This window comes from Prionailurus viverrinus, chromosome C2, assembly GCF_022837055.1.
Source record: "Prionailurus viverrinus isolate Anna chromosome C2, UM_Priviv_1.0, whole genome shotgun sequence".
NCBI classification, from domain to species: Eukaryota; Metazoa; Chordata; class Mammalia; order Carnivora; family Felidae; genus Prionailurus; species Prionailurus viverrinus.
In genome coordinates this window covers 142,033,276-142,177,454 of record NC_062569.1, presented here as the reverse complement: position 1 = coordinate 142,177,454, position 144,179 = coordinate 142,033,276, and the positions used below count along the sequence as shown (strand labels likewise).

The 144,179-nt window shown below is 41.3% G+C and overlaps 2 protein-coding genes across 2 annotated transcripts; one reads left to right on the top strand and one right to left on the bottom strand.

The window, feature by feature from the left end:
* Positions 1–31,278: 31,278 nt before the first annotated feature.
* On the bottom strand, positions 31,279–82,163 carry LOC125174544 (actin cytoskeleton-regulatory complex protein pan-1-like). The gene is made up of 4 exons (XM_047874051.1): positions 81,984–82,163; positions 81,075–81,558; positions 79,065–79,144; positions 31,279–31,524 (listed from the first exon to the last, which is right to left on the bottom strand). Exons 1-4 carry the CDS (start codon positions 82,161–82,163, stop codon positions 31,279–31,281), a joined length of 990 nt encoding a protein of 329 aa, XP_047730007.1.
* ADAMTS5 (ADAM metallopeptidase with thrombospondin type 1 motif 5) lies at positions 81,534–131,594 on the top strand. The gene is made up of 9 exons (XM_047875155.1): positions 81,534–81,648; positions 81,992–83,844; positions 95,671–95,803; positions 107,702–107,869; positions 117,298–117,581; positions 118,601–118,784; positions 119,156–119,331; positions 121,650–121,825; positions 126,015–131,594. The coding sequence occupies exons 2-9, from the start codon at positions 82,741–82,743 to the stop codon at positions 126,580–126,582; spliced, it is 2,793 nt and encodes a 930-aa protein (XP_047731111.1). The 5' UTR covers positions 81,534–81,648; positions 81,992–82,740; the 3' UTR covers positions 126,583–131,594.
* Positions 131,595–144,179: the final 12,585 nt, after the last annotated feature.

The following is a 144,179-nucleotide window of genomic DNA, read 5'->3' as shown; positions in this document are numbered from 1 at the left end:
TTGTAGAAACGCAGACTATTTTAGAGCCAGGAGGAACCTTAGGGTGTCACCCAAGACAACACTTTCATTTTAAAGAGGGTCCCATCTCCCAAGCTACCAGTTCAGCCTCCCACAGGGAAAGAGCTGGAACTTCTCTCCCGATCTTCTCCTTTCACAGGGCACTTACCACTCTCTCCACTATGTTGTGACCCAGTTTCCTCAGCCAAGGCTTAATGATAGGTTTCTCATCACAAGTGCCTTGTAAGGATCACACAAAATATTTGACCAGGAAGTATACTGAAAAAAATAATAATAATAAGCGTAACCCAAATGTAAGCTGTTGCGTAAACACTGACTGTACAATGCAAGTTTAAATGGTCCCTTCAGGGGCACCTGGGTGGCTCAGTTGGTTAAGGGTCTGACTCTTGGTTTCAGCTCAGGTCACGATCTCATGGTTTGTGGGTTCGAGCCCCACATCAGGCTCCATACAGTCAGTGTGGAGACTGCTTGGGATTCTCTCTCTCTCTCTCTCTCTCTCTCTCTGGCTCTCCCCTGGTTGTTTTCTCTCTCTCAAAATAAGTAAATAAACTTAAATTTTTTTAATAAAATGAAATAAATGTTCTCTTTATAACATTTAGGTACTTTCAGGTTTTTATAGCAATGCATTACTATCAAGAAATAGATTATCTTTCATGTTTTTATCATTGATGAATGCATAAGCCATATATATATGGAATATATATATGAATATATATATTCCATATATATGAATATATATATGAATATATATATTCATATATATGGAATATATATGAATATATATGGAATATATATGGAATATATATATGAATATATATGAATATATATATAGAATATATATATCAATATATATGGAATATATATATATGAAATATATATATATATATGGAATTGCTATGAACTCAGTCATATCCCACCCCTGCCCAATTCATATGTTGAAGTCCCAACCCCTAATGTGACTGTATTTAGAGACTGGATCTTTGGGAGGTAATTAAGGTTAAATAAAGTCATAAGGGTAGAGCCCTAATCCAATAGGACAGGTGGCCTCATAAGAAGAGGAAGATTCTCTCTCTCTCTCTCTCTCTCTCTCTGACTCTCCATACACATAAAACAGCGAAGAGGCCATATGACCATGCAGCAAAATGGTGGCCGTCTGCAAGCCAGGAAGAGGGCTTTCACCAGAAACGAATTAGGCTCAACCTTGATCTTTGACTTCTACCTTTCTGAACTGTGAGCAACTACATTTCTACGGCTTAAGCCACCCGGTCTGTGGTATTTTGTTATAGCAGAGACTAGTAGACTACTTCAGAGAACTACAGAAAAACATAATTTAAGAAACATTAGAGTAGAAAATACAAACTTTATACCAAAAAGAACTTGGGCGTATCAAAAAAGTTAGGAGTGCACATTTGTTTTTAACAGTTCCTTCCCATATCACTTCCTGACATTCTGGTTTTTAAAGGTTGCCAATATGACCCAGTGACAATTGCAAAAACAATTCAATCATTCTTATCATCATGATTATATTCAACATGTGGCATGCCTTATTCCAAAGCAATAAAAAATTGCTTGTTGTCCTTACTGCTAAATTGTTGTTGTCCTTACTGCTAAAAATACAGCAGCCTGGGGCAGATGGGGAGGGAGAGAGGCTCATTTTTTTTTTCTTTTCTCATCAGTAAAAACAAGAACATCTTTAAAGAGAAAAATTATCTTTTGTGAGTTGTTTCCTCCCTCCGGTGAACTCTGGACAGGTTTCTAACTGAAGCTGGTGATGGGACAAGACAATACCAAGTTCTTTCCCCCGCACCAAGCCTTTTAACAGATGAAATGGCCTGCATAGTAATTATGTTCGAGACGTTTCGTTTGTTTTTTTTTTTTCCTCTTCCTCTCAAGCTTTTAGTTTCAAGTTTAATTTTTTCCCCAATACTGCTTTTCTCTTTTTTGTTGCCAGAAAATCCAAACTCTTTTTCAAAGATTAGATTACCAGCCAGTGACTTTTCTTTGTTGAAAGGACAAGTCTTTCCAACAAGGAGGTGTCTTTCAGGGTAAAACAAGATGCCTTAAAGCATTGGGCCCCGAGGCCCCGATGTCAGCAGACTTTATAAAGTTAACGTTATAAAGCAAACTCTTTCACTACAGATTTTAGTACTAATCTCAACGTTTCTTCCCAAAAAGAGAGAGAGAGAGAGAAAGAGAGAATAAAATATCTTCTTATCCTACCCCCTCCCCCAAACAGACATTATTATAAACAGCAGGGTTCCCTAGTTTCCTAGTTTAAAAAGGAAAAAGTTCTTTACCTTGTTGTTTATGGAGGGAAAAAAATCAGAAAATATTTTCATTGTGCATCAAATAAATTAATAATCTTTGTAACACCCACCCCACTGACTAAGCTCTTGCTTATTTTCATCAGTTTAAGTTATGAAGCAGAATCTGAAAACAAAAGTAAAAAAAAATGTGGACGATTTAGACTCTCCTCAATACTTGTCCCCATGCGTTCATTGCAACCACAAAACCATTGAAAGATCAGGAAGCACATGTTATTGAATTCATACATACAAACAAACATTCCTTCTATGCTGTTCATTGCTTTGCTGGGACTTGATTTGGGGGAGAAGCACTGAGCGCTAAGCAAAAATAACAGAGGGAGTATGGTATTCATGCCAATTCCCTTTGCCTATTTTTCACAGAAAGTGGGTCATTCGAAGTCCCATCTCAGAAAAGCAGAGATGGCTGCCACAGTGGGGTCACACCACACATGACGGCTTTGACATGATGCATGACTCTTTCTTGCCAGCCCGGGTCAACACGCTTGGTTCCCAGGGCACCTGCTGCCCCACCCCAGTCCCAAAGCCCTCCCTTTAACCCCACCTCAACATCCCCTCCTTGCCTCCCTCGCCTAAAAACAACCGAAGACCCTGCACTCTTCTTGCTTCCCTAAATCATTGCTTATGGTTATTTGAACCTCCAGTTCCATGCCTCCCTAGCCAACCTATTCCTTAATTTCCACCTTGATTCTTCCTCCCCAAGATTGCTCTCTTCAACTCCAGTGCTCTTTCCTAGTCTCAGCCTCGATCTCGCTGTCTCAGTGAGGCCCATAATGTCTCAGACCCTCAATTCCAAACTTCGGTCCATTTCCATCTTCAGCCCTAGCAGAACTTTCTCTCATTCTTTCAAGCTCTTTCCTCTTTCGGTGCAGAACTGCCAGAACCCCACATCCACCCGCTCTCTGGTCCTACCTTCTAGACTTCTCAGTCCCGTGGGACCAGGGATCTTTTCTGCACGGGCATTCCTAGATTCCGCATTTGAATTCTGGGAACAACTTTTTCTGTGTAGGACCATGGTCCCTCCTGAATATTCACCTTTAGTTTCTTGTGAACTAATCTTCTTTTAAAATAAATGTCTCTAAGGCAAAACTTATGTCATTAGAAAGAAAGATACAAATATCAGAATAGGTTTTTTAAAGGTAGGGTAAAACTATAGTTGTGTAAAGTCTGGGACACACCACGATGATGAAAATTATATTGAACTTGGAGTCAAGGACATGGGTCCCATGAAAGATTAGTTTGTATTTGCTGTTCGAGCCTAGACAATTTACTTAACTTTCTTGAGAATGCTTAGATTGTCTATGGACAGTGAGACTTCATTACCCTCAGTTGTTTCTGTGTCCTATGCAGCCCAGAGAAGAAGCCTTGACCTGTGTGTCCCAACATCCCTTTCTCAAAATGGTGCCTGACAATGTTTCTGTCTGACAATGACAGGCATTCATAGTGCATTGTTTGAGGATAGCGTTTGGGGAGTGTTGGATTAGATTTTGAGGCCAGAATACACAGGAGGTGCCTGCCTCAGTATATTCTAAGCCCTGACTAAGAGACAGCCACCAGCCCACAAGACACGACAACTGGTCCCTAATGTCAGGTTTACTTCTAGGTGGGAGGAACAGGATCTACTTGCCTGCTGCCTTGAAGTTTGGGGTCATACAGCCAGTTGTGGCCAATGTGTATGGGTGATGGGTGAAAATGACCTCTAGGAGAAGATCCAGCAGGCATTTTTTTTTTCTACCACAACCAGCAGTGTTCCAGAGAGCAGAGTCAAGGACCTAGAGTGAGAATGGCAATCTCACTGGTGATTCAGTACGAGTGAGCAATAAACCTTTCTGTTTCATTTTTTAAAAAAATTTCTGGCTTTGTTGAGGTATAATTGACAAAATTGCAAATGTTTAGAATGTACAATGTGACGATTTAGTAGAAGTAGACATTATAAAACCATTACCATAATCAAGTTAATTAACACATCTATCACCTCACAGAGTCACCGTGTGTGTGTGTGTGTGTGTGTGTGTGTGTGTGTGTGGTGGTGGTGATGGTGGTGAGAACACTTAAGATCTACTCTCTCAGCAAATTTCAAGTATACTATATACTATTATTAATTGCAGTCACCATGGTGTACATTGGATTCCCAGAACTTATCTTATAACTGGATGTTTGTATCGTTGCCCAGTATCTCACCATTTCCACCACCTACCAGCCTCTGGAGCCATCATTTTACTCTCTGGTCCTATTAGTTCAACATTCCCGAACCTTGGCAAAAATTAGGTATTTACTTTATAGAAAACCAGAGAAGTTTTGGACTCACGGACACTAGTCATAGTTGAAGACGGGATAACATATGGAGAACCATTAGATGAAATCAAACCCTACACTGAAAGGTAAGACCGCACTAGATCTCTTTACAAATAGCCCCCCAAGTGAGCAATCAGGATTATAACTTGTAGACAGGAAATAAGATTCCTTTCTGGAGAAAGATGACACCTCGTGAAACAGCCAATCCAGATTATCCTATAGGGAAATCCGGAATTTCCAATCACATTTTGGTATCCCCACACTTAAATAATGATTAAAAACATTTTTTTAAAGAAACAGAAACAGGGGCGCCTGGGTGGCGCAGTCGGTTAAGTGTCCGACTTCAGCCAGGTCACGATCTCGCGGTCCGGGAGTTCGAGCCCCGCGTCAGGCTCTGGGCTGATGGCTCAGAGCCTGGAGCCTGTTTCCGATTCTGTGTCTCCCTCTCTCTCTGCCCCTCCCCCGTTCATGCTCTGTCTCTCTCTGTCCCAAAAATAAATAAACGTTGAAAAAAAAAATGTAAAGAAACAGAAACAATGCATGGAACAGAAAAAACATTTAAGAAAAAAATAAGAAAAGGAGGCTATAAAAATAATGGAAACAAGAAGCAACAACGAATAGTTCTGGAAATAAAAAATATGATAACAGAAATAAACATTTGATTGGGAGTTGAAGGTTAAGTTTCAAGAGAAAATTACTTATAATCTGAAATTATGCAGCCAGTTTAACGCTCAATCAAAAATGAAGGCCCAACAAAGACAATTTTAGAAAAACATGTTCTCAGAAACTAAATCCCTTCCCTATGCTCCCTTTTTATGAATCTACAGATATGCATCCCACGAGTCAAGGAAAGAAACCTAGAAGAGAGAGACATAGAACCCAAGGAGCAGAGGACCCGACAACAACATCAAAAAGGAGTAGGAAAGCTCTAGGTCCTGACGGCAAACCTCGGGATGACAGGGGTCCAACAGGCCCAAGGGGAGACCACCCTTATTGCAGCAGGAAGACAGTGGGCTCCAGGAGACCAATCTTCAAATAAAAAGTATTTTTTAAGAAAAACTCTGGAATATTTTTGAACATGTTATTTAAAGATTTGGGCTTCGAGTACAAGAATTTGGGGATAAAATTACAGGCACATGCAAAACTAGACAAAAAGAGGCACCTGGGTGGCTCAGTTGGTTGAGCGGCCAACTTTGGCTCAGGTCATGATCTCGAGGTCCGTGAGTTCCAGCCCTACATCGGACTCCGCGCTGACGGCTCGGAGCCTGGAGCCCGCTTCGGATTCTGCGTCTCCCTCTCTCTCTGCTCCTGTCCTGCTCACGCTCTGTCTCTCTTAAAAATAAACATTAAAAATTTTAAAAAAATAGACAAGAAAATTAAAGAAAAGATGTAATAAAGAAAGAAAATATAGCCATGAGTTACCTGAAAATAAAATTTGGATAAACACATATTATGACCAGTAATTTGGGACTTTCTAAGTTATAATACAATTGTGCTAGGATGAGAAATGGGGGTAGATGTGTACATGTTGAAGGAATGTGAAGGATGTGTACATGAAGAGTGGGTTCGGGGCAGCTATTTTCAAGTGAGGAAGTCAGTAGAACTGCCTTAACAAACACTCAAGCAATGGCAGTACAGCACATTATATAGAGACACGAAGGACAGTATTAGGAAAAACGCCTAAAAGATGTGTACGTGACTTCCTCTAGGGAATGAGAATCAAGTGTGCCGCAGAGAAATTTTCTTTTTTCCTAACGTTCAGAATTTTGCTTAGTTAGAAACAGTAGAAAATGATTTGACTTTTGACATTATGCACATTTCTTCAAAAATTAGATTAAAAGTACATATATTTTTTAAGTTTATTTGCTTTGAAAGAGAGACAGAGAGTACAAACTGGGGATGGGCAGGCACAGGGAGAGAGAGAGAATGCCAACCAGGCTGTACAGTGCCAGCAAGGAGCCGGATGCAGGGTTCGAACTCACAGACTGTGAGATCATGACCTGACCTGAAATCTACAGTTGGACATTTGGCCACCTGAGCCACACAGGTGCCTCATGGAAATATATATAAATATAAATATAAATATAAATATAAATATAAATATGTATATGTATATATATTTTTTTTTAACCAAAAAACCCTGAGAGAGAATGGACATGGAGTCTTCCCAGTACTGAGAGAAGTCTCTAGAGAAGGTAGTTAGCAAGGAGAAGAGTGAAGGGAGAGAGCCAGAGATGCAGAACTGGACGAGAGTGGGCAGTGTCTTGAAAGACACGATGAAAACCTAGACATTTGCCTTAACACCAATGAGATGACCACCTAAGTTATCCACAAAAAAGGGTATATCTTTGTAATTTAATATTTATCAATGTAACCAATTTAATAGTTATCAATCATCTTAGAAAATCTCAAAAATAAGTGAAAACTAAATGTCCTTTTAAAAGAGTTTCTGAGGGGCGCCTGTGTGGCTCATTCCGTTGAGGGTCTGACTTCAGCTCAGGTCATGATTTCATAGTTTGTGAGTTCAAGCACCACGTCCGGCTCTGTGCTGACAGCTCAGAGCCTGGAGCCTGCTTGGGATTCTGTGTCTCCCTCTCTCTCTGCCTCTCCCCACCTTGCACGCATTCTCTCTCTCTCTCTCTCTCTCTCCCTCTCAAAAATAAATAAACATCAAATTTTTTTTTCAAAACATAAAAGATTTTCTGAGATTTTATCTCAGTCTTTAAACTCACAAAGCAAACAAGAAAAAAAAAAGAAAGAAAAAAAAAAGAAACAAAAAGATGGATAATTGAAACTGTACGATCTTAGTTTCAGATGCAATATTTTGCCAGTGTAAGTCGAGCAAGTAAGCAAGTTCATGAAAAAATGAGACTCAAATAAGGTATATTTCTTTCTAGTTTTGCCCCCTTGCCCCGTGGAGATTATTTTTTGAAAGAAAGTAGGCAGTACTTTTCTTCAGGGAGTGACTATTACCTGTAAATTTTGATGAACACTTTAACTTCACTCCAATCCAAACAACATTTATTGCATGAATGATGTTTCACCTCCCTCCCTGGATTTAAATTTTTATTCCTTGTTTTCAAAATAGTCTCTGAGTATGCTAGAGCTGGAACTGACATAAACATGAGTGGCCTAGTCCCATCATTTTTTCAGCTGAGGTCCAGATAGGAAAAGTGACTTGCCAAAGGCTATCAAGTTAGGGGCAAAACATGAGCCTATTTCTTTTGCTCAGTTCAGATCTCTTGCCAATATATCAGCTCAGGACTATTCGATTTACTAGGCAATATAGTCATGTTATCAGTGACCCCATGGTTTTCCAAGGACACATAGCAATGTTTGGGACCTGAAGTGGGTAACACTTATTGACTTAAAAATATTTTTAAAAAGTACGAGACTGACATCCATAAGTACACCGTTAAAATGACGAGACAACATTAATTTATGTCAACTACCAGTTACAACACGGTTTTTACAGTTTTGTAAAGTTATATGTTAATTTTATGAAATGCATTACATGATAATATGTTCATTATCGTAGAGAGTCAGATCCTTCTGTTGTATTTTTTCAAAATAGATACTAGCAAAAATATTCATGTACATACACACATACAAGTTTTCCAGGTTGAGAGTACAGTGGTTAGTAAAAACCTAATCTGATTCAAGTTTTGATTTGTATCTATATAAAAGTTCCAGGTAATTAAAAGTCACCAAGTGTGTTTTTTCTTGCCCTCATTATCTGGATTCTCATCTCTAAACTAGGGTATTGGGCATACAAACCACATGATCTCTAAGTTTTCTTATGGATCTAAATTCCCGTAATTTGATTGTGATCCTTCCCTTCTGAAGATCCGTCCTTAAGAAAAAATAAATGTTGCCGAATTCCTTTAGAGGACACAGGAGTGGGTTGGGTCAAGTACTCCCTGTGTGTATTGTTTTTGATGTCCTGAGTTCCTTCCTCGCGATTGCCTCATGCATTTGCTGATGTCAGGGCTTTGACTGTGGACCGTAAGCTGCAATTGCCACAGATTTTCCAGATGTTGACACATTAGGCAAATGTATTCTTTGTGGGAGCAGCTATTGCTGTGGGAAGAGAAATCTTGGAAGTACATTCCAGATACAGCCTGATTTAATGAAAGTAGTAAACATCATGGGAACAATGGTTGACATTGGCCAGGCTCCACCATAAGGAGGTGCAGAGTCACCGGAGAACCAGGAGGGAAGTGCAGAAAATAAGGCAAACCATATGAAGCGGTGAGAGGAGAAGAAGGGAGAGAGAATGCCAAGAAAGCCAGACACATAAACAAATGAGTAATGTTTTCCATTGGTTGTTCAAATGTGTGTGTGTGTGTGTGTGTGTCTGTGTGTGTGTGTGTGTGTGTGTGTGTGTGTGTGTGTGTGTGTTAAAAGCTCAGAGGATAATTTATGTGATAGAAGATTCTACAAGCTATTCTCTTTGAGTTTTTCAGACCCCAGGAAGATACCTTCATGTTATTCTAAGATGCTTGTCTTTCCGTCCACTTTAAAAAGGATTCATTTATACAATGTAAAAATTCCAAAAGCATTTACACAATTAAATCACATTTTCACCAAGTTAATCCTGCTGCTCTCTCGTTGCATATGTGAGGGTGTCTTGGTCCCATTAAAGAGCTTCCTTGGCTCTCAAGGCAGCAATAAATTGACCAAGTGGCTAAAGAGGGACATGATATGGTTTCACTCTCAAGTTTGATGTCGACATTTTCCCTCCACGAATAATAAGGTCTTTGACAGGTTTGTGATTTTTAAAGATTATGAGTAAAGCTTTTTCGACTTGTCTATTTTCAAAAGTCTCAGTGTATATTAACATCCTTTACACATTCTTGTAACCAATGTTACCAAAGCCCTACTTTTTCCTCTGCTTCGGTGTTTTTATTTCAAGTTATTTACTAATCTTAAAACTTCATATCTTATTGAAACTAGCCACATATTAGGAAGCAGTACTGTTCATACAAAGAGTTTGATGGTTTCTCTGTCCTATCCTTTCCAACTTCCCCAATTTCTCATGTTCCATCTTTCCTGTGTTGCTAAATATATAAACACTTCAACCAACAGATGGTAAATGGAAGCACCAATGGGCACAGAAATCAATCCAAGGGCTTTTAAGCATAAAATGTCCCTGAGGCAAGCAGCAGAAGAAAAAAGAAAAAGGAAGCTTGAGTGTTTTCAAAGGGAAGAAAGGACTGACTGTCCTTTCTTGTCACTTGGAGAATCATTCAATAAATGAGGCGAATAAAATGGACCAACTGAGAATGAATTCATTTTAGAGTTTGAATCGCATTAAAAGTGGTATGCCTACTTTTGGGTGCCCAATGTGGTTAAAACCTAAGCAATAGACTCTTGTCTTCAATGCTGTTACATTTTATTGGCATAAGGAGTCATGCACTGCTTTACTTTTCAGGATTTCAGAGCTCCTATATTAAAACCTTCTAGAAGGCGCTGGGTTTTTAACGTTTGGGGTATGCCTTTACTCAGTCTGTGCAGTTTTCACAACTGTTAAAGAAAATGTGGTGATATAATCTTAAAATATAACCATTCTCTGATCTTTTTTTCTCAATACTCATTCATCCCAGATGACTCTTTCCTTAATATATAACTATGAAGATACTAAGATAAAACAGTGCATACCAATGTACTTTAAATAGTTTAAATAGTTTCAAGTGTTCTTTAGGCTGGACATCACGGCCGGCGAAGGAAACAACGCTATCTTCCTCTATCAGCTAAGAATCCAATTCAATCTTTTGAAGGGTTTTAAAATTTTAATCACAATCTACATATCGCATTACCGAGAAATTAATTCCTAGATTGTTTCTTCACTATCTAATCTTAGGTGAAAAAGAAAACTCTCCCAAGAACAACATATGAGCAGAAGAAAGGTTCTATGATGAGAATTAAAAGGCTAGCAACTGACATCCATTTGGACCTACTTGTTGTTGTAACTCTTTACGGCTCCTTATTCTAAATGCTATTTGAACCTTTTTCTCTATTCAGATTGCACCCTCAAAACTGCACAGGCATTTTGATAACAAATGCCTTAACTTCTAGAAGGTTACAAACAAAGCAAAGGCTAGTGTTGTGGCAGCGATGTACAGGTGGGATCCTTGGGCTCCATGTCAGAATCCTAGCTTAACCAGATCTCAGTAAGAGAGGCAGATGACAAAAGAGAAGCAGCCCTATAACTGAAATTATGTCAGGTTTGAAAAGTGCTCTGAACCTAGCGTAGGGTTAGGGTATCTAAAGAGACACATTAGAGGCTCAAAGAGGCTCATTAGAGGTTCAGGGAAGACAAAAGGATGCGGTTAGATCTGCCAGAAGAAGACCGGACATGAAGACATGCCAGCAAAGAGATCACCACGAACAGAAGTCTCAAGTGAACAAGAGTTTAAGTGGCTCCAAGAAGTAAAAGAAGCTTGGGCTGGAGCTCTGGAAACAGCGGAGAAGCACAAGGGGAGAAGAGAGCAGTCGGCAGTGGGCTGTCGATTTTTAGTCAAAAAGATTGTTTTATTGAAAGTGATTAAAGGGTTTTAAGCAGAAGAGTACGTACTAGTAATCTATTTCTAACAAGTGGCCCAAAACTTAGAGGCTCAAGACAACAATATTTATCACCTCACAGTTTCTCTAGTTCAGGAATCCAGGTGCAATTTATCCGGGACCTGTGGCTCAAGATGCCTCACGGAGATGCAATCAAAGTGCTGGCTGGAGATCCACCCACCTCATGGCTCGACTGGAGCCATCGTTCCATCTTGGAACGATCCATTTCCAAGCTCACTTCAGCGATTGGTGGCAGAGTTCAGTTTCACGTGGACTGTTGAACTGAGGGCCTCAGTTTCTTCTTGGCTGTTGGCTGGAGGCCATCCTCACTTTCTTGCCCCGTGAGTCTCTCCATAAGGTAATTCACAGCATGGCAGCTCGATTCTTTAGAAGGTGTGACTGAGAAGAGCCAGAGGGAGAGAAAGAGCAAACAAGATAGAAGTCACAGTCTTCTGTAACCTAAGGTCAGAAGTAATATGCCATTACTTTTGTCATGTTCTATCCATTAGACGCCAATGTGTCCACTCAGCTCTTAGGAGGAGGGAATTGCACAGTGGCATGAATATCAGGAGATGGAGATTATTGTGGGCTAGCTTAGAAGTGTGCCTACTATAAAATATCATCATTTTATAATTTTAGCAAGATCTCTAGCTCTTTGCGGAGAATGGACTGTAGGTATCAAAACGATGCATCATCGTTATAAATGGTGTGGTATATCATTCTGGATTCTTTCTGGGGTCCCACTGAATTGTTTGTCTGATTGTGTCAATATCGCACACTTTTATAGTAACTTTATAATAAAACATGGTAATGTACCTCCTCCTGTGCATTCATCTTTGCCATTCTTGGGTCTTTGAATTTCCGCATGCATTTTAGAATCAATTTTCAATCCACACACACACAACCCTGCTGGAATTTTGATTGGTATTACGTTGCATCTACTATTTTGGGAGGATATAGTTTGTATCTTTAAATGATGAGTCTTCTGATCGGTCAAGTGCATTTATTGCATTTTTTGTTCGTTTTCTTTTCGTCTTCAGTAATGTTTGCTTTGAAATTTTCCATGTAGAAGTTTTGCACGTCTTTCATTAGATTTACTCCCAGGTATGTTTGATGCTATTTTAAAGAATTCACTTGAATATTTCATTCACTCTTTGTCAACTTCAAACCTATCCAGAATCAGCCAACTAACAGAATCAAGAGCAAAAAATATGTATTTTTGTTAGTCATTGAGTTTTGAGATGATTTGTTAGGTTGGAATAACCAACTATATACAGTGTCCCTTATCAGTGTACTGAAATTTTCCTTTATTACCCATTTGCCCACAGAGCCAAAAAAAAAAAAAGAAAAAAAAAAGAAAAGAAAAGAAAGTCATAAAAGAAAGAAAGAAATGGATATTGACTTTATCAATATTGTTCTGCATCTGATCAGATGATCCTATTTTTTCTCCTTTATTTTATTAATGCAGTAAGTTACAATGATTGACTTACAAATGTTACACTGCCTTTACGTTATTAGAAAAAACACTGCTTTATGCATTACTGAATTTCACTAATAGTTATTTTTTCATATTTTTGTGTCTATGTTCTTGAAATAAATCTGTTTGCGAATTTCCATTCTTAAAGTGTCCATGCTTTGTTTTGGCATCAACTTATGCTTGCCATTAAAAAGTTGGGGGGGGGGGCGCCTGGGTGGCGCAGTCGGTTAAGCGTCCGACTTCAGCCAGGTCACGATCTCGCGGTCCGTGAGTTCGAGCCCCGCGTCAGGCTCTGGGCTGATGGCTCAGAGCCTGGAGCCTGTTTCTGATTCTGTGTCTCCCTCTCTCTCTGCCCCTCCCCCATTCATGCTCTGTCTCTCTCTGTCCCAAAAATAAATAAACGTTGAAAAAAAAATTTTTTTTAAAAATAAATAAAAAGTTGGGGGAATATTTTCCTTCTGCTTCTATTCCCAAAAAACTTTTTATAACAATAATGAAATTACTTCCCTAAATTTTTGGAAGGATTCAAAGTGAATCCCAGCGTTTTCTTTTTGACCCAGCATTTTCTTAGTGGAAAGTTTAAATTGTGAATTCGATTTTTTAAACATACACAATAATTTGCATTTAATCTGCCATCTTGTGTCAATTTCAATAAATTGTGGTTTTTTTTAGGACATTGGCTTATTTAATTTTAATCATTTTAGTTATAATCTTAATTGGTAGATATTGCCCATATCTATCAGATAGAGGTATATATATATTTTGTTCCTTTAAAAACCTACACCATCTCTCTTTTCTTTTAATCAAGAATAGGATTGTCAGGTTACAATTTTAATAGTATTCAACTTTCAAACAACCAAAATTTATCTTTGTTTATTTTCTCTATGGCGTATTTGTTTTCTGTTTCATTCATTTCTGCTTTAACCTTTTATTGTGTCCTTCTGCTACTTCATTTAGCTCTGTTTTTTTTTTTTTTAGTTTCTTCACATGGAAATATACATTGCTAATTTTTCAGATTTTCTTCTTTTCTTCTGGATGTATATCTACTGAGTTTTCCTCACAGCACAGCTATAGCAACATCCTACAACATTTTTATGTAATATTGTCATTAAATTTTAGTTCAAAATATTTTCTCATTTCTACGTGATTTCTTCTTTGGCACACAGGCGATTTAAAAACGCATTGCTTCATCTTCAAAGTTTGGGGATTTTACTAGTTATCTTTCTATTTTTGTTAATGTTTTTCCCAGTTTAATTATATTTGTGTCAGGACATATTCTCTATGACTTCATTTTCAACTCCTTTGGAATATATTAGGACTTGCTTTGTGGCCCAGCATGTGGTGACCTATTTTGGAAAATGTTCCATGTACACTTGAAAAGAACTGCATTTTGCAGTCCTTGAGTGCACTGGTGTGTGTGTGTGTGTGTGTGTGTGTGTGTGCAGGCATGTGCGTGTGTGTGTATGTAGAAAGAGAGAAAGAGAATTACGTATATTCATAGTATATATACTATGTACTTATATACTATACTGAATTGTTTAATTATGTCAAGTTGTTTCATTATATAAATTTATAACACTGAATTTTTGTCTGCTTCATCTGTCAGTTACTAAATGGGGTATATAGAAATCTCAAATTATGAGAACTCATCTGGCTGTCCCATAAGTTTTTAGAAGATAATATTAGTGGTATACAAAATTAGACCTTGTAAATTTTTTTTTTTTTACTGAGCATCTCTGTGAATCATCATTTCTTTAAGTATTTGACTTGTGTTGGTAGAGTTTTACAGCTTCTGTTGGTTACTCTTTGCACTTCTCATCTTTTCTTTCCTTTTCCTTTCAACTATTCTGTGCCCTTATATTAAAGATGCATCCCATGTGAGCAAGAGATGGCCATTTTGTTTTTTAATTTATAATTTGTTAAATTTATAAATTGTTTTTTAATTTATAATTAACACTGTCCGTGAATTTAGGCTGGTTTTTTCCATCATACCATTTGCTTTCCAATGTGTCCATCAATTCTTTGTTTCTTGTGTTCTCGTTTCTTGCTTTTTTCTGGATAAATCAAATATCTCTATTTTTTTTCACCCCTCATCTTTAATAAGCCTGTTAGTAATACATTCTATTATTATTATTTTTGTGTGTAACTGTTATTAAGGTTCTTTTTGCTATTGTGGGAAAATATACATAATGTAATTTTTCAGCAGACACTTCAGTGACATTACTACATTCACCTTGTTGCACACACATCACCACCATCCACTTCCAGAACTTTCTGTCATTGTCTCCCTGAGACTCCACACTCACAGAACAGTAACTCTTCATTCCCTCTCCACACAGTTTCTGGTGCTCACCATTCTACTCCTGTCTCTATGAACCTGACTGCTCCCAGTCAGGTGGACTCATACAGTATTTGACATTTTGTAACTGGCTTATCATGTCGCTTAGCATAATATCATCAACATTCATCCATATTGTGGCACGTGCTAGAGTTCTCTTGCTTTTTAAGGATGACTAATATTTCGTGGTATGACTATATCATGTTGTATTTAGCCATTCATCCACAAAGGAACACTTGGATTGCTTCCACCATTGGATTACTGCAAATAATGTTGTTGTAAACTTGAGTGTACAACACTCGAAGATATATTCTCCGAGGTCCTGATTGCAAGTTTTGGGGGTATATTCCCAGAAGTGGAGTGGCTGGATCATATGATAACTTAACGTTTAATGTTGTAAGGAACTACAATATCATCTTCTACAGCAACTGAGCCATTTCTTTCCTGCTCAGCAGCCCACAAGGCTATAGTTCTTTTACATCTCCACGCGTGTAATAAATTCAATGTCTTAGTGATACCCTCCTTCTTTTCATCTATTTTTTTTGCTGTATTGGCTATTTTTTTTAATTTTATGTCTGACAACCTCCATAGCTGAAGTTTTATGGTCTGTTCTTTTTGTCTGCTTTGATTTCCATATTTTCTGTCACCTTCCCCTTCAAATTTAGCAATATAACTGGCAAAGAATTAGTCAGATATAAAAGATTTTAGAAAGGGTGGTAAAGAATTTTTGCCAGTGAACCTGGATTTCTGAAAGACTCTCTCACCATTAACCAACCAACAAACAAAAATCTGCAACGGGTATTTAAAGGCACTGGGGGTAAGGGGCACTAATAGCAGATTAACAAAATTATTAAGTTTACAATTACTCTTTTCATAGTGAGAAAATAACAATATTCTCACATGATTATCTTACTCACAAGAGATATAACTTTAGACATCACCATCGCAAAAGACAGAGATATAGTTGTTTCTGTTAGGAAGTCAGAAATTACAGGTGGAAGTCTAAGCATATGAGTCTGGGTTCTCCAGAAAACAGAAAGAACAAGAGATTTTATATAGAGACAGAGATAGATAGATAGATAGATAGATGCATGATAGATAAATAGATGATAGATGATAGATAGATCAATAGATAGATATTGATTGATAGATAGATAGATAGATAGATAGAGATAGATAGATGATAGACAGACATTTACTATATGAAATTGGCTCATGTGATTATAAAGGCTGAGAAATCGCAGGGTAGCAAATGATATAGTTCTAATCCAAGTCTGAAGGCCTGAGAGCCAAAAGAACCAATACTGTAAGTTCTAGACTAAGACCAAGTTGAAAGGCAGGAGAAAAACTATGTCTCAGCTCAAAGACAGTCAGATAAAGAGAGGTAAATATTGTTTCTTACTCATCCTTTTCTTCTATTCAGGCTTTCAACAGACAAATACCTTCATAGACACATCCAGAAATACTGTTTAACCAAAAGATAGGGCCCTCCGTGGTGGTCCAATTAAACTGACATAAAATTAGCCAGTACATCAGGATTTTTTAATAGTCTTTTTTTTTACATTTTTTTTTACTTGAAGTATAATTGCCAAGGTTTTATTTATTTGAGAGGAACTAGATATGAATAGCACAACCTTTTTTTTTTTTTTTTTTTAAGAGAGAGAGAGAAGTGAAGCCCACCCTACGTGGAGCTTGAGCTCAACAACTGTGAGATCCTGACCTGAGCCAAAGTCAGATGCTTAAGGACTGAGCCACCCGGGAGACCAAGCATAACCCTTTCATATTCACTTGTTTTGTCTTGCTTTGTTTTATTTTTATCTCAGATGTAAAGTTGTTTGTTTGTTCACCTTCCCTGACTAGAACCTGGCGAGCATGCTGTTCCAAAACGCATTGTGAAGGGAGAGCAAGATGTCAGTTTTGCTTCCACACGCCATTTGTAAGTTCATATCTGGCCCTGGAACCGGGTGTCTCTGTGCACTGCTAATTGGCCCATTGTTGGTCGATGGGAATCTTTGAGCGTGACATCATTAACATTCTAGCTTATTAGTTGAGAGGTCACGAAGTGTCTAGATGAACTCCTATATTGATCGCTACTATTTCTATTTTGCCATCAAGTCTTCATGTCACCTCAGGGTAATACTAGGGTCTCTGCAAAACAAACTCGAAAGATCTGTTTTCAAAAATCTAGCTAATCAAAATATTTACCGAAATAAAACAAAAGCAATGTTATGGTGATGGTACATCATGCTATGATTATCCCGCTTTAGTGAAATAGTTAAATCAGGTGAAGTTAACTTTTTTTAACGTCTGTTTATTTTTGAAGGAGAGAGAGACAGAGCATGAAGGGGGCGGGGGGGGGGGGTAGAGAGAGAGAGAGAGGGGGGGACACAGAATCTGAAGCAGGCTCCAGGCTCTGAGCTGTCAGCACAGAGCCCGTTGTGGGGCTCAAACTCACGAACTTCGAGATCGTGACCTGAGCTGAAGTCGGTCGCTCAACCGACTGAGCCACCCAGGCGCCCCAGGTGAATTTAATTTAAATGAGGTGAAATGTAGTTGAACAATAAAGGTTTGAACTGAGCAGGTCCACTTAGATTTTTTTTTTCAATAAACACAGTACAGTATTGTAAATGTATTTTTCTTCCTTATGACTTTTCTTAATAACCTTTTTTCTCTCTAGCTCACCTTATTGTAAGAATATAGTACATAATACATATAACATACAAAATAGGTCCATCGATTATTTATGTTATCAATAAGGCCTCCAGTCAACAGTAGGCTGTTAGTAGTCAACCTTTTTCGGAGTCAAAAGTTATACGCAGATTTTTAACTAGGAAGAGTAGAGGGGAGTTGGTGCCCCCAACATCCACGTTGTTTCAAGAGCCCACTGTGGTGAAATAAATTACCTGTTATAAATTACCCATCTCAAACTTAAAAGTATTTATAAATGTAAATATACATTTATATATTTAAACTTCAGAAAAATATTCTTCTATTGAAAATCAGGGACATTTCCACACTTGGTAATGAGGGCCCTTTATTTTATAGAAGAATTTCTCTCTCTCGAGTTTGTCTCTTATAAAACACAGTTGAAAGGATACAATGTTCCATGATGAAATCATAATAAAGTCTGCACATTAGAAATGACAGCTCCTGTGTAAAACATTTCTGCCAGAATTCCAAAGTCTCTACTAAAATGTCTGGCATTTCTGTAAAACCTTAGTAGATATTTTTGGTATAACATAACATTACCTCAAGGAATTCCATGAGCCGTCCCTCCCCACATCTGTTAGCAAAGTTCTTGTCAAACATGGGTCATGAAATGTGGCTGAGAGCTGCAACCCTTCCAGTCAAAACTGGTGATGTAAAGTTGCCATATATTACAATTGTGTCCCCACAAGGGAGAGGGGGGAGTATTATTTCGATCCCTTTAACATTCCAGATGAAGAAATAGATTTAGAGGAACGAAGAGATGTTAGGTTCATACAACTAGTTAGTAGCAGAACTAACCCCGAGGCAACGCCATTCATTAAAAACTTTTAACAACTTTCCCACAGGGGCGCCTGAGTGGCCCAGTCGGGTAAGCGTCCTACTCTTGACTTCAGCTCAGGTCATGATTCCATGGCGGGGTCAGGCTACCATTGAGTATGGCGCCTGCTTGGGATTTTCTCTCTCCCTCTCTCTCCGCCCCTGCCCCACTCGCTCATGCTTTCTCTCTCAAAACAAAACAAAACAAACACTTTTCCACAGACACACATTTAAAACAGAGAAGCAGCTTACACCCTATAAGTCTAGACAGGTAAATGGTAGTGATTCACAGGAAGCAGAACATTTCTTGGAAGTATCTGAAGCCATGCGAATTTTTCAGCCCATGTAGAATATACCTATGTCTCTCTTAATGTAAAAATAATGTTTCATATATCTTACCAATAAAAAAAAAATTCAGGCATAATAAAGACAGCTTATATAGTGTGGTAGGCAGAGGCCAGTTTTTTGGTTTTCTGGGTTTGGGTGGGTTTCATTTTTGGGGTTTTTTTGTTTGTTTGTTTGTTTGTTTTTGTTTTTGTTTTTTTCACCCTTGGTGGATTAACACGCCCTCCAGAGGATACATTTATCTGAGTTTCAGAAGCAAAGAATGGCAATCTGTTTCCTATATCATTCATTGTATCAAGTGAGTGTGGAGTGGGGGGTAATTTTAACTAGTCTAGGAAACAACATAAATGATGTGAGATTTCAAACTAGGCACTGGAAAATCTAGACAAATCTAAAATGCCCTGAACATTTATTAAATTCTATTTCATGAATAAACGGACTCACTTGGCACATTTTCTCATAACATAAACACCAAGATATAAGTTAGGAAAGAATGCATATGTCAGCCAATGGCTAGCCCATCCTTACTTAATGCCCATCCGTACTACTTTGTATTTCTGTATTCAGCTACTCAGGGTCCCAAACCCATCATTCTACATTTTTTTCCCCCGGACAGGCAGCCAGAATTGTCCATATCCAAGCTTGCATTGATAGAAATGAATTTGTCTCTCCCTTACCTTCATTAAAACTTCCCTTATTATGTCTGAAAATTTCAAGTAGGTGATAGGAAGAAAGCAACCTGATTAAAAGCATATATAGCTAAATATAATATAAATATGTGTATATATATATATACACACATGTATATATATGTGTTTATATACATATATATGTGTATATATGTATATATGTGTATATATATGTATTTATACACATATATATGGAAATAAGCATGTAAAAGCATACATATATATACACATGTATATATATGTGTTTATATACATATATATGTGTATATATGTATGTATGTGTATATATATGTATATATACACATATATATGGAAATAAGCATATAAAAGCATATGTATATATAGGGAAATAAACATATAAAGTTATATATAGTCTGGTTAAACTTTCCCAAGATTAGGTGTAGTTTGAAAGGAGGACGTAACCTTAGCTCAAATGAATTTGTAATTAGCACAGAGTCTCGCATTTCAAACACAGTAGTAATGAGAGGGGGCTGGGAATATTACATGGCGGACCTGGCAGCACAACTCGGCTGTTTTTGAGTTGTCATCACCTGTGGCTTTTGAGGCTGTCTCTTTCTATGCCAGTTTCCACGTGAGGGTAAGGGGGAAGCCAAATGACCTAAGGCCTCAATTTCAGAATTGTTTCTTTTTAAGGTTTCTTTGTTTCCCTGTGTGATTTGCTCCTGCGCTGTCTCCATGCTTAGGAGTCATGGTCGCCTGCTTCATTGCCCAGTGGATGTTTGTTGTGAGACTGTGTCTCCAAATGCCTTTCAGCCTGGTCCTGATCGAGGTCCCGAGGATAACAAAGTCCATACCATCTGGGGGAGAGAATTCTGAGCAGGCTACCTTCGTGCAGTAGTCTGGCTTTGCCTCCAACTTGTCTGTGGGAAGTTATCTTGGTACCGTGCATGGTTTCACTTCTGCAGACCTTCAACTGCTTACAAGGAATGATAACAACTAATTCTGTTTGTAACATGGGGGCAGCTGGGAGGGGTCACTCGATATGATATAAGTTTCCTCTAAGGAGAGGTTATGAATGAAAACATTGCTGATTTGAGTCCACATGTGTTCCTTGAGGGGTTAGGCAATTTCACCTGCTAACTAGCCAATATGGATGTGGATAATTAAAAGCAGGCAATTCACAAAATATTAACAGCCAGCAATTTGAAACCTGTAAGAAGGGTGTTGACCTATCTTCACAATGTTTCCACCCTTTGGGTACCCTGGAGAAATTAAGAAATATTGGCTGATACTGATCCTTGCTGTGAAGAGCAACTTTTGTGGGGTTTTCTGCCAAGAATCTGTTGTTTTAAGCAATTCACAAAGAAGGCCAGATTGGTATGCGTTCTCCCTACTTGAGTATTTCTGGTTTGAATTATTCCTTGCAACTATCAGTTCTGGAGGGAGGGTGGATTTACAGTGCACTGGTATTTAGATGGTGGGAGTAGGGGGCTGTTTCTAATTCCAAGCTATATTGAGGAGTAATTAGTTGCAGTGGAATAGATCTTTTCGGAGATAAGGCCAATGGCTTCCTCTTTAAAATGCTTCTCATCAGCAAGAATGTTTTCTTTTAAATGTGGTCCATCACCAATCTCTTGTGTGCGTGTGTGTTTTCCATTTTCCAAACCCTAACAAACATTTTGAAGGGTACATTTAAAATAGGTATTTATTTACATGTGTAATAGTGCATAGATAACATTTGTAATCTGACACACCAATGCACAAAGTTTTATCCTGTAATTTAGGGGAAGAAATCTTATTTTTGACTCTACATTTGTGCAACAGAGAATTCAAGACGTTATTATTCTCTTTATTATTTTAAAACTCTTTATTATTCGTCTTTCTCTGCAAGACAAATTAGTGACCTACTAACATTCTTGAACCAATGTAGGAGTCTTACTTCAAAAAAGTTCAGATCTTAACCTAATTAGCAATTGCTAGAAATAAAACTATTAAGCAGACATTTGTTAGGGCTTGATGTTGTGACAGTATCATTTTCTGGGAAGTGAGCCATTTATGTAGAACTGTCAAAGAGAACCAGGTTTTTACCATTCTTTTGGAATTGGGTTTACAAAATCCCCGAAGTGGTCCAATAAGTTCTCTGAGTTTGTTAGTGAATTATTTATAGTTGAAACACATTTTAATTAATTAATGGAAGGAATGCACGCGTTTTCTGCGATTTTTTGATGTTTTGATTTTTTGATGTTTCTGCGAACATCAAACCAACTGAAATTTTGCTTTTCAACATAGCCTATCATAAGAGCAAAATTTTACATTTTGTAAGCTTTGATTTTCTATTTATCCACTATAGTCATATTCAAATAACTTCACAGATGGTACAGGGATGTGACAAAATATAGGCTGAATGTGTCACTCACCTGATCGAGAGGCATCTGAGGGACAGGAAACGTCCAATAAAAAATCACTATAATATCAGTCCTTGTAAGATGATTCCTATAATAATGATTTAAAAAAATAATGAAAAAGGGGCACCTGGGTGGCTCAGTCGGTTGAGCGTCCGACTTCGGCTCAGGTCATGATCTCGCGGTCTGTGAGTTCGAGCCCCGTGTCAGGCTCTGGGCTGAGAGCTCAGAGCCTGGAGCCTGCTTCAGATTCTGTGTCTCCCTCTCTCTCTCTGCCCCTCCCCTGTTCATTCTGTGTCTCTCTCTGTCTCTCAAAAATAAATAAGTGTTAAAAAATGTGTTTAAGTATATGTATATAACCATATATTAATCCCCTAAAAAAAAAAAAAGGAAGCAATTATGAAAGTAGAAAGCGTGTAGGTTCTAAGGAAAAAAAGCAAGGCAGAGACTAGGGATAAGGAGAGTCGGGCTTTGGATGGGACTTCCATTTTAAGAAGAGGGGACTACAGTGGCATCACAGAGAAGGTGTCTTTGTGACTTAAGTCCTATGGCATTGGGGGTGGGAGGGAGAAGGTATCTGAGGAACAGGAAACTTCCAGTGAAAAGTCCCTAGGGAAACAAGATTCCTGGAGTGACTGAGGAGTAGCAAGAAAGCCAGTATGGCTGAGGGGTAATAGACAAGAATTGGAGAGTGGAAGATAAGACCAGAAAGGTTAGTGAGGTAGGGCTGAGGTGAGGGAGGTAGGCATTTATAGGCTTTTGTAAGTCATTGTTGAACTTTGGCTTCTATTTAGAATGAAGCGTGAAGCCATCGGGAGGATTTGAAAAGAGAAATTATATGATGTAGCTTATATCTTAACAATATCACTTAATACCTGTGCTGCAAATAGGCTAGATGTGGGTTAGTGCAAAGAAAAAAAAAAGCAGTGATTCAGCTAATACAGTTGTTCAGTTGAGAAATGTCAACATCTTGGATCAGAATAGAAGCAGTGAAGGCAGGACAAGGTTATTTTGAAGGTGAGCTAATGGTATTTGCAAGTGGACTGTGCCTGAGATATGGCAGAAAGAGGAGTCCACTAGGTGAGATGGGGTGGGGTCCAGAGCATGGATGGAGAGTTTGCTGGAGTTCTTCTCTGATTGCTTCACTTTTCTCAGTGAAATAGAAGATCGTCAGTTCAGTGGGAAAAATACGTGAAGAAATTCTGGAAGTCGAAGGAAAGACAAGATGTGAAATGATCATCTGGGAGAGTGGAAAAGTAAATGGGCCGGTGGATAGAGGACGATTACCCGACAACTTGAAGTTAAGGACGGTAAAGCTCATGTGAGAACAGCCAGCGCTGTTGGGTGTCCTATTCCAGCCACGCTGAGGTGCAGGTGCACATGTGAAGTATTTGGAGGGCTGGATTTTGCCAGGGTTGGGATTTTGCCAAAGGATCGATTATGGGAAGGAAGGATAAAGCAGCTGAAAAGCATATGCCAAGAAAAGCTTTTAGTTGACTGTAGAATGGAGGTGGAGTAAAAAGAAAGGTGAGGATGTTAGGTGGAGTAGCCATATAATTTATTATCTAAACCAGGGCACTATTGATTCTTATGCTGAGATGACTAACACGTTTAACCCAAACCTCTCCTATGCAAACCAGAACATATGGTTATTATAACATTAAGGGGCACGGGACAAGAAAAAGGGCTTGTGATTATCGGAATCAGACTACTAAAAGAGATGAGGCTAGAAAGGTGGGAGGTGAAGGTCAGAACGTGGTACTTGAAATTGATAGTATGGAAGGTTTGCAGTTGCTGTTAATAACAAAATCACTGGGGCATCTGGGTGGCTCAGTCAGTGAAACGCCCCGTCCGACTTTCAATTTCAGCTCAGATCATGATTTCATAGTTCACCAGTTCAAGCCCCATGTGGGGCTCTGCGCTGTCAGTGTGTAGCCTGCTTGGGATTCTCTTTCTCTCCCCCCCCCCAAAAATAAATAAACATTAAAAAACAAAACAAAACAAAATCATGCCCACATGGGTGAGTGCCCGAAGGAGGTGGAGGGCAAAACAACTGGAAAGGAAGTCAAAACCAGAGAGGCCCGTGGAGGGAAAGGTCCACGCAGATGTTTTCAAGCACAAAAATTAGGAAAGGGGTGTTTTGGAGAGAGTGGCATCTACGAGGGCGGATATTTTCAAGGAATTAAGGGGTTTGCCTCGGGATCAGCAGACACTTGCCCAAGGTACCGTAAACAATGTTATAATCTGAAGGCTTGAGAGTTAAAACTGGAAGAATTTAGAGAAGAGGAAGGAGGAATCGTCTCAAAGCTTCAAAGAAGCAGAAGCAGCAAAGAGCTTGCCTTCTCCTGCCTAGGCGCGGGAGACCAAGTTTGTGGGCACGACACAGCGGCCACTGGGCACCCCGAGAGAAGCTGCGCGCCAGTGAGGCCAGGTTTCAGAGCAAGAAGATAAAGAAAACTGCCAGGAAAAAGATCAAGGCTACCAGGGATGTGGCTGTGTCATCAAAAGGATGGCGAGGATGAAAATAATACTGCGTGGGAGGGGCGGAAGTAGGGAGTAGGAGGCGGGCTCGGAATAACGATGTGCACCGGGAGGGTGGGGGTGCAGAGCAGACGCAGGAAAACGGGATGAGCAACATCTCAGAGATGAAGGGAGGCGGCGAGATTGGGCCTCTTAGTGCCGAGGCAGATAATGATGCTGAATCCATCTTTGGCGAAAGGAAGCACAGGGATGGAGACGTGGATGGTGCTGAGCGGAACTCTTCACAAGGTGTGGAGACCCACCCTGCTAGCCAGGGTATGGCCCCACCACCACCTCAATGTATTGACTGATCATCTTTTCAAAATGCAGTTTCGACCTTGTGTATTTTACCATACTCTGCATCAATTAATACATTAGGGTGAAGATTTATTTACAGTTTTCCAGTTTATTTATTTTGGGAGAGAGAGAGAATGCACATGCACACGCATGCGATGGAGAGAGTGGGGGGAGGGAGAGAGAGAGAGAGGGAAGGAGAGACTCCCAAGCAGGTTCCATGCTGTTGTGATCACGGAGGAACCTGACACTGGGCTCGATCTCACGAACTGTAAGATCGTGACGTTAGCCGAAAGCGAGGGTCGGAGGCTTAACCGACTGAGCCACCCGGCTGCCCCCAATTTAAAGCTTCTGCTTTGTTTAAAGCCAAATATTTTCTGGAAAAACACATCTCTGACTTTATCGTAGTGGCCCTTGGTGAAAATTATACAGAAAAGCATTCAATGTTACCATATATGTAGACACATATGCCTTGCAGTAACTAAGTCTATTTTGTTTTGTTGTATTTTAAGAAATCTTTAAGGCTCTTACTTTTTTAATCTAAGGAAATAGAAATGCAATTTTAATTTGGGGCAACATGGTTACCTATTTCAATATTTTAGGAAATGTAATACCATTAAAAAACATTTTAATTAACATATATTTGAATAACTGTTAATTAACAGATACCTCTGCGTGATCCATTCAATTTGTTTAATTAAAAAACTCTACCAGTGCTTAATCGTGTGTTACTTATTTTAGCATATTGAAAGCTACTTAGACTAAAACCCTAACTCAAAGAGAACGCAAATATTTGGATGACTAATAATGGCAAGGGAAAAATTCAGCTTGGATACCTCTGTTTTTTTTTCATTTAGACAAACCAGATGACAAAAATAAAGTTGTCTGTGTAAATGTATGGTTATTAATTCATTTTCAGTTACTCTTTAGCCCAGCTGATATTTTATCTCTGTGTTTTTTATCTTCGGAGGGGGCAAAACAGAAAAGAATTCCAAGTTATACAACTTAACAGAGCAAAATAAAGTTCACACGTTTTTGTAAAAGGAGAATAAATGAATCCGTACATTTGGACACACAGTCTCTCATCTCTGGTCAACAGCTTGACCAGTGATTCTGCATTCCTATGGTTTCCGATTTGACATCGTTGTTTACTCTTGGTTCTACGTGTACGTATTTTTTTCCACCTTTGTTATTTTCAGAGATGTTGCTCAAACCTTAAGAATTGTTCTGCCAGTACACCTTTACAAAATTAAGGTTATAGTCTAATATGTTTCACTAAAAACGAATATGAAAATAGATTGGCTGCAAATACATGCCCTGACTAGTTAAGTGAAGGGTTATCCCAAAGTACTCATGAATGAGTATGCTGTTTTTAAAATATGTGTTTTATTATTCTTTGAAGAGTGGAGGGATGAATCTCTTTAGATGCTGTGTTAGTATGAATGCCAACAGGAATTGCTGTGGCTGAGACATTCCTTCCCACACAAGCCCCAAATGCTAGGGCAGCTGTCTTCATAACAGGTTAACATGTCCCTTAAAATGTCCCCTTGCTCTGAATGGTCAGTATGAAGTTTAAAAAGAGTCAGAGTAGGATGTGGGATAGCAACAGTACCAAAAAAAAGAAAAAAAAAGTCATGTAAGTACCTTCACTCTTCACCTAACTTCCAATGCCTACCTATGGCTCGCTGCTTCTTTCCAATCCTTGGTGAAGAGAAGAAAGACTGTATCAATGGGGTTTTTTTCAAGGAATTATGGAAAAATTCCCTCCTTGACCACTTCAGATTTGGCATGGGCTTTATTGTTTTATATACATCTTACAGATATGGCATGAAAGACCCATTGATATCAGAGGTAATAAATTTTGTTCCAGAAATTCACCATGGAAGCCAATGTAAAAATAGTTTTGCCCTTTTTCCTAGGCTTGTGCGTTGGGATGGCATTCCTACTGGAGTAAGTCACCCGTAAGTTTCCTCAGTAGTCAGTTTCCCATCCTGTCTTATGATTGCCTGCTCTTAAAAAAGTATGAAGATAAGAGAATACATATTCCCAACAGATGGGATAGCCTGTGTCTTTTAGACACGTTTCAGCAGCTAAATTGTTCCCCATTTTTTAAGGTTCTTGGACCCCGAGTCTTAAGTTAGGTATGAATGTGTCTGGCTCTTCATTAAATTTACTAAGATTCTTGCTTTAAAATTAGGGAAATGGATAAGGGACTAGAAAAATGTATCTTCTTACCCATAACTTAATCATGTAGAACCTTTGAGTAGGAGTTATTTGGCTCTGACAACTGGTAACTCCAAAATGGAAACATTTCATGAACTCGCCCAGCTTTCTTAGTTAGGAACACATTCCCTTCCAGAAACTTCCCCTAAACACACACACACACACACACACACACACACACACACACATTTATTTAAGTAATAAATGTTCCAGCCACCACTCAGATTTTTCTAATCACATATGTCAAAAGACAGTCTTTTCCCTGAATTAGTTGAATCTGAGTATAAAGAAGAGAGGTTGTCTGAGCTACTGACGTTAGCTCAAGCACCTCCATCAACTTTTAAAATAAGATTCCTGGGGCGCCCGGGTGGCTCAGTTGGTTAAGCGTCTGTCTTTGGCTTAGGTCATGTTCTCACAGTTTGTGGGTTCAAGCTCCGCATCAGGCTCCGTGCTGACAGCTTAGAGCCTGGAGCCTGCTTCAGAGTCTGTGTCTCCCTCTCTCTCTGCCCCTCCCCTGCTCATGCTCTGTCTCTCTTTCTCAAAAATAAATAAACACTAAGAAAAAATAAGATTGCTCTTACTAACTGTATTGGTTTTATAGGGCTGCCATAGCAAATACCACAAACTAGGTGACTTAACAGAAATTTATTGCCTCACTGTTCTGGAGGCTAGAAACTCAAAATCAAGATGCCAGGACCATTGGTTTCTTCTGAGAGCTAAGAAGAATACATCCCATGCCTTTCTCTTAGTTTCTGGTGGTTTTCCAGAAACCTTTGGCCTTCCTTGACCTGTGGCCACTTATCTCCAACCTTCGCCTGGTGTTCTCCCTGTGTTCCTCACTGTGACCATATTTCCCCTTCTTATTAAGCCATCAGTCATATTGTTTGAGAGACCCACCCTACTCGAATATAACTTCATCTAAAATAATTACATCTGCAATGAGCCTATTTTCAAGTCAAGTCACACTGTAAAATAACCAAGGTTAAGACTTCAGCATATAAATTTAAGGGAGACAAAATTCAACCCTTAAAACTGACCGATAGGTCCTTGGAGGTAAGAACTCTTTGATTCATCTTTCGCTATTGTTTCTAGTCTCCCAAGTTCAAGTGTCTCCATGCCTGTTACTTATTTATGTCTTGAATACACAGAGTTCTGATGCATTCTTATCTTCTCTTTGAAACTAGAGCAATCATTTACTTATTTATTCAATAAGCATATAAAAAGTGTTTATTTGAGAGAGAGAGAGAAAGAGAGAGTGAGCAGGGAAAGGGCAGAGAGAGAGGGAATCCCAAGCAGGTTTCCTGCTATCAGTGCCGAGCCCAACATGGGGCTTGATCCAAGATCTGAGCCGAAATCAAGAGTCAGATGCTTAACCGACTGAGCCACCCAGGCACCCCAAGCATACATTATCTTCTAGGTACAAGGGATACAGTATAAAACAAACACTAATGTCTCTAGCTTTGATAGACTTACAGTCAAATTAGAATGTCAAAAGAGAATAGGGTATTCTACAGTTGAGACATTTTAGATATTAAAGAAGATAAATTCTTCTTCTAAGTACAGAAACTAAGGAAGAAGTCAAGGACGTGTTTACTCGAATTTCCATGCCTTCCCCAAAGTTTAATTTTTCATGGTTAATTGTCATTTTAGGGGACAATCTGACATTCCAAAGGGAATAATTCCTAGCGAGAGGAAACAGACTCCACAGAAGTGTATTTTTGAGGGCTCACTGAGCATCTGCGTTCCAGCAGCCACAAGCAGATTTTTTTTGCTCTGATTATATCCTTAGGACCTTGAGCAAATGTTGCTCAGAAATGTGAATGGAGAACTTTCACTCTAGAAATGACTTCCCTCTTATGCTTTGTTCTTTGCCACAAGCAGTTTAAGCAAACCATTTTTCAAGAGGCACGCTGGGATAAGATTCAAATGGACCGCAGAGTGGATGAGAACCATGCAAATAAGGAGAAAAGAGAAAAACCTATTAAACACCAAAATAGCAACAAGGATACAAAGAAGCTAGGCACGCCTGGAATCTCTGGATTCATGGTGACGGTGGCCCCAGGTGAGCAGGAAGGCCCAATTCTTAAACCAAGCATAGGGAGCTTAATATCACTATCTGTCATGTATTATTAGGAAACATCTATATGAAAGATACGCTTCATTGTCTCCAATAAAAAATTCTGACATCTTAAAAAAATTAACTGCAAAAGAAATAAGTTTCTTTCATTCTTTCTTTTCTTTCTTTCTTTCTTTCTTTCTTTCTTTCTTTCTTTCTTTTTTTGAGAGAGAGAGACACAGCACATGTGCTCATGTGAGCAGGTTAAGGGGTAGAGGGAGAGAAGGAGAGAGAGAGAGAGAGAGAGAGAGAGAGAATCTTCAGCAGGCTCCACACTCAGCGAGGAGCTCGATTCCACGACCCTGGGATCATGACTTGAGCTGAAATCAAGAGTTGGACACTCAACCAAGTCAGACAACCAGGTGCCCCCATTCTTTAAGAAAGGTCTAAAAAAGTTCAAATATCTCATTTCCTTGGTATTGGTAGTTCCAATGCAAAGATATCTTTGCCATTTCTAAGAGAGTCTAATGCAATAAAGGGTATTCAAGGACACAAAACCAAGAGCCTATAGCATCAGAGGCTGAAAGCAATTAAAAGATGTTTGCCCTTTGTCTGAAAGGGAAAAACATTAAAGAGTCACTAACGTTGGGAAGAGAATGAAGCCATAGCTCAACTTGACTAGGTATTGTCATGTTGCTCTACGAAATGAATACAGCGGTCTTCACCTCTGCCAGAAATGCAATGAAGTTCCTTTGACTTCCTGTGACTGGGGACATATGGTTACTTCTGGCCAATGAATTATGGGCAGAAGTGTCATATAAAATGTTTTTGCCAATCCAAAGGCTCACCCCCACATCCCAACTCAATTCCCACCCACACTCTCTGCCCAGAGGGATCTCCTTTTCCCACCGACATGACCAACAATGTTTCATTGGTTGTGCTATATGAACCCGGGTTTCTGAGAACAGTGAGCAGAGGACTACTTTTGACACTGTAATATGCAGGTACCATGAGCCATAAATAAACCTTTAGTTATTTTAACCACCAACATTTTGATTTTGGTGTCATTTATCTTCCTAACTTACACTAGTCAGTCCAGGACAGACTTCATAACCATATCAACATTTGACATTAGCTGGATTTGTAATATACAAATACAGTCTTTGATATGTAAGCTTATATTCCATTATTATTTTAATGTGCATTTCTCAGATACAAAATGGTTTTGTGTATCTTACTATATGATTGCGAGATTTTTGTGTTTCTTCTTCAACTTTACTATTCACAGATATTTCCCATTTTATATTGCTATCTTTATATGCCATTGATTTTCGTGAGTTTTACTCATGATTTTTTGGTTTTTAGTTTAAGTTTCAGACATTGCAAATATTTTCTTCCATTCTGGCAACTTGTCTTTAACTTTGTGCTATCCTTTTCGGAAAAGAAACCCATAATTTTTATAGCATCAGATTGTTTTATAGCATCAGATAATTTTCCCATTGATGTTTTGTTTAAGAAATCCTTTCTGACCTCTAGGTCAAAAAGATAAATTCCTAAAAAACAAACAGGCAAAAAAAAGATAAATTCCTACTTTTCCTTTTAATAACTTTTTAAAATTTTTTGCTTTTCATATTTATTTCTTTAATCAATCTAAAGTTTTATTTTCTTCCATAGAAGGAGTATGTTGCTCAACACCACATATTAAACAATCTGCCTTTTTACCACTGACTTGTAAAGCCAAACATTTTTGTAGCCTCAGTTCTCGTATATTTGCAATGCGATCATTGACTCAAATTTGTTAAATATTTACCCTTGGGGATCTTATTCGGCAACCAAGGCCATCTCCTTCCTATGGGTTTTTGTATTTTGCGGCTGGCAATGCCCACCCATAGGAATTAGAGCAATGCAAATGAACACAAACACCTCCAGCAGGGTATAAACAACAGCATTAGTTGGTACCCTTTCCTGCTGGGTTAAATAGATTCGCTGAACAAAGCTGCATGAATCTTCTACACCGTGTGGGGAAGAGGTAAAGTATAGGTGTTTGGTTCAGGTTCCTTCGAAGAAAAGCCTGAGATAAGAATGTGTATGCAAGGAATTTACTTTTGGAGGGAAAAGGGCCTTGGCTGGCAAATTGGGGAGTAAGACAGAGAAGGCGGATAACAGAAAGTAACAACTGTTGGAACTAGAGCTTACCTCCACTGGGAAAACTCTGGGATTCAGTGCAGAACACAAGCTTTGCAGTTATCACAGATGAGTCGTGAGAGCTGGAGTACTTCCAAAAACTCGTGGTCTGAGAGCTGCATTCCTGATCTTCAGTGGGCAGAAAAGGAGCTCGGGCACCAGGAGAAAGCCCTCAGGTACCGATGCTGGCAGCTGGCAGTATGTAGCTACATGGCGTGCCCTGAGGAGGCAAGGGTGATAGGAAGCTGGTGGACCGCCGAGAGTGATGGTGTTATACGTATGGTGAATGTAGGTCATAACTGGATAGCCCTGTTTAATAAGAAGGGAAATACAGAGTCATAGAGCAGAGCTTCTCAAGTTTAATTAATAAATGTACCTCTTTGGGTCACCTGGGTGGCTCAGTGTGTTGAGCATCCACCTTCAGCTCAGGTCATGATCTCACAGTTCGTGAGTTCAAGCCCTGTGTCAGGCTCTGTGCTGACAGCTCAGAGCCTGGAGCCTGCTTCAGATTCTGTGTCTCCCCCTCTCTCTCTGCCCCTCCCCTGCTTGTGCTCTCTCTCTCTCTCTCTCTCTCTCTCTCAAAAATAAATAAACATTAAAAAAATAATAATAAATGTACCCCTTGGGAATCCTAACAAGACCCAAAGTGGACACTTATTAATATTCCTATTTTACACATGAAAATACTAAGGTATAGAGATGTTGGGAATATTTCCCAAGATTTCAGAGCTAGGTTTGGTTTTCACTACTTTTTTTTTTTTTTCAGGAATTTGGGTCACTGGGAAATTAAGACTTTTGATACAAATATTTCATTGTTTGTCTTCATCCCCCACTGCATTTGCAAAATACTCTGTGTGTGGGGGGGAATATATATATATATATATATATATATACACATATATATATGTATATATATACACACATATATATATGTATATATATATATACACACACATATATATATATATATCAGTAATGAAAATTTTTGTTTCTACAAAATGAAAGAAACAAATAGCTAAGATGTGAAATCCAAATGCCAAATTACTTTACGGTTGAAATGTAATAGCACAAACAGGAAATATTATCCAAGCAGTGAGTGGACCTCATATTTAATGTTCCCTCTCCTTATTTCCTCACATTACCCACAATGAAAATAGTATTGCAAAGCTCTGACTTAAGAGGCTATTTCCTATACTTTGTCCTTAAAATCTCTCATATCAATTCTTGGCTTTTGACCTTTAAAAATTTGAACAACGGCAGTTCTTGCCAACCATTTTCCCCACTCTAATATTTAGTCACAATCATTCACAGCTCTTTCTGAGAAAGAATAACACAGTGTGACAGACTATCGTCCTGTTTATGAGGCTTTAGATCCACGGCCACTCTGTTTGCAGACTAGTCTAAGTTAGGCAGTTCTGGCTGTTCTCCACCTGTACTTTTTCCCTTGCGTTGATGGTAGGTTCTAAAATTCTCCCCTAGGATCCACTATACAAAAGCTAATAAAAGAAGACACACACTATTCTTGATCAGAAGCAGCTTTTAAAATGGAGCACTACGGAAGATGGCGGCGTAGGAGGACGCTGGGCTCACTGCGTCCTGCAGATCACTTAGATTCCACCCACACCTGCCTAAATAACCCAGAAAACCTCCAGAAGACTAGCAGAATGGAGTCTCCGGAGCCAAGCGCAGACGAGAGGCCCACGGAAGAGGGTATGAATGGTGGCGAGGCGGTGCGCGCTCCACGGACTGGCGGGAGGGAGCCGGGGCAGAGGGGCGGCCCGCCGGCCAAGCAGAGCCCCGGGTCTGGCTGGCAAAAGCGGAGGGGCCAGACGGAGTGTGTTCCCACAGCAAGCAGGACTTGACATCTGGAAGGTTATAAGCTAACAGCTCTGCTCGGGGAACGGGAGGGCTGGAGGACAATGGGAGGGAGAGTTGTTGAGCCCCAGATGACAGAGTGCAGCTTGGCAGGGAACAAAGGCGCTCGCCAGCGCCATCTCCCTCGCCCATCCCCCAGCCAAAAGCCCAAAGGGAACCAGTTCCTGCCAGGGAACTTGCTTGCTCCGCACGAACACCCAAGGCTGTGCTTCTGTGGATCCATCCCTCCGGCGGGTCTGACTCCCTCCCGATGCCGCAGGGCCCCTCCCGAAGCAGCTCTCCGAAGGAAAAGTGAGCTGAGCCTGCCCCTCCCGCCCCTGTGCACCTTGCTGATCCACCCCAGCTAATACGCCAGATCCCCAGCACCACAAGCCTGGCAGTGTGCAAGTAGCCCAGACGGGCCACGCCACCCCACAGTGAATCCCGCCCCTAGGAGAGGGGAAGAGAAGGCACACACCAGTCTGACTGTGGCCCCAGCGGTGGGCTGGGGGCAGACATCAGGTCTGACTGCGGCCCCGCCCACCAACGTGAGTTATTCCAGACAGCACAGGAGAAGTGCCTGCAGTCCCGCACCACTCCAGGGACTATCCAAAATGATGAAACGGAAGAATTCCCCTCAGAAAAACATCCAGGAAATAACAACAGCTAACGAACTGATCAAAAATGATTTAAACAATATAACAGAAAGTGAATTTAGAATAATAGTCATGAAATTAATCTCTGGGCTTGAAAACAGTATAAAGGACAGCAGAGAATCTCTTGCTACAGAGATCAAGGGACTAAGGAACAGCCAGGAGGAGCTAAGAAATGCTAACAACGAGTCGCAAAATAAAATGGAGACAACTACGGCTCGGATTGAAGAGGCAGAGGAGAGAATAGGTGAACTAGAAGATAAAATTATGGAAAAAGAAGAAGCTGAGAAAAAGAGATAAAAAAAATCCAGGAGTATGAGGGGAAAATTAGAGAACTAAGTGAAATAATATACGCATAATTGATATCCCAGAGGAGGAAGAGAGAGGGAAAGGTGCTGAAGGTGTACTTGAAGAAATAATAGCTGAGAACTTCCCGGATCTGGGGAAGGAAAAAGGCATTGAAATCCAAGAGGCACAGAGAACTCCCTTCAGAGGTAACTTGAATCGATCTTCTGCACGACATATCATAGAGAAACTGGCAAAATACAAGGATAAGAGAAAATTCTGAAAGCAGCTAGAGATAAACGTGCTCTAACATATAAAGGGAGACCTATAAGACTCGTGACTGATCTCTCTACTGAAACTTGGCAGGCCAGAAAGGAATGGCAGATCTTCAATGTGATGAACAGAAAAAATATGCAGCCGAGAATCCTTTATCCAGCAAGTCTGTCATTTAGAATAGAAGGAGAGATAAAGGTCTTCCCAAACAAACAAAAACTGAAGGAATTCATCACCACTAAACCAGCCCTACAAGAGATCCTAAGGGGGATCCTGTGAGACAAAGTACCAGAGACATCACTACAAGCATGAAACCTACGGACATCACAATGACTCTAAACCCATATCTTTCTATAATAACACTGAATGTGGACTAAATGCACCAACCAAAAGACATAAGGTATCAGAATGGATAAAAAAACAAGACCCATCTATTTCCTGTCTACAAGATACTCATTTTAGACCTGAGGACACCTTTAGATTGAGAGTGAGAGGATGGAGAACTATTTATCATGCCACTGAAAGTCAAAAGAAAGCTGGAGTAGCCATACTTATCTCAGACAAACTGGACTTTAAATTAAAGGCTGTAACAAGAGATGAAGAAGGGCATTATATATTAATAATCACAGGGTCTATCCATCAGGAAGAGCTAACAATTATAAATGTCTATGTGCCAAATACAGGAGGCCCCAAATATATAAAACAATTATTCACAAACATAAGCAACCTTATTGATAAGAATGTGGTAATTGCAGGGGACTTTAACACTCCACTTACAGAAATGGATAGATCATCTAGACACACGGTCAATAAAGAAACAAGGGCCCTGAATGAGACATTGGATCAGATGGACTTGACAGATATATTTAGAACTCTGCATCCCAAAGGAACGGAATATACTTTCTTCTCGAGTGCACATGGAACATTCTCCAAGATAGATCACATACTGGGTCACAAAACAGCCCTTCATAAGTATACAAGAATTGAGATCATACCATGCATACTTTCAGACCACAATGCTATGAAGCTTGAAATCAACCACACAAAAAAGTCTGGAAAACCTCCAAAAGCATGGAGGTTAAAGAACACCCTACTAAAGAATGAATGGGTCAACCAGGCAATTAGAGAAGAAATTAAAAAATATATGGAAACAAACGAAAATGAAAATACAATAATCCAAATGCTTTGGGATGCAGCAAGGCAGTCCTGAGAGGAAAATACATTGCAATCCAGGCCTATCTCAAGAAACAAGAAAAATCCCAAATACAAAATCTAACAGCACACCTAAAGGAAATAGAAGCAGAACAGCAAAGACAGCCTAAATCCAGCAGAAGAAGAGAAATAATAAAGATCAGAGCAGAAATAAACAATATAGAATCTAAAAAAACTATAGAGCAGATCAATGAAACCAAGAGTTGTTTTTTTGAAAAAATAAACAAAATTGATAAACCTCTAGGCAGGCTTCTCAAAAAGAAAAGGGAGATGACCCAAATAGATAAAATCATGAATGAAAATGGAATTATTACAACCAATCCCTCAGAGATACAAGCAATTATCAGGGAATACTATGAAAAACTATATGCCAACAAACTGGACAACCTGGAAGAAATGGACAAATTCCTAAACACCCACACGCTTCCCAAACTCAATCAGGAGGAAATAGAAAGCTTGAACAGACCCATAACCAGCGAAGAAATTGAATCAGTCATCAAAAATCTCCCAACAAATAAGAGTCCAGGACCAGATGGCTTCCCAGGGGAGTTCTACCAGACGTTTAAAGCAGAGATAATACCTATCTTTCTCAAGCTATTCCAAGAAATAGAAAGGGAAGGAAAACTTCCAGACTCGTTTTATGAAGCCAGTATGACTTTGATTCCTAAACCAGACATAGACCCAGTAAAAAAAGAGAACTACAGGCCAATATCCCTGATGAATATGGATGCCAAAATTCTCAATAAGATACTAGCAAATCGAATTCAACAGCATATAAAAAGAATTATTCACCATGATCAAGTGGGATTCATTCCTGGGATGCAGGGCTGGTTCAACACTCGCAAATCAATCAATGTGATACATCACATTAATAAAAGAAAAGATAAGAACCATATGATCCTGTCAATCGATGCAGAAAAGGCCTTTGACAAAATTCAGCAACGTTTCTTAATAAAAACCCTCGAGACAGTCGGGATAGAAGGAACATACTTAAAGATCATAAAAGCCATTTATGAAAAGCCCACAGCTAACATCATCCTCAATGGGGAAAAACTGAGAGCTTTTTCCCTGCGATCAGGAACATGACAGGGATGTCCACTCTCACCGCTGTTGTTTAACATAGTGTTGGAAGTTCTAGCATCAGCAATCAGACAACAAAAGGAAATCAAAGGCATCAAAATTGGCAAAGATGAAATCAAGCTTTCACTTTTTGCAGATGACATGATATTATACCTGGAAAATCCAATAGACTCCACCAGAAGTCTGCTAAAACTGATACATGAATTTAGCAAAGTTGCAGGATACAAAATCAATGTACAGAAATCAGTTGCATTCTTATACACTAATAATGAAGCAACAGAAAGACAAATAAAGAAACTGATCCCATTCTCAATTGCACCAAGAAGCATAAAATACCTAGGAATAAATCTAACCAAAGATGTAAAAGATCTGTATGCTGAAAACCATAGAGAGCTTATGAAGGAAATTGAAGAAGATATAAAGAAATGGAAAAACATTCCGTGCTCATGGATTAGAAGAATAAATATTGTCAAAATGTCAATACTACCCAAAGCTATCTACACATTCAATGCAATTCCAATCAAAATTGTACCAGCATTCTTCTCGAAACTAGAACAAGCAATCCTAAAATTCATATGGAACCACAAAAGGCCCCGAATAGCCAAAGTAATTTTGAAGAAGACCAAAGCAAGAGGCATCACAATCCCAGACTTTAGCCTCTACTACAAAGCTGTCATCATCAAGACAGCATGGTATTGGCACAAAAACAGACACATAGACCAATGGAATAGAATAGAAACCCCAGAACTAGACCCACAAACGTATGGCCAACTCATCTTTGACAAGCAGGAAAGAACATCCAATGGAAAAAAGACAGTCTCTTTAACAAATGGTGCTGGGAGAACTGGACAGCAACATGCAGAAGATTGAAACTAGACCACTTTCTCACGCCATTCACAAAAATAAACTCAAAATGGATAAAGGACCTGAAGGTGAGACAGGAAATCATCAAAACCCTACAGGAGAAAGCAGGAAAAGACCTCTCTGACCTCAGTCATAGCAATTTCTTACTTGACACATCCCCAAAGGCAAGGGAATTAAAAGCAAAAATGAACTACTGGGACCTTATGAAGATAAAAAGCTTCTGCACAGCAAAGGAAACAACCAACAAAACTAAAAGGCAACCAACAGAATGGGAAAAGATATTTGCAAATGGCATATCAGACAAAGGGTTAGTATCCAAAATCTATAAAGAGCTCACCAAACTCCACACCCGAAAAACAAATAACCCAGTGAAGAAATGGGCAGAAAACATGAACAGACACTTCTCTAAAGAAGATACCTGGGTGGCCAACAGGCACATGAAAAGATGCTCAACGTCGCTCCTCACCAGGGAAATACAAATCAAAACCACACTCAGATATCACCTCACACCAGTCAGATTGGCCAAAATGAACAAATCAGGAGACTATAGATGCTGGCGAGGATGTGGAGAAACAGGAACCCTCTTGCACCATTGGTGGGAATGCAAACTGGTGCAGCCACTCTAGAAAACAGTGTGGAGGTTCCTCAAAAAATTAAAAATAGACCTACCCTATGACCCAGCAATAGCACTGCTAGGAATTTACCCAAGGGATACACGAGGGCTGATGCATAGGGGCACTTGTACCCCAAGGTTTATAGCAGCACTCTCAACAATAGCCAAATTGTGGAAAGAGCCTAAATGTCCATCAACTGATGAATGGATAAAGAAATTGTGGTTTATATACACAATGGAGTACTACGTGGCAATGAGAAAGAATGAAATATGGCCCTTTGTAGCAACATGGATGGAACTGGAGAGTTATGCTAAGTGAAATAAGCCTTACAGAGAAAGACAGATACCATATGTTTTTACTCTTATGTGGATCCTGAGAAACTTAAAAGAAACCCATGGGGGAGGGGAAGGAAAAAAAAGAGGTTAGAGTGGGAGAGAGCCAAAGCATAAGAGACTCTTAAAAACTAAGAACAAACTGACGGTTGATGCGGGGTGGGAGGGAGGGGAGGGCAGGTGATGGGTATTGAAGAGGGCACATTTTGGGATGAGCACTGGGTGTTGTATGGAAACCAATTTGACAGTAAATTTCATATATTGAAAAAAATAAAAAAATAAAATAAAATAAAATAAAATAAAATAAAATAAAATGGAGCACTATAAAACTTCATAAATTTTTTTTTTAAAGTTTCCCTAAAGAAGGGCACCTGGGTGGCTCAGTCGGTTAAGTGTCCGACTTTGGCTCAGGTCATGATCTCACAGTTCATGTGTTCAAGCCCCGCGTCGGGCTCTGTGCTGACAGCTCAGAGCCTGGAGCCTGCTTCAGATTCTGTATCTCTGTCTCTCTCTGCCCCCACCTCCCACTCATACTCTGTCTCTTTCTCAAAAATAAATAATAAAAACATTTAAAAATTTTTTTGAAAAGCTTATAAAAAAGTTCCCCTGAGGAAAGTGACGTTTAGTTGTTAACATTTCACATATTGATGCCCATGCTCACAATGGCATGTCTTTCAAGCAGGAATACCGTATAATAACATCACTGATCATGCAATATATCTTTATTTATGTGATTTGTGTGTGTGTAACAAAGATACTCTTAAATAGAGCATCTTATTTCATCACTAAAAAATGTACTCTGTTATTGTAGACTTTTACAAAAAAGAAAAACGAAGTAACTATCCCAGAATCAAAGAAAACTAGTAATTTCCAGATGCGTAAGTGGAATCCAGGACCGCTAAAGTTCATATTAACGTAACATTAGTGTTCTTTCCCATAAGCCACGTTTCGGGACTATGTTTCCAAGTGAATCACATGGGACACTATCGATTTAAAATCCAGCCTGCATATGCGATCTCATAGAAGTTTCTCCTGATGCCTGCAAGTGATCATGTTTCTGGGTATTTGCTTCTCAAATATGTCTGCCAAGTGAGGCATGAGATAACACTTAACAACAATGAGATGTTTGTGTGATAATTACCACAAAGAATCTCTCTCAATAATTCTTACCAGTGAGGCAGAAAGAGAAAAATGAGCCATAAAGTGTGCCAGCTAGATAAAACATTGGAAAATAGTTTGCTCTCAGAAACTAAGTGGTAATGAGGGTGAATTCAGGCACGAGTATTTCTTCTGCGTTGCTGTCACTTACATATTGTTTTAAGCCATATTCTGTTAAGGTATGGCACACAAACAAAAAAGCTAAGAGACATCATCTCCGATATCAAGAAACACACACACATGCACACACGCATGCACACACACGTGCACACACATATAAGCGCTGATGATTCATGAATAATTGCCGCAGATATGTTTTAGAAATTCAGAGCACATATTTCTGCAGATTGGTAAACAGCGGTGGTATTTCAACAGATTCCCAGCACGAGATTTCTTGAGAAAGTAGAAGAGATAAGACATAGGTTCTTGATAGTTATCTCTAAAAAGTTCATTCGTGATTCAGAGCCACAGGATTCTCAGTTAAGAAAAGGTGCCAATCAACGTGGTTTAATAACACATCTTTATTTCATGCTCAATACTCCCTGAAATCCAAGGACAAATGCTTATAGAGCCATTAAAGAGGCTTCGCATCCTCTGATTATATGGCAGAAGCCTGTAGTTATGCCAAAGACTTGTATTGCAAAGACAAGATGATCATTTTATGAGGGTAGGCAGCTAAATTATTCTAACCTGTCTAAACTTTACCTGCAATTTTCAGATGGCATTCCTTTACTAGCAATTAGAACTCCTCTAGATTTCATTTCCTTTTTCAGCTAAAAAAGGTGTTCTAGTTAAAATAACATGCATTATTGGGGGTGTCCGGGTGGCTCAGTCAGTTGAGCGACCGACTCCGGCTCAGGTCATGATCTCAAAATCTGTGAGTTCAAGCCCCACGTTGGGCTATGTGCTGACAGCTCAGAGCCTGGAGCCTGTTGCAAATTCTGTGTCTTCCTCTCTTCTTCGTGCTCTCTCTCTCTCTCTCTCTCTCTCTCTCAAAAATAAATGAACGATATTTTTTTAATAAATAACATGCATTATTCAAGCCAAACAATATCACGTGTATCCTTGCCTTAGATATCTAAATTTTACAAGAGTGGAATTTATTGATGCCTAAATGAGTATTTTGCTGGACCCATGCATTATATATTCTTATCTTTCCTATTTTTAGATTAATTTAATCTATATTCAAATTATTATCTAAATTTCTTTTCCTTATGTCAAAACTTCTTTGCTTGGTTGTTTGCTCTCTGAATCAAAGCTGGTTAATATATAATAACTTGATCATTGTAGAAAAGGCTCAAATATTATTTAAGTAAGTTGACATATTCCATTATCGAAACAAATTAATCCAGATTTTTCCCAGCAAAAGTAACCATCCATCAACTTTGGAAGAAATGAACTCTTACCCATTCTTTCTTACACTCAACCATGCCTGGAAAATGTATCCTGGGTAAGTGATTTTATTTGTTCTAGCAAACCTAACTCAAAGATCACTCACTCATGGGGGTGCTTGCGTGCCTCAGCCAGTTAAGTGTCCAGCTCTTGATTTCTGCTCAAGTCATGATCTCATGGCTGGTCGTGAGATCAAGCCCTGAGTCTTTGGGTGCTGGATGTGGAGACTGCTTAAAATTTCTCTCTCTCTCTCTCCTTCTCCCTCTGCCCCTCCCCCACTTGCAAGCACTAGGGTGTGAGCTTTCTCTCTCTCTCTCAAAAACAAACAAAAGATCACTCATGTATCTCACAAACAATCATTGATCACTAACGGCGTGTTTCACATGAAAGGAACAGTGGAGAAAAAGCAAAAGTCCCTGTCATCATGGGAGTTACAGGATAAGGCAGGAAATCGGTCAAACATATAACTCATTTTCTATGTTAATAAAATCTTGAGTTCATGCAGTATCATCAAATCCTGTACTCTAATTCACTGTAATATAATTCATTTTGACAATCGGAAGAATCTGTTAAGATCAGACACAAGAATCTGGCAGCAATCTAAGGTTTTATCCATGGCACAACCACCTTCTGTCTCATAAACTGCTGTCTCATGGCCGGCTCCGCCATCATTCCCTCCCTACTGAGTCAGTAGGTACCGCCCACGGGAGTTGAGAGGCACCACTGCAGCGTTATGGCTGAATCTCTCACAACCCTAGAGTTAATATCACAATTTCTGTAGTGAGAACTTTATTCAGTGAGAAATATTGATAGTGAGAAACTATTTATAGTGAGAAATATTAATATGCTCAACTACAAGAGTGATCCTAAGGCACCTGGGTGGCTCAGTTGGCTAAGCATCCGACTCTTGGTTCCGGCTCACATCATGATCTCATGCATGGTTTATGAGTTCAAGCCCCACATCAGGCTCTGTGCTGTCAGTCTCTCTCTCCCTCTCTCTCTGCCCCTCCCCCCACTCACTCTCTCTGTCTCTATCAAAATAAATAAACTTAAAAAAATAAATAAATAGCTTTATAAAAAAAAAGAGTGATCCAAGTTTTGGAGGTCTGTCGCTTATATCATTGTGGGGGTATTTTCGCAAAAAATAAGAATACACACATGAATACAAAATTAGATTAGGTCAAGAGATTTGGAAGATGCGAATACATGGGAAGATCTGAAAGCCAAGCTTTATTAGCTTCACAATAAATGTTTCCATTGATAAATGAGAATAGAGCACACAATTCATCACATAGACACCTTCATATGCACACGATCAAGCGTAACACTCTAGCGCCTATAACTAAGGTTATGAAAATCCTATGACAGTATTTGCATATTTAATCCAGCTAAAAAACACACTATGATAAACCACCAAACTGCCTCTTAAAGTGGCTGTATCATTTTGCATTTCTACCAGCAGTGAATGTAGTTTCCTGTTGTTCCACATCATCACCAGCATTTAGTGTTGTCAGTATTCTGGGTTTGGACCATTCTAATAAACATGTAGTGGTAATGTGGTCATTGTTTTCAGCTGTGTATCCATGATGATGTATGATGTGGAACATCTTTCGTGTGTTTATTTGCCTTCTATGTATCTTCTTTGCTGAGGTATCTGTTAAGGTCTTTGGCCCATTTGGGGGGCAGGTTGTTTGTTTTCTTATTATTAAGTTCTACTTTGTGTATTTTGGGTATAGTCCTTTATCACTTATGTCTTTCGAAGTATTTTATCTCAGTATGTGGTTTGTCTTTTCATTCTCTTGACAGTGTCCTTTAGAGGGCAGAAATCTTAAATTTTAAAGAATTCTAACGTATCAATTTTTTTTTCATGGATCATACTTTTGGTGTTGGATGTAAAAATCATTACTATTTGCACGGGGGGGGAACCATCAGCAACACAAAATGGCAATTTACTGACTGGGTGAAGATATTTTCAAATCATATATCCAGTAAGGGGTTGGCACCTAAAATGTATCAAGAACTCCTACAACCCAACACCAAAATAACCCAAACAACCCAATTAAAAAATGGGCAGAAGGGCTTCTGGCTGGCTCAGTCAGTTAAGTGTCCAACTTCAGTTCAAGTCACGATCTCACGGTTCATGAGTTCAAGCCCCGTGACGGGCTCTGTGCTGACAGCTCAGAGCCTGGAGCTTGCTTCGGATTCTGTGTCTCCCTCTCTGTCTGCCCCTCCCCCATTCATCCTCTGTCCCTGTCTCTCTCTCTCTCAAAAATAAATAAATGTTAAAAAATTTTTTAAACGAGCAGAGGACCTGAACAGACATTTTTTCAAAGAAAACACATAGATGGCCAAAAGGCAGATGAAAAGATGCTGAATATCAGTAATCATCAGGGAAATTCAAATCAAAACCACAATGAAATATCACCTCATACCTACCAGAATGGCTCATAGCAACAAGACGAGAAACAATAAGTGTTGGTGAGGATGTGGAGAAAAGAGAACGCTTGTGCACTGTTGATAGGACTTTAAATTGGTTCAACCACTGTGGAAAGCAGTATGGAGTTTCCTCAAAAAATCAAAATTAGATACCCCATATGATCCACTAATTTTACTACTGGGTATTTACCCAAGGAAAACAAAAACACTAATTCAAAAAGATATATGCATCCCTATGTTTATTGCAGCAGCCCAACTATTGAAGCAGCCCAAGTGTCCATTGATAGATGAATGGATAAAGAAGATGTGGTATTTATACACAATTGGAATATTACTTGGCCATAAAAAGAACGCGATCTTGCCATTTGTGATAACATGGACGGACCTAGAAGGTATTATGCTGAGTGAAGTAAGTCAGACAAAAAAAGACAAATGACCACATCATTTCGCTTATACGTAAAATCTAAACAACAAAACAAATGAGCACACAACCAATCAATCAAACAGACAAACAAAAATAGACCCTTGAACACAGAAAACAAACTCAAACTCGTGGTTGTCAAAGGGGAAGCCAGTGAGAGGATGGATAAAATAGGTGAAGGAGACTAAGATACAAACTTCCAGTTATAAAATAAATAGGTCACAGAGATGAAAAGTACGGCATAGGGAATAGAGCCAAGAATATTGTAACAATCCTGTATGGAGACAGACGGTGTCTGTACGTTTCGTGGTGAGTAATGAGTAACGCGCAGAATTGTCAAATGCACAGAAATGTCAAATATGCACCTAAAGCTCATATAACATTTATGTCAATTATGCTCAGATAAAAAAAATAAGTGAAAATAAAAATGATTGTTATGATTTTTTAACCAAATCAAGAGATTTTCAAAATAGCCGTGTTTGTGAATGTTTTCATTAAGGTCTGTCAACTGGGAATTCTTTAAATCTAAAACCAAAGATCACTATTATTAAAGAAGATTGGTTTTATTTATTTATCTTTTGAAGTGTATTTACTTCACAAGTAAATATTTATTTATCTTTTGAAGTGTATTTACTACACACACATGCGTCAGGGAGGAGCAGAGAGGGGTGGAATCCCAAGCAGGCTCTCCCACTGTCAGCACAGACTCTATCATGGGGCTCAATCCCATGACCCAGGGATCATTACCTGAGCCTAAATCAGGAGTCAGACACTCAATCTACTGAGCCACCCGCACCTCTAAAGAGGTTTAGGTTGAAAGTCTGATTGTTTTTCAAAATGTTTTGCTACTCTTGGAAGTTTCCATCACCATCCATCATGGGGGCTAATAATCCACTTGAAACACAATGAATTGAGTTTATGTAGGATGAATATCTACATATGAAAGAATTGGGGATTAAAGCAATTGCCTCTTTGCTTTGAAATCGCTGTGTGTTTGAAGTAAATGTATCACTTCAACTAGAATCATCCCAATAAGTTATGTTTCCCCTCCCCTCCTATTTTGTCAGTGTAGCCAGAAAATCTGTAAATAAAACCATTTTATTCAGATTCCAAACACACACTGATGTGCACACACAAAGACACACACTCATATACATTCATAACCCCTTCAACAAAAACAAGACTATTCCTTTCAAAAGAATACCAGCCTTTACTGTAAACCACCAGAACACTAATGTGCTTGCGCATGAGTTAGAGATATAGAGTAGCTTCCCGAACCCATGTGTGGTTTTTACAAGCCACTGCCCTCTGTTTACCGCTGAACGTTTCCTAAGGCCACTTCCCACCACACTGAAGACCTTCCATCAAAGGGAATAATATCCCACTGCTCTTCCACAATGTGAATGTTACAAATCATTCCACTTTAACAAAATATTTAGCCCTTCAATCTCATGTTTGAAAAGCCACATGGCAAGGGCAGAAGCCACAACCCAAAAGGCATAATGTCTAAGTAGCAAAAGTAACAAGTTCTCATTATTGCTCTCATTTGGCCCTTCAGCATGATTCTTTCTTCTACTTCACAAAAGCTCTGGCCAGCCATTCGGCAATAATTGTCAAGATGTCGGCTAATAGACTTTATTTTAACCTTAAGGGTCGTTGGATTTTAGTGTCAGGTTCTAAATAAATTAAAATCCCTTAAGACTCACAGCAATAAATATCCTTCGGAGAAATTTCGAGCATCATAATCATTGGCGAAAGAATATTTGGAGCAGGAACCTTCCCAGAAACCACATTCTGAAAACATGCGCCTGCTGGACTCCATTTCACTGGGCTAGGGGAAGCAGGGAGGTGGAGAAAGAGCTTTGTTTAGCATCAGAAAGAACTAGATTCTAACAGCAATTCAGGTATTGATTACAAATATGGCTATGGACAAATGATGAAACCTTTCTGATCTTCACTTTAGCCAAATGTATCATGAGAATAAGAAAACTTATGTCTTCAGGATATTGTTACAATTGGATGTTTAAATGCATATGAAATGCCTACTGGGTAGTAGGTGCTTAATAAATGACAGTGAATAGCTATCCCATTCATCTATTTGCATCTTGAAGTAAATGTAAAACTATGACCTGTATCGTCATAATTGTGGCTCTTTTTTATGACTACGGTTTAACATCCGTTCTTTAATATTTGTAAATTTAAAGCGAACTCAACAGAAACTCGTTGCTTTGTTAACGTGGAACTTTTTCTCAGTGGTAAAAGCATGTCCGCTGCCCTCGCACCTGTCAGAATGGCTAAGATCAACAACACAAGAAACAACAAGGGTTGGCATGGCTGTGGAGAAAAGGGAAGCTTCCTGCACTGTTGGCGAGAATGCAGACTGGTGCAGCCACTCTGGAAAACAGTGTGGAGGTTCCTCAAAAAAATAAAAATAGAACTACCCTATGATCCAGTAATTCCACTACTGGCTATTTACCCCAAAATCAGAGAAACACTAATTCAAAGGATTACGTGCACCCTGATGTTTATTGCAGCATTATTTACAATAGCCAACCTATGGAAACAGCCCAAGTGTCCACTGATAGATGAATGAGGAAAGAAAATATATATAGATAGATAGATAGACAGATAGATAGATAGATATAGAATATTACTCGGCCATAAAAAAGAACGAAATCTTGCCATTTGCAACAACATGGATAGAGCTAGAGAGTGTTATGAGAAGTGAAATAAGTCAGTCAGTGAAAGACAAATAACCCATGATGTCACTCACATGTGGAATTTAAGAAACAAAACAAATGAGCAAAGGGGGGAAAAAAAGAGAGACAAACCAAGAAACGGACTCTAAACTACAGAGAACAGACTGATGGTTACCAGAGGGGAGGCAGGTAGGGGGATTGTTAAATAGGAGATGGGGACTAAGGAGTGTACTTATCATGAGAAGAAACAATAAAACAATTGTTTAAAATGTTCGTTGATAAATGCTTTCAATTTCTACTCTGCAGTCAGCATTTTGGACACAAATGAAACATCATTTGCTACTTGTATGGGAGTCTAAGTGATATGGGAATTCTATATGCCTCTGAAATCCTATTATTTTGTATAATCTGAGAAGCAAGTGAGAGAGAGGAAACGCACACCTATAGGATTTTATGTTGTCGATAAATTCAACATCATAAAAGTATGCCTCTGTTCTATAAAATATCCATGTTCCGTACCTTAACAACACTTTATTTGTATAACCAGAGAGTCAAAAACAGGAAGAGGATAGAGAAGAAATTATTTTTGTTTGCTTTTTAAAATTCTACTTGCAAGTAGCATTGTCACCAAAAAAAGTAGATAAATAAACAACAAACTATTTTGTGAAGGGATAACTTGACAGGAATCGCTTCATAAGCCACTTATCCATAAACTATGGATATCTGATTATGATATCAGGATATGAGCCACATTTAGATATTTATTAAGTTATACTTTGAAACAAAGAAACTAATATTGGCTGATATCAAAACTTTGTTGTGTTTTGTTTTCCTCGTGAGTCTATCATAACGTTCCTGAACTTATGGAAGTCTGGTTCATATAATCTCTGTGAATAAATGTTTTTGGGACTGGGCAAAAATAAAAATTCTTACCATTTCAGGTTTTTTCTATGTGCCACATGCTGTTCTAAGCACCTCATTTAAACGTTAGAACAATCTAGAGGATAAGTATAACTATCCTCATTTTTAAAAAAGAGAAAATTGATTCTTTTTGGAGATGAAAGATCGCCACTTTTCCAACATCACAAAGATAGAGCCAACACCCAAACCCAGTTAATCTGAGTCCAAAGCTTTCATTCTCCTCAGACGGCCATGAACGTCTACCTGTGATCCGCTTCGTCTTCCAGGTAAGATAGCTTTTCGAGTGCTCTCACCTTCTCTGGGAAGCTGATGGCGGAACTATGAGCCTCAGTCATGGTCAAAGTGTCAAAGGTTTCTTAACCTCCAGAACAGCTCTCAAAACACCTGTCACAGCCTAGTGTGAGCATATCAGCAGAAAGTTAGGAAACAAAGTAAGAGCATTCTCTAAAAAGAAAAAGGAAAGAAAAAGTCACACGTGGCATCTGGGGTGAGCCACAAGTCTGTGTGAACAGTTCTGTATGTTTGGTTTACAACAGAGAAACTTTGGTGTGGGCATCAGTGCTCAGGGGAAATCAGGCAAACACAAGGGATAGATGTTGGTTTTTTCAGTCATTACAGCTTCCGGTGGCATCGCATGATACTCCTCGAGTGTTTCCTCACAGCCATGCTATACTGCGGATAAGCCAGAATGACCTCTTGTGACAAAATAAATATCAAACTTAACTTAATCAGTTGACTTGCCTGAGATTCCATTGTCACTTGGTAATATTGATAAGGTAGGGTAGAGGTTCTCAAACTTTTGGTGTGAATAAAACTTAACAGGAGATCTGTTAAAATTCAGATGCTTTTTTTTTAATTTTTTATTTGTTTTTGAAAAAGAGAGGGACACAGAGCGTGAGTGGGGGAGGGGCAGAGAGAGAGGGAGACACAGAATTCAAAGCAGGCTCTAGGCTCTTAGCTGTCAGCACAGAGCCCGATGTGGGGCTTGAACTCACGAACCGCGAGATCATGACCTGAGCCAGAGTTGGACGTTCAACCAACTGAGCCACCCAGGGGCCCCAAAGTTCAGATTCTTAAGTGCAACCCTAGAGAACCCTCCTGGGGTGAGGCTCTGGAATCTACATTTTTAACAATACGTCAAGTGTTTTTTGTGGCAAATGACCCAGTCTGTTTGAGAAACAGAGCTTGTCAATGAGCTTCTTGGTCTGCAAATGTTAAGCTGATTAAGGACAGGCTTGCGGAATAATTGTGGCCTGGAGTTTCCTGGAGTGGGCATATTACGGGATTTAACAAACTGTTTATAATGGCTTAAATCAAGCCATCTGCCAAGGAAATAGCTATCCAGGACCGTGGACAAAGAAAGGCGCTTCAGATACCAGGTCCCAGGGTCATCACAGGGAAGCTCTGTCCACAGAGATAAAAAGGACTAATTGATCACATAACTACTCCAGCCAGACCAGCCTATCTGCTTGGGCGGATGGTGGATATATCTAGGGCCATGTCCTTAGTTGGTGGTCTTCTCCATTCTTCTGTCTTAGGGATTGCTGACTCTTGAATGAAAATTGTCCTAAGGGAGTGATTTTTGGCGTTCATGAGAAACACTGAGAGGAGCATTAAACCAAAAATCTTCTCCAAAAACATTTGACATCTTCTCTTATAAAGAATATCTTGATTCTACCAGCTGAAAGCAGTCATTTCTGGACCTCATTTCCCATTGCATTGGGTGCTCACCTCCAAATGACACTATGATTGCTCTGTGAAGAATGCTCACTTGTGTACCTTTCCTGTCTCTGCACATGACTGTACAAGATCCATTGTGGAGTCACAGTTTTATCCCCCAAGTGTGCACAACACATATCTGGCACTTCTAGGCAAGGGTGTTCTGGGGATTTGAGTTACTGAAGGTTTCATTTGCTAGAGAGTAACTTCTTGCAGAACTGCTAATAACAGCCCTGAGAAGATAATTTGAGAGGCTTGCCAAGCAAGTGATATTCCAGAACTTATCCCTGCCAAAGAAAGAACAGAGTGAAAATCCCATGTACCAGATATGTTTTTCCTCTGATCTCAGATTTATGATATCACAATTTGTGGAAACAGTGAATCCAGCTTTAAGTCCTTGGAAAGAAAGCCATTATCATGAGGAAAGCTAGGATTCTAAGATTTTTTGTACTCTCTTCAGGGGAAGAGAAGCCGAGTTTCTCTGGACATGAACTTGGCAAGAAGAAATTGGTGAAAGGTCTTGGCTTACCTGCCAAACTTTAACCTGTGCCTGGTTTGAGGGGAAGGCGGTGCAGAGACCATTGCAAGGCCAAGCGCATCCATTTCATCTAAAGGTTAATTGTTGGGCAAAGATGAAGAGAGATCTCTTTCACCTACTGCAACAGTAAAGATTTGTGGGTTGGGTGTGTGGTCGGAACCTACTTATTCCTTGGTTCCATTTATTGAAGGTTCGTGGAGTCTAGTGCTGTTAGCAACTGGTGAGGCCTCTGACTTTTATTTGCGGACTGTTTGACATAGGAATGTCATGGTCGATGCTAAAAGCTGTGGTTTGCTCTCAGTGACACCTTGGTCCAATAGTGTATCTTGGCCCAATACGATGCATCTCAGACCATTTGGTTAATTCCCTTAGCACGTTGTTCCAGAGGCAAGAGTTTGTGGTGTCTTGGCAGTGCTTGGAAACTGGTAACATTTTTCTCATGTACTTTAGTCTGGATAAAGTTTTAGCTAGGTAGTCACGGTAAAAGCTTGTGAAGGTCTAACTGAAACGTGTCCTAATATTCCAGTTATGGTAGCTTTTAGACTGTCGATTTGGGCCAATAAGTGGGATTTAGAAATGGCTTCATAATGTGATTTGTTTGGTGGAAGGGGGGCAACATTAGCCTTGCGGTCAGTTTTCACTACAGTTTGTAACCAATGCTCACTTGAGGAGATCTTCTTTCTCTGCAGGTGGTCCCTAGGGCATCCTATACCCAGTAACCAAAATCTAATGGAGCCTCAGCTCTATGGCCCTTCCTTTATGAGCTTGGTAATGGGATAATAGTGCAATGGTAAATTTAGAAGGTCTTCAAGTACATTGATAAAACCCATAGACTCGCCAAAAAGCTATCAATCCTTAAATTTTTTTTTTTTCAACGTTTATTTATTTTGGGGACAGAGAGAGACAGAGCATGAACGGGGGAGGGGCAGACAGAGAGGGAGACACAGAATCGGAAACAGGCTCCAGGCTCTGAGCCATCAGCCCAGAGCCCGACGCGGGGCTCGAACTCACGGACCGGAGATCGTGACCTGGCTGAAGTCGGACGCTTAACCGACTGCGCCACCCAGGCGCCCCGCTATCAATCCTTAAAGAATCCTCAGTCTACTACTGAAACTACAGTCTACTACTGTATGCACAGGTACACTTGCATTTGGAATGTGAGAAGAGATACCAAAAACCCTCACCATTTTCAGAACCTGTGTTCTTTCAGAGACCGTGACAATGGGGGCACCTGGGTGGCGCAGTCGGTTAAGCGTCCGACTTCAGCCAGGTCACGATCTCGCGGTCCGGGAGTTTAAGCCCCAGGTCGGGCTCTGGGCTGATGGCTCAGAGCCTGGAGCCTGTTTCCGATTCTGTGTCTCCCTCTCTCTCTGCCCCTCCCCCGTTCGTGTTCTGTCTCTCTCTGTCCCCAAAATAAATAAACGTTGAAAAAAAAAATTTTAAAAAACAAACAAACAAAAAAAACCAGAGAATGTGACAATGTATATTGCTCCTTGGTGACTCCATTCTTCTTCTTTTTTTTTTTTTTTTAATGTTTTTACTTATTTTTGAGACAGAGAGTGAGACAGAGCATGAGCGGGGGAGAGGCAGACAAAGAGGGAGACAGAGGCTCAGAAGCAGGCTCCAGGCTCTGACCTGTCAGCACAGAGCCCAATGTGGGGCTCGAACTTACAAACCATGAGATCGTGACCTGAGCTGAAGTCACTCAACCAACTCAGCCACCCAGGTGTCCCAACTCCATTGTTCTTTAATCGTTACGGGTGGCTGATAATAAAGGAATGTGGGTGCCACATCTGAAGCCCGGTAATGGTTCTCCAGTGATTATACACCCATGTTACTGTGTAGAATGGAGTAATGGTAGAGCTTGTGAGTTAGGCAGTCAAATATAGACATAGCCCTGGATACCCGATTCATCTTGGTGCTGTCGTTGTACAATTTTATGGTGAAGACAGAGTATTGGCTATATTTTACATAGATCATAAAGCTTTTAGGAGGTGACTAGATATGGGAAGCTGATGTTTTTCCTTTTGTAAGAGTCATCTGGGAGTCCAAATGTCAAGTGCCCTATTAAATGACATGTATGTTTTGGTTCCTACCAATTACCTATCCTTCTCAAAGACCACATTCCTATTAGACAGTGAAACTTATCCACTTCCCAGAATATATGTAACCTAATTCCTTGGTGCTCTACTCAGATTCCTTTTACTGAGTCACTGTATGTACCCCCAGGAGTCTGGAGACATTTGTTATTAACAGTTCACACCACCACCTTTCTCCGGAAGACCACCATTAGAGAATGGGAGTGGACTCACCTGGAGAGGCGTGGAGTTGCTCCTTAGCCAATGACTCATGGAACAGGGGTCTAATAATCCAGCCCCCCCGCCCTTGTCTCTGGGCAGGACAACCTCTATCATGTGATTCAGGCTCCCTGTGAATCAATCTAGACTTTTGTTGAACAACATGCTTGCCTAACTTCTCACCTGGTCCATCCTATTTTCCTGATCCCCTTAAAAGTTTGTTTTCCTGAGACCTTCCATCAGTAAATCACTTGCACAGGAATCTCAGACAGCCCTGAGACAGAAATGAAAAAAAAAAAAAAATAGAGAATTTATTTTAAAAGAGAAAGATGCAATTGTGGTCACCAAGGCTCAACCAGGCAACTCGTCATATACATTTATCCTTTGGGGGTCTATTAAACAACACCTTCTCCATGGACACAAATCCATAAGATCTACAGTTAGAAAAAAAAATTAGCAAGGGAAATTATTTACTACATAAAATCTCACTCATACACTCACTGAAGTAAAAGGCAATATTTATTAGTATGAATTTGTTTGGTAAGTTAAAATTTATGGCAGCCTTGATCAATAAGAAAATGGAACTGTGTTGAGTAACTGAAACAATTTTAGGGCAGTCTTAACCAATCCGAAATCTTGAAAAAATTCCTAGTGAAAATTTCCTGTTTCGAAGCTGAATCACTTAAAATCTAAAATTGCATTCTTTACCTGTAACAAATGCTGACCATCGTTACCAAATTGTCATAAGGAGAGCTTATAAGAATACATGTTATTTCACAAGTGAAATTAAGCTATGATCCGATTATCCACTGAATAGGTGCTCTTGATATTTTGTCTCTGATCATAAGTATGGAAGGAGTGTTTTTTTTTTTTTTCTAATACTCTACCCTACCAAGTATGCACCAAACTGTTTTATTAAAAAATAATGCAAGACTGGGGGGCGCCTGGGTGGCTCAGTCGGTTGAGCGTCCGACTTCCAGCTCGGGTCATGACCTCGCGGTCTGTGAGTTCGAGCCCCGCGTCGGGCTCTGGGCTGATGGCTCAGAGCCTAGAGCCTGCTTCTGATTCTGTGTCTCCCTCTCTCTCTGCCCCTCCCCCATTCATGCTCTGTCTCTCTCTCTCTGTCTCAAAAATAAATAAACGTTAAAAATTTTTTTTTAAATGCAAGACTAAAATCCCTTAATCAATAACACATTTATTAGACATTTAAATTTTTATAAAGATACTACAGAAAAAAAAAAGTCCCTTGCTCTATCAGAAGAAGTTCTCTTAAAGGATTTACAGAACCAGGGAGTGAAAGGTGCCCGTGAGAATCAGATCTGAGCATCATAGTCCAAAGAAATTTGAGGCAAACAAGTGCAAAACCTGAGTATGTTCTTTTATGGCCATGACCTCCAGCAGGATAGTCTTTCTCATCCTTATATCCTCATTCTGCTCATTTTGTCCCCATTCTTGATAGAGACCTGACAATAGAGACCTGATAGTACTCATGCCCACTGCCCACGTGCAGCATACGTCAACCAGCAAGGAACGTTAAGTAAATGAACTGCATAGCTGTTGAAGTTACCTAGAACCATCCAGCTCAGTAATTATGGTCAACACTGTGTCTTCTTCATATCTTCGCTAAATAGGAGGCTTTGACAGACCCTTCAGTATGTCCCAGGGTATTTCCTGTCCTTCCAAATCCACTTCTCAACCTTTTGCCCTCTATCTTCTGTTTTTGAGACTAACTTGTAGGGACTATATTAATGGGCATCATTGCCCTCTGGTCTCCGTTGGATTTGGTCAACAAAAGAAGGAAAGTAAATTTAAGATATTTACCTCCACAGCTGTCTTCTTGTGTGGTTGCCTCAGACTGGTTGCATTCCTCAACCGAAGGGCAGAGATCACTGCTCTTTTCCTCCAGATAACCGTCTCTATAGGCTCTTTGTATCCCAGGTTCTAGAAATTGACCCCACCTCTTTTCCTGACACACACGCTCAGCTGTTACCATTGTTATCACCCTGTTGTCATGAACTATCTTTTGATTCTGCACATCTTGCCCACTCATTTGCAAACAATTCCTCATTAAAGCTTCCTGGAATGATCACCATTAGGAGGTGTTATTTGCTTCAGCTGGCTGGCTGATTGATAAACAATAGCATGCTCACTTTCTATGGAATTTGAAAGAGGGCTGAAGTTTATCCCTGAGCTCAGTCAGCATCTAAGGTTACATTTGTATAATGTCACAGTTAAATGGATTTGATTTTGTTCATTAGAAATTTGAGCACCTATGCAAGCTAAAATTGACCAGTGATTACTGGATACCAATTATTTTCCTAAACTTTTGGGGATTTAAATCTGTACATCTGTCTTTGGAATTAAGGCAAATTAACTGAGACTCATATAAAGAATGCAACACAATTCTTCAGTCTCTCAGGTAGCAGTGTGGACACCGGCTAGGGGAGAGGACAGAGGGAAGAGGGACACAGGGGTCATGTTAAAATAGACCCACTGAGTGATGATGAGGAGTGTGGCCACAGTGTGGTAATGGTAGTTGGGGCACTCAAGGAAAACACTGGACAAGAGTTAACTTGAATGGTGATAGGACGAATTAAGATGGAAGAGAAAAAAGTCAATACTTAGTACAAGAACTAGTGACTTTAGACATCAAGATTTAACTTCAAGTGAAAAGTTTTAGTTTATGTGGAAAAACTGAAAAGAATCTCCATGAATTCTCCTTGAGGACTAGCGTTGCGTTCTTTTCTGGCAAACGCTTCTCTTGGGGAGTAGAAAGGGAAGTGAATTCCAAAACAAATGGGTCTAGCAATTAAGGACACAATATAAAGAATTTGTTCTCCATCGATTTCTAACATACTATTTTCATGTGTTACTTATTAGGTATTTGAAAGGACCTAACATTTTGTTGAATTAGGCAAAAGAGGCAACATTCATTTCTATTAAGGGTAATAAGAGAAATGAAAGCTACCTTTTGCCAACCTTTCAATGTCTTGGCCCATCTGAGTTTCAGATTCAGTTCAAAATTTTTCATCTAAGTTGGAGTACAAAAGGGGAAATATTTTTGGATTGACCAAGGCATAGATGTACAGATTATGGTGGGTGTAAAATAATTATCAGAAACTATTTTATGAGTTTTGAATCAATCAATCAATCAATAAGTAAATAAATAGGCAAACAAATAAATAAGAAACATATGGACTGCATTTCCCTGGAAATACACTTGGGTTTAAAAATTAAAAAGAAAAAAATAACCACTTTGGCAAAAAGCTGACAAGTGTTTGCCAAACCCCAACAGTTGGAAAAATAGCTTGAAACATTTGAGGAACCCAAACATGGATGAGTTTGCCCTAGTTAGAAGGCCTTTTACGGTCAGATGAATGTGGGTAACAGTGGAGGAGGCAGGGAAGAAAAACAGATCACAAACAGCACATGGTCTGGCATTTTTCCAGTCAATTTAATGGAAACCTAGATTAAAATACTCCACAGAATGTACCTGACTCGAACTTTCACACCAAACAAGATCAAGAATTTCCTGGGTAGTTGACCCAACTCGGGATGAGAAGTGTTAACAGCTTAGTATATCCGCATTGCATACGTTCTAGACTTAGTGACCTGGATGTCAAAAAGTTCAGAAAAAAATGACATGAATGACCACACGAATAGGTTCTCTGGCAAGGGAGGAAGTACTCTGAGTGCAGGTGATGTATCAGAAGTGAAATTCTAAGTAAGTAATTAAAAATCCTGCCCGTGGAGAAGAAAATATTGATGTCCTCAAGGCAATTTACAAATCTGGATAGAGAGCCCTCAGATACCTGAATATTTGCCCAGCAGAAACATGAAAGAGAGAAGTGTTGGTAACTAGGAAAAAGATATTACAATGGAAAAAACTAATGAAGAAACGGAACACAAAACCGAGGCTTTTGAGAAATGCTAAGAGCTATAAAAACGTACCATTCACTCGACAACTATTCACACTCTAAGAACCAAACAGATGAGCTATGTAATTGATTTGTGTATTCACAAATTGCATATTTGTGAATACACAAATTTGTGTATTCACGTAATTGATTTGGGATTCACAGGGTAGCATAAACTACCATCTTATAATTGTTTTCATTTTCCCTGTCAAAGAGGATAATTTTCAAACTGGAGCGAGTTAATTTTGTTAAAATTTCGGCCTCAAATTAGCAAAAAAAAAAAAAAAATAGCAAAGGACATTAACTTTTTGATGCGTTACAGTGTCTAGGCCTGGTAATTTGTATTCTAAGGACCTGAACAAAACCGCAGAGCACAAGCCAGGTTCCCATCAGTAATCTTTGCTAATTCATGGAGAATAGGAGAACTGACAGAGAATAATATACTATTTTCATTTTCAAAGTCGTTGAGAGTGCGGAGTGAGGATTTCACTATTGATGGGGCAGTAAACTTATGTGAAGTACTTGCAATATTTTAGAATATTAACTCAAGAATAGTTCACATCTTTTTAAAAATTTTTTATGTTTATTTTTTGAGAGGGAGAGAGCACGCGCACAAGCAAGCATGAGTGGGGGACAGGCAGGGAGAGAGAGGGAGACACAGAATCCATAGCAGGCTCCAGGCTCCGAGCTGTCAACACGAAGCCCGACACAGGGCTCGAACCTATGAACCATGAGATCATGACCTGAGCCAAAATCAGATGCTTAACCGACTGAACCACCCACATGCCTCAAGAATAGTTCACACCTTGAGGAATTTAAAGACTTCACTTTAGTTTGACTTTATTGTAAGTTTTCTAGAAGAACCTGGAAAAACATGTGTAGGAAGATAATGTCTCAGATTCATGATTCTGGCAGGGAGTTAGGAAAAAAAAGAAACTGCCATGGAAAGAGATGTGGAATAGTAATTAATAGGAGTAATAAACAGATTTCAAATCAGATGGAATAACTGAAATAAACAAATTTTTAATGAATAAAAATGTGATGAAGTTATTTATGAAACTAACCATAAAATTCAAGCTCTATAGGAAGTCAACTCTACCAGAAGTGTAGCTCCTATGGAAGCATCATACTCTTGTTTATTCAGCATAAGTGAGATGTGAGCCTACTGTGTATTAAAACCTGTGACTCAGTCAGTTAAGCGTCTGACTTCAGCTCAGGACGTGATCTCACGGTTCGTGAGTTGGAATCCCTCGTCGGGCTCTGTGCTGACGGCTCGGAACCTGGAGCCTGCTTTGGATTCTGTGTCTCCCTCTCTCTTCCCCTCCCCTGCTCATAGTCTGTCTCTCTGTGTCTCTCAAAAACGAATAAATGTTAAAAAAAAAAAAAGAAAGAATTTTTTTTTAAAAAAAGAACCTGTTTTAACTACTAAAGTACTCTAATGCTGTTTTATGTTCCAACTAGGCTATATTTCCCAGTTATTCATACTGTGATCTGGGTATTTCTGTGAAGGGATTTTGTAGATGTGATTAACGTCTATAATCAGTTGACTCTAGGTGAAAGAGATCATCTTTGATAAAGTGGGTGAGCCTGGTTCAATCAGGTGAAGGGTTTTAAATGTAGGACTCAGGCATTTCTGAAGTGGAATAAATGCTGCCTGTAAACTTCAGTCTCAGATGGTGCTTGCGAGTACTAACCTGCCTTCCTAAAAGTCTGTGTTATGGATTTTGGAGTGATGTAACAAGCCCCCACAGTTGCCTAAAGTTGGTTCCTTGCAATAAACATCTCGATGTACATGTCCTATCCATTCTGTTTCTCTGGTGGAAGCTTAACTGATACAGCTTTTGGTTCCAGGAAGTGGGACACTGCTGTCACAAAGAAATAAATACGTGGAAGTGCCTTTGAACTTGGATCATTGGACGGAAGGTGGAAGAATTTCAAGACATATAAAAGAAAAAGCCTAGATGGCCTTAAACAAACTGCTGAGAAATACAGATGGTAAACACTTCTAATAGAACTCCAGGGGAAACGAGGAACAAACACATGACTGGAAACTGGAGAAAAGGTGATTCTTGTGATACGATGGCGGAAAAATTTCGCGGAAGTGTGCCTTACGGTGGTGCGGGAAGCAGAGTTCATAAGCGATGAATTTGGATATTTACCTGAGGGGATTCCAAGCCAAGGGTTCAAGATGCAACCTGGTTCCTTCTTTCTGCCTATAGTAAAATATGAGCCAAAAGAGGTACATTGAGGAAAGAACCATTAAACAAAAGGAAACCGGTACCTGATACTTAGGGACGTTGTCAGCCTCTCCCAATCGCAAATGATGCTAAAATGAGCAGACTCATTGCTAGGAAAGTGTGTTCTGAAGAGAAGGCACAAGTGTGTGCGGACAACGTTGTGCTAGTGCAAAAAGGTGAAGCACGTGACTCATCGGTCTTCTTAGCCCTCTCAACAGGAGGTAGGAAAGAAGATGGGGTTGCCCAGGTAAGGTCTTTGACTTTTGTTTTTAATGTTTATTTATTTTTCAGAGACAGACAGAGACAGAGAGAGCACAGGCAGGGGAGGGGCAGAGAGAGAGAGGAAGACACACAATCGGAAGCAGGCTCCAGCCTCTGAGCTGTGGGCACAGAGCCCTTCGCGGGTTCAAACTCACTAGCTGTGAGATCCTGACCTGAGCCGAAGTCAGACATGGAACCGACTGAGGCAGCCCACACAGGTAAGATCTTTGGAAGACACTTTTGTCTAGAGGAGTGAATCCCCATGACATACACCTGAGAGCCACAACACTTTTTAAGAATGTTATATCAGCAAAAAAAAAAACAAAAACAAAAACAAAAAACAAAAAACTGTCAGGACAAAATGAAAGAGGGTTACCAGACTCTCAAAATTCCAGAAGCAGGAAATGTGCTGATAAAAACGACTCAGTTGCAGAGACATGTGCTACCATTCAAAAAAAAAAAAAAGTGTAACCCCAAAAGCGGAGACTTTCTCCCAGAGGCTACAGCCATGGGTGTAAACAGCTGCACAGAGACTGAACCCATAGACCCAGAGGGTGGAGTCACAGACACAGAAGCCAGAGACTCCAAATCCACAGAGGATTATTCCCGGGGCCTTGAGACCCAGAGGGATCTCATCTGCTGTGTTTCAAAAGCACGTAAGACCAGTGACCTTTCCTTCCTTCCATTTTCTCCCTTTAGGGATGGGGATTTTTACAGCTGCTATGCGATGCCTGCCCCACCATCATAATTTGTGAACAGATCATGTCTTTTCCAGTTTCACAGATTGGCAGAAGGAGGCTTTTGCCTCAAGGTGGAGCCTACTCAGAGCCTCAGCTATTCCTGATTTAGATGATTTAAGTGATGACATTGGGACTTTGAATCTGATGATATTTACATGAGATTTTCGACTTGAGTTGATGCTATAACGAGTTGAGACTTTTGGAAATGATGAGACAATGTGACTCTGTTTTGCGTCGAGAAGGACGTGACACTTCAGGGCCAGAGTAGACATAGTGAATTGAATAGTAATCCCCTAGTCGCTAGAATCCATAAGTGTTATCTCATTTAGAAAACTAAAAAGGTATTTGCAGGTGTGATCAAATGAAGAATCTTGAGATGAGATTATCCTGGATTATCTGGACAAGCCACTAAATCCCATCACGTGTGTCTTTGTAAGAGGGAGGCCAAGCGATTTGACACAAATGAGAGAAGGGAAGGTGAGCAAGAAAGCAGGAATTGGGACGATGGGGCTCCAAGGCAAAAAATCCTGAAAGCCACCAGAAGCTGGCAGAGACAAGGAACAGATTGTCCTCTAAAGCCCCCAGAGAAAGTGCATCCCTACTGACACTTGGACTTTGGCCTCACGATACTGATTTTGGGCTTCTGGCCTTCAGAACCGGAAGCAAACAAACTTCTGTTGTTTTAAGACACCAGGTTTGTGATCATCTGTTGTAGAGAAAGATTCTTCCACAGAGATTATCTCAGGCTCATGGGGGCCAGACTCACGACGAGAGGAATTTACGAGCCCTCGCAACAATGGCAGGTGCACAAAACAGGAAAGATTGGTTTCCCCTTGGGGTAAGGAGCATATCACAGCAATGACTTTAGCTGTGATTGTAGGTTAAATGCAGCTTATCTGGATCCGTAAGAGAAAGGAGGTCACTAACCTAGCGGGAACGAGAAATAAAAGGGTATGGGGCAACGAAAGAGTAAGAGGGGGTTGAAGAGTGAAAAGGAATCCTATTCAACAAAAAATACGGAATGAATGAAAAGAAGGACAGCAATGAAATCGAAGAGGTAATCTGAGGAGGGGAGCACCCGGGTGGCTCAGGCGGCTGGGCATCCAGCTTTTAATTTGGGCTCAGGTCATGATTTCACAGTCGTGAAACTGAGCCTCGCATCGAGCTCTGTGCTGAGTATGAAGCCTGCTTGGGATTCTCTCTCTCCATCTCTCTCTGGCCCTCCCCCCATGTGCTCTCTCTCTCTCAAAATAAACACTTAAAGACAAAAGAGGCAATCTGGGGCCTTATTGCTGATGGTCTTTGACCTGGTACTGAAGATTTTGGACTTATTCGTGTAAGAAACAGGAACTCACAACTCTGATCCAGTTAGTGAGTAGGGGTTTATGATATACTTTAGATACACGTATCTTAAATGTGTTCACCCGAGAAGCTGCACAGAAAAGAAACTAAAGCCAGAGCAGAGAGACCAGATCAGTTAAAGAACAATTACAACAGCCCAGCTGCGAAAATACAACAAAGATGACAGAGAGGAGGAGATGAATTTAGCTATTTTTGAAGTCATGCTCCCTGGACTTATTGACCAAATTAAACGTCAGGAATGAGGAGGAATCCAAGGGGTTGTTTTTTGTTTTGTTTTCTTTTCTTTTTTCTGCCACAGATTGAATGGAAGCCAGTGCTACGACCTGAAAAAAGAAAGATGGGGGTGCTTGTGGCCTGTTTACACAATTCGTTTCTTCATTTAATAAATATTTACTGTTCACCTACTTTGTCCAGCCTCTGGGCTAGTGATGTTCAGCTTGGGGTGATTCCAGCACCTGAAGAAGGTCAAGCAGTGGGAGAAGGAGGAGGAGGGAAAGGCGTCATTCAGACAGTGTGTACTTTTTTGGGTTTATTTTGTTTTGATTTTGGGGTGGGTTGGCAGTGTGGAAAGGAGTAGATAGCAGGTGAAGAGGCTGTATATAGATTAGACAGGCAAGCTGAAAAGTGTGAACAGTTGTTAAAACAAGAGGTAAATCAGCTGTCAATAAGAATGTTCTATCTCCTTGAGCACAAATGCAACTTGTCAACATTTAAAATTTTCTTTAATGTTTATTTTTGAGAGAGAAAGAGACATAGACGGAGCCCAAGCAGGAGAGGAGCAGAGAGAGAGGGAGACACAGAATCGGAAGCAGGCTCCAGGCTCTGAGCTGTCAGCACAGAGCCCGACGTGGGGCTCGAACTCACAACCTGCGAAATCATGACCTGAGCGGAAGTCGGACACTTAACTGATTGAGCCACCCAGGCACCCCGCCTTGGCAACATTTTAACGATTGGTTGACTTTGAAAAGTTTTGGCTTTAACGTTTATTTATTTTTTTGGGACAGAGAGAGACAGAGCATGAACGGGGGAGGGGCAGAGAGAGAGGGAGACACAGAATCGGAAACAGGCTCCAGGCTCTGAGCCATCAGCCCAGAGCCCGACGCGGGGCTCGAACTCACGGACCGCGAGATCGTGACCTGGCTGAAGTCGGACGCTTAACCGACTGCGCCACCCAGGCGCCCCGAAAAGTTTTGGCTTTAAATGTAAATCACATCCCATAGGAATCTTCTCCTTTTATATGCATTTTTTAGACTGTACCGCTATATAAAAATGTACAGTGATCTACAGATATGGACATTCTAGTATGTTTACGGCTGCTAGATAATGAGGCACACTTAGCATTGCACTTTATTAAAATTCCAGGAGCAAACTTACCATAGTCGTTCCAATGAAGCTTCATCTGTCATTTAGTAATTCTTACACAGTAAAAACTTTGATACATGTTTAGATACGGTGAGATACTGATTACATGTATATGCTGTCCAAACACACGTTAAAAGAACACCAGTCTAAGAAACAAGCCATAATATTCCTCTTTTTATCCCCACCTATGATGCAATTGTGCCGGACTATAAGGCAGTATACAATACACAGTGATTATTTTCTTTTTTGCCTGAAAGCCAGGATTATTCTTAGTCTAGGGGCATGGCGATTCTTTTATATTGATAATCAGGGAATGTCCAATGCTTCCCAGGCCAGCGATAGTCATGACCACAGGCAAACATCTCTCAAGTTTGGCGTCTTGGTTGAAAAGAAGATAAACAAATAACAGAGAAACTTTCCATGGCCAGAATTAGGTACCTGGTATATACATTGGTTCTTGGCATCCTTCTGGCATTGAGAATGGTTCGTTTTCACGGATGTAAAAATGGTCCCATGGATATCCTGAGCGGAGTTTAAACTTCATATCCTCTTGGGAAGTGCTCCACAGCACTGTTATTCTGTAATTCTGCATCAGGGAGATTTCTAATCATTAAAGCCTCCAAAATACCTGGTCCTACGTAAAAAAAACTTCTCTTCCACCCAATACTGCTGAAGAGAAATGTTACTTTAATAGATATGGAAACGGGTAATTTTCTCGTTTTAATGGATGAGGAAAATATTATTTTGGAAATTTTAATAGATGAGGAAATTTACCTGGCAGAATGGAGATTCAAACCAAGCATGTGACTCTTCCACCCCGATGCCAAGCTATTCCTAGCACAGCACGCTGCTCCAGAAACACAGTACCTCAAATAATCAAACAAAACTTATGTTTTGGTTTCACCCAGATTTAGCCCTCTGAGGAAAAATGTCATTTTTCTATTACAATCAAAGTTCAGCATATTTATGAATGTTGCCTTTAGTTGGTTTAAAGGACATAACTAAAGAAAGCATACTCAATTAACGAGGGATGCCAAAACGTATTGATTTATTTTTAACCAAGGTATACACTGGGGCACCTGGGTGGCTCAGTCGGTTGAGCGTCCAACTTCGGCTCAGGTCATGATCTCACAGTCTGTGAGTTCAAGCCCCGCATCGGGCTCTGTGCTGACAGCTCAGAGCCTGGAGCCTGCTTCCGATTCTGTGTCTCCCTCTCTCTCTGACCCTCTCCCACTCATGCTCTGTCTCTCTGTCAAAAATAAATAAACCTTAAAAAAAAAATTAACCAAGGTATACAAAGTACCATAATATTTAAGCCAAAAAAAAAAAAAAACCATACAGTATAGTGAGTTGGATACATTTTTTAGATAATTTTTTTCATTAAAAAAATGACTTTTGTTGCTCTTTAACCATGTAAGATTGACCACATGCATTTACATCCTCTCCCTTGCCTTCTCAAGAAGACACTGAAATGAAAAGATGAACCAATGAACCAATTTATTCTACTTTCCTAGACCACCCTGTCTCGTATTTCCCTCTCTCCTCACACCTCTGACACCTCCTTCCTTTTCTTCACTCAGCCAAAAACCTTGCTTGCTACAAATTGAGAAAAACAGGACTTTGACAAACTCGTGATGTATTCAAGCTTTTATTTAACTCTATGGGGTATGAAGCGGAGGGCTATTTAAGAGGTCAATCTTGGGGCGCCTGGGTGGCTCAGTCTGTTGAGCGTCCCACTTCCGCTCAGGTCATGAGCTCACCGTCCGTGGGTTTGAGCCCCGCGTCGGGCTCTGTGCTGACAGCTCAGAGCCTGGAGCCTGCTTCGGATTCTGTGTCTCCCCCTCTCTCTCTGCTCCTCCCCCATTCATTCTGTGTCTCTCTCTGTCTTTCTTTAGAAACAAATAAAAAAAGTTACCAAAAAAATTTTTTTAAAAAAAGAGATCAATCTTTAGCTACTGTAAGAAGTCACTGGGTGATGATCAAAATTGGCAAATCATGATTAGCTGACCACCGATCAACATGGAAGTCAATTTCAAAAGAAATCGCTAAACGTTTTTAAATAGCTGCTTCTGAAGAACAGAGCTAGTAGATGTAGAGGCATGGGAATACTATTTTCTAACTCCAAGCCTTTTAATATTCATTTAAAAGTCTATACAATAAAAACTAAAATTGATAAAATGATAAAATGAAAGGCCAGAAAAAAAAATGCACAAAAATTATACTTGCCTTACTATTAAGATGTTAGTCTGGGTGATAATTTTACCGTGTTTTTTCTCAATATTTGTAAGTGTCACATAATTCATAAAGTTTGCCAATAAATTCTCGTACAGAATAAATTCTTTGGTATCTTATTCTATTTTAGAAAACATTTCCAGTGTTTGCAACAGAACTAACTCAGTAGTGGAAGAGAGGAGAGTACATGTTTCTGTTTGTATATATTAACTCATACTTCAGTAGCCAGGACAAGAAATTACCCTCTTGCTGGACCTGTTATTGGACTGAACACAGGAGAGGCGACAGAAATGTTTTCCTGGACTGAAGGAGTTGCTGGCTTTATCAGTAAATGTAATTTGCCAAAGAAATTATGTATCAAAGAGGGTTTTCAGCACTGAAAAGTGGGTGCTCTAGGGAAATGAAAAGTCCAGTCTCATCTGCACAGGTAACGACCCAATCTTAGACCAGGAAAATTCACCACGGTAGTAGGAATCTCCTAAGTAAGGTTCCTTGGTAGACAGTAATCTGATCTCAGAAGACAGTTCATTCACACCTGGGAATGACAGATAAGCCATCAAAATCGGCTGGAGTTGTCCTTGACAAGGACAACCTCGAGGCACAAGGAATTGGCTAGATTTCTGAGTCTTTGATTGTAGGTCAATATCACATCATCTATACCCAAGAACCAAAAATGAAGACAAAATTTCTCTTTCAAAGACTTTGCCATCCATTCTATTCTTTTCCTGGACCATTCTAAGACAGTCCTTAAAGGTACAGCTCATCATTTGGGCTGTAAATGAAATGATCCCAGTTAACTTTGGTTTTGCCATAGGTACGATGTTGTAATAAAGAAATATTTCCTACTGAGGGTTGATGGGGGTGGGAGGAAGGGGAGGGTGGGTGATGGATGGGTATTGAGGAGGGCACCTTTTGGGATGAGCACTGGGTGTTGTATGGAAACCAATTTGACAATAAACTTCATATATTGAAAAAAAAAGAAATATTTCCTAATCAACATCCTGATGTCCAATTTTCTTTCATAAAATGACCACAGTTTCTCTATTAAAACTGTCTCTCATTAAATCATAAATGTATATGCCGTGCACTGGAAAAGTTTTAACAGTATAGAGAAGTTAATAAATTTGAATGATGCAGTAACTAGAGACACTAACATACTTAGTATAATGAAAGTATAACGGGTAGAAATAGTTGGTGGATAACATTTAGCAACTAAGTTACCTTCTGAGGAGGAACAATATTATATAATAAAGAACAAGCTTTGGAGGCAGGAGACTTGGATAAGTTCCTGCTCGGCCTCACCACTCTTTGGCTTTGCCCAAGTCACGCCCCATTTCCAAGTTTTAACATGCTGATATATGCAAACTGAAATTCATGATGTCCTTGTCTTAAATTTCTCAAAGGATTAAACACGTTCGTCAATGCAAAATGACTGCTATGGTGACTGTCCCGCAATAAGTGCTCGGTAAATATTTGGTTGTTGGTACCTGTTGGTTAAAAAGAGAGAATATTTGCACGAATCGTCTATCCTACGTGATTATTATTGCTTATTGATAGGGAATGTTTGAGACCGAGAACCCAAGAGCACTCAGGCAAATGGAGCTGTGTAAGCTGCGGGGAGGCCATCTGAAGTCTCAGGTACTGGTTCATGTCAGAAAACAGACAGTGTCACTGATGCACTGAGTGGCCTCCTGCCAGGGCCCTGAGTCGTGGGCAGAACACTCAGCATGTGACTCATTGTAAGTCAAATCAGTGTAAGGGAGGAACCACCCGTTTAAAACAAGTGCCTCCTGGAATTTGTTAGAGCATGAGAAAACTCTGGGAAAGAGTGATATCTCTGATGCAAAATGCATAGGTTCCCCCCACCCCCCCCGACTCTGGCTTGCAGTACTTTCTAAGAATTCCCTTTGCCCCACTCCTGTATCTTGTCAAAGCATCTCTTCTAAGCTCTCTCTTTGGAAGAGACTGGGATCTGGGGGGTGAGGCTTCCTGTGGCCAACGCTATACATAGGTTCCGCCTTTTTTACCACACTGTGGATTACACTACACAATAAAATAGGAGGTATATCTCTTTAGCTTCATGTATAAACCATACTAGAAAACCCTACGCTACCTACGTAGCTTGAGCGCTGTCCCATGTACAGGCATTCGAACTTTAATTCAACCGCCATCGCTATTAATTTAAACCAAACGCCATCACCATTTGCAAAATCAGTTTATTTCCTCTTTCCCTTCAGCTTAGCCAAGAGAATCAATCTCTCTCTCCCTCTCTCTCCAGTTTTATTGGTAACTGACCTACATATATCACCCTGTTAAGTACAAAATAGCGCGATGGTCTGATTTACAAATACCGTGAAATAACAACAGTAGGTTGAGTCTCCACCCATCATCTCGTATAGATACAATAAAAGGAAAAGAAAAAAAGATTTCTTCTCGTGATGAGAACTTTTAGGTTCTTCTCCTAACATCACGCAAGAGTTAGCTCTACTCATCATGTTGTACATCACGGCCCTAATGCTTGTTTATCTTATAAAGGGAAGTTTGTGCCTTTTGACCCCCTTCCTCCAATTACCCCCCATTTAAAATTTCTCTCTTTTTAACATTAAACTTAAATCCCACTTGGGTACTGCCACGCATTACCTGGCAATTTTTTCTTTCTTCTCTCCTCACTATGAAAGCTGTACAAGCTCACTCTCCCTGTCTCCATTTGGGCCTGAATCAGCCTTCATTTTCTCTCATATTTTAGTTTATACTTACATTTCTGTTTCACTCAAAAGCTTCTGGCTCCTTATAAACTCCCCTTTCTTTCGGCGACTGAGGAGAGGACCCTTACACGTTGCCGGCACCCTGATCTTGGACTTCCAGCTCCAGAACTGCGAGAAAGAAGTGTTTGTTGGTTACCAGCCACCTGGTCTGTAGTATTTTGGGTTGGAGCAGCCCAAATGGACTAAAACAGAGGCACCCTGGATGAATTCAATCTTCAGTACCGTCCTCCAAGTCCCTGTCTTCAACTGTATGCAGAGTCTGTGGATATATTGCTATTTTCCGTATATTATGATGTTCTGGCGTCTTAAAAAGAAAATTATCCTTCTGACTAGGGAGGCACTGCCCACCCTGGGACTAGACTTTGAGATTCAAGCCCACTCCATACCTCCTTTCTCGGGCTCAGGCGCTAGAGCGAACAGGATTCCTCTGCCTTAATCGTTCATCCCAGGGCCACGTATCAGGCATCCAGGGACGTCACCTATAGCCCTGGTGAAATATCCACACTAGATAATCCTAAACTCTTTACCCTGCCCCTGTCTTACCTTGCTGTGGAAACAGCAGGGAAGGTCTAAGTGCCTGCCATCACCTGTTTCTGCTCTCTGACCAAAACCTGTTGCCTCCCCCGGCGTCCCCTGCAAACCCACGCTGGGCCTGTCGTTTCTGGAGGAACCGTATTGTTAAAACTATTTTTCAACGGCCTGGGTCTCTCCGTATCGTCAGTCAGAGCCACGCACAGAATAACCGTTTTATATTTTAAAAACTGTATTTTTTTCTTTTCAATATTTCTATTCTGTCCTCTTTTACGCTCACCTCTTCTTTTTCTATTGCACCTTCATGCTGTTTTATAATATCCTGTTCTCCGAGATAGGAATGATTTCTTCATCTGTCTCTTCAAAAGACCTCCGAAACTCTGAAGTTGTAATCCGCTGATTCCACGAAACCCCTTTCCCCTGAAATTATATTCCAATTTTGACTGTTGATTTCGTTGGCGGTACCTTTTAACATTCGATTTCTGGGTATAGGTCGCCCACACGTTTAGATAAGGAGGTTTTGTCGGTTAGCTCTTTCCTTTACTTCCTCTCTTTACCCATCCCTGCCTAGCGATCATTAGTTCTAACACCCTGGTATTGCACACTTCAGTGTTCTTGCCAGAGGAGACAGTGGGGACATCACAGACATAATCACAGATTCACTACGTTCCCCGGTTCCATTTCTGATGTCTGAGCTTAGTTTTACAACTAACCCGGGGCCACAGCTTACTACAAACCATTGCTGCAAATACCAGCTAGGTGCCCCTTTTTAAGCCCAACATCATGATCTAGACACACAAGGTAGAGGATTTCAGTTGAGGCTTCAGCTAGTGAGGCTGACTCCAGGCGTCTATCCGTTAGAGGGCCAGAGTCCTAAATGCCACTGCCCACCGGTCCCAGAGTCCAGAAAGCCTATGACTTTATGACTCGGAACTTCTGTTTCTGATCCAAAGAGACCTCCTTTAGAAAACGCCTGTTTCTCTTTTTCTATTTCATCTCCTCCGTCTTTGTTACATTTTTGAACACAGGGATGTAAACAGGTGTAAGTATAAACTTAGTGTAAGTTTACACACTCGTTAAGTGTAACTCACATAAGCTTTGTGTGCTGCCTTGAGGCTAAGTCTGAACACCTTGCTAAAGACAACAACACTGACTCCCTAAATCGATAAAAATACATACAGCGTATTTTTCTAAAGAAAAAGCGTAATTGAGCAAATACTAAGTTCTGGACTATCACTTCATCTTCCATAGCAGCAGCATATCTCCTTACTGGGCACACGTACTGAACTAAGATGTGTACAGAAGAGGAGTGCCTGGGTGGCTCGGTCGGTTAAGCCTCTGACCTCAGCTCAGGTCGTGATCTCACAGTCCTTGAGTTCCAGCCCCACGTCAGGCTCTGTACTGACAGCTGGGAGCCTGCAGCCTGCTTAGGATTCTGTTTCTCCCTCTCTGCCCCTCTCCTGCTTGTTCTCTCTCTCGCTCGCTCGCTCTCTCTGTCAAAAATAAATAAACATTAAAAATTTTTTTTAAAGATTTGTGCACAAGATTCAGCATTTGTTGTGTCTGAAGACACGATTAAGTAATAAATTATCACAACCATCCCTTTCTGAACGAGCTGAGAAATATGCCAGAGAGTTTGATAAGGATCAATATATAATTGGCACAGCTTAATGGGACCATGGTTTGAATTTGTATCTGTATCCTTCCGACTTCCTGGGTTAGTCTTTTGGACCTACTTTTAGGAAGAGTTACAAACAAGATATTTACCAGCCTTGCTGCATACAACTGGGAGCACAGAGAACTCTGCTCCTTTAAAAAATAAAAAAATAAAAAAATAAAGGTCCTACACGTTTAATGATCTTTACCATATTCATTATTCCCACCTGGGAAATCTGACCAGTACAGATTGGTCAAACCAGTTTTCTTTTTCATTTCCCAATTAGCTGAGCCTCTCTTTTTCCCTGGGGAGAAGTCAGTAAGAGATGTAAACAGAGCGACAGTTTCTTTCCATTTATATCCGAGCACAGCACATTACTCAACTTAATGAGTATGTCAAGTATGTGGAGAGTTTCTGAAAATGCAGATCCACCGTCCGAGGCCAGGCCTGAGATACTGCATTTCCAGAAGCTTCCACGTCATGAAGTGTACCGAGTCCCTAGGGTTTCTCAAACCCTCTCAGGAAATCCCCCAAATCAAACTGATTTTTCCACTAATATAAAGACATTACAGTGGAGTTTTCCAAAGGGTATATGACACGTGATGTTACAGTGATTGAATCCAGAAGCAGATATGAGAATCCAACCATCTTGGGTAGAAAGATTTGCAAAAATATAAAACAATACCACTCACTTTCATTTTGGAAAATATAGCTATGTTTCATAAGCAATACATTACCTAAATAAGCATGGAATCGGTTTATTGTTGTTGTTAGTGAATACATCAACAAATATTTATTTTTTAAGGTCTCGTTCCTATTATCGTCACTATTAGTAGATCTAACCACATATTGAGGACTGCTCATAAACCCGATTTTTGGAGGTTCTCAGTAATTTTTCAAGGGCTCCCAAATATCTGAGATGGACCACTTCATAGAGGGTGGAAATTTATTTTTCCCTGTTTCCACAGAAATATTAAGAAAGGGAAAGCATCCCAATATATAGATAGGTCAAGAAAATACTGAGAATGCACTCCTTTTAAAATACTACCTTACTGCAAAGTACTTAGGGACATTTCAGGAGGAAAAAAAATAAAAGAGTTTGGCTATGACTTATACTCTTTTTAATGGAATGTCAATAAACATTCAAGGAGTTCTTATTCAAGTCCCTTAAGGTTGGGAAATGACAGAACAGGAAAACAAGTGAGTCTTAATCCCAAAATATGCTACATCGCCACAAAAGTAGATGAGTCAGCTTACCCTTGGCTTCCTTAAATTCTCATGTTTTCTTACCCATCTCGTGGAGGAATATTTGGGAAAGTATTTTCCTTATTGAGCATATTATTTCTTCTGAAAGCTTCTCTTCAAAACACTTGTGGGGCAATGAGTCAAGTAATGCATTTGTTGACTTCACATGCGGCAAAGGATACAATGCGTCGGGAAGTTTCAAACCAACATATTTACTCCAGGAGCGCTTAATCCAATTGCCTGTGTCTTGCCTTCACCACCTGTAGCTTTGTAGAAAAGTTTGCACCCTTGTCTTTCTTTCTCTTCAACCTCACTTTGTTGGCGATTTCCTGCCTTGTGCTTTGTGTGCGTGACAACACATTTTGCCATCTTGCAACGTTTTCGGATGTTTGTCTCACCAGTGAGGAAACTCTGCATGGCAGGAACCGGCCTGGAGGTGCTATTCCATCCACCTCCTTTTCTTCTACCTCTGGGTAGCGTGAGTGAAACTGTTCACCTTGTAGATCTGAGCCATCGCTGGATTCGCCTGTCGGTGTATCCATTTTATTTTCTGTCTTAAAGTACAACTTATTTATGTTCTTGTCACTCCCACCACCAACAAGAACAGTTAACCTCCTTTGAGCAAAAAAGTTGGGGGGCCCCTGGGTGACTCAGTCAGCTAAGCCTCTGACTTCAGCTCAGGTCACGATCTCGCGGTTTGTGGGTTCGAGCCCCACGTCGGGCTCTGTGCTGGCGGCTCAGAGCCTGGAGCCTGCTCCGGATTCTGGGTCTCCCTCTGTCTCTCTGCCCCTCCACTGCTCGCACTCTGTCTCTCTCTGTTTCTCAAAAATAAATAAACGTTAAAAAGAAAGTAAAAACAAAAAAGTTGTGGTTGTAGATTTGTTTTGTTTGCTTGGCTTAAAGCAACAGAAATTTATTCTCTCGCATTCTGGAAGCTGGAAGTCCAAAATCAAGGTGTCAGCAAGGCCACACTCCCACTGGAGGCACTAGGAGAGAATCCTTCTTTGCCTCTTCCTAGCTTCTAGTGGCCCCCAGCACTCCTTGGACCTTCTTTGGTTTGTAGCTTCTGCGTCCCCCCAATCTCTGTTTCATCTCCAGACGGCCATCTTCCTGTGTGTGTCCGTATGCGTGTTTTATTAGGACATCAGTCACTGCATTTAGGGCCTAGCCTAATCCATACGACCTCATCTTAACTAATTCTATCTGCCACAACCTTATTTCCAGACACGGTCGCATTGTGAGGTTTCAGATGCTTTCTTTCGAAGAAACAAGGAGTTGGGGTTTTAGTTTTTGCTCAGTATCTTTACGTTAGTTGCCTGTTACGTGATAATGAGTATTTGAAACAAAATAAACAAAACCGAGAATCAGAAATGCCAGACAACTGTGTAGGGTGACCCATTTCAAATTACAAATTGCTGTATACTATATACATTAAGTTTTTCAGGGAACCACCCAGTGATTGGAAATGTCAATACCATACCCACTCATCGTAAGGGTCTGAGGGGGTGATATGTTACATCATGTGGTGGGAAAGGCAAGGGTCATGGAGTCTTCCCTCAAGGACCAACAATGACACCATGCTGCTGCCACCTGAATTCCCTTCTGGATTCGGGGTCTAGAATGCAAAAGCTGCCATTAAACTGAGCTAGAGTCATGATTATCTTCATAAATTATAATGCTTTCTCTTTTCCTTCAACTCAGGCCGAGATCATGAAGAAGAAACAAGAATTACATTTTTGTTTGTTTGTTTTTGCTTTGTCTCTCTTCACTTAACTCCTGTGGGATTGAATGATGCCACTGAAATCAATTAAGCACAGGTCTGATGTTGCCTGGGTGCTGGAGGCACGTGCAGATAGTGGTAACAGTCCTCACACTCTGTGACGGGCAGTATGGCGCACGTCAGGAGGGACAAAGAGACAAGCAGAGCAGCAACTTTCATACTGTCAGGGAATATAAACACAAGAGGACATGGATGAGAAAATTACATTGGTTTGCTTTATTTTATTATTTTTAAGTTTGTATTTATTTTGAGAGAGAGAGAGAGAGAGAGAGAGAGAGAGAATCCCAAGAAGGCTCCACGCTCAGGGCAGAGCCCCACTTGGGGCTCGATCTCATGAACCACGAGATCACAGCCTGAGCCACGATCAAGAGCCGGTCGCTTAACCAACTGAGCCACCCAGGCGCCCCACTTTGATTGTTTCAGATTCATCTTTATAGTTCACACAGGCACCAGAGGTAAGGAGCATGAGAAGATGTGTCTCTCTGAACCTTTTTGGAGTTTCCACTTTGCATCAGGCTTTTCTTCAACTTTAGCGCCTGGAATGAATGTCTTCGATATCGTTACTCTTCTCAGCTCTCGCAGTTCTCGTCCAACACTTCCCATCAGGGCAAAGTCAGAGATACAGTCTTTGAGCCAAAGTTTAAGTGAACACAAAACAGTTAAAACTAACCCACAACTAATAACAATATCAATCGTCATTGTAATCATATTTATTTGCCATGTACCAGGCACTTCATACATATTTAAACTCTAAACCTTCATAAAAACTTAGGGAGGTATGTGTTACAAGATTTCCTCTCTTGCAATGGGGAAATAGGTGTCTATTTATCCCAAAAGCCTAAATAACTTTCCCAGGATCACAGATCATGCCTAGACTGGGATATGAGCTTGGGGGTTTGGCTCGTTGCTGTGTTTTTGTTTTTGTTTTAAAACAGTTCTCTTTTTTTTTTTGAGGGTGTGCTCAACCATACAGAAGGGTAGCACAAAGTACATTTTCAGCCACTCTTCTGCGTCACAGTTTGGCAGAAGACTTTTGTCACAATGCGGACCTCTGGCGGTTTGCTCTAACTTCTACGAGCCACACGATCGGCATCTCCCCACACCCCAGGGTCAGGCACAGAGAAGGGGCAGGTGAGTCAAGCATCCCTTCAGAGCACACCTCAGAGGGGTGTGCGTACCCTTATGTTGTAAGATTTGACAAACATTTGCGGTACGGACTAGGATGTAACAGACCTAGAATAACAGAAATACAGTTGAAGTCAGGTTTAACTAATCCTAAATGTGAAAGTTCTGGAACTGGCGTATCGGCTGGGATAACGGGTGTTGGCAATTTTGATCCAGACCAGCATGAGACATGCACAGGTAACACAGATCCGAATCAGAGAAACAAAAATGAAACAAAACAAAAAAACCACTAATAAAACCAGTGGTGCACACGTATTAGTTACTTGAGACTACAGTTCTCGGGGATAATGGGATAAGCCTGATCATTAACATCAGACCAATATGATAATACTGACTATGCGATCTTACTATTTTCAATTCAGAAAATGTTTAGACCGCCTACTGTATGTAGAGCATTGAGGGACTGGACAGAACGCGACGAAACAGAAGTGTGTGCATCCGGATTCTCCTTCGGGTGACAGAATTCCTAATGAAAGTAAATAAAAATCAAGATTTTAATGACCTCGCCGGATTCAAGGGTTCTAATGGCATTATCTTCTCTCTCTTTTCTCTCTCTCTTATTCTCCTTTCTACCGCTTGGCTTCCTTCTTAGCCTTCTACCATTTGATGGGCATCCCTGGCTAGGCGTTTATTCTCCCCCTTTCTTCTTGGGCTCATACCTGTTTCTATTCCCCAGCTCCCGCCTTCCCCTGACATCTGGATGGGACCACATGGCTACTTCTGCCAAAGGACTGCAAGCAATGAACGACACTACTTAGAGGCAGAAGCAGAGAAGAGGGGTGGCCCTCTTATTCTCTCTTCCTTCCATTTCTAAGTCAGCCTTGGAGACAACAGATGGAGACTGGGTAGGATCGCAGCATGGAACGAGCTTGAATTTCTGAATGCTTGCATGGAGCAGTAGAACTCCACCTGCCATCGACCCACAATGAAATAGGATATGAGTAAGGACTGCAATGTGAACTGGGAACTGGAAGGTGTTGATTACAACGGTTAAACTTCAATTGTGTGAAACCATGGAGAATTTATGGGTGTTTATGATAGCAACTAGATTTCTCTTTTTCGTGCCTGGTCCTTGTATCTTTGATCATGGAGAAAGAGTACATTTGGCAGATGACTAGGGCAGATGTCCCCCATGGGACTCCAATGGGCAGAGCTCTTTCTGGAACAAACCGCGATGGCCATGTGTGTGGGTGCTCTGAGCTGCCAGGTTGGGTATCCAGTGCCCAGGCTTGTGGGAAGGGGGCAGGAAGAAGATCATCATTATTCAAACACGTGCCATGGGTTTCTCAGAAAAGACAGGGCTTTATTATTAGAGAGAAGATGGTTAAGTGTCAGACAAATTTCAGTGAACACGTGCAAATAGACTTTAAAAAATAATTAACATGCATATTTTGTAGAGCGCACATGTCTACCCATGCCTCCAGGTGCCTGTTCCTGGCTAGAAACTGGAGTTACCACGGTGACAAGGACAAGCAAGGTTGGTGTTCTCATGGAGCATGCATTCCAGTGGAGAAGCGGGACATAAAGAAAGAGAGGGAGGGTGCACCTGGGTGGCTCAGTGGGTTAAGCATCTGACTCTTGATTTCAGCTCAGGTCACGATCTCATGGTTTGAGGGTTAGAGCCCCATATCGGGCTCTGCACTGACAACAAGGAGCCTGGTTGGGATTCTCTCTCCCTCACCCTCTCTCTCTTTCCCTCCCCCGATCCCTCGCTCTCATAAAAAATAAACATTAAAAAAATAAAAGAAAAGAAAGAGAAGGGAGGGAGGGCAGGGAAAAGGGAAAGAGTGTGGAAGGAAGGGGGAAAGACAAGAATAATTCTGAGACACTGAACTACATTCAGCATGCCAACATTGACTTGTGTAGGAGGGACCCAGCCGTGAGACTTGTCAGTGATCAAAGGCAAAACAAGGTTTACAATCAAATGCGGCAAAGGAAAAATAAAACTCCAAGACACCTCATAGTCTCAAGACATCGTTGTGCATTTCTTGGAGGGTAATCTGTTTGGCTGGGAGCTAACACAGAGGCCACGGGATCGTCTGCTGTTTAACCCTCCATCAGCAATTTTTTTAAGTCATTTTTAAATTTTCTGCAGGTTCCATAGAGTTTATCTGTGGAATACACCCGAGAGGCTTTCTCTGTGCCGTCCCCGACTGACAGTTTCCCTCTGAAAGTGCCTCCAGTCTTTTCCGTTTTAATCTGCACCGTTTTCCTCATCCAACTTTCCTCAAAGAACGCCACCTCATACACTACCAGGTGTAATGAAATGATGACAACTTGATCGATGCAGTGGCAGAAATAAATGAAGATCCGAGATGCAGAGAAACAGGCTAGAGATTACACAATCACATGTCAGTGTGTATTCAGTAATTCACATCCAACGACTGGTAAATAATTCTAAAGTAATGAGTCAAAAAGAAACCTTTCAGGTATCACTCAACAGAGTCCCCTAAATCATCTGGGCTTCAGCTGACATGGGCCGTCAAGGACGTGATAACCTTTGTGGGCAGATCTGGTGAGGACTCCCCTTGACAGGATGATTTCAAACACAGGTTTGAGTCTTACTGAGTGACAACTTTATCCTTTCCTACCCAGATCTGTTCTCTAAAAAATTGATGTCCCCCATTCCTGAAGGACAAGGGGAATCATGGTTTCATCACTTACCTAGACTGGAAAGGGTGTAGAGGGGTTGGAAGAAGATCCTGAAAGGAGAAAAACAAAAGCAAAAGTCTAGCTTTTGGGAAGAATGCAGGAAAATGTGGTCAAGGAACAGTTCCCTGAACTAGATAAATCAATCAGTCTCTACTTCCCCGTCTCTTCTGCTGCCTGAGGCTCATCTGCTCCTATTTTCAGCGATCAGAGGTAGCAATCTTTTATTTTTATATGTATTTCTTTATTTAGAGAGACAGAGAGAACATGCGCAGGGGAGGGGCAAAGAGAGAGAGAGAGAGAGGGGGAGAGAGAGAGAGAGAGAGAGAGAGAGAGAGAGAGAGAGAGAGAGAATCCCATGCGGGGCTTGAACTCACAGCCAAGAGATCATGACCTGAGCCAAAATTAACCAACTGAGCTACCCAAGCGTCCCCCGCCAGATGTAGCAATCTTGCTGGGATTCTGGAGTGTTTCAGCTACTGTGGGAGGCTCAGTTGAGTTGATGGTGATTGACAGGTAGGGTTCTTCCTGCGATGTAGAATCAAATCGTCATTCAGGCAGTCTCATTTCATGTTTCCAAAATGATTCTGGAGACAGAAAGAGAGGTATAGGATGAGCATCACCTCCTAAGTAAAAGAAAGTAACTAAAAACTTCAGTGCCTTCATCTGAACACCTATCTGCGTGTAGAATCATCTGCTTTTCTATCTATTAGTGCCTGACTGGGGCAGATGTGTGTTAGAGAGATATGTATTAGCCTATGGACAGCCATGAAAAAAAGGATACTGAGTGTCTTTCTTAAATCATCTCAGCAACTTGCAGTGACCTCAGCATGGTGAGGAGAGGAAAGCTTGTTGACTCCCCAGTCACCTTGTCCATTTCCTTCCTGCCCAGTGGGGAGTGAAACAGTAACCAATTGGTGTCTATCAACTTTGTTTAGACTAATTTCCTCTTCTTACTTTACTGACCAGAATAAGGTAAATACATTTAACATGGAGAGATCGAATCCTTTCAAAGAGGACTGTACTACTCTGGAGCTTGAGCAAGGTGTTGTTACCATGAAACCTGAATTAAAACAACAACAACAACAACAACTAATTGTTGCTATAGAACAACAACTCCTACCTACTACGATTACTACTCATTAAGGAATTTGAAATTTTTTCTTAAATTTGCCTCCATGAAGGGAAAAATAAAGACCTCAAATGTTTCAAATTACTGTAGGCTGGAAATTCCTGATTTTCCATGTGTTTCCAGTAAGGTTTGATTTCAAGATGATTTCCGGAAAATAAAGGGGCAAAAAAAAAAAAAGAACTGGGGTAACTCATAAAAGCAAGTAATATGCGCATAATTGTGTAAGAAAAGCTAAAACAACATTTCCCAGCTGGTCAACATAAAAACTGACTTGTTGGTTTTACTTTACAGATAGCACCTGTATGTCTTAAATAATACACGTGTACATTATTCACTCGAAGACTTTTTATAGTTTAAAATTTGTGTGAATAAGAAAAAGGAAAACCTATTTTTCCAAAAACTTACTTTTTATTTTCAGCAAACTGATTCTGAAGTGTATGATGTTATCCATCACAACAGATAGAATGTTCTGTAATATGTCCTAGGCACATAGCAGAGACAATAGCTTTACCAGGATTGCAGCAAACTTCGCTGGAAAAACAAATCTCTGCTATGCAAGAAAGATTTCTTTGCGAGGGGCAAAGAGAAATTGGTGTAATTAATCCGATCAGAACTTTCTCTGCACAGGCCAGTGCGGCACAGAGGGGACACGGAGTTAGGGGTGAGCGTGTGTGTGTGTGTGCACAGGCATGCTGACGTGTCTTGTGTGCTCAATGTGTGGGAGATTGTGTACGTGTATCGGCCGGTCCAGATGCATATTAGACCATCCTGAGATATAAGAGGATTTGGAGACGGAGTTAAGGGGCTGGAAAAGGAGAGGACCGTTTGGGTATAGCTTCATCTTCTAAACATTTAGGATTCGTATCAAAGGTAGTATAGTAAATATACCCTTCCCACATTCCTAGACTGTCACCTTTAGATTTGTTTTGCTTTGTGGTAAGAACATTTAACACGGAATGTACCCTCAATACATTTTTAAGTGCACGATACAATATCGTTAACTGTAGGCACGACGTGGTCCAGAAGATCTCTAGCATTTGTCTAGCAGAACTGAATCTGTACTCCCCATTTCTCCCTCTCCCTGGGCCCTGGCATCCATCACTCTACTCCGATTCCAGGAGTTTGACTGTTTTATAGGTGACAACACGGATGAACCTGGAGGCATTACGGTAAGAGAAATAGGCCATCACCAAAGGACAAATGCTGCCTAATCGCACAACACGAAGGGACTAAAAATAACCTCTGGTTTTGAAGCATGTCTTCTGAGAACTAGAACTTGAAAGGCTGAGTGGCCCCCCAAGGAAAGGGCTGGCCCAGAGTCTTCAAGGCATTCATAAAGGGCCTTAAGTAGCCACGGAGAGGCTGTCTTCCTCGCATCCACCATCAGGCCCCAAAGGGAGACGATACTAAGGAAGCTCGAAATACAGTAAGGCCTGGGGTAGGGAATCTGGGTGTGGGAAAGGAAAATTATTGCACAGAGTCGAGAGGCTGTGATTCTCCTGCACGGGAGGTGAGGAGCAGGTGTTTGGCTAGAGGGGGCGTATTTTATTGTCACTTATTTCCTCACCCTTACCATTAAAATCATAGATGGGGGAGGGGAGGAAATGACACTTCAGCAAATGGAAATGTGAGAACATACTACTTACAAGGATACACAAGTCCTATGGAGTGAAGCTGTCCTGGAAATACATAGCTCAGAGCGCCCGCAGGGGTTAGTTACTCTCTTGCCTTTTTCCCTCCATATTTGCATTTTCCAGCCTGTAGTCCAAGCAGCTCCTGGTACAATTGGCTCCTCTGTGAACCGTGAGCCTCTCTGAACGTCAATCATGGCTTATTCACGTTTATGTGTCTCCGGAGAACTTCACACAGCACTTGGTAGCCAGCCCTCGACAGACATTTGCGAAACTGGATAGATTTTAAGAGGTGCTGTCGATTGAGCACCGACTGAAGGAGTCAAGTTTTCAGGATTCAGGAGAGCTGACCACCGGTGGACTTGTTAACCGCAGGCAATCGCTCTGGTCTCTGCTCTCAGCTCCTCTTTGGTACCCGAGGAAGCGGCCTTAGGTGATCGCCGGGATAAATTTCAACTGTAACTTCCCACTGGCCGGCAGAGAAAGTCTCCCCTCCTTTTGGGAAATGTAAAATTATGTTATCAGGTGTGATCACGTCCTGCACCAGCGCAGCGAAAAGTTCTCGTTAAAAATGCACAAATACAACGGTATTTTCGGAATAATCAAAGACTGAAGTAGCAGTTAGCCCACCTACGCACGACTGCTAATATATTTTAGCCTTCTACTGTAAAAGGAAAATGACAACTTGGACTACTTTCATCCAGGACAAATGACTTCCTTGGACTGACAAGACAGTCATCGTTCTGGAACTTAGCACTTCATCCTAATCCACGAGGGTAATATCTGAAAAGCATTACCAAACGAACTTCCTAAAGTATCCAAGTTACTTTCACAGAAAAGTTAAAATCACCCCCAAGTAGAAATCGTCTGACTATGTAAGAATCCACTCATCCTATTCATAAGCTGTCGTTATAGTGCCTTTGTGACTATGTGGTTCTAATAAATATTTAGTGCTTGACACTCATGTTTGGGGCCTTCTCTGCCCTGTCCTGTTCTTCAACATATTTCTAAACATTTGAATAGTCTGAGGACAAATGTCATTATGTAATTAAGCTTAAAGGCATAAAGTTCAGAGGCATGATTCACATGAGAAATACCGTGTTTTTGAAAGAGGAGCAAAACTTTCACTAAGAGGAAAATTCGGCTGGCATTCCCATAAGTACTAAAGAAGACATTTCCTGCCTGTGAAGGCAAATAATTGTAATTCACAAGTTCAAGCCACTGTCATCCACAATGCTTATCTCGCAAAATGATCCTCTGGGAGTAACAATGATGAAATGGTTAACATTAGTAAATCAAAGTTGTTTTAGAGATGGTGTTTAGTGCCCAGTATTGGTGCTCACTTTTCAGTGAAACTGGAAGAAAAAAAAAAAAAAAGTTTGCTCTCTATTAAGACCGAAGGACCACAAGGTTTTGAGGAGGGACAGAGAAGACAGCTTCCATCTATCCTGATCCTGAACACCTCTGGTCCCTCCAACTATTCAACTTTAGAATTGGCTTTGGGCAACTGACCACTGAGAGCCCAGGGGGTGTGGAATAAAAAGGGGGTGACGGGCCTTAAGCAACAGCAATTTCCTGCCAAGTCTGGAGGTATTTCAGAATCCACTAGGGGCTGTTGGGTGGTCCAGGGTCCCCAAGCGATCATTTCATTTATACACATGAGCTAATGCTCAGGATATGCATCACCCGGCCTCCCCCCATGACTGACTCCAGAGGGTCCTCAACGCACTGGGCACCGGGCACCATTGCTGGGCAATTCTGAGCTTCCCACACGGGGTTCCCCGCCACTCTGAGGACCTCCAACCACTCCCTGAAAAAGCGATCACACCTCTTAGCAAGGATCAGGGGAAACCACCTGTAGCTCAGGGTCCGCTGAGGAAGGCCCACTATCCTGGGCATCTCTGTAAGTGAAAGGTAAGAAAGGCAGAAAAGTGCTGATTATACAGAATTCATTTTACCCACGGATTCGTTAATTAGCCTGAAGAATTTAGGGAAGTGGGAGGTGCTCCTGTTCTAGAAGATCTTCTACCCATTACCAGATAGTGGTCAGAACGCCCTGGGATGTTCTTTCCGATTCTATTAGGGTCCATAATGACAGGAAACAAAGAAACTAGGAGAAACCTAGTCACAATGACTATGCCACTCACCTACCAATAAGCACCTACCTGCACCCCCCCTCCCCTCTTCTCCAGTCTTTTTTTTTTTTTTTTTTTTTCTCCTAATGGGAATTTCTGAGAAGGATAGTAGGTCAGGGCCTGGAGCGATGAGCGGTTGTTTTAGGACACATAAATGCAAATAACGGGTATCTGATTTTCATTTAAACAGGAGGAAGAAGAGAAAGTATGGGCACATATTTTTTTTTAAGCTTATTTAAAAAAAAAAAAAAAAAAAGCTCAATTCTTTACCACAGTTAACTCTTTCTCACCCTGCCTTCTTAGAGCAGAGCGAAGGAAGTTCCAGTCGCCCGGGATGAAGTGACAGATTGCGGGCGCCGAGGATCGGCGCGCGGAGAAAGGCGGGGGTGGGGTGGGGGGGCTCGCACACAAAGGCGCGGAGTTCCCAGGCGGCGGGCGACCCTGCCGCGGACACCGCAGGACTCTGGGCGCAGCTACGCGCCAGGAAGCGCCTGAGGCTCTCCGGCCGCCCGGCCCCTCTGCCGGTGGCTGGGAGAACTTAGTCACCCGGAGCCCGAGCCCGACGAGCGTCCCGCAGCGAAGAGGCCGGGGACCTGGGGAGGGGAGGCACCCCGGGACCGGGGCGGCGGCGGGCCGGCGGGGAGGGCGCGGAGCGAGGGGCCGCTGGGGCAGCCGAAAGCCCCGGGCGGGCGGGCGGGCGGACGGAGTGGCAAGGTCTTCGAGGCGGGAGCGCACGGGCGTGCACCGAGGAAAAAAACTTGCGGCAGGAACTTCCTACCCAGGGAGAAGGAGCAGGAGAGAAGGAGGCAGGGAGAGACTTGCACTGTCTCAGTAACTTTCAAAACACCCCTTTCAGGAGATGAGGTAAGCCGGGGTTAGCCAACCCCGATTGGTTGTGAAATATCAGACAAACCCGGAGCCACTGTGGCTTTAAATGAGGCCAAGGAAATCTGTTTTTCTTACCCCAATACTTTTTTCCCCCCCCTCTCGCCCTTGCTCCCTCCCTCGTTCCTCCTTCCACCTCGCCGGGTCCCTCTCGGTCTTCCTTTCCTCGATCACCCCCCAACCCTCCCCCCCCCCAACCACCACCCCTCGCCCGCCCTCCCCCATCTGATTAGGCGCGGACCGGGAAGGGTGGGAGGGGTGGGGGAAGCTCTCCCTTTAAGAGGCAGCTTGCAGTGACGAATTGTTGAAATTGCCATTGCAGGATGGCATGCCGCTATAAATTCATTGTTCCACCTCCTCGCATCTTCACAGCGCTCGCGCTGCTCTCCGCGCTCGCAGCGGCCGACTGGGGATGACGGCGGGCAGGACGACACTGCATCCGAAGGGACACGGACGCGCCGCTTCGCTGGCTGCCCGCAGGCCGCGCCTGGCATTTTTTGTTTCAATTTTTATGGCTTTTCTCCCTCTCTTTCTTCCTTTCCTCCTGGTTCTAGTAGAGTCAAGGACACCCACAGAATAAGAAAAGGACTGGGCTCCGGAGCTTGGAACCCCCGCTGCCGGCGGGTCCAGAGCAGCGAGGGGGCGGGAGGCCGCGCGCACCAGTTGCCAGCCTGGTGCGCGACACCATCCTTACTTTTTGTCGTGCACCGTTAGTGGCTGCATTGGGGGCTGGATTTGGGTTATTCCCCCCACCCCCTTTCCTTGTATTTGCGGAACCTCCACAACCCGGCGTCCCCCCCCCCTTTTTTTTTTCCTTTTTTTTACCCCCCTTTTTTTTTCCGGAGCACGCATCCAAACATTTTCCAAAGCAACAAAGAAAAGTTCGCACGCTGGCACCGAGGCGGGGACCGGCTGGCGCTGCCGCCGGGACCTCCTCCCTCCGACACTTGACTCAGCCTTGCAAGCAAGTGTGTGTTGAGCCCCCCACCTCCCGCCCCGGTCACTTCCACACCGAGTAACAGATACCCATCAAGTCCCCGTCGCGCGGCCCCTCCCCGCGGGCGGCGCACTATGCTGCTCGGGTGGGCGTCCCTGCTGCTGTGCGCGCTCCGCCTGCCCCCGGTCGCGGCCGGCCCCGCCGCGGCACCTGCCCAGGATACAGCCGGGCAGCCTCGGGCTGCCGCAGCGGCCGCCCAGCCCCGCGGGCGGCAGGGGGAGGAGGCGCAGGAGCGGGCCGAGCCTCTGGGCCACCCGCACCCCCTGGCGCCGCAGCGCAGGAGCGGCGGGCTGGTGCACAACATCGACCAGATCTACGCCGGCGGCGGCAAGGTGGGCTACCTCGTCTACGCGGGCGGCCGGAGGTTCCTCCTGGACCTGGAGCGCGATGGCTCGCTGGGCGCCGCTGGCTTTGCGCCCGCGGGAAGCGGTCCGGGTGCCAGCCGGCGCCACCGGGACCACTGCTTCCACCGCGGCACCGTGGACGGCAGCCCCCGCTCCCTGGCTGTCTTTGACCTCTGCGGCGGGCTCGACGGCTTCTTCGCGGTGAAGCACGCGCGCTACACCCTGAAGCCGCTGCTGCGCGGGCCCCGGGCCGAGGCAGAGGCCGGGCGAGTGTACGGAGATGGGTCCTCGCGGGTCCTGCACGTCTACACCCGCGAGGGCTTCAGCTTTGAGGCCGTGCCGCCGCGCGCTAGCTGCGAGACTCCCGCGTCGCCGCCAGGGCCTCGCGAGCGCCCCCCGGCGCACGGCGCCCCAGGCCCACGCTGGGAGCTGGCCCCGCAGTTCCCGGACCAGACGGTTCCCTCCTCCGAGGGGACCCAGGGACCCCAGACGTGGTGGCGGCGGCGGCGCCGCTCCATCTCCCGGGCCCGCCAGGTGGAGCTTCTCCTGGTGGCTGACGCGTCCATGGCGCGGATGTACGGCCGGGGCCTGCAGCACTACCTGCTGACCCTGGCCTCCATCGCCAACCGGCTGTACAGCCACGCCAGCATCGAGAACCACATCCGCCTGGCCGTGGTGAAGGTGGTGGTGCTGGGTGACAAGGACAAGAGCCTGGAGGTGAGCAAGAACGCGGCCACCACGCTCAAGAACTTTTGCAAGTGGCAGCATCAGCACAACCAGCTGGAGGATGACCACGAGGAGCATCACGACGCGGCCATTCTGTTCACGCGGGAGGTGAGTCCAACCTGCGTGGGTGGTCCGAGCGCCCGTGGAAGGAGGTGGGTCAGAGGTTCAGCCTTGCTGACCGCCTGGCTTCTCCCACACGCCGCCTGCCGCTGCGGATTTGCCGGAGTGCTCCTTGCAGGATAACCCAGCTAGCCTGCAGCCCTGCTCGCGTGGTCTGGGTGTCCCCAGAAGCAATCCCTGCCTTGAATGGCTAGACCTGCGTAGACGATCAATCAGGCTGGATGTCTCTAGTCTGAGATATGGTGTCCTAGAGGCACGAATAGGATAAGAAGGGACTAGAATGGTTGAGAAAACGTACAGAGCTAAGTGGGAGAAGGAGGAAAGCAAATCTTTTTTTTTTTTTAATGTTTGTTTTTGAGAGAAAGAGAGTGTGAGGAGGGCAGAGGCAGAGAGAGTGGGAGACACAGAATCTGAAGCAGGCTCCAGGCTCTGAGCTGTCAGCACAGAGCCCGATGCGGGATTTGAACTCATGGACCGAGAGATCATGACCTGCACTGAACTGGGACGCTTAACTGACTGAGGCACCCAGGCACCTCAAAAGCAAATTTATCTTTGGAATGGGTGGCCTTTCTTCCTTCCTTCCTTTCTTTCTTTCTTTCTTTCTTTCTTTCTTTCTTCCTTTCATTTCTTCCTCTTCCTCCTCCTTTTCTTCTTCCTCTTCTTTCTCCTCCTCCTCCCTCTTCTGCTTTTGTGGGGGTGGGGGAAGGGGGATCTTCCACCTCTCAGTGAGCCTAAATATACAACTTGGTGCAACCTCATGGGAGGGGCTCGTTGGTTCATCCGTTGTAGCCACTTTCATCCATGACCTCTCATTGTCAATGTCCATACTTCCTTACTGGAACCACTCCTGTGGCATAAGCTGAGGAAAGACTTTTCAAAGGAAAGACTCTTTTTCTAGTTTGCCTTTTTAAGGAAGTTCTTACGTGTCCACCTTGGTGAATTTTTGTTTCTGGTAAGGAAGGGATTCGGGAGGGCAAGGAGGATAACCCAGTCTTGTCAGGATGCTTAGTGCCTCCTTTGCCTCGTCCTCCAGTCAGGCACTGCCTGTCCCTCCGGAGCTGCCAGCGAAGGGTCACATCCAGCTTGCATGTTTGCGTTTTGGATGAACATGTTCCTGAAGCCCCAGTGTGGAAAGACCTGGGCAAAGAGTCAAGACACGAGGAAGGAATGCTTTCCCAGGATTTCCCTGTTTTAAGGAAGATGGTTAAAGGGGAAGGAAAGAAACTGATCTCTATAGGCCCGGAGGTTCTGGGAAGAACACAATATCTATTTGCTCAATCATTCAGTCCCCACCTAAATGTGACATTCAGACACGGAGCCTGGGCTGGTTTTGAGCCTGGCTTCCTCAGAGCTCTGAGCCTGCTTCATGACTGTGCTCTGATTGGCAGTTTTAAGTCCTGCCTCTCAGCTGCCTGGTAAGAATTGCCTTTGAAAGCTCATTCTTTAAGTATTTGGGATCCACCCAGGGTAGCTGAAGGATTTGAAAGTTTGAAATATCATGCAAATGCATGGTATGAAATGGAGTGCCCAGAGCTAGGATAGAAGATGCCATGATGGCTTGCAGGCTTTAGAATCACAGGGCTCCACCACCTAATTCTCTGTTTTTACCAAGGCACCCCTGGTATGAAGGAAAAGTGTCTACAAATTTGGAATGGAGAAACACTTGTGGTCCATGGGGGGGGGGGGGGGGACATAAATGTAAACCACATGTAAACAAAGATGCCAGAGGGCAACAGTTTAGGAAGAACCTGGCAGGACATGAGGCTACGCACGATGGAAAATCTTCCTTCTCATTAAGTGATCTAAAAACCATCCTGTAATTTCTCTGCGCTACATTAATCTTTGAAATGGAAGAACATTCGTTTTGTAGCCTTCTGTATGGAGTGAACTTCTCCTGTAAAACTAGTCCTTTTTTATTTGGTTTCCAAGACTTTTTTTTTCTTGTAAGCAATTTTCCACGTCTGGATTTCTTGCTCTGCTGCATCGTAAGAAGCTGCCAAGAAGAAGGCTTCAGAGAGTTTATGGAAGGAAGTTCTCTAGAGACAGAGGAAAAAATACTTTTGTAGGCACACTACTCCAAATGAGTAGGTCATTTTAATAGTTCACTTTCATTTTGGAATACAAATGCACGTTCCATAATTTTTAAAACAAACAAAAATTAATAGAAGACCCCATTACTCCCTACCACCTCCTGCCCCATAATTTTCCTAATTGCTTCCCAGAAAGAAAAAAAAAAAGGGAAATCCGTTAGTGGTTCTAAATGATCTGCCTATTGCTTTTCTGGATTTGTGTTTTATTTGGGGAGTTAACAATTCCTATTTTCCAAGCTCTGAAACCTATCAGTACGTTTTAAGTAGATAAAAGCAAGGGACCAAGAGATTAATGGTCTATCTTAATGTTAATAAGGATTGTAATAACATAACATTTTCCAAAGGAGTCTGCACATGGAAAATATTTTACGTGGGCCCTCCGTCGCCTCCCTGCCAAGCAGAAGCATACTTTTGGTAAAGCGAATCTCACTTAGGTTGTGGTTGGCCCTCTGGTATATACATCTAACTTGAGAAGAACCAAATACTTGAAAAGCATGTGTATTGTGACTATATAGACTTAATTTCAAAGAATGCTGTTCACTGGGGGGCTGAGAAAAATATGACAAGACCCTTAGGCAGCATCCAGTAAGAGTACCTTGAAATGTAAAGTTAAACTCCACCTAATGCTTCAGAATGTGAGAAATAAGGGGACGAGAGCAGAAATCATCTGAGCCCTTCCACCATGGAAATCAGGTACCCTAAGACCTAAGAGAAACGTTCATGGCTTTTTTTTTCTTTTCTTCAATGAGAAATACCCGAAGTTGGCACCTGGAACCTACTTTTACAACTCTGTTTTGAATGTAAGAAGTACGTTGCTTAGCAACCAGACGCCAAGCCATCAAATCCATGTTTTGATGGGCTCTGAGAACCGTTCAAATTTTGTGTCCAGATGTCTTCTCTTAAATTGCTTGTTTTTCAGGCACGAAGCGAATGTGTGAGGATATGTTTTCCACCCCTGTTTACTGGCCCGGGCCACCTTGAACGTTGTGTCTGGGAGTCAGCAGAATGGTGCTAGTAATTCATTTACCTGGCACTCTAATTAGAGAAACTTAGCACCAGTCAATTTTCTGGCAGAGGAACCATTTTCATCCTGGAATAGCGCTCATGCTGGAATTCGCACCCCTTCTGCCATCAAACAGTAGACATCTGATCTCCCCAGGATTTCGTTTTGCTTTCCAGAATCTTTTCCTTGTCCCCTGGTTTCCTCTTTTGTTTTAAAATAGGTCTTTAAAGACAGTCTCTTAAACCCATTTAGGAGACCACACACTCTTCTTTAGGAACAAATGTCCTACCTGCAGGATGATAAAATTGGAGACTGTTTAAGACCCCCCTCATCCCAAACTTAACATGGATCGAAAGCATTCGACTGAAAATGAACCAGCTACAGACTGTGCAATATACAAGGTGCACTCGCCTTCATTAGTTATCGCTCTGCGAGTTAATAGGCAATTGTCTCTCAGCTAACACCTCTCCGTATGTTCTGCTCTGCAGTGCTGAGAAATGAGAGAGCATTTCTCCTCCAGCAGCCAGCCCCTTGTTAGCTTGTGACAATAGGGAGCCCTAACGGGTGACCTGAAGCTAGGAGGAAGAAGGATGTGCTGTTTCTTACTTGCTTGCTGACTAGATTGACTAATCCACTTGCCCATCTGAGTTCAAATCCCATTTAAAGTCCAAAGTGAACTCTTAGCCAGGGTTCCTAGCCTGTATAGATCAATCCTAATCAATAAACATCTAAATAACTCAGAAATGGGAAGACTGGGAGCAGATTAAGCAGCTGTAGTTGACATTTTAAAAACAAATGTAGGGGTGCCTGGATGGCTCAATCAGTTAGCTCTTAGACTCTTGGTTTCAGCTCAGGTCGTGAGCTCATAGTTCATGAGTTCGAGCCCCGCATCAACAGCACAGAGCCTGCTTGTGATTCTCTGTCTCCCCCACCCCCTCTATGCCCCTTTCAAAAATAAATAAATAGACATTTAAAAAAATTTGTTGGATACCCGGGTGGCTCAGTTGGTTAAGCGTCAGACTTTGGCTTAGCTCATGATCTCACAGTTAGTGAGTTGGAGCCCTGCGTTGGGCTCTGTGCTAACAGCTGGGAGCCTGGATCCTGCTTCAGATTCTGTCCCCCTCTCTCTCTGCCCCTTCCCCCCTCAAAAATAAATAAACATTAAAAAGAAAAAAACAAATGTGAGTTGCAAATTGCCAAGAGAATAGACCTAAAGGGTCTCATCACAAGAAAAAAAAAACGTAACTATGCATAGTGATGGATATTAACCAGACTTATTGTGGTGACCATTTCACAACATATACATATATCAGATCCTCATGTTGTACACCTAAAACTAATATAAGTCAAGTATATCTCAATTGATAAATAAACCGATAAATACAGTGAAGAATATTCTAAAAAATCTAAGGTTCGTTACAGACAATATACCAAAACACACAGGACTTATGCAATTACTGTCTCTCTGTCTCTGTCTCTCTCTGTCTCTCTCTCTCTGTCTCTCTCTGTCTCTCTCACTCTCTCTCACTTTTGGCGCATGGATATGAATACCTTCTATGTGTGAGGCACTCATTGATGCAACTGAATGCAGCATACGTGGAATATACCTGTTCCCTGCCCAACTGGGCTTATCACCAAGGGAAAGGCAGCAGGTGCACGCATATATCACTCTAATTAAGGAAAATTTGGGTAAATGTTGTGACCAAGTTATAAACAAAGTATGTGAAAAGAGAAGGGAGGAATAATCAATTCTGCCCATAGATCTTAACATAATGGCATTGTGTATGTGATATCATGCTATCATTGTGTTATACAACCAAAATATCATCATAATTGGGCAGATGAAGACATTAATGAAAAGAAATAGTCTTCTAAGAGTAATAACTGACAAGTGGCAGAGAGAGAACGTAGTCCTAATGCTCTCTAAACGAAATAGTATGACTAATTTAGTCAGACAGTCAGTATGTTCCTAATAAACAGGGATTCAGAAATTTAAAATGTGACCCCTTTCCTAAGGATCTGTCCCAGGAAACAGACAAGGAAATGGATAATTGCTATATAGCATGATGATTTTTATGACACATGTGCCCATGAGATATCATGCAAATGCGTTAGAAGGTTGCCTAACCCAGCTGAGTTCAATTTGGAAGAAGTCTCAGAGTTAACCAGACCGTAAGGAGGAAGTAGGCGTTGCAAACTTGCCCCGCTGTCATGTGCAATGGCCCAGGGACAAAAGGGGTTGGAAGTGATACAGCACACAATACGAAGGCAGAGGTTGATAGAGTCTAGTCTAGAGAAGACGATGACAACTAGATTATAGAAGAAATTGTGTGTCATGTGTATCTAGTCTGTTCAGGCTGCCATAAAAAAATATATACCATAGATTGGGGGGCTTAAACAACAGAAACATTTTCTTACAGTTCTGGAGCCTGGGAAGTCCAGGATCCAGGTTCCAACCTATTCAGTTTTTGGTGAGAGATCTCTTCCTGCCACGTTTTCGCTGTATGCTCACATGGCCTTTCTTCCAGGGTCCGGCATTGATGGTTGGAGGGGAGAGGAGAGAGAGGAGATTTCAATGTCTTTTGTTTGAAGGACACTAATCCTATTGGATTAGGGCTCCACCCTTATGATCTTATTTAACCTTAATTACCTTCTTTTTGGCCCTACCTCCAAATACAGTCACATTGGGGATTAAGGCTTCAGCATACGAATTTGAGGTTTTGGGGGAGACACAAGTCAGTTCAAAGCACCACACTTAAGATTTTATTTTATTTTTAAAATTTTTTTTTCAACGTTTATTTTTGGGACAGAGAGAGACCGAGCATGAACGGGGGAGGGGCAGAGAGAGAGGGAGACACAGAATCGGAAACAGGCTCCAGGCTCTGAGCCATCAGCCCAGAGCCCAACGCGGGGCTCGAACTCACGGACCGCGAGATCGTGACCTGGCTGAAGTCGGACGCTTAACCGACTGAGCCACCCAGGCGCCCCAAGATTTTAAGTTGTTAATTAAATCCAATGGTAATCTACGGATGTAAAACGGCCGTGACCAGGAGTATGTTCTGGGATGAGCCTTCCAGCGGGAGTAGTTGGACTCAATCCAGGGGGAGCCGTTGCAGGCTCCATCAGTAACCTTCAAAAGGAGACTTGAGATAATCAAAATGAAAAGAATGGCATTAGCAATACAGAAGCAGGCACCAAATCAAGAGATTTTAAAATGAGGTGGCTGTGAGTTAATTAGCCCTTTCCAACAGAAGGAGTGCTTGGGCTAAGGTTTGGCCCCAAAATGTTGATAAGATATGCAGGAAATAGCGGACAAGAGGGGACATGACAGTGCAGTGGAGGCTGACAGGAAGCCTGGCTTGCAGGTTGAGTGCCATGCTAATCAGATCTGGGCTCTGGAAGGTAACTGACTGCCGCGTACAGGCAGGGCAGTTACAGGAGACAAAGGGACCACTTAGAAGCCTCAGATGATGGTACAGGCAGGAAGCCATAATGGAAGGAAGAGGAGGAGACATTTGGTAGGTGGGATCAGTGACTTAGGTGACCAATCAGATGTGGTAGGGGAGAGAGAGAGAGAGAGAGAGAGAGAGAGAGAGAGAGAGAGAGAGAAAGAAAGAAAGTACAAGTAAATGAAGTCCAGGTTTCTTATCCAGCCCTTCCATTTTCTTCTTTTCTGGAATATCTTTCTCAGTGCTTTTATACATTTAGTATGCTTCTAAATTGCTGAGTTTTACTGAACACACTGTAGAGATAAAGACCATGCTGCATTATTTGTTGTAGGAAAGAATTTGCTTGATCAGGCACAGGCTATAAATGTAAAAGGTAACAGAACTGTCAAGGAAAATATGTGTGATGCCTTACCAGTACCATGGTGAAGGTGGTTTAGGAATTGGGGCGTTTAGATGTGGGTTCAAATTTTGGCTTCACCCGTCTCAGGCTTGCAACTTTGGACACTTATTGCCCTGAGCTTTAATTTCTCCACCTATAAATTGGAGTGTTTCCATTTAATATCAACACAGGTAGAGCTGGAAAGACTTAGGGATCACCTGGTCCAAAATTCCTTATGTTAATGATGAGGCAACTTTGTCTCAAAGCATTTAAACAACTTAGGTAATGACTCTGACTAATAGTGTTAGAATTAAAAAGTGATCTGCGTTAAGGGTGCCTGGGTGGCTCAGTTGGTTAAAACTGACTCTTGATTTGGGCTCAGGTCAGCCCCGGGTCGTGTGGGACTCTGTGCTGACAGCTCAGAGTCTGGGATTCTCTCTCTCTCCCTCTCTCTCTCTCTCTGCTCCTCCCCTGCTTGCGAGCTCCCTCTATCTCTCTCTCTCTCTCAAAATAAATAGATAAAACCTTAAAAAAGCAGTGATCTACTTTGCATTGACTGTGTCTAATCAGCTTCCATTCCTGTTCTCCAAAAGGACTCTCCCAAGCATTTCCTCCCCCTAACCTCCAGCTTGCTGCTTCCGTCTTTCCCTTCTTCTTACTTTACCTTTAGCAGACAAAATGTCCCATCTTGGAACTTGGGCCACACCATCTTTCCAGCTTCCCCTGATTGCCTTTCACCCGACAGATCCTACATTCTCCAGCCATGACAAGCTCCCTGTCATTCCCCCCAAACAGAGCCTGCCTTCTACCACCCCCTGATGTATTGACCAATCTTTCCTGGTTGGGATACCCCTCCTCTAAGACTTTCAGACTTCTATTCATCCCTCAGTATCAGTCACCTCCTTTGAGACACTTTTATTGATTCAGATTCATTCTCCATTCCCTCAAAAATCAGTTGTAATAGCATGTCACAATTTGCCTCCTTCTTGGCATATCTGTTTTGCTCACTAGATCGCGATGCTTCTTAAGGCCAAGATCAGATCTTATTTATTTATCACAGGGTCAGCACTGAGCACAGCGTCAGCAGATTGGGGGCACATCGTAATTGTTTTAGGAATCGATGCATCTGGATCCATGGCCTCGGTATATTTGTATCACCTAGTTGTATCCAGAAGCATGGACAGAGATTGTATACCATGGGTCACCATAATGGTCAGACCAACAGACCCGATGAACCCAGTTTCACTTGAGATCTAAATCAAGACCTCTGCTATTGGGGATTGCTGTACAGGTGGCCAGAAAGGCAAATGACACCTCAAGAATTGGATGCACAGATAAATCTGCATTATGGTGTATATGTTTGAATAGTACTTAAGACTAAAATATGTACCATGCAAGATGAATTCTTCTGTCTTAATCCCTTTTCGTAGGAATTGGGAAGTCAGACAGGCATCTGAGGCTTATTAATCCGTCTTCTGTGCCCTTCTCTTGAGCTCCATGCTTGCCCTTATGAGATGGTAATATTTATATAAACAGAAGTTGCTGGTATTTAACTCAGGATTCCATTGGACGAGGAACTCTCCCTTAATTGGGGCTGCCATTGCTGCAGGTGTGATGATGGCTGCTCGTCTTACCTTGTGTTGCTTTTTGGCTCCTTCCCGCAGCGCATTTATGCTGCATGAGAGGCCAGTCTCCCAGTCAAGGCAAGAAATCCCATGGCTCTCGCTATTCATTCCTCTTTGCACGTTCTCATGTCTTCTTGCTTCATTACTGACCACTGGGATTTGCTAAGGGGTCATTGGGACCGGTGGGTCAAGTGGGATTTGTACTATCTTCTGGGCATCTGCTTCTCCAGGTAGCATACTTTTCTGGCTCCCTCCCCCTGACTCCATCCCCAAGAATAGGTCTGGGGTGCTACTAGTCCTTCTAAATTTCATGATGAATCACAGATGCTGACACATTCATAATCCCCTAAACGGCCACATCTGGTGAGTGGTCACCGTGTCAATGACTTCCTTGTCAAGTCTTCATCGATCTTGTTGACCATCTAAGCTCTATTTTTGAGTTAGATCCAATGTCCCAGTCATATCTCCTGGCCTACACCACAAGCCACCTGTTAAGTTTCTGCATGCTTTTCCAACGTTTATATTTTACTAATCTTCCTTTGCAGTGCTATCTACACCATGGTGATAAGATCTGGATCCTGCATGAAAAGGGCCATCTTTAACATAACAAAACTATAACGTACCTTCAGGTCTACACTGACCAAGCAGAAACTCTTATTAGCAGTTTTCACTTAATTACCTTTTATGTGGATAGTATGTATGAGTCACCATTTTTTCAATATCCCCTGCCTCCAGATCCAGAAGACAGATAGGTGGAGGGATGGATGGATGGATAATAGAGATAGATATAGATAGATAGATAGATAGACAGATAGGTGCTATCGCCCCCTTGTCTCCTTACTCCTAATCTGAAATAACATTTAAAAAAAATCCTACTAACTTCAAATAAAGTGTGCACCTGTAAATGTCATAAATCTCTACCACAAATTGGTATAGGTGTGATGTGCTGTATTCTCAGTAATTTGATGCACAAGTTGAGTTTTTACGCATTGGCATGAACATCGGATCACAACGAAATACAGACTTCTCGTTCGAAATCTTGGGGATGAAACTATATCTGGGTTGCCAAGGTTTGCAATGCGTGAATGAAGTGGAGAGGTTGCCAGTTTACATAATTATAGTTACGAAATTATGTAAAGTATGGCCGTGTCATCAAGGGGTTTAATCAGTTGTGCTTACAAAAAGAAAAAAAAAAAGAACAACTGCTTCTGTTCATAATTCTGGCACATGCACACATTTCTGTGGCAAAGGGCCAACTGCATTTAATGCAATTCACGGATAACAAGGAGAGTTGATAGCCTCTAATGAGCAATTGACACAAGCACACAGAGAGATATTAAGAATCCAGTTTAAACTTTGTTCAAAGCAGGAGGGCCATTTCCATTTGCTGTGACTCTTCATCTGAGCTGCTGAACGACATACGGAGTAAGAAGGGACAACAATTCCTGCATTTCGTTATTTGAAGATAACGACCCCCAAATTGTGACGATACACGTCACTCTGGGTTTACAAAAAATGTGTGCAGGGAAAGCCTGTCGTGTCTAGCAATGACAAGTGAGTCTTTGGTCTTGACGTGACTGAGATGATTGGAGAAAAACTGGATTGAAAATGTATTGTGCTATATTATTATCTCGAAGACTGATTATTATGCAAAAGCGTGTTCCAGTTTCAATTTTAAAAGCTACTAATTTGTTCTCAACAGCTGTAATTTGAGATCCCACGGGATGACATATGAGGATACACAGGAAACTTGGGGAGGCTATTGCTGGTTTGGGGACTTGATTCACCAAGGCTACTTGGCCGAGATTTCCACTGTCTGAAGCTATAATAACATGGAGGCAACAATGTAATGCATCACAGCTGGGATCTCATAATCTATGGAACACAATAAGGACCTGAAAGTGTAGAGAGAAGATCGTAGGGTATATGTTTTAAATATTCTTTACCTTGGTTAGATTTGTATGCAGCAAAATAGGGAAGAGTTAGATGACTATGTTGACATGGAGTGGGTAATGTTGGTTATGTAGTAAAAACATCGTGCACTGACTTCCTGGAACCTGCTGAGAGCTTTCTAGCGTACCGTGTATGCTAGAAGGTGTGCAAGGTCTACGTTGCATCTGACTCTATGTCCCAGTTCACCTCAATTAAGCAAATGAACCAGACATTGTCGTAGTTGGGGATGCAAAGATAATAGCTATGATGGAAACAATATTTATTATCTCAACCGGTAAATAGTCATCTTTTATAATGGTATTAAAAAAAAACCTTTTTCTTCTGGAATTCATTTATGGCTCACTAGGATACTATCTTGCATTTGGGGATGTGGAAATACACAATGTTCATTAATTTTCATTGAAGACGGTGGTCAAACACAAGAAGTTCTGATGTCTCTTAATACTCAAATAGCATTTAAGGGAAAGCTGATTACAGATCGATCATGTACAAAATCCTGGCTTATATTTTCTCTTTATGCTTCATAACTTACAATTGTCTCGTGATGTCTCTTTCAGCTAACTCGATCATATTTAATGATCATTTTAATGGGATATGATCATGTTTTTCTTTGAGAAGCTTTTCAAAGCTATACAACTTCTCATCAGAAAAATGCTCCCACTCACTTCTATAAACACAATATATCGCATATATTTTCCGCAGATTGATCAGGTTGAGAAACGCTGCATCGGATGCTATGAGTAAGAATGCACGCATTTTTGAAGACGTAACCAATGAAATTACAGCTGCGTTTGGAAATGAAGAGCCAATCTTTCAAGGGATTACGCTTTTGGATTACAGTTTAGTTTCCTATTTGAGTTACTGATACACTTGTATTTTGCCACAAACACGTGGTTGCAGTTTGCCCCTGTGATGCAAAATAAATTATTAGGCCGGGCTTCTGATAAGCTTAGCATGACTTACGGTCACAATTTGAGGGCTTTGGTAAGCATGACTGTATGTGAAAGTGATCCTGCCCGTTAAGTGCCTGTGTATATGCTGTACCTCTTTGTGAGAGCCGAGGTTGCTATTGTAACGGACAAGCTACAATCCCAGGACTTCTTTTTAAATGCAGTTGAGTCCCATCCCCTCTGGGGCCAGGAGATGTTTAGAAGAGTCCATGCCACTAATCTGTCTTTGGAGCATTTCCAGAGCTGAACAGGTGATCCCATAAACCTATCCCCCTCTTGCTGTTTGGAGTGAGCAAGTGACTCGACAAGGTGGCTCCTTCTGGATGTAAATTGATTTTAATGATTTCTTTCTTTCTCCCCGGCAGGATTTATGTGGGCATCATTCATGTGACACCCTGGGAATGGCAGACGTTGGGACCATATGTTCCCCGGAGCGCAGCTGTGCTGTGATTGAAGATGATGGCCTCCATGCGGCTTTCACCGTGGCTCACGAAATTGGTATGCAGCGCCTTATTCTCTTCCCTCGCCAAATCAAACACTTGTAACAGCTGCAACGGGAACCAAAATACTTGGCAATTAATTCCAGATCTCTCCAGGTTCAGATGTACTGCTGGGGATTAAATGTGTTTATATTTGCACTTGTAGGGTTAACTGGTTAGGGAGAAGGAAGGCACAGTCGGGCACACAGGAGATGTTGCCTGTGGACAGTGTCATTTAAACGTCTAAGAGAAATTTGTGACAGCTACTGTCCTGCGACGTGTATCCATCAATGACTCTGAGATGGAATTTGTCACAGTTGACTATGAAATGCAGCGAGGTGCCTCTTGAAAGTTACCCAAGAATCTCCGGACTCCTCCAGGGCTAATCAGTTTTGCACAGAGATTTGTCATGTTTATTCCACTGTGAGCGATAATAGCTCCTGTCAAAGGTAAATAATAGCTTATAACAAACAGTCCTATCTCGTCTTTAATAACAAAGACAAACTGAGACCAACAGTCCACAGGGTTTGTCTTCAAATGTCACCCGATTTGTGTGTCACAAGAGACACGTCTAAATCTTAAGATTGGGAATTTAGGATGGAGTTAATTGTTGAAAAATATCCCAGCAGTTAGGAAATGTGTTTCCCGGGCAGTGACCTAGGTTCTTAGGTATATGAGTACTTTAGTATTTAGAATTAGATATTAGAATCAGACACATCTGGGCTCAATTCTTCCTAAAGTACTTTCTGCTGTGTCACATTGGTCTTACTATTTAAATTCTCAAAGCTTGTTTTCATATCTGAAGTATAGGAATAATGGTGCCGATTTCATGGAGTTATTTTGGGGTCCAAATTGGGTAGGTTACAGACACCAGCTGTTATTTATAACCACGTATGCCTCTGTTTTGCTTCTTAGGTAGCACATTCATTTAACGTTAGACGTATGGCTCACCTTTTAGCATCATCTTCTTGGGAGCAGAGTATGCTTTGATACTTTTTTGCTCTATTTCTCTTAAACAGATTGAGGTTTTTAACCTAAAACTGTAATTCTTAAACAGAAATTAAAGCTGCTTTTTCACATTCCTAGTAGGCAGAGAACATTTCACAGAGGGCAGGTTTCTGGCTGCTGTGTTTTCTTTGGAGAGTCAAATAACTTCAAATCAGAGTTGTAATTGTGTAAGTCAGCACAATGCAACAGTGAAGTGGAAATCAGTGGTTAAATTTCAATTCTTAAGTATTAATCACGACTCCAATTTTCTCCACTGACACTCTTCTTACTATCTAAGGAAAAAAAACAGCACACGGACATAAAAGCCTTAACATAAATAACCACCTTACGGCATCACTGATAATAATTTAATTTATACATTAATTGGGCATCTGTAGCCTCCAGACGGAGTCTCATCTCGGCCTCCGTGGTCTCTGATTTGTCTCACGCAAGAGATTCAGACACTGAGTCTCCATTTCTTGTCTGTAACGTGGGCTAATGATGAGATGTGTGCTACTTTAAAAGACCTGGCAATGGGGCGCCTGGGTGGCTCAGTCGGTTGAGCGTCCGACTTCGGCTCAGGTCATGATCTTGCAGTCTGTGAGTTCGAGCCCCGCTTGGGCTCTGTGCTGACAGCTCAGAGCCTGGAGCCTGCTTCTGATTCTCTGCTCCCCCTCTCTCTCCGCCCCACCCCTTCTGTACTCTGTCTCTCTCTGTCTTTCAAAAATGAATAAACATTAAAAAAAAAAAAAAAAGACCTGGCAAGCCTGAAAAGGTTTTTAAAACACATATGCTATTTGAGCTCTCGGAGCTGGGAATATGTCTTTACCTCTCTCTCATTTATACCTATTAAGCTGATAATGATACAGCCTAATATAGATCCTTAATCAGTATTTATTACCTATAGACGGATGTGCACGAGTGAGTAAGTGGGAAAAACACAAGAGCTGCCCAAGGCAACATTCTGAACGTGCAGCAGAAGCTAAGAAGAATTAGCCCAAATGCTCCAGAGGATTATCATTAAGCAGAGATGATTTTGAAAGTACACCAGTAGTTAATCACCATTATTCAGAGCGATGGAAGTTCCGAAAGAAAGGTTCTGTATCTGTGGGTAGGCAGAGGCTGCTTCATCTCAGACTCTGTGAGTAAGTGACACTGTTGGATTGTGACATCAGCCATCCGTAAGATTATGAGCCCTACATCCTGATCTTCTAAAGAAGAGATTACAAAATTCTTGAAGGAAGGGCTATTTCTCCCTTTAATCCTGCAATGGGCTGTTATCACGCATTGCTAGCATTTGGGAGGTTTCTCTGCAAGAGTATTGCTGTGGCAGTAAAGTAAGTCTCTTTGGGGATGCATTAGACTCTCAAGACAACTGGGCTGGCATGAAGAACCTTCTGGCATCACCTTTCCCAGCCTTCCTGAATTCCTAAACCAAGGGTAAACGTGGGCAGGCCCAGCAGCCTGAGAAGTAGGAAGACAGGTGCTGATGAGAACAAATGTTTTATTAAAACTGTATATGTACAATAAGGACTTTTCTTAATGGTACAGTATTGGGCAGTTTTACAAGGGAACAATGATGGAGAAGTATAGGCTTCTATGCGAAAAACTCAAGCCCAAATCTTTGATTATATGACCGTGCCCTCTGTTCCCTTTAATTTCTTGGTTGGGTCATCTCTATTTCCTTCTTTAGAATTCTCTATAATCCATTCTTCAGTCAAACACTGCCCACTTAATCTATCTTTCTGCATTACATACAGCTTAATCTGAGAAATTTAAGATCTGGGGATAAGGGGATATGGACTTAATTTTCCTTTCGCAAAGGGATCTGGCTTGCATTCTCTTTATTTTCTAATTGCTTTATCATTCTTTAATTTCACCTCTTGCCTAGATATTGTGAACATATGTTATAAAGTATGAGCCTTAAAGAAATTAGAGACAATAACCCCACAAAATATTTCCTCATCATCTGTCTGTTATTACAGTCTTGCCTCTGCAGCCAGTGTGATCTTTGGTAATGCCACTCGCTGAGCTGTTTCCGGCACTTTATTTTTAGATTGTTGCATGAAACCATGGGTCTGAGCTAACCATGCTCTGGATTCTAATTCCACTTCATTCTTCTCGTGTGATTTCTTCCCTTCCTTTTATTAGACATTTACCACTTTCCAGATTGGGAGGTTATATATATAGGCTGTGGACAGTGGTAAAGTGACCTCAGTTTTTGCTAGAGTGCTTTGAAATCTGCTTGAGAACATTCCAAAATGCGCAGTTTGCTTCATGCACACAGACTGTGGAGGTATGTTACTGTGCTCCAAGCATAAGCCGTGAAGAAAATTTCTAGGCTGTTCCCATAATTTTTCTACTTTATTTCTTCTATAAGCAGTAAAAGGATATACAGTGAGACCTTGAAGTGCAAGTAACTTGGTCTGTGAGTGTTTCACAAGATGAGCAAATAGGTCCAATAAATTTTAACTTGCTAACCGAGCGATGTCTTGCAATACAAGTAGTACGTGAGGCTGAACATCGCATGATCACAACTGAGCCAGTGGTTCTTGAAATTCGCTTTGAGACACGAGTGCTTTGGATTACAAACGTGTTTGCCCAGAACGAATTATGTTCGCAAAGCAAGGTTTTACTGTATTTGATTAAGGAAAATGCTTTCGGGGTGCCTGTGGCTCCGTCGGATCTTGATTCCAATTCAGGTTGGGATTTTGCATCCTGTGAGTTCGAGCCCCAGGTCGGGCTCCACGCTGACAGTGCAGAGCCTGCTTGGGATTCTCTCTCTCCATTCTCTCTGCCCCTCCCCCACTCACTCTCTCTGTCTTGAAATGAACACACTTAATTTTTTTTTTTTTAATTAAGGAAGGAAAAGAATAATGCTTCCATTAACGGACTTAAAGTTTCTCACGCTATGCCCCACCACTGCGTATTTCTGTACCTAGTGGTTTAAAATACAGAGTCAGATTTGAATCACAATTTTCTTTGGTCTTGTATCCCCTCTATCTAAAATGTTTCCGAACTTGAAAATTAACGTGAAGTACTTGAACTAGCCTGAAGGACCCATCTTACAGCTTCTCTGTCCATCAGGCTAAAATCAGAGTGGCTTCAATGAACAATTCTGAAAAGTGATTCTTTCCCTGGACCAGATATTAATGTGAACACTTCTCTTTTCCTGCTAATCGTTTCCATAAAAAGAGCTAGATTTTGGAGATATATAGTCTACTGATGCCAGTGCAGGCTTCTGGAAAATAGATTTTGATAAATATAGACCCTACACAGGCAATAATAATTTGTCTTCCTCCTTGCCATGTTTTGTGTATGTAAACATCGACTAAATTGTTCGGACATTTTAAGAAGTTGCTTTAAACTCTCGGGAACACAGTCCTCATCCGTGTGCCTTGAGTGGAGGCAAGAATGTGGTTATGGCCATTTTATAACCCAAGTGTGAACTGTGGAAAGTTTGCAAGTGAATGTAAGTTTACATTTTGAGTTTATATTTTTAACTTGTCAAACTTTTATTATTGGCTTGTAATAATAAAGATTTCACCTGCTGCACACATGGTTCTCCAAAATAATAATTTTATTGATGTTGGGCCAGCTCCCCATATGCGAGGGAGAACAATCTGATTTTATTTAGGCTAATGAAATCCATCATTTGCGAACTTGCTTAAGCTTTGCTTTATCGTAGTTAATTATAAAATGTGCTAAGGGAATCTCTCCACCGTGAAAGACTCCAAAATGCTTCCTGAGCTAAAGTCAGGCAACTTAAAAAGTCAAAGCCAAGTATTCAGCTGGAGGCTTAGGAAGTAAGTGGTGGAGACACGGCAGCCCGGCTGCCCCCGTTTTGCTGTGGTTAGAGGGAGTTCTTTGGTTGCGCTGATGTGTGTGACTGTGCTCCCAGAGATGATTAGATTAAACAAGGCCATGTTTTGAAAAGCTGCAGAGGCCCTCGAAACACCATAGACTGAAGCCAACACACAGAATCAGATGTCAGGACCAACTGTGAATGTGGAGTGAAAGGAAGCTAGGATTAAACTTGGATTTAAACCCGAACGTATAGCTTTAATCAACGTGAGCTAAATGTATTATTATTATTATTATTATTTTCTATCTAGTCTGGAGCCATACCACACTGTCATTCTTGGCCCCCGGATGAAAGGTGGAAATGGGTCTCGACTCTACGTCCCGCAGCAATGGGAGATTTAGGGTTTTTTGTGTGCCGGTTCTGTGTTTTCTGTATCATATCCCAATTCCCATTTCTCTTGTGGAAGCCTCTAGATTGTCTGCCACATGTGTAGAAATCCAAGTTGAAGGTCACATAAAGAGTAAAGACATCACAAACTTGATGCATGATTTTTTCCCCCTCTAATGGTTAGCAAAAGTCTCCTTCTCTCCTCAATTGTCTGTTAATATCCAAATTTATCAAAACTACTTAAGATTAGAGTACTCAAGAGCATAACAAAGCGAGGATATCAGTGAGAACAATAAAGTCAGCTCACAATCCCTGGGCCTTTGATACTTGTCAAGTGTATTTTCTAAGCACCTTGCATCTTTTATATTATTTAATCCTCACAAAATGCCATGGGGTAAGCACTATCAGTGAGTCACCCAAGAAAGGAAAAAAACACAGAGATGTAAGCATCTTTAAGAAATTTCTAAACGTGCCTGAGGTCAACAGCTAGTATACTGCTAGGGTAAGACGTGAACCCAATTCACTTGGCTCTAAAACCCAAGATTTCGATGCTATCCTATAATGGTTCGTTAGTGTTGATCTTCCAGGAGATAATCCTGAATTTGGGTACAAAGGATTCAATATCCTTTGTATCCACAGCTAGCTAGAAGGCCCCCAAATTAAGTTTTCTTCCTTCCGAATTCTATAACTGATACACTTACCATTCATGCTTAACGTTTTGAAATGGGAGTTTGTAAGGGTTTTATCACTTCTGCATAAGGCTTTGCATTTGAATAGACATGTAGGATCCAGTGTCTTGACCTCCTGGTTCTCTTCTTCAAGGATTCTGGATTCGGATCCCACGTGAGCTGTTGGCTCACTTTTCAACCCCTGGCAAGATCTTCTTACACCTCAATAATCCCAGCTGGAAAATTAGGTAAAATAAAAACATGACCTCATTAAGAAACAGATGCTTCATCCGAGCTGTTCTTTCTTAAGTAAACACATTACAGAGCTTTTTGTGACTTTTTGTAGGATGTGGTGCTCTGTCCCCTTGTCCGTTGGTCAGCTTAGGGTCAAGATACAAGAGTTTGAAATGCTGTGTAATTTTCAGACCAAAGTTTAGAAGAACAACCCAATTTCCTTCCTGAGGTTAATATTATAAGTTAGCCCTAGTTGTAGAGTAATGCCTGAGCTGAATAACGCTGGACCAACATTTCCCTTTGTAGTAACGTGTCTTCACCCAGTGTATATACATTTTCTCAGATTTACTAACATCAGAGTCATTTGTGAATTTAAGGAGGCAAGATACTCTTTAAGTCTATACTGTGAATATCAAAGATGAAATTTATTTAATGAGATCTCACTCATTTTGCCTTTAAAAAGACAATTACCGTACTAGAGAAATTACTGGGTGACTAATTGTTTGCTATTTCTGAGATTAACAGTATAATTCAAACTCCTACCCTACAGACTTTGCTTTGACATAATTCACCATGAAATTTATTTCCTTGTGTAATCCAAATAAGCTCTTTCCAGATCTTTGTGTGATGGGCACTCATGAGCAAGATTGTTGTATTTGTGATATGATCGAATGTCTATTAAGAATAGATAAGTATTCTCTCCAAAAGCATTTGCAATTTACATCTTGACTTTTAATAATGATCTCAAAGAACAAGAGGCAGTTCTGAAGTCTGTAGCACTTGGGAAAATATTGGATTACCCAGGTGCATTATTCTCCCAAGTTTCCTTCTGACTTCTGTAATACCTTTCATGTTCTTAGTTCATATATAAATACAAATGTCATTAACAAGTGCACTCACTACACAAGTGTGTTTGTTCCTTTCATTGCCTCCAGATTTGAGGTGAAAGGTTTCCAGCTACGTTAATCAAGAATTAAAGATTGACTGCATGGGGCGCCTGGGTGGCTCAGTCGGTTGAGCTTCCGACTTCGGCTCAGGTCATGATCTCACAGCTTGTGAGTTCGAGCCCCGCGTCAGGCTCTGTGCTGACAGCTCGGAGCCTGGAGCCTGCCTCAGATTCTGTGTCTCCCTCTCTCTCTGCCCCTCCCCCATTCATGCTCTGTCTCTGTCTCAAAAATAAATAAATGTTAAAAAAAATTAATAATAAAAAAAGAATTAAAGATCGACTGCAAAAGATAGCCTTGTAAACAAGATGACTTAACGTAGTTAAAGCAAACTGCTCTTCAATCTTTTGCACGTCTACTAATTACAAATACTAATACTTCCAATTTTAATATTCATACGAACACTAATTCTTGCAAATGCAAATACTAATTCCTCCTTAAAGCGAGACTTTGGGACCTCTACTTGAAACCCTGACAGTGAGTTATCGCCTTCTGTCTACTTTCTACGTTGTCTCTTCTCGGTAGGGGTTTGACTCTAGAAGCTTGGTTGAGCTTCTTCAGATCTCTTCTTTTACCTTCAAAACTGCCTTGACTCCTCCTCACTCTTCTTTTCTTTTCTTGCTTTTTTTTTTAAGTTTATTTGCTTTGAGAGGGAGAAAGAGAGAGAGAAAGGGGGAAGGGCAGAGGGGGAGGGAGAGAAAGAATCCCAAGCAGGCTCCTCACTGTCAAGGTAGGACACCACATAGAGCTCGATCTGAGGAACCCTGAGATCGTGACCTGAGCCGAGGCCAAGAGTCAGATGCTTGACCGACTGAGTCTCCCACGTGCCCTCCACTCTTCTTTTCTACGGGGACTTTGGAAAGAAATACCTGGCTTTCCGAGGGTGAGAATTGCCTTTCTCTGTGGGTTCCTTGGTTCTATCACTCGGCCTCCTCCAAGGACTTCACCCCTCAACTAACTCTGCTCTGTATTGCTCTAAAGACTCCTCGTAAAATGCATTTTGATAAACCAACACCCTAAATTTAGGGGTTGTAAACATTTTCTCCACCAAGGCTTCATATGCTTCATTTGCCGTCTTAATCTCTGGGACACATTTGTGCAAATCCCAGCTGTGCTAATCCTGCTGAAGGCTGCTTCTCAGGGAAATGCTTCGTCTCTGCTCACATCTGCAATTTTCAACATCCCCGTGGGTGACTGATGAACGAATTCTCACTGGAAAAGGCAGATGTCCTAGGAGATCAGGGACATCGTGATCCATTCTAATTAAACCTTTCACAACACCGACTCGAAATGCATTATTGTCCGCTACGACATTATTATCTTAAGTTTCCTGGATTCTGGATTTTTCTATGTTAATAAGCGTTTAGTGCCATAGTGTGTGGTCTCTAATGTGAGTGTCCTTTTAAAATATCCTGCGCTTTTATATGTATCTTGGCATTTCAGGGCTCAGAGATATTGGCAAACCTCAGGCTGACATTAATGTCTTAGCATAATGATCGGGGGACTCAACATTTGAAAATACCACAACTTTTGCTGCTCACGGCCTTTAGTATGGCTGTCACGTCTCTCCTGAAGAGCATCCAAACATTCCTCACATTGATCTTCCATTTTAATTCCTGTCCAGCTCCTGAAGGGAAGTCACATGGGTCTCTCTCACTGTGCCCTGCTTCCAGCTACTGGAACTGACTGCCTGTTTCTGTGGGTGCTTAAATGTTCTTCACGTTGGCCATGACTCCTATTGTCCTTTAGAGAGCATGCTTCTCCCAACCAGCCGACAGACTTTCTTCACGGAGAACAGAATATTCCTCCAAAGATTCTGTCTCTCCCTTGACCCCTAAGCCGTCCATTCCCGATTCACTGTTGCAGATCTTAGAAAATTCACGTCTTCTTTTAGCTCTTACTGAAGTGGAACTAGGCTTTGTTCCTGCTCAGAATGGCAATCTTTTCTGGTCGCCATATAAAAATTCCTTATACGTATCTTCGGCAGCAGCTAAGTTACACTGATAAATTAGGAAATTGATGGAGCGTAAGATTCACAATATCCTGCCAAGTGGCACGCCAAAAGATTCCTAAAACTGTAACAAAATATTTTTTTTGTTTTTTTAACGTTTATTCATTTTTGAGAGACAGAGACAGAGCATGAGCGGGGAAGGGGCAGAGAGAGAGGGACACATAGAATCCAAAGCAGGCTCCAGGCTCCGAGCTGTCAGCACAGACCCCAACATGGGGCTCAAACTCACAAACCATGAGATCATGACCTGAGCTGAAGTCGGATGCTCAACCGACTGAGCCACCCAGGCGCCCCACAAAATATTTTTAAATAAACTGTGTGGCTTGTAGAACTGAAATCTTTAAAAAAATTATATGTGTCGCTGTTCTATATGAAAGAAAAAATTGAGGTACTCTTCAGGGCTTCTCAAAGGTACTTTGGTATTTGCCACATGGTCTGTATTCTATTCTTTTTTTTTCCTTTTTTTTAAGTTTTTTAAGAGAGAGAGAGTCCCATCCAGGCTCCGCACTATCAGCTCGGAGCCTGATGCAGGGCTCGAACTCACAAACTGTGAGGTCATAACCTGAGCCAAAATCTAAAGTTGGATGCTGACCCCACGGAGCCACCCGGGCGCCCCAGCCTGTATTGTAATTCAGAAGTCTGAAATTTACCCTCCAAAATCACCTGATGCTGTAATAAAAATTCATATGGAAAGTGTTATTTGTTTCGACACATTTGGAGGAAAAGACTATTGCTTTGTTAAATAGATCCGAATATCTTATGAAATAGAGTGTAAAACCTGGATTCAAATAAATGTTAAGTGGCAGAGGTCACCCTAGGCCACTTTCCCTCTCTCTCTTCTATGCCAGGGGGAAAAAAAAAACCCAAGTGTGAAATTTCCACACAAATCTCACAGCGTTAGCTGATAAAGATTCTACGACGGAAAAGTTCAAGAAGCACAGAGTGCCTTCTCCACAAGTGTTCTTTGCACTAAGTAACTTTAAGCCATTTTGGACAGGACATGGTGAAAGGTCCTGTTTTTTTCAGAGCTGTGGGTTGCCTGAAGAAAACTCCATGTACCATCCAAAAACTGGACAACCCCTGCCCCCCCCGCCCCCCGTCTCCTTTTGCATGTTATTTGGGACATACTTAACAGACTCTGATGCACATTCGTGCTACTGAGGAAATAAAACGTGAGAGCAGGAGGGTTTCCCACAGAAAACTTGCTAGGCTGGCAAATGCTATTGAAGTAAATAACTGTATAAATACCATAAAAATGTGGAGCTTTGGAAGGTCACTGAGCCCTGGCCACTTAATTTCAGCCACAACAGCAAGCAGCTGCTTGGTGGACAGTTTTGTTATGAGGTGTTGGTGATTTAACAAGTTGGCCCAAAGTAGCTGGAATGTGGAATGAAAGATTTCATCTCTGTTGGGTTTTACTGTTGTGCGCTGAACTTTTTTGGGTTTTTTTTTTTGTTGTTGTTTTTTGGCAGAATGACCAAAGTCCCTGCCTTTGGCATCCGGGAACCCAATGCAGTCATCATTTTTCTATAGTATTTTATACACCCTTTTTTTGATCCTTTGTGTATGATTCTATGAAACTTTACCAAAAAAAAAAAGCTATTAGGATCTACTTGTCTACTTTTTCAGAGTCTCTACAAAATACTGTCCTGGAATTAAAAAAAAAAATTTAGGGGCGCCTGGGTGGCTCAGTCAGTTGGGCGTCCGACTTCGGCTCAGGTCATGATCTCACGGTTCGTGGGTTCGAGCCCCGCGTCGGGCTCTGTGCTGATAGCTCAGAGTCTGGAGCCTGCTTCGGATTCTGTGTCTCCCTCTCTCTCTGCCCCTCCCCTGTTCATGCTCTGTCTCTCTCTGTCTCAAAAATAAATTAAAAACATTAAAAAAAATTAAAAAAAAAATTTCAGATATCCTGGAGAATGTCATTTTATCCTTAGACTATGTGAAAATCTTATATAACAATAAAAAAAAAAGACTATAAGAATGTGGTTGGGAGACTGAGCTTGATAGACTGGAAATGGCAGCCTGGGATTGCAGGGAGCATGCATAGTGAGCTGGAGCACTAACACCCACGGGGCTGAGTGGTTTGGGACAATCACCGACGTTTCTTGTAGCTGTTCTCTCTTTAAGCTCTAACACGCCGCGGTGGGCATCTTGGTGCCCTAGACGGTTCTTCAATGGGTATGTTTTTCAAAATCTGTCATTTATTTGGGGGATGAGCAAACATGCAGAACTCTCTAAACAAAGGAAACAAAAGGGTGACAGCAAGCTTACCTTTGTTGGGAGCCAGAACGTTACTAATTTTACTCCTCTTTCTTTCCCCCCCTTGTCGTCTCTTAGATAGCTACCTGGTAACTTGGCCAAGAAAATAGAAGTCACTGACATTCAACAACCGTCTATTAAGTGTTTGCAACTTGCAGAACATTGAGTTAAATACAGAGGTTTCAACAGTGGATGGAGGAGATGTTCTCTGATCTCATGGGGCTCCTGGTTGATCAGAGAAGGCGGAAAATTAGACAAGTAATCAAAATAACATGTAGTCAGGGCTATGACATAATCCCACAGTTGCCTTGCGAATTCTAGATTCTAAATAAGGCCTGTTTCTACATGTCGTTGAGCATGTGTGATCCAGATGGATTATGGGACCGTCTATTCCTTTGTGTAATTTTTCAGTTTTCCTCTAAATGTTCACCAAAAGTGACTGCTCTGACTACACACAGCTTTAATTTCCCTGGGGGTCCAGTCTGTGCATGAGAAAGCAGTTAAAATGAACTCATGTACAGTTGGGGGCACGGGAGGGAGACCAAGTGCTAGTATAATTGTCACGGAAAAGTAGAAATGCAAAATCGCTCATTATCTGCGCTCCCACTCTTCTCTCCCTTAGGACATCTACTTGGCCTCTCCCATGATGATTCCAAATTCTGTGAAGAGAACTTTGGTTCCACAGAAGATAAGCGCTTAATGTCTTCCATCCTAACCAGCATCGACGCGTCCAAACCCTGGTCCAAGTGCACTTCAGCCACCATCACAGAATTCCTGGATGATGGCCATGGTATGTGTCATTCAAGACAACACGGGCTCAGTCACAAAACTTAGGGGGGATTATTACCAGTGTTACTTTATTACGTCCTCATGAAACCCACCACACCCTGTGAGACGGTGGTTGTTTAGGTAGGGTCAGAAAAGGACCAAAGGGACTGTCTGTTGTTGTATAATGCCAACGTCCTTGGTGGCATTATAGCTATGGTATTTTTGCTTTGGAATTGAAAAGTTCAAAAGAGAAACAGTGTGGGAGACCACACAGAATGCCTAGCCAGTGCCCTGAAAGCCTGGCTTCTATTCTGTCTTTCACCACTAGCTTCCTGTGAGAATATTGGCAGACATCTTGTTTCCCTGCTATTCATATGACTCTCAGAATTATTTGTTACATGCCTCTTACAGGGGTGTGGTTAAAATGTAGGTGACCATTCTGTTGGATCCTCTTCACGGCAACAGAAAGACAGGAAAGGAAGCTCTTTAGATTTGCATTCATTGGAAGAATCTGGTTTTATCCTGACAGTAGATTCTCCTAGAAGTAGAATGAAAACTGCAGAAAAGAACAAGAAAATCAATCTGAATGGTGAGAAAATACTTTAAGAACTTCAAAGGAAAATCTTTGGTTTTATCCATTAGATACAGTTCAAGAGCATGCACACTTTCTTAAATTCTGTAAATCTAGGATTAGTCCTGTAAATTAAATAAAAATACCAAGGAAGTCACAGTTTTTAGAAATAATAAATTCTGACCTTTAAGTAGTTTTTGAAACAAGCTGTTGCTAATTTCCTAACATCCTTTTTTATTTTCTTTATTTTTTTCATCTTTTATTATTTTAAAGTCCTAGACACACAGGATAGATGCATTAGAGTTGAGGTAGTTGACCTACAGGGACCGTGTGGTTCACAATTTTCTCAGGTTATAGCAATGGACATATTCTCATTCCTTTCTTTCCTCTTAAAATTTGTCTCCTTCCGAAACTGGTGGTTGAACTGAATATGACAGAAATTTTTGATCATCATAATTGTCCATAAAATTATCTCATGAGGCATGGCTTAGAGTTAGCTGAAGAGGACCCGTGATAGTTGTTTTTCTCGGTTCCACAAAGCTAATGGCGTAACATTTCATAATGTCTTAGTGAGTTGGCCATCTTGAACGCTGGCTAAGTAACGTCAAAACAATTGATGAATCCTTCAAAGAAATTCTGCTGCAAAGTTCTTTGGTATCTTGGAGGCAAAATCTGTTCATTAACTCCATTTTGCTATGTTAGTGGTGAACCAGTAATGCTTTCGCTACTTTAAACTCTTTAAACTATCCTATTCCTGAAACAATCCAGGCCTAGCCTGGTTTAAAATTTCCCTCCATAGAAGCTGCTCTTTGCTCATTGGATGGACGTCCCAATATCTCAAAGATTTAGGAAAAAATACTAAGAATCCATGTGTCAGACTTTTTCTTAAGACTAATAATAAGGGGTATTTTTCAGTGCAGCTCAGTTTACAATGCTGACTTAAAGATGATAAAGTCCTGCAATTGAATGTTTACCTAATTATCTGCCTGTGCACATCGAACAAGTGAGTATCTAATAAAGTCCCTCTTGGGTGGGGCGTTAGTCTCCGCTCTTAATATCACTTTTGCTGCTTTTTTCCCAGGTTTTCTGAAAATGAGATAGCATTAATATTTTATTTCAGAATACACATTACACATTCCAAAAGTTTGAGCTAAACTTTGAATCCCTAAATGAATGGATTTAGTTGCTAAGGCAGCAAATACTTATGGCTAAAACGGGACCATTTTTATTTTCCTGTGCAAGTATTAGGTCAGCTAATTACAATGCTGTGCAGAATTGTGTTCCTTATTGCCATAATTTTGGAATGAGTCGTTTATTTCATGTTTGTGGAATTCATGATCTTACTTTCTGTGCAGCAAATATGCTTTCAGTATTGTCTTCATTTTTAAACATCACTCCTGTATTTAAGAGTCCACACTCAGATTTTTAAAACTTTTGCAACAAATTTACATAGTTTACATGTGTCTCTATGTCCATTCCAGAGATCTTCATGGTAGATAGCAACCAAGAGCATACTTTTAGTCGATGTGGATCTTATCACTTGCATTGATAAAATCTTATCTGAATTTCCCACTCACATGTTAAATACATTGATTAAATTACCAAAATTCTTGGAACAGCGAATTCTCATAGTCTACTTCCTAAATTTATTCATTCCATGAAGCTTAGACTCTCTCACTTTTGAATATATTGGTCAGGCAATCTTGTATTATGACTAACACACACACACACACACACACACACACACACAAGCACACACACACTGATTTTTATCAGGAGCCTGTAATGAATAAAGTCATTTCAGAATATGGAGAGCCAAAGAAAGTAGGGTACAATTGCAAAGCTCAATTACGCTCATTTCAAAACAGCACACACAGATACCGAAACAGTGATACCCTCTATGTACTGTGATTTAAGTGGGAATTCAAATAATTTAATAACTTTTACACTGCTACCAAAAAATCGAGTTAAGTCAGTTTATGTGAAAGTGCAGTGATAGTAAGCCCAGAGGCGCCTGGGTGGCCCCGGCTCCGTCTGTTGGGCTTCCAACTTCGGCTTAGGGCATGATCTCGTGGTCTGTGAGTTCGAGCCCCCCATCGGGCTCTGTGCTGACATCTCGGAGCCTGGAGCCTGCTTCAGATTCTGCGTCCCTCTCTCTCTCTGCCCCTCCCCCGCTCATGCTCTGTCTTTCTCTCTCTATCAAAAATAAATAAACATTAAAAAAAAAGAACTAGTAAGCCTGATTTTGAGATGGTTGAGGCTCTGACGTTTCAGCTTCAGAGCTTGGGAGAAAACCAGGGAGAGCATCAAAATCCTAGAGGAAAGACAAACAAACAAACACATCTTCCTTTTTTTTTTTTTTTTTTTTTTTTTTTTAAATTTTTTTTTCAACGTTTATTTATTTTTGGGACAGAGAGAGACAGAGCATGAACGGGGAAGGGCAGAGAGAGAGGGAGACACAGAATCAGAAACAGGCTCCAGGCTCTGAGCCATCAGCCCAGAGCCTGACGTGGGGCTCGAACTCCCGGACGGCGAGATCGTGACCTGGCTGAAGTCGGACGCTTAACCGACTGCGCCACCCAGGCTCCCCCAAACACATCTTTCTTAAAAGGCTAGACTGATACCAAGAAACCATATTGTAAAATCCTTTTACTTTGCTTATAGGAAATGACTCCGACTTCCATGCAAAGCCCTTTCATTCATAGTTAATAGAAATGGTTCTACTATTTTTCTGCACTACTTTTCTAGGCCGCTGACAGTTTAAAGCAATAAAATGGTCATCATGGCAGGGGCCAGGGGGAACTTCTGGCAGGTAAACTGAGAGCAAGAAGGGATATCATTTGACAATGAAGGAGAAACCAGAAAAGCTGTAAAATGTAGCCCTAAAAGCTCAGAGGTCTGGTACCTTTTGCCTAAAGGTCAAAAATGGTATCATATCACCATAATCCCCGAAGGTACCTCTATGTTTCCATGTGATACAATGATCGATGCTCAGAAAAAAATGATTTGCTCTGTAGGAAGATGAAATTGATTAAATTGTGACACTAATATAAAGGCAGCCAAGCCAAGGAGATACTCTCACAAAATTTATACAATTTTTAGAAGGTGTCTAAAGAGTTCCTTGTCTGGAAAGTCTATTCATGGATAAAGAGCTCATCTGTCTCCTTCCCACCGGTGCTAGAGAAATGAGGTCTTAAAGCTCAGTTAAATTCCCATGATTTGATTTGTTTTTAAAATTATTAGCCATAAGTAGCTGGACATTTGTAGCACTCTCCCACTGCCAAATTTAAATTCATTAATACTGAGTGTTTCCTGATTTCATTCCAACAAGAAGTATGTAACAATTAGGTTACGGTTGAAAAGTCAACACGCACAGGCTAAAATAATTGGACTGCCGATTTGTGATTCAGAAAAGGAGAAGCCACGTCTCAGGGGCACTCCCCCACCAGCCTCGCCAAGATACTTGTAGACATTCTGCAGCGTTTATACAACTTAGCTCTATGCAAGCTGGCGAGGACTGTGATCCCCCAAAATCAAGGTAAGCACCGGCAGAGAAATTGTGCGGTGAAAGCAGGTTGCTGAATTTCTTTTCTCAAAGGCTAATAACCGTGAAGCCAAAAACGATAGCTGTGTCCACTCTATCCCGAAGTCCACGGTGCGAGGTGATGAGGAAGGCCACCCCCCAAACAGGTGCAGCTCAAGACGACCCTTGACACAGGCTGTTAAGGAAAATCTAGAGACAACTTTGAAGTATTAACATGGGACATACTTGAAGAGCTAAGTTTACAGCCATCTACTAAACACAGAACTTTGGAGATAAAATGGTATTAGAGAACCAGTTCTCTGAATCCAGTGTAGACTATGACGCTAATAACAAGATCTTAACATTCAGTTTTTAAGGCAATACTCATAAAACTCCAGGCCCATCATGACAGTATCTTGATTTTCACAGCAAATGTATTCTTTAAAAAGAGTCTGCAAATCAGGACATACTTAAAGGACTGGTATTTTTAAACAGCTGTGCTTCACCCTATAACAAGGAGACTTTTTCATCTAATTTCCTCGGCGTAACATTTGCTAAACAGGCACTGCAAGCTTGTGACGGTGTCACCAGCAGATCCCTGGAATTGCCTTTGGTTAGCGACAATGGTCTGTGCGTTGTCAATGGCCTCAAGGTGTCTCTGTCACCTGGCCCGTAATACATCACTTCCTCTTCTACTGCTAGCCATTCAAATAAACACCTATCAACATTGGGGTCCAAGTGCCCCTGTGCATCAGCACTCCTGTATCCCTTGGGTAAATTCCTAGCAGTGCTATTGCTGGGTCATAGAGTAGATCTATTTTTAAGTTTTTGAGGAACCTCCACACTATTTTCCGGAGTGGCTGCACCAGTTTGCATTCCCCCCAACAGTGTTGATGGGGGATGGGAGGGAGGGGAGGCTGGGTGATGGGCATTGAGGAGGGCACCTGTTGGGATGAGCACTGAGTGTTGTATGGAAACCAAGTTGACAATACATTTCATAATTAAAAGAACATATGAAAGGCCAAGATAACTTCAAGATCATTTTATAGGTTTATGAAGAATAAACATACATTTTAAATATATAAAAAAAAATAAACACCTAAAAGATGAGTTGCCAGGGAAATATGCTTGCAAGTGAAAGGGGACAAGTTTCATTGGGAATATTCATTGATTTCTGATATACCATGGGTATTCGGACCGATGCTTAATTTCATGCCTGTGCTATTGGAAAGGAAGAGTAAACAGAAAAATTACCATCGTGCTAGAAACAGAGAAGAAAATATGAAAAGAATAGAGAACAACCACATTTGATCTGATGATTTTCATTAATCATTGAAATGAAAGACAAACAGTGCTGGAAATCAGATAGAAAAAGGCCAGAGACTTTTCTAGTCCGTTTCGTGGAGGCCTGGCCTCCCTGGCATCCCCCTTAACGTTCTCTGTGGCCATGGAGAGACTACCACCGTCTTTCCTTTAATAGCTCATCACGAATCGCTGCCTTTTACTTTTTTTAATTTTTCACCTTTAAAGCATTTAATTGAACAGGGCTGGTAAAAACGAATATGCAATATGGACACATTTCTGTTGCCTTTCTTCTAGAAACTATCCATTCTTCTATGGAGAAAATGTGAACACAAAGGGGGGAAAAAAGGAAGCAGGGAGGAAAAGAAAAAAAACAATTCGGCAATTTGTGGAAGAGAGCCCAGCAGGGCCCAGATAGGATTTCAGACTAAGATAAGTTGAAAAATACGGGAAATAGATGGGGAGAAGTGGTGGAGAATGAAAGTCCAACACATTAAGAAAAGTCAGCTGTAGATGGCTGCTTTTAGAGGTCAATGCAAATGATGCTGAAAGATTGACAGATATCCTCTTTCGCTGTTCCCCCCAAATTATACACATTTTTAGAAAAATGGACAATGTATATCCAACCCACTGTGATTTAGGTTTTAAATATTGTATACCGTGTGATTCAGAATCAGGCTCTAGGCTGACTTCTTTCTTATTATTGTTCAAGCATTCCATTTGGTAGAGGTGTCCGTACCTATTTTATATTGCAAAAGGACATAATTAAGCATATAGATGAAACTGATAGACTGTATGTTTCAGGATACACAGAAACTAATGCAGCAACAAATCCTGATGAGAACACCGGAATAATAAATTAATGGCAATTCTGAAATAAATCATTTTATTTTAAGCAAGAAGTCATCCCCAGGTGACCTCTAAGGGAAAACCATAGAACTGAGATACCATATTTTTTTAAAAATTTTTTTATGGTTTATTTATTTTTGAGACAGAGACAGACAGAGTGTGAGTGGGGGAGGGGCAGAGAGAGAGCGAGACACAGACTCTGAAGCAGGCTCCCAGGCTCCGAGCGGTCAGCACAGAGCCCAACATGGGGCTCAAACTCAACGAACCGTGAGATCATGACCTGAGCTGAAGTCGGACGCTTACCCAACTGAGCCACCCAGGCGCCCCTGAGACACCATATTTTTAATAACAAAGCAAATGTGTTATTCATTTTTAAAATTTACCCTTTGGGTGTAACATCATGTGTCAACTTCACTCGACACAAAACAAAACAAAACAAAACAAAACTTAACACTTGGGTATTAAGCTTTTTAAAGAGACCCCACATCCCAAAGTCTCCTTGTTAGAAGTTGATTTCAAATTGAATTCTATGTTTCTTTTTGCTCACCATCTCCTAGCCAGGTGGAAAGACGTCAGTGACTACAAGCCCACAAAGAGGTGGTAAATTATTTTGGCTCAAGACAAACGAAGTTCACCCAGGCCACATGTATCCACACACATTAAAGGCTCCCCTGCCTAATCCTTAGTTAGGCAGTCTTACAGTTCTGTGCTTTTCAGTAAAATAAAAAAATCTCTTGAAACAGCACTTTTGAAGAATCGGGAAGTATTCTTGCTGTCTCAGACGTTTGTTGACAGTTCTTGTAACATCAGCCACCTGTCAAGCATTCCCTGGTTTATACAATGTTCTCTTCTCATGTAGCAATGAAGATAACGCTTTTCATAGAATTCTCAGTGCCTGGTCTTACTGTCTTCCAAACAAAGCTTGGTGAGGTTTGACTATCATTCTTTCCTATTGACTTGATGTTGATGTTTTTCTTTTAACTCAATGTTTTTCTCCCAGAGTTCTCTTTGGCTGGATGCTTATTTTTAATGCTTTTTCTGGCTTGCCTTCAGAAGCTTTACCTCTTCAAACGCTCTGGCTCGGAAACTAAATAGGAACTCTGTTCTTTATTCATTTTCATATAATGCTTCCATCAGATTGACGAATTCTAAGGTATTCACTTTGAAGAAACTTGACCGTGGTTGTGAAAACATTTGCAGTATACTTAAAATGTGCTGAACTGTTCCTTTTCTCAGTGGAAAGTAGGACTGAAATGTAATTTTCTTTTGTTAAGTGAGAAGAATGACTTGAATGTGTCTAAAATTGTTAAATAATGTTGAGCATAGAGTCACCTGTCATTGTTTTGTAAATTTCCGGTCACCCTTTATATTTCTGTTAGTTGATTTTATGCTTACAGTGTCCTAGTGAGAAGAGAGGCATTCCACGGAGCTTGAAAATTAGGGGAAGCTTAACTGAGCTTGGTCAAGAATACTCAGCCACTTCGTGTTTTGCCAGAATTAGACTTTAGACCAGGTGTTTCTACCATTAGCCAGGGTATCCACCATTTAAAAGATTCCTCCACGCGCCTGCCCGGTCAGCAATAAAAGCTAGAAATCTATCCACATGCTAAGCAGAGGCGAGAAGGAATATGATGAGGAAGGCAGGCTCTGAGCATAAACCCCTCATAGCTACATGACCTTGGGTCAGTGGCCTGTGTTTTCATTTCTCAGTTTTCTTATCTGTAAAATAAAGAAAATATTAGAATCTGCCTCAAAGAGTTCTTGTGAGGATTAAGTAAGCGAGTACATTTAAAGACGTGAGGGGGTGCTTGGGTGGCTCAGTCGGTTAAGCATCGGACTTCGGCTCAGGTCATGATCTCGTGGTCCGTGGGTTCAAGCCCCGCGTCGGGCTCTGTGCCGACAGCTCGGAGCCCGGAGCCTGCTTCGGATTCTGTGTCTCCCTCTTCTCTCTGCTCCTCCCCCCGCTCGTGCTCTGTCTCTCTCTCTCTCTCTCTCTCAAAAATAAATAAATAAACCTTTAAAAAGTTAAGAAAGAAGTGAGAATAGTGTAAATATTTGTTACGTTTAGTACTATTAATAATCAGCGAGCAAATCCTAAAATCATGTAAACAAAAACGTGCAGAAACCGATGGGTAATGGGCATGCTCCTGTAGGCCCCGAGACAATTCATGGTGCTAACTCACTGAGCAGGGATACTTACGGGAAGCTTTTGAAGGGAGGGGAGGCGTGTATCAGCTCATGAGTTCACATTACCTGCATGTATGCCCACTTCTACGGATTCCCCAGCGTCACTCCTTGATGCTTCTCACAGTACTATGTAAGGAGAGTACCAACTTATTTGTGTGACACGCTGCAAGCACCCAACAGCTACTGGGTGCATCCAAGACTAGACCCAAATGGGAGACAAAGAAGAAGAATTAAAAGAAGGGCTTTGTCCCAAAGTTTCAAAGATTAGGTCTTGTCTTTGCCCACGGCTCCTTTATTCTGCGGCTCTTGAGTGCTCTGTAGTTAAAATTCACATAAGTCTAGAAGAAACGCCTCATTTCTTCTATTTTCTTCACCTTTGGGGGAGACGTGAAGGCGTAGATCTGGGTCGTTTTTGTGTTTTCCCCGTATCTAGTATGTTTGCTGGGACATCGTAGGTGCTGACCAAATGCTTGCTGATGTAGTGAATGAATGAGGTCTCCCCTTGTAATTATTTACGGAATTAATGGAGAGGGACGTGGATGGGCACATGAGGAAGACCTAGGCTGACAGTGGAGAAGGGTATAAACAGAGCGCATGGACAAATTCTGTTTCTCAGAGTTGTAAATGCTTATTTATTATTACTGTTTTTGCTGCTGTTGTTGTGTCCATTGTCTTATTTCCTCCGGGTCCGTCCCGATTTCCTCTCACCCCTCAGTACAGTGACTGTTCTTACAGCTCATTATTACAAAATAATTTCACTTGATCATCCCACAGTCATCGTCACAGATGCCCCAGAGCACGTACGTAGCCCGTGAAAATCCGGGAGGTAGTTAGTTGGTGAATGCAGAGAGGCGCCCGCGTCCCTCTCCTGTGGAGCCCCTGCCCCCGGGCATCAGCCTGCAGACGTGTGGCCGGCTTATGCTCCCACACCAGCTGGAGCGCTGCGTTTTCAGACCCATGAGTTGCGTAGGTAGAAGCCTAAACACAGAGCAGCAGTCGATCTCGGTTTTTCTTTCAGGTAACTGTTTGCTAGATGTACCACGCCAGCAGATATCGGGCCCTGAGGAGCTCCCTGGACAGACGTATGATGCCACCCAGCAGTGCAACCTTACGTTTGGGCCTGAGTACTCGGTGTGCCCTGGCATGGACGTGTGCACTCGCCTGTGGTGTGCCGTGGTCCGCCAGGGCCAGATGGTGTGTCTGACCAAGAAGCTGCCAGCCGTGGAAGGGACGCCATGTGGGAAAGGGAGGATTTGCCTGCAGGGCAAGTGTGTGGACAAGACCAAGAAAAAATATTATTCAGTAAGTGATTTTGTCACGCAATGCCTGGGGACGCAGGATCTGAAGAACATTCCGGTGACATGTGTGGGTGCTATCACCAGAAGGCTTTATTTCCTAGTGAAGATATTTTTCCTTGAAAGGCTCAAGCGGAGCATTTGCTCAGTCTCCTCCGCTTTTCAAGGTCCCGAGGAGAGCGTTGACGTACACACGCACAGTGCTTGTCTTTCAAGACTGTTACACAACCACGCATTCTCAGATGCCCTGACAGCAGCCAGAGCTCTTCGCCCGTTCCTTCCGCAAAGGAGTTTATAGCGTTCTTCCCTGCGGCCCCTCTCATCTTCCTGCTGCAGTTGCCAGAGTCGTAGACCCCTAGGGCGTCAGAACAGAGCTAATCATTCCCTGTGGTGCAGTTAACACGCAGCGTGAGTGCGTGGGGATGTGGGTGCTGTTCGATATCTGTCATATTTCCTCTCGACAGAGAAGGACTCTAGTCTTATCAGGAACTAAGCCAAACTCAAGTCAAATACGGTTATGCATGTGACAGGGGATCTGCTTCAGATGGGATGCGTGATGTCAACAAAGGGATGCAGAACTTAGGTGCTAAAGAGGGAGAAAACCATAAATACGATCAGCCATGCCAGGCATCGTGCAAAGGCCTCAGCGGCCTATAGCTTGCTAAAAATGCGGAATCAGAGCTGACAAAAAGTTAGCTGTAGGGCCGTGGTTATTGACGGAAATGGGCAGTATCAGAAGGCCCAGAGGAACCAGGAGTGATCCCTGCAGTGTGCTCAATACTGACAGGGAAACATTCAGATCCGAGTGCCACGGGATGGCAGGGAGCAGAAAAGAGGAATTGCTTAGAATTGGAATTGCACTGTCATTCCAGAACGTCCAATATCTGTGACCATGCCCAACTCAGTGAAAATTTACACCTGGGATGCGGTTTCCATTATGTCATTGAATGCAGATGATTTCCAAGTGCACGTCTTGAATGTTTTTCTCCTTTCTGAGTTAGAAATACCTTCTATTTTCTCTTTCAGACATCCAGCCATGGCAACTGGGGATCCTGGGGGCCCTGGGGCCAGTGTTCTCGCTCGTGTGGGGGAGGAGTGCAGTTTGCCTATCGCCATTGCAATAACCCCGCACCCAGAAACAGTGGTCGCTACTGCACGGGGAAGAGGGCCATCTACCGTTCCTGCAGCGTCACACCCTGCCCACCCAACGGTACGCTGCTCCCAAGTGTCAGCAACCCACCATGTGCGACTTGTAATATGCATTCTAGCAGTAATAAATAAAGGAGGCTAGAGAAATAGAGTATTAATCTTGTACTTCACGGTTCCACCAGTGTGCGAATTAATAACAGATGCATGAGTGATTTTTAAACGGTTATTAAAAGCAACTTGGTATTCACAGAGTAGGAAGAAAATAATGGTCGTTTTCAACTCCATGTACGGATAAAACCCTTCCACCCTTGTGTGTCAAGAGGCTCGCAAAGAAAGAAGTTTGCGCCTTCTCCTGAAAATTATTTAAAAGCACAAGATTATGTCTCAGGTTCGGAGTAGGTAAAGTAATCACATGACCTGTTTGTTTTTTAGGGAAATCTTTCCGTCATGAACAGTGTGAGGCCAAAAATGGATATCAGTCTGATGCGAAAGGAGTCAAGACATTTGTGGAATGGGTCCCCAAATACGCAGGTGTCCTGCTGGGGGATGTGTGCAAACTGACCTGCAGAGCTAAGGGGACTGGCTACTACGTGGTGTTTTCTCCAAAGGTAACTGCCCACCGCCTGTCCAGAAGCAGTCGAGCCTTGCTGGAGATTATTTGGTAGAATAAAACCTAGAGCTACCAAATATAAACAGTCATTATTCCTGGAGTGGCTAGATTTTGGAGGGTTTTCTTTTCATCTCTAGAAGGTCTATGTTCTCAAACCTTACACAAAGAACAAGAAATTATTCTGTACAAACAAAACAAGTCAATATTTCAAAAGCTACTTTTGAAAAGTGTAGCTCTCTGTCAGGGAAGGTGTGGTTTGACTTTAACTTCAAAATAAACATGAAAACAACTAGAATTTCCGAGGTATGTTTGTATGGGGAAAGCTTTCTATTTTTCCATTGTTTAATTAAGAATTCCTTTGGCGGGGCACCTTGGGTGGCTCAGTCGGTTAAGCGTCCAACTTCGGCTCAGGTCATGGTCTCGCGGCTTGTGAGTTTGAGCCCCGTGTCGGGCTCTGTGCTGACAGCTCAGAGCCTGGAGGCCGCTTCAGATTCTATGTCTCCCTCTCTGTCTGCCCCTTTCCCGTTCATACTCTGTCTCTCTCAAAAATAAGTAAACATATTAAAAAAAATTCCTTTGGTGATTCATGAAGGTCGGTTTCAAGATCATCATCTCTGACCCAGACTGTTAAATGTCTTACACCCATAATATGAATTCATATCCCTATAGTTAGATGCGTTATGATATATGTGCATGAAATGATCCCTCATTTTTCACAGGAAAGCATTTGCTAAGTTACTAACAGTTTTATTTCTCACAGTGAATGGTATGCAGCAATTTAAAATACTGTTTATCTAATTTGTAAAGAGGTGCTGCATTTAAAACTACCTCTGAAATTGGCCTTCAGATATGTGTGACATATTACTGAAAACAGAAGTTAACATCCACCTTAAGTCATTTTGAAAATACTTTCTCTTTTCATTGTAAAATAATACATTTTCGTGGTGCCTGGGGGGCTCAGTCAGTTGAGCGTCCGACTTCGGCTCAGGTCATGATCTCACGGTTCGTGGGTTCGAGCCCCGCGTCGGGCTCTGTGCTGACAGCTCGGAGCCTGGAGCCTGCTTCAAACAAATTCTGTCTCCCTCTCTCTCTGCTCTTTCCCCGCTCATGGTCTGTCTCTCTCTCTCCTTCAAAAAATAAATAAAAAAGAATTTAAAAAATTTTAAGAAAAAAAAAATAATACAATTTCATTTAAAAACTGTGACAAATAAGATCACCCGGAAATGCCACCATCTGGAGACCTGTGGGTCTGCTGAAGTATACCCCACTTCACTTTGCACACATATACACACTCACATACTCACACACATATATGAAAATAGTAGTAGATACCCAAATGCAAAATACAGGTTTATTTATACATGTGACTACATATGCTATTTATATACGCTCACACGCACAAACCACAGAGTGCATATTCATACTATTTTATAGCTAGTTTTTAAAATATATACTATTTTTGGGTGTGATTCCTTTACTTCAAATGTATTCAGTATCTTCTAGTAAGTACTTTGCTCTGACTTCCCCAGACTCCTTTTCTGCACTAATATGTTTGTGTCTATTTCAATATCTGACGGTTCAACACACGATAGGGCATGCTTTTCAACCACAAGGAGGTTTGGATGTCAAGTGTAGACTTTCAAATGCATCACTAGAGTAACAATTATGCCACCAAGAAGGATCTCTGCCATCTTTTTTTTTTAAGCTTTGTAAAATGTTTATTTATTATTGAGAAACAGAGAGAGACAGAGCATGAGTATGGGAGGGGCAGACCAGAATCCGAAGCAGGCTCCAGGCTCTGAGCTGTCAGCACAGAGCCCAGGGCGGGGCTTGAACCCACAAACCGCCAGATCGTGACCTGAGCTGCAGTCAGATGCCCAACCGACCGAGCCACCCAGGCGCCCCAGATCTCTGCCATCTTGAGCTTGCTCATTTTCTGCACAAGGGACACATCCCACATGCGAAGTGAAATGATCATTTCTAGCAATGTAAAAAGGCGAGACGATACCATGGGAACATGCTCGGGATACAGAAAGGGAGAGGACGACCTTGGGTCTCCTGGCACATTTGGAATTAGGCTCAAGAGAGAAAGTGCATAACTGAGATTTATCTCAGATCTTCCTTCTGCCAATATGTCGAGGATGTCTCGGTTAGATACTCCTGGGAACTATGCTTTTTCGGTTGTTTGTTCATTTCTCGATGTACTGTCCCGATCAAACTCAAAACTCAACGAATTAGGACTTGCTCTCTTACCGTGCAAACCAAACCACCTGGGCACAAGTATCTCCCGCCGCTAACGTGAGCCTCGTTATTCAGGTGACGGATGGGACCGAATGCAGGCCGTATAGTAACTCCGTGTGCGTCCGGGGGAAGTGTGTCCGGACTGGCTGTGACGGCATCATCGGCTCCAGGCTGCAGTATGACAAGTGCGCAGTGTGCGGGGGAGACAACTCCAGTTGCACCAAGGTGGTCGGGACCTTCAATAAAAAAAGGTGAGGGGGTAGAACCCTTGCCCTTACGTGCATGGGACAAAGCTTTAGCCTTGAGAAACTGAAAGGGTGACTCATGCTACGTCACGAGCCATCCGTGGAGGGATCCAGCATGGCTCCAGTAACATAGGGTCCACTTGAGAACCGGGGAGGGAGATGAGAAAGCTCTGGTTGCAGAGCCGGAGCTCTTGGTGCCTCTGGTGGCAAATAAACCGCAATGGCTCTGATCAGGGTCAAGGTTTTGCAGAGTGGGAACACCCAGAAGGAAAAGTCGGTGGGGTCCCTGCTAGCCATCTTGCTATTTCTGAAGCATCTCTTATTTCGGAAGCATAATTTAGGGAAGGATGGCCAGTTTGCATCATAACGATTTCATTTTACAAAGGATTTTTCATTAGGCTGTATTTTCCTTGAGAAGACCTGTAAGTTAACTGGGGTGATGGAGATAGCAATCCCATTTTATAGTGACCTCTGCAGGTTTAAACATTCTGTATGAAGAAATACATGCAGTAATGTCTGCTTCCTGTCATGGTCCTTGATTATGCTTTTGTTTTAAGTATGTAAATGTATAAAGTATCCAGTTTTGGGGGGCGTCTGAGTGGTTCAGTCCATTCAACGCCCAACTCTTGGTTCCGGCTCAGGTCCTGATCTCATGGTTGGTGGGTTCGAGTCCCGCATCGGGCTGCATGCTGATGGTGCAGAACCTGCTCAGGATTCTCTCTCTCTCCCCCTCTCTCTGTGTCTCAGTGCCTTCCCTGCTCACTCTCTCTCTATCAAAATAAATAAATAAACTTAAAAAAATGATAAAAATAAAGTACCCAATTTTTGGCATGAAATATTATGTTATCAGCTAGGAGGACGGAGCAGGCTAAAAAGTCTGCTGGAATGCAGGACTGTCTTTCCCCTTTCTCAAACCACTCTTTTGCTGAGTAGTGTTGGCCCAGTACGCATGCATTCTTGATGTGTGTGCTGTATTGTCTTTACTGGCAGGTAATATGCAAACCCGATGAACAATAAGGATTTATTAAAATAGTCACATGCCATGTTATTATGAACCACTGGAAATTATCTTTGATATAATAAAAAAAATTGTATGTCTGCAGAATCTATTCTGAGTTAAAAGATGCATTACTAATCTTGTTTGCTAGCGATTCATCGGACTGTATTGAGCCATCTCTGTAAAATACCCTGCATGTCAATTACATACTGCATTTGTATATATTGCCAAGGTGCAAGACACCTTAGAAATGATGAAGTATACGTTTTTGTTTTACAGATGAGGAAACTGGGACTCTGAAAATGTAGGGCTTATCTAATTTTGCAGGGTTGTTAAATGCTAAAGCAAAGGCTATGCCTTAGGTCTTAAGATGAGAAGGCTATCTTGTTTAAAAAAAAAAAGGAAGGGGAAGGGAAGAAGTTCAAGAATCAAATAAGAAATAAAATACCTTATGTACTATATGCTATGCATTTTTCCTACATAAGCTTAGAAGCCACTTTTTAAAGTACTAAATTTAGCATTTTGTCTCTGTATTGACACCAATATCTGCATGTTCATTGTCACATGAAAAGATGAAGAAATTCACAGTAGCGACAAGTGGTGGGTGACACAGCAGCTTGTCAGTTGATTTAACCAAGATTATATCGTGTGATATGACTGTTGAACTATTCCAGATAAATTACCTTGGTCAAATGTGACATATGAGAAAGGACATTGATCTTGGAGCTGAAATCTTGACAGTCAAGCTCTGACTCAGTGACGAACATCATGTGATCTTTGAAGAGTCGCTTTTATATTTTTTTTACTATCAGAATTCTTTTTTTTTTAATGTTTACTTATGTTGGGGAAAGAGAGAGACAGAGACAGAGCATGAGCGGGGAAGGGGCAAAGAGAGAGGGAGACACAGAATCTGAAGCAGGGGCCAGCTCTGAGGTGTCAGCACAGAGCCCGACACAGGGCTCGAACTCACGATCTGTGAGATCATGACCTGAGCCGAAGTCGGATGCTTAACCGCCTGAGCCACCCAGGAACCCCTACAATCAGAATTCGTGAGAGTAGAATGGAGTTAATAGTAATTATCTTGCAAGTTAATATTGCTGTGTGCATCAGAGGAGATGATGCATATTAAAATATTTCAGCAAGCTCACACCTCTTGACAAATACAACCCTAATCTTAATTCACTCCTCCCTCAATGTTCCTCACCTCAGTAAATGGTGGCTCTGTCCTCCTCTTGCTCAGTATCAGGAGAGCAAGAGAATCATATTTTATTGAGGCCCTTAGAAATCAAGGCACTAGGCCTCCTACCTCCCGCTGCCTTGGGAAGGTCAGTCTCAAGACCTCCTGCAATGGCTGATAATCCCAAGTTATTCTCACGAATACGAGGAATGCTAAGGAATAAGGATTTAAAACAAAAAAAACAAACAAAACAAAACAAAAAAGCTCTCCTACCTGATTCCCTTACCCTTCATTCTTTATTTTCTTGACATCCTGTTCGGCGTCACTTAAACTCTGTATATAATCAGAACGCATTTTCCTGTAACGTTTATAAAGTATGACTGGCAGAGGTAAGGGTGTCGCACATGGGGATGTTGGGAAAGGAGCATAAAGTAAGAGTAAGGGGCCATGGCTTTGGAGGCCAGCACTGCCACCGGCTCTGGAGTGCACCTGTTCAAATACTTTAATATACTTCCACTTTATATGCTTCCTACATAAGATGAGATATCCTCTCCAATACCCCTCCAGGTTATGTTTCAAGCCACGGTAGGTTTGCCTATGATCTCTTGATCCTAGATATTTCAAAAAAAGTAAGTCCCGTAACAATTTCTAAGGCAAAATGTATTACAAAAATAAAAATAATGAGTCCAGTTGGATGGGTAAGCAGTATCATCAGCCTTGCATCTTCTTTCTCCCAACACAATAGAAAGTGGCAGTCGCTGTCCATCAGATTCCCAACACACAAAAGGATTTCCCTGGGGAGGAGCCCCTCTCTGGATTCAGAGGAAATGCCTGGGCAGGGCAAATACCTTAGGGATTTTCAGGGTACGAATTAGTTGCCCCATAACCCCTCAACCTGAGTAAGAATTTAGCAGCAGATCATTAAATTTCACACACACCACACTACACGGGCAATTTGTTTCTATTCAAATAACTAAGAAAGTAAAACATATGGGGACCTTATTATCAAATTACTTACGGAGGCAGAGATTTTCACAAAGATGACTCCTTACACGTAGCGTCTCTTGGTGCTCAATTAGCATTTCTGTCCTGGCCTTTTTCAAAAGCTGTGGATATTGGAGATATTGATGCCTTTGCCCATATTCTGGAGCATATGATGGGTCGTTCGAGACCTACCTTATTTGTCACCCATCACATAACCTCATAACCCATCACATAACCTCTGTCGTAAGTTTCATGGACACAGCATTTGAGGAAATTTGCTATGGCATCAAAGATTCACTTTTTTGTTTGTTTGTTTTGATGATACTAGTCAGCGATGGTTACCCACTTACAGAATTTTACATTCCATTGGTGTTCTGCTCAAATAATCCAGAGTTCTAGTAGAAATAGAAACAGAACTTCTACTGTGTCTCTAGTTCAGCAGTTAAATCCGTGGTTCCCCAACTATTCTGCACATTTGGAACGACTCCCAAAATCCTACTGTCTCTTCCCATCCTGACAGATGGGATTTAATTGGTCTGGGGTCTGGGGATTTAAATTTTTAAAAGACCTCTGCTTGATTTTAGTCTGCAGACAAATCTGAGACTCGTTAATTTAAAGATTTCTGTGAGACTGAGGGCGGATTTTTGTTAGTATTTACACATATCCCATTTTGTGGCAAAAGAACATAAAGGAGCTTTGTAAAGAGGATAGGATTTGGTAAGAGTGTGCAATGTGTTTGAAAATCTAAATAAAGTTGGTGTACGTTTTAAAACGAAGGCAGGTTGTTAACATCATCCTAATTTTGAACATCACAATAAAAATGTATATACTCTCATAGTCTACTCACAATTTTATTTTGTTATAAGGAAACTAATTTTTGAAGCCAATTTTTAACTAATCTCTTCACTACATTAAAACGTGTGAAGACAAGGTAAGACTTTTAGAGAACTCGTATTTGTTTATCCGTTTACTAAGTGTTTACTTATTTTTCCTTCTTTGTCTCCCTCTCTCTCCTCTGTGGACATTCCTGCTTCCAGTAAGGGTTACACTGATGTGGTGAGGATCCCCGAAGGGGCAACCCACATAAAAGTCCGACAGTTCAAAGCCAAAGACCAGACTCGATTCACTTCCTACTTAGCCCTGAAGAAGAAAAATGGTGAGTACCTTATCAATGGGAAGTACATGATCTCCACCTCGGAAACCATCATCGACATCAATGGAACAGTCATGAACTACAGTGGTTGGAGCCACAGGGATGACTTCTTGCATGGGATGGGCTACTCAGCCACGAAGGAAATTCTAATAGTGCAGATTCTTGCAACAGACCCAACTAAAGCATTAGATGTCCGCTACAGTTTTTTCGTTCCCAAGAAGTCCACCCAAAAAGTAAACTCTGTCAGTAGCCACGGCAGCAATAAAGTGGGCTCACACACTCCACAGTTGCAGTGGGTGACAGGCCCATGGCTCGCCTGTTCCAGGACCTGTGATACGGGCTGGCACACCCGGACGGTCCAGTGCCAGGATGCAAACCGGAAGTTAGCGAAGGGATGCCTTCTCTCCCAGAGGCCTTCTGCGTTTAAGCAATGTTTGCTAAAGAAATGTTAGCCTGTGGTCATGAGCTTACGCAGAGCTAACTGGATGATTCATCACTGATCGGTCGTGGCAAATGGTGGTGATCAATCGTGGTAAACAAGAGGTCTACCTGAAGCACAGAAAGTCACGCTTCAATGTCATTGTCAACAGGAGTCTAATTATGGGCAGAATCTGCCCTCTGTGACCAAATGGAGATGTGCACTGCTTCGTGCGACAGTAGTGACCTTGGAATACAGAAAAACTTGGGAGTTATTGAACATCCCCTGGGCTACAAGAATGAAAAAAACACTGGTGAATGTAGAATCAGGGGACATTTGAAGATGGCAGAACAGTCTCCCCTTTGTCACCTACCTCTTATAGAATGTCTTCAAAGGCATCATAATCATTTTCATCCGTAATACACAGTAGCTTATTTTTACTGTTTGTAAATCATTCTCCCTTGGTATGTCACTTTATATCACTTGGTTCTATTAAAAAAAATATATATATATATATATTTCTATAAAAAATGTTTGACCAAAGTAGGTCTGCAGCTATTTCAACTCCTTCCAGTTTCCAGAAAGAGCTGTGGATGATTTACTGGAAATTAAGAACCTGCTGCTGTTTTCACAAGATTTCACATACTTTCAGACTACAGGAGATCAGATTTTAGTCAAAAACCGTTTTGACAGGAAGCATCTTCTGCGAAATTCTAAAAAGGAAAAGGATCTCCGCGTAGCTGGTCATTTAAATAGATACACCGATCCATTTACTTAAACGTCAACTGCCTGTATTTTTTCAGGCAGCCAGCCAAATGAATGCATAATTAGGATGTAGATGTAGTGTTTGCGTGTGTGTATGTTAGGCGTATTCAAGAGTCTAAACACTAGTTTCCTCATGTTAGAATTTAAAAGGCAGAAAAACACACAAATATAAATTTTCCATTTATATCTTCACACTGCTTGCCCTTTCAGAGGCTTCCAGCTAATATCCTACCTTGTGTAATATTCGTACAAAACACACGGCAGAGAGTTTTCTAATCGCATCCGACACGTTCAACACTGGTATACCTCTTACCAGCCAGCCTTGAAAATGCATTTGTTTTCGCTTGTATGTTTTGTTCAAGGGTTCTGTTAAGACCCGCAATGTTTTGTACTTGTTGATTTAGTTTGATAGGAGTATTAAAGATCACTTTGGAGTTAGCCACATCTAGAAGTGATTATCATATATGTGGCTCTTGCAAAAGGAAAAAAAAATAGTGGTTAATATTAATAAGACTGTTTCCACACCATACAGGCAGTGATTCTTTGCATTGTCTTTTTAAATCCAAGTATACTGATACTGTCCGTAAGATTTTTCCCAGTTGGAGAGCACTTGGTTGTACCAGTAAGTGTTTGATGAAACGGGATGATTTTTGAGAAGTTTGTTGCTTCTGTTTCCATAGCCTGTCTAGGTAGGTTGTACGTTTGGGTGTTAGATATGGAATTTTTTTTACAATTGACTGCCTAAAAATCTCTTTTTAAACGGTCAACTGCACCCCTCTACCCCATAGCTCAGAAAATCCAAGGTGTTCAAATTCATCGGGATTTCTTTTTCTTTATGAAAGATTACAAAGCCAATTGTTTTATATGAAACTTTATAATAATCATACCAAATGTGCCTATTATTAGAGATTTGCATATAGAGATATTAGGGGACAATTGTTTGAGTTCCCTTAAAGCTCACCAGAGTTTATTTTTATTAGAAAATATTTTTAATATAAAATAATTATGTAATTGATCTTGCTAGATCACATTGATTTCAGTGGGTGAGGAGAATGGAGGTCTCACTGTTTTAAGTATTTTCTTAAGAAATTATTTGGTGAAACAAAATAACGTTTTACAAAACTGTTAATCATCCTTTGGCTTTTCATCGACTGACTTTGCTTTAGACATGGTCATTTACTCTTAATAAATTATTCATTAGAGAAATGAGTCCTATATAGAGCTGGTCACCTACATTTGATGGAGGTCACCAGATATCAGGGACAGGAAACAATGCTATTCAAATCACTCAGAAAAGAATTTTAAATCATACCGACTATTTGACTATTCCAAAAGAATTAATAGCCAGGCCAACCTGACTTTTTCCCAGTTTTCAAAATAATTTTAATCAAGTAACTCAACTGGGACAAAATTTGTTTTTATCTTTTGTTATATTCATAGCAGCATGAAAAAAAAAATAATTGAAGGGCAGCCATGTTTGTCTCCTACTCTGCTTCTCTATACTGTATTCATAGATTTTTTTAGTATGATTTATCATTTATTTTCCCCCCAAACAGTGAAGTTTTATACTTCTCATTGAAACAATCCTAGAGAACTTAAAAGGAATAAACCACTATTCCGTGCTTTTAAGGAGTTTTCTTTAGTTTTTTCATACGAGTATCAATAGTTTGAGGAATGTATGTCTATCTAAACTCCTGAGAAAAGCGATACAGACTGGAAACTGAAATTCAGAGAAATGGAGTGTTCAATAGATAAAAGGAATGATAAAGGGAAAATCCCCTATAATGAAATCTAATTCAGTCCAGTCTAATGTTGGACTATGCATTTCCCCTTTCCATAGTTGCATCGTGAATGAAGAGTCCAGGATTCACGATGCTGAGGCTCCTTCCTCGAGGAAAAAAGTTTGTCTGAAAATGCTCAGGATAGTAAGAATCTAATCCCACAAAACTAAACACTCCGGATTCAGTGTCACTAAATAAAGGGAACCCAGAAGAAAATGACATCTCTTTCTTCTGGAACAGAAAAGGCCAAATTAAGCCCTGCCTTGTTGTTTAAAGGTTTCAGGGCATTGTTTTAATTTGTTCAGTAAATTCAACGTCCTTTGCCTTCCTGTGGAAACAGTTTTATCCCATGAAACTAAGAATGAAGGGATTAATCACAAACAAAAATAAAGTTGCAGCACTGAAAAAAAAATGTAATTTATTGTTTTTGCGACTGGTATGTGAATTTGTGTGATAAAAGTATTTATTCTTATTTAACAAAAATATGTGCAAATTCTATATTTAAAAAGTTTTGCTGTTGTCCTACTTTTAATTTATGCTTCATGTTTGTGTATAAAGTACACTTTGTGAGTTTACATAATATACAGCACTGGTTGCTTTTGTATTTTTTTACAGAAGGCTTTCTGCGTGAAACAGGCATATATGTATATATTCCTCACGTATCCTTATTCTGATACTGTAGTCTTCCTCTCTAAGGAAGTTTTAAACTTACTCTTTCTTGACTAGTGGTATTCGTTACTTGTAGTTACATTAATAAGTCTGTTGGGTTTCATTAATACTAGTTTTTCCAAGTCACAGATAAGAAAAACACTTATTCAAGCAACTGAAGCCTAAGTTCTCAACTTGGTGTATAGATAGCCTGGAAACTTCCCACAGAAGCTAAGACACAGTTCAGAATCCCTGATACCAGTGATAAACGCGGACAGGGAGCTGTTGATACGTGAAATTTGTGTGCACACAATGTCCCAAGAGCTGTCAGTGATGATAAAACCAAATACTGTCCTTTGCTGCTTTAAAAACACTCCTTAAAAATTAATACCATTTATTCTCTAGCATTGGCGGGATCCTATAGTTAGAGTAAACAAATTGCATTTAAGTGATTTAAATACTAGTAATCATGAACGTTGCCACAAATATGGGGTCTCCATTGATAGAATGTCACTTTGTACTACTGCTAAAGAATCTCACGGAGTGAAAATAGGACTTGGGACAAGCAAGGACATCTTTAATCACATCAGCTTGCCTCTGACCATGATTTCAGTCTGGTCACAGTAATAAGGCAAAGCACCCTTGGATATTCAACTGACCAGATCCATCTCTGGCTCTGATGTTTCCCCCACTGACTCATTCCTTAATAACAAGGTCATTGTGATGGTTTAGGTGAGCACAGCAGCCAGATTCAATGAAGTCCAGGACTTGTGTATGACTTAGAGGTCACTCTTTGTGAAACAAGATTGGATTTAATAATGGCCAAATTTTGCGAATAGTTTATGGCTGAGGATTGGTGAATATTACTGATCTATTTATGATTAAGTGGAGGTGATAAAAATACCTTATATTTTTTTTAACATTTCAAAGTTAATAAATGAATAACCATGAGTATAGAAATGGTCGTCCAGAGCTATCATAGAGCCAGTCTATCATTTAAACACACAGGAAAGGAACTTGTATGTTTTCTCTATCATTTTTCTCATTTGCCAACACCTATAGTTTTAGATTGTGAGACCATTTTAGGTAATTAGTACACTGAAAAAAACCCAGAAAACTCCCTAATAGCCTCCTTGCTAGCATGAACTAGAGAAATGACGTCTGAAGTTATAGGATCATGAAACACATCAGTCTATAATGCATAATTATATTCTAATCAGTTAGCGCATGGGAACATATTGAAACAAGAACCCATTACGTTAGTGAGATAAAGAAACTGGAAATACACATGATGTTCAGATCAGAAAAGTATTCATCTGCCAAATGTCTTTCTGGTGTAATGATACCATAGTTCTCAATGCAGATTTTATGGGGAAAATAATGAAGGTATAGTTGCTAGAAGTTGTTGGTTTTAAAAGAGAGGAAGACTGAAATGTACATATTAGCCAACCCAGTTAATTGCACCTTCCAAATATAGTAGCACTTTAGCGATAAATTGGCTACCTGTGGTTCTTATCCTGGAGCTCCACCAACCGGTCCATGTGGACTGTCATAGGTCAAATGAAAAACCAAATGGCCCATCATCTTATAAGGCACGGCCACATCAGAGTGATCCAAAGTCTAACACTGTGAGGAAAACTGTGATTTGTAAATAAAACAGCTTATATTTTTTTTCAGTTTCTTTTTGGCACATCCAGTGTAATTTTTATCAAGGTGCTAATATTGATCAGTGACCAACTGTCAAATATGTTACTTCGGACTCACTATTTTATTCTACATGATTTTTCAATTTGCAGAAAAAAAAAAAAAGAACTCTTTTAAGTTTTTGGTCTAGGCGGGGCACAAGTTGATACTCAATGTTTGGGAAATGCATCAAATGGTCAGCCTGATCAGCAGGGTTCAGTGACATAAGCTATAGGTACATCCAGGATGTTTAAGGTGACATCGAAACTTGAAGAGTGTCAGGCTAGAGGAACAGACTTTTAGAGGAGTCGTGTTTCAGCACTTACATCCGTGTTCCTTTCAAACTAACTTTTTGTTTCCGATACACAAGCTTTTGTGTGTATTTAGCCTGACTTTTTTTTTTAAGCTTTGCAATATTTTATGTCCATGGTAAACCCTTGACAACTCTTTCTTGGTCTTTTCTTTAACAACCCACAGCATATTAGAAACACCTCAGACTGAGAGTATAATTAGAATAGGAGATCATATTGTGTGTGACTTTGTAAGACTAGACTTTCAATTAAGAAAAATATATTGTCTCCGGATGGTGTCTTTGCGTTACACGCTCAGCCATGACATCAATGTAGGAGTTGACAAATACTGCTTCCATTTAGTACGTTTATTAGAGGAAATCATGCACATGCTTTGTAAATAGACTGCAGATAACTAAACAGATTGCAGAAATATATTTAATTTGATGTGAGCCGTGGCACAAATTTTTGATTTCTATAGAAGAGCCTTGTGAGTAAAAACAGGTAATAAACCTAAGTGGGTATGACGGAGATTTTTATATCTTGAAACATGATTTCAAGCCAGAGTAAAATACCGAAGATTTTCATGTAGAATGTGACCTGCTTATTATCTTCAATTTGTCAGAAGTGATGGTATGTTTCAGTAAATGTAATGCAGTTGAAAAACCAAAACTCTTGGAAAACTAAGACGGGTCTTGTTTAAAATGTCTCTTCCGCTTTGGCAAATTTTGAACCTGAATCAGCTATTGAAAGCATTACCGCGTCTTGTAGCCTGCATTCCACGACAGTTCTGTTATTCAGGTAAACCACTTGAACTGACTCGTTTGGGACCTATACTGTAATATTTTTCGTTGAGGAACAATATCCTATTTTGTAAAGCATTTCCCTATGTGTGACTTCAAACTGTAAAATTAAACATTGGCTTTGTGGTTTCAGTGGGCATAATAAATGTTAATTGTAAACTAGGTTAAAGTATGTACTGCATATAATATGTTTTAGAGTTGGAAAATAGTGTCCATTTATTTTTAATTTTCTCATAAGAGTAGGACCAAGCCAGCTCTTAAGGAAGTCCTTAAGGAAGTCCTAGGCTCTCTGCAGTTTCTACCATTCTTCCATTTGGCTTAGACAGTACTTCTACCTTAGTTACGGGACTTTGGAATTCTTACTTCAAGTTCTTACCTGAGTATCACTCGCTAAAGTCTGTCTGGTATTGAAATTCTGATGTTAAATTAGTAACAGCAAGTAACGTAGTCACCTTCATTTTTCCTTCTTTAAAGATAAACTTATTCTAGGTAGACAAGGAAAGAGTCAACAATGCACACATGGAAATTCAAAAAGAATTGACATTCATTCACTAGCAAAAGCCTTTCCATTTGCGGAAAAACTTTATGGCACTAAGGTTCCTAAGGACGCTGATTCCTTCTAAGCCTGAAATCATTGCTATTTAGTGTGCTTCAGGTTGAATTTCTCCCATATACCAAACAATGTTTCAGAATTGTTGTGCTTTAAATGTGCCGCTTAGCAGGATATATAGATTTTGAATAAGTAATTACAAACACCTAAACTCTTAAAAGACGGTATAGAAACTTAACCATAATAATATTGCTAAGATTGGTTGAACAACTCTTTGGGTCAGGACCTGTGAGAAACATCTCACAAACTTTCCTGCATGTTTTTCTCTCCATGACCATTATAAGGTTGTTCTTAAGATCCACATATTAAAGGGGTGCCTGGGAGGCTCAGTCGGTTAAGTGCCAGTCTCTTGACTTTGGCTCAGGTCATGATCTCATGGTTCGTGAGTTCAAGCCCTTCATCGGGCTCCGGGCTGACCGTGTGGAGACTGCTTGAGATTCTCTCTCTCTTCCCCTCCCCTGCTTATGCTCTTTTTCTCTCTCTAAATAAATACATAAACTTAAAAAAAATCCCAATATTACAGATGACGATCCCATTATAACGATCCCAGTGACGATCCCACTGTTAGTGGTCATGTTGTTGTTACCAAGTGTAGGCACTGTTATAAGCACTTTAGATATTTATTATCACTTTTCACCCTCTTGAAGCGCTGGGAGTCTTCTATCCCTGTGGAATGGGAGTCTGAGGGAAGGACTATGGGGTGAATGGCAGACTGTGTGAGATTGGAGAAGTGCAGGGAAGTGTTTAGATGCCTATGTGTGGTGGGCCCCCTGAGTAAATCCAAGAATAGTCCTGAAATTCCAATAAAAACAGCAAGGAAACTATGGAGAATCAGACAAGCAGCAAGAAAAGAGGCAAGTGCTCCGAGTGTACAAAGGACTGTTGTTTAAAGAGGAAAGAGAATTTGATTTAGAAAACTAGTAAATTGCCGGGAAGAATTTTAGAAAAAATGCAGTATTTAACCTTACAGTCTCCTTCACAGCTAATAATGAGCTGGTTCAGACAAGGTCACAGGCATAAAAATGGTCCTGAGGGGTGCTTTTGGATCAGGAGTGGAGTGAACAAAGATGGTTAGAAACGGCACTATAGACCCTGGAAAAGTCCAAATCACCCATAATTCCTGGGTTCTGTGGGAATCTTTCTGGATAGCTCATTGTTTTGTCTGCTCAGTTAAACTCCTATCTTCCCACAGAACGAATGACTATGTGTCCCAATGCAGACACAAGCGAAGGGTGCACCTTTATTTTTCTCAGTTTCCCTCCGTGTCCATCTCCCAAGGTGAAGAGAAGCAAATCTCAGAATGATCAACCACCTGGGTCGTTCCTAGAAATAGAGAAAGATACAGAGCAGCCCCAGGGCCACATCTACAATGAATTCATGAATTCGGCTGTAATATTCGGTTTCTCTTTTCACCTCCAGATGCCCACAGCACCTTGTCTCCCTATTTCAGCCTTCGTCAGGGTTGGCCTCGAATTGCAGGTACAGACTTTTGTTGCAGTGGTTATTCATTATTGAAAACATCAAAATCTTGGGGAGCAGGAAAGCGTATTTCTTAATCACTTGTAGGTGGGCTCATTTCAAAGACTCAGCCATGCTCTGAGCCTAGACATTGATAAGATTGTGGGATAATATATGGGTGTTGCTTTAAGCTGCTAAATGTGTGACAATTTTTATGGTACCTACAGAGAATGAGAACACAGGTGAAAACCAGGAAGGATCCCCATCTACAAGGGATTATGAGAAAAGCTATTAGCTTAGACGCTTAAGTGGAATGAATAAGGTTAAGACCCAGTTATTGGGGCTAGAATACAAGGGGGGAACACAGGACAAACACAGAATCTGAGTTATTAGAACTCGCACAAAGTTGTGGAATGAGACTCCCATTTAAGCTAACTGACATAGAGTCACTTGGGCTGCTAGAGGATAGGTCCATATATACACTCAGACTCAAGGACAGAATTAGTTAAAATCTTGGTGCGAAGTCAGAATCACAGTGATAAGAACAAGCACAAACAGGTTTCAAAGAGATAGGAGCGGATGGATGGGAAAATCTACTGCCCGCAGCAATGTTTTCCAAAGTGCGGCTAAGAAATCCCTTGTTGCCATAAATAAATGTAGAGGTTTTCACCAAATAAGTGAAAATTTTAATAAGAATGTTCTGATTATATATTCCTATTCACAGGCCATCCCCAAACTTAGTGGCTTAAGACGGTGGTTTATTGAACTTCATGATTCTGTGAGTCAGGGTTCAGTTGAACAATATGTCTACTCCACAGGTCAACTGGGGTCATTTGGTGAGATGCATCAGGCTGGACTGGAGTGGAGGGGCTAAGATAGGTTCACTCACACACCTAATGTCTTGACAGGTGCATTCAGAAGGTCAGGGTCAGCCCTGCCCTTCCCTTTGTATGCAGTCTTAGGCCTTCCCCTGTGGTATCTTCACCAAGTTGAGTTTTCTTACAAGGTGGTTCTGGGTTCCAAGAGTGGGTGTTACCAGAGTACCAGATGGAATCACTAGCCTTCTTATGGCTAAGACTTGGAAGTTCCAGAATATACCATTTTAACACAACTAATTACAAATTTCAACATGTGGGGTGCCTGGGTGACTCTGTTGGTTAGGCATCCGGCTCTTGACTTCAGCTCAGGTCATGATCTCACGGTTCGTGGGTCGGGTCCTACGTAGGGCTCTGCAGTGGTAGTTCAGAGCCTGCTTGGGATTCTCTCTCTTCCTTTCTGTCTGCCCCTCCCCTGCTCACATGCTCTGTCTGTCTCTCAAAATAAATAAACAAACACATTTTTTTTTTTTTACTATGTGTGAATTGGCAACACTCAAAGACCTTTTCTTGATTCTTCCAAAAGTTAAGAGATTGTACAATATGCCATTTTTGTAAGTTTGGTTAATCAACCTTTAAGGTTAATTTTTCTGGCTAACCTGTCATTTCTACACACATAAAAATGGAGGTTTTTGTTTCAGAAACAACACTGTTCAGAATCAGAGAGGCATAAGAGTGAACAAGCAAGTGGAAATCATTACCCTTTATATTTATTTCTGTATAAAATAAGCAAGCTACAGACAAGGAGTCGCATAGTCTTATAATTAACTTGGTGTACCGGCCCTGACTCTGGGGAGTCCCCCGGGTTGGGTGGGGAAGATGAATGATTTTTATTGTTTTTTTGTTCTGTTTTCCCAATCTGCATGCCTTTCCCTAAAATAACATTTCAACATGTCTAAAACGTTGTTCTATGGGACCACAAGTGCCTGACTTAAGAAGGCCCCAAATTTAATGTTGTAAAGACAGGTTTTGGTATCAGTGGTACATGTGGACTTACATAAATAATAAACCTTTATTTTCCAAAGTATATTAAGCCGGCTGTATGCAATAGCGTAATAAATTGTTCAATCACCTTCAAGTCATTTCGCGAGCCAGTAAAGCCCCTCTATTTTAGGAGGATAAGGACTCAGAAAATGAGCTGTTAAGGAGTTACAAATAGCACATTAATTCAACTATCTGTAATGCAATGATCAAGTTCCCATTCCTTTAAAGGGACACACGTCACTCCTAATTCTACCAGTTCTTCTGTCATTGGTCCTACAGGAGACCAGATTATGGATGAATCGGTATATAAATCCATCAGCACGGGATTTTAGAAGGTATGTACTGTTGAAAATGAGTCAGAAACTTTTTTTTCTTTTTCTTTTATATATTTTTGAAATTTTTTAAATGTTTATTTATTTTTGAGAGAGGAAGAGGAGGGGAGGGACAGAGAGAGAGACACACACACAGAAACCAAAGCCGGCTTCAGGCTCTGAGCTGTCCGCGCAGACCCAGTGTGGGGCTCAAACCCACAAACTGTGAGATCGACCTGAGCTGAAGTCGGGTGCTTAATGAATGAACCACCCATACAACTCTAGGTCGGGAGCTTTAAGAAAGGACTCTTGGAGGGGCGCCAGGGTGGCTCAGCTGGTTAAGCATCCGACTTCGGTTCAGGTCATGATCTCGTGATTCATGAGTTCGAGCCCCACATCGGGCTCTGTGCTGACAGCTCAGAGCCTAGAGCCTGCTTCAGATTCTGTGTCCTCTCTCTCTCTCTCTGTCTGCCCCTCCCCCAGTCGAACTCTGTCTTTCAAAAAATGAATAAACGTTAAAAAAAATTAAAGAAAAAAAAGAAAAGAAAGGACTCTTAGATGTTGTATCTTCCTCCTCGTGAAAGAACAAAACCATTTTAATATTGGTAGAGTGTCTCCGGAGCCCATGATTTTGTTCCTATAATCCAATAAAGATAGATTCCTAAAACTTTTTTTTTTTTTTTTGATCATAGGAAGAAACAGAAATCTCCAACACAGGTCTTTCTGATTGTCCAGTTTTCCTGAAAATAATCCTCCTCTTAAAGTACTCTTCCCTTGATCTTCCATTTATCCTTTTTTTTTTTTTTTTTTTGGAAAAATCTATATTGTATAAGGAGTTCAACTTCTTAAATAAATGCACATGTACGCAAAATATTATGTACAATTTCTAGAGAACTCGAGGACTTTGGAAGCTGAACATGAATTCCAATGTAACAGAAAGAAAAATACACATGTTGTAAATGACAAGTTTCTAATAAATAACTTGCAAGTGAAAATTTTGCTCCTAAGGTCACAGCATATTTAGTATACACTGATAATTTTTAAAAATGTATTTACTGATCCCTTATGTAATGTGGTCTGTGATAAGGCATGATAGCAAATAATACACAGTTCCAGGATTCAAGGACCTCAAGGCAGAAAGAGATCTCTACAGGTGAAAAAGAAATCATATTGCAGGGGCACCTGAGTGGCTCAGTCAGTGGAGCCTCCAACTCTTGATTTTGGCTCAAGCCATGACCTTGAGGTTTGTGATTGAGCTCCACATCAGGCTCCACACTGGCGACGGCACAGGGCACGCTTGGGATTCTCTTTCTCCCTCTCTGCCTCTCCCCTGTTCTCTCTCTCTCAAAATAAATAAATAAACAAAAGAAAAAAAGAAATTATCTTGCAGTCGAATCATTTCTACAAAACGGTTGAAAACAGCGTCATTCATGTAAGAGAGTCACCAAGGAAGGAGCTAGACTTTGAAATGTGCTGCTAGACTTCCAGATTCTCTTCCTCTTCTGCACGTTGCAGACACTGCTAATGCTAACATCCATTCACCTTCCTTCCTGCGTCCATGTGAACAATGGGGGGCAGATGGTCAGCTGGAGACTGGGTCCTTGACCAGTTCACCCAATGCCAGCAGTCCACCACCTTTGAAGTTCTTGTCAGTGGGAACTTTTTTTTTAAGGTTTTAAGTCCTTACTAGATTTTCTCTTTCCAAAGCATTTCTAATGGACTCGTTTTGGTCCTGGGAATCCTAATTCAGGAATTGTGTCAGCAGGCACCTCCACTGGGGGAAAGGAAAGGGAAAGATAGAGGACCCTCAAACTACATTCTATTTCATATGATAGAAAAGGTTGGGAAGGAACTGGAGAAGAACGTAGTACGTTTTCAAATAGTTGACAGGTTATCACGGGAAAGAAAAATTATGATTATTTTATAGAACCGGGGGGGGGGTAGATTTAAAACCGGTGAGTTTGTCAAAATAAGGACCAATGTAGAAAATAGCTCCTGCCATTCTCACATTCCAGCTTTTCTTTCAAACACAGTTGCCTCAACTGTGCATAACTATAAAGGTTTCTTACTTCTCCCTCCAGTGAAAAATTTCTCAAAGTGTCAAGGTATGGGGCTTCTGGGTGGCTCAGTCGGTTGAGTGTCTGACTTCGGCTGAAGTCATGATCTCATCATTCACAAGTTCGAGCCCCACGTCGAGTTCTGTGCTGACAGCTCAGAGCCTGGAGGCCGCTTCAAATTCTGTGCTCCCTCTCTCTCTCTGCCCCTCCCTGACTCATGCTCTCTCTCTTTCTCAAAAATAAACATTTAAATTTTTTTTAAAGTGTCAAGGTATGCAGTGTGTGTGTGTGCATGTGTGTGTGTATGCATGTGTGTGTATATATATATATATATTACTTTTAAGTATATTTAATAAATATTTATCTTATTCATCCTATAGACTGATGTTCCCTTCATGTATTCATTCATTATGCAATGCTGTCAATCATGAAAGCTTAGTTTTACTTTTTCCCTAGTACAGTGGTTCTCATTCAGGGGAAATTTTATCCCCATAGGATATTTGTCAATGTCTCGAGATAGTTTTGATTGTCACGATGCGGGGAGTGGAGGGGGGATGTTACTGGCTTCTAGAAAGTAGAATCAAAGGATGCTGCAAAGCACAGGATAGCCCCCTTACAACAAAGAATTATCCCCTTCAAAATGTCAGTAGCGGTGAGATTGAAAAACACCACGTTAGTGGATCCCTCCCGTCTCACTCTACCTGTGTGATACACATTCTCAGAGGACTACTTCTTAAGTAAGTGGATGTGAGTCAACATGCCTGTGACTCTTCTCGCTGCTGTGGAAGGTAGAGAGGCAGGGGCTGGGGAGTCAGGGCTTCATTCTTGTGACCTTGGCACTTGGTATGTATTCCCTCACATGTGAAGCAAATAATCTCAGGTAGGTTCGGAGCCCTGGGCATTGTTGGGACAATCGACGGATTATTCAGGTGAGCATGACATAGACTGATGATAGGCAATTATTATAAATCACTGTTAGTCTAACTTCCAGCCACGTACAACTGATCGCAAGAAATGCACGGAGGTCAGCCTTGGCCCATCCATTCTAGAAAATTAGTATTGTGCCCAAAGCCAGGTTTGCACATTTTTTGAATGAGCCAAGCGGAATACTTTCCATATAGCCAAATGAAATGAATTGAGAAGAATGAAAGTTTTGTTCCTTCAAGGGCATTTTTACATGATGTTGTAGTTTAGGTGAAAATGTTATTTATTTTTAAATAGTAAGCGCTATAAATGAGCCTGTTTCAGTTTCTGGGGGAGTTTTAGAAGTATAACAACTTTAGGAAATACAAAAACACCATAATACAACAGACAATCCCAATTCAAGTTTTCGATGGGAGTCACTAACGATAGATATTAGGGTTTTCTTTAAGAATTTGTTTTAAGGAGGGGCGCCTGGGTGGCTCAGTCGGTTGAGCAGCCAACTTCAGCTCAGGTCATGATCTCACGGTCCGTGAGTTCAAGCCCCGCGTCAGGCTCTGTGCTGACAGCTCGGAGCCTGGAGCCTGTTTCAGATTCTGTGTCTCCCTCTCTCTGACCCTCCCCCGTTCATGCTCTGTCTCTCTCTGTCTCAAAAATAAATAAAACGTTAAAAAAAATTAAAAAATAAAGAATTTGTTTTAAGGATAAGAGCTGTATAAAGCCTTGTATACGAAGATTTTTTGCCAAAATATACATTCTCAAGCTGATTTTTTAGAATACCTCTAATGCTGTTATAATTGACTAAGGTGGGGGGGGGTGGATGGGGTTTTCTCTTCCCTTCTTTCTCCTCCAGAGTTTCCTAATTTAGAAAGGAAATTGCCAGTAGTACAAATGCTGGAAATTTTGTCAAAACCAAAAAGAAAGCACAATACACAATATCTTGAAGATTAGGAAGATGTGAGGTGGACTGAGGGGGCGTGGTAGAGAGTAGGTCACTGGCGTCCTGGTTAAGAGCAGGTAAGATCGTGGGATCAGGGGAGGACACACTATGGAAGTGCGCTTACATTTTCATGAGGCTATTACTCATTTTTAGATATATGCCACGTAGTTGCCGCTGGATTTCATCATGCCAAACCAGAAGGATTCCTGAGGTTCTCGTTTATTTCTGCTGTCTAAAGCCATTACCTTCCACCTCCTAAAAGACTCAACACCGCAGCTTTTAAGTCGAGGCCAAAGACGCTACATCTCTAGAAGCGAGTGTACAATTTGAAAAAAACAAAACAAAACAAAACAAAAAAACGCTGGCGCTCTTGATGTGCTTTGTTTTTTCTCTCGCAGAAATGGTGCTCCATCATAAGGGTCGATCTTGGCTCAATTCAAAATCTGACACACAGTGACTGGTATGTTTGCAAGAGTCGTCAGAATTGAGGGCCATCTCTAAGAACACGTTACCTCCGTTCTGAGTCGCTGTGCACGTGATCTAGACGGTGAGTGACTAATTCCTTCTGTCAGTTCAAAACTAAATGCTGGAAGCAGCCTGTTCTCCTAGATGTTTAACTAAATCTTCTTGGCTAGGTTTACTCGGCCAAAGTCACAAGCTGCCAAAGCACTGTTGCATTTAGAAAGACAGTGGCTTCTCATTTGCGGGGATTCCACGCTTTGAAGAGTATTTACAGGCTCATTCTTCATCCTGGAGGGCCTGACTCTGGAATCCAGCAGATGATGGATGATGGGTCCTCAGAGCATTTAAATCCCAGCCAAGTTTTCCAGCCACATGTCCGTTTTCATATCTGATCACGCTACTTTGTGTATCATTGTGTGTATTGGAATAGGAAGTTAAAAAAAGATAGACTAGGGGCACCTGGATGGCTCAGTCAGTGAGGCCTCCAACTCTTGATTTCAGCTCCGGTCGTGATCTCACGGGTCATGAGATCGGGCCTTGGGCCGGGCTCTGCACTGGTGGCATGGAGCCTACTTGAGATTCTGTCTTTCCCTCTCTCTCTAGCCCTCCTCTCTTCACACACTTATTCTTTATAAATAAATAAATAATAAATAAATAAATAAATAAACTTAAAAATAAAAGAGGTATTTTATTAAGCGTGCTGAGTGTGCTGAAATCTTACTAACTTTGATAATCCAGAACAAAGTAATAATAATCCAGAAATCTTACTAACTTTGATAACCAGAGCAAAGTAATAAAGCTAGAATTCTGGTGTTTGCCCCACCTTCTGTAACATTACATACAACTTAGGAGCTCTACCTGGACGTAGGCTAGAGGATCTCTTCTGTTACCCTTGACCTTGGCGTCCATGCCTTATGCCAGATCTCTGGTCCTGAGCCATGTCTTTTGCCTTGTCCTGACTGAATCTTAGGCGTTGTTCATTCAACAAACCTGGATCTAAGGGTTCAGACGTTGGCACGTTTTCAACCTCTTGGCCCTGTTTTCCCTGTTTGTAAAATGGGGAGTTTGGCATGCCTGTATAACGAAGAGCACAGAGGAATAGCTCCTTAAACTTTGGTTGTTCTTTAATCCTCCTTTCTAAGGGTACCCACGTTCTCTTCGTGGAGTTCTACTTAAAGTTGTCAGTGTCTACCGATTGTCAATTGTTCAAACAGAACTCCCCGTTCTGGCACTCTAGGGCATACACAAGCCTAATTTTCTCACTTTGTCTCCCCTTTGCCTTTGTCCTGCACCACAGGGTCACTCTCACTCATCTAAAATGAGTTGGCCCTCAACCCATGTACTTGTATCGAAGGACCCCATCCCTTCTGTATGGCAGGACTCTATCCCGCCATTTTGCTATCGAAAGTGTGCTCTTTTTCTAAGGACCAACTTCACTGTCACTTCTTCCAAGAAGCTAGGAGAACCTCACTCCAAATGCATTCTCCCAAATTCAGAGACTGAAATTCACCCCTCGCTTTTTAAAATCAAAAGTCAAATAAACCAAGCACACACCATGAACTTATTTCAATTCATGGCAGGGTCAACAAGTGGACTAGAAAACAGATACACCTGAAAAAAAGAAACACCTTTTGTTTCATTTTAGCTTAACCTTTTGTCACTCTCAAAGAAGAGCCTGTGTTTGCATTAATTCTCCACGTAGATCGAGTTCTGAGATCCTTGAGGGGTCTGGTATGCATCCTGTTTGCAAACTGAGATTTCTTTAGGAATGAAGAATAAAAAGTGCTTACACAGGCCTGAAACAGAAACCTTGCTTTGGGGCACTGTTATGGCTCCAATCTTTATAATCGGCATCTCTGAAATATTCCATTTTTCCAAAGTGCAAATTCGGGTTTCATAGTTCCCTCATAACTTGTTTTCCTAGTGAACTCCAATCAGTTTGATGCCAGTGAATTTCTGTTGTGTTTATTACATTTTGTCTTCTCTCCACCCAGGCCTCCCACCCTCAAGCCCCACACTGTGACCAAGCCTTTGAGTAACCAAAAGCTTATTAGCAAATTTTCCAGCAAATAGAATTTTTTGGAATTTTTTCCGCCTTTGGTTCATGGGCTTACACTGAAATAAACCAGTCATGTTTGTGCTAAACTTCTATTGGAATTTCACTTCCAGTCACATTTAATGAATGAATGAGAGGCTGAAATATACCAACAAAATCAAGCCTTGAGTAAAAATAAAGAGAGGCAGAGAGACACTGAGTAAAACAGAAAGAATGTGAAAAGGAAAAGTTGGGAGAGAGAATGAATGTTCAGTCTGGACTCTGTAACAAAAACGTAAAAAATGCAATGTTCCCTACATTTAATAAGAACATGCGAATGTTCAAGAGAACTAATTTGATTTTATTTTCATGTAGATCTATTTCATAACTTAATTAATTTATTTTAATTAAACCTTAATTTTATTTTCACACAGATCTATTTCATAACTATGCTATCAAAATATTGATAAATTGATTGATAATATAAATGTTAAAAGTCACAAAATAAACATGAGGTCACAATGAACTGACTTCTCTCCATGATCATGGAGAGAAGGGAGACACATGAAGTGAGCTGTGTGATCACTGCAACTTTCTTTCTGGAAGCACTTTCTAAGTCTCAAAGCAGGGAACGGGAGCCCAAGCAAAGCGTGGCAGTCCCACTGAGTGGATGAGGTAGGTATTAACATTTGGACATGACAGCAGATGGATGTCCAAGGCAGAGTACTGATTATGAGGAAGCTCAGAGAAATAGCTCTAGAAAGCTGCATGGGACCCTTTGAGATCTTAGTAATGTGTGCACAGGGTAAAGTTAAACCTTGCATATAGTAAAACACAATAAGGCTGGGGGAAAAAAAAAGCTACAAAGGAGAGGAGCGCCTTGATGGCTCAGTTGGTTAAGCATCCAACTCTTGAGTTTGGCTCAGGTCACAATCTCACGGTAGTGAGATCAAGCCCTGCATGGAGCCTGCTTAAGAGTCTCTCTCTCCCCCTCTCCCTCTGCCTACC

Bases quoted from the DNA above. Each gene is read 5' to 3' on its own strand.
- LOC125174544 (XM_047874051.1), bottom strand. From the start codon at position 82,163: ATGCCAGGCGCGGCCTGCGGGCAGCCAGCGAAGCGGCGCGTCCGTGTC. The intron at 81,559-81,983 runs GCAATTTCAACA...CTCCCTGGGTAG, and splicing joins CGGCATGCCATCCTGCAATG to GAAGTTCCTGCCGCAAGTTT. The intron at 31,525-79,064 runs GTACCAAAGAGG...CTTATTAAACAG, and splicing joins ACCTAAGGCCGCTTCCTCGG to GGCTATCCAGTTATGACCTA.
- ADAMTS5 (XM_047875155.1), top strand. From the start codon at position 82,741: ATGCTGCTCGGGTGGGCGTCCCTGCTGCTGTGCGCGCTCCGCCTGCCC. The intron at 107,870-117,297 runs GTATGTGTCATT...TTTTTCTTTCAG, and splicing joins ATTCCTGGATGATGGCCATG to GTAACTGTTTGCTAGATGTA. The intron at 117,582-118,600 runs GTAAGTGATTTT...TTTCTCTTTCAG, and splicing joins CCAAGAAAAAATATTATTCA to ACATCCAGCCATGGCAACTG.